This window comes from Hemiscyllium ocellatum, chromosome 6, assembly GCF_020745735.1.
Source record: "Hemiscyllium ocellatum isolate sHemOce1 chromosome 6, sHemOce1.pat.X.cur, whole genome shotgun sequence".
Taxonomy (NCBI): Eukaryota; Metazoa; Chordata; class Chondrichthyes; order Orectolobiformes; family Hemiscylliidae; genus Hemiscyllium; species Hemiscyllium ocellatum.
This window is the reverse complement of record NC_083406.1, coordinates 79,871,197-80,015,375: the sequence shown is the minus strand read 5'-3', so window position 1 is coordinate 80,015,375 and position 144,179 is coordinate 79,871,197. Positions and strand designations below refer to the sequence as shown.

Below are 144,179 nucleotides of genomic sequence, written 5' to 3'. Positions count from 1 at the left end.
TATCCACTGTACACTTGCTTAAGACAAATGCAAAGTTAGAGTCTGGGCTACCTCTTGAAATGTTTTGAGGAGTCTGGTCCATAACAAAAGTAATAAAATTTAGCCAGATGAAGTATGCATCAAATATCAAGTAAGAAGACGGCAATCATGTTTGCCATTACATTAATGACCTTTGTTAAGATGCATATGAGAAAGAAGGTGATAGCCAGTCTATAGAGTTCTTATAAAAGTACATAAATACATACAGAAATAGGAAATAAAACTATTAAGCTATAAGATTTTGCTTAAAGGATATAATGTAGTCATTCCAGACATAAAGGAACCTATTGGGTTTAAAATAAGTCTAAAAATATAAGAGAGCTCTTGTGGTAGTCCCTTCCTCTAAGCCAGGTGGCCAGAGCTCAAACCCCACTTGCTCCAGAGGTGTGTCATAAAATCTCCGAACAGATTTTTAAAAAATGGATACTGAACAAAATACTGTAATCTTTTTTAAAAGACACCCTCAAGGCCCTGAAAATGTCTACCCCGGTCAGTGAAACAAATACATGTGAAAATTGCAGTCACAATGGTTATCATTTCCAAGGCTCTCTATACTCAGATGTAGTGTCTTTGGATTGGAAATTTTTACAAATGCCACATCATTAACTAAGAAGGGAGGGAGAAACTGAATGAGAAGTTTTTGAAATTAATTCAGGGCAGGTGTACATCACTAGCTGGGCCAACATTTATTGCCCCCTTGTGAAGGTGGTAGCGTGCTGCCTTCTTGAACTGCTGTAGTTCATTAGGTATAGGTAAACCCACAATGTTGTTAGAAAGGAGTTCCAGAATTTTGACCTAGTGATGTTGAAGGAATGACAATATAGTTCCAGTTCAGGATGTTAAGTGGCTTGGGGGAAACTTGCAGGTGGTGGTGTTCCCACGTATCTGCTGCTTTTGTCCTTCAAGATGGAAGTGGTCATTGGTTTGAAGATGCTGTCAAATGAGCTTTGGTGAATTTCTGCATTGCATCATTGAGATTAATAAAAGCCATCTTTGCTTTCATGCCCAGGAGTTAGTTGAGGGAATCTTCTCTCAACTACTTTCAATGTGATTCTTATAGGGAGAGCAAAACTGTACACAGTACTCCACAATTGCCCTGCATGAATGGAGCAAAATTTCCCTACTGTTGTATTCCATTTGCCTTGCAATAAACAGCAACACTCCATTTGTCTTTCTAATCACTTACTGGTTTTGCATACTAGCTTTTTGTCATTCTTCCACAAAGACACCCACTTTCCATTGTACCACTGAGTTCTAATATCCTTCTCCATTTACATAATATGCTGTTTTCTATTTTTCCTGCCAAAGTAGACAAGTTCACATTTTCCTGCATTGTTGTCCATCTGTCAATTTTAGCTCACTCTGCTAATCTGTCAATTATCCTTTTTCTTCATAACTTAGGTATGAATTTTCATCATCCTCTTCATTGTAGCAAAACAAGTGGACAATTCTGGAAATCGCTACTTCCATCCCTAAACATTAGCTCTTCTCATTTTCAAAGGGGCAGGAATGGGGTCAAGTTGTGAATTGTACTTATGTAGTTCATGGCCAATTTAGCCATTGGTTGGATTTACACAAGTCAGATTTTAATAGCCCAGGAGTATGAAACTCATAGTGAGAAAGATAGACCTGGTAAGGTCAAGTGAGAGCTTTGTACATTTCTCGGATTGCGCAGATACCTCCTGGATGTGGTTCTGGAAAAGCTTTGGAGGAGATCAATTGACATTGGTCATGTTATTTGTCCTTTGTGGGGAGGCAAGGTGCACTTTAGAGTTGTTAAAATTTGCATATAAAATGAATAAAATAATTATCTGTCAAGTTCTTTGGAACTGTCAACGGATCTGACAGGAGCAACTGCCAAAAGTGTCAACTAAATTGTTAAGAGGACTTGTCAAAAGCAAGGGTCAAAGAAAGCTCTGAATCTTAACCTCTCAAGGAATTTAAAAGTTCTGTTCTTTAAATCTTAGTAAAAATTGACTGGAGTCTTTTTAAAAAATCTTGTTTGCTGCTTTACTCTGCCCAAGGCTTTTCCAATACCCAATTACTGCTGCATATCAGATTTCCATTATCACAGTTGGGTTATTGTCTACAGTTTGATTGACAATGACAAGTGGTTAGTAATGGCTTTAAATACAACTATAACTTAATTCCAATTCCTGTCCCGTTATGGAAATGTGCAGTTGAATTAAATTCTTTGTTGTTTTTAGGCATTACTTACTTGACAAAATGTAGTAACTTTTTTCAATTAATGGGAATGATTTTTTCCCCCAATGTCGTGATGTCTGCAATAAACAGTCAGAAATTTATGTGATAAAACTTCATTTTGTTTAATTTTTGTAAGCATATAGCGGTCTAATTAGTCTATGTGAACCAATTTCTCTTCACATTATTTCATTCCTGAATATTTTAAAACTAGAGAGGACCCTTGTGTGCATTAAATATATTTATGCTATTGTTTCCCTTATGAGATAATGCCTGTAAGGTACAAATTTCCCAGGCTAATTTTTGCTCCACTTTATTGTGTACACTGTTTAAATTCTAATGGTGATCTGTACTAAGTATCAACTGTTGCTCCAGCAACCACTCTGCTACCATTGAGTGGAAAAATAAATTAACTCATTGAAAAAGTTTCTCCAGCAGTACTCATGACAACAATGTCAGGCCATTATTCAATTCTGCTTCAGAAAGCGTTGAATCTACTGTGCGTTCAGCTTAGTTAATGGTCAGATTGGGAAATATATAAGTTAAAATTTTATTCCTGAATTTTTACTTGGGCAGTGGGAAAGAATCGTGATTCTTGACTTTCCTACACATATTCCAATGGAAATGGGCAGCAAGAAATCTAGGCGATCCCACCTCATTTATCTGATTATAGTCTCAGGTCAAGAGGACAGCACTGCCTATGCTCTGTAGGGAAACCAAACTGCATTGCATTGAAAACACATAGGTGAAATTTTGGTAGAGCCATGCCTATCTTGATGGCAGAACTGCAAGTATATATCCTTTTTGATCTCTTGTAAATTCCAGTTTCCACACAAAGTTACAATTGATAGTGGCAACAATCTGCATGGGAAACACGTATGATTCTGAGCTGGGGGTAATTTCTCAATGGTGAAATTCATCATTGGTTCACATTACTGCAGCTGCAGCTGATGGTAAAGAAACTTCTTGATCAAACAGGAAGGGCTCTGGATTATGGCACAAACCTTCCCCTGACCCATTTCATTGTCAAAAACATAAGATTTAATGAGAGCAAAAAGGTTGCATAGGAGTTTTATTATATTTAAAATTCTCTTGTAAGTAATTCATGTAACACTAGTTTAACTTTACTCCTGGGTGCGCATTAGTTTTTTTATTGAGACTGGCTTAGTCAGAGAACTAAGTGTACTGGCCCACCTCAGAGTTGGCATATATTGATTGTTATAGAGGAGGTAGAGACATTTTCTTTATTGTGGAAGAAACAATTTTTTTTTGTTAATTATTTATTTTGTGTTCAGTTGTTGTACTTGTCACTCTGTGGGGCATGAATGAACTTGCAAGCACAACTGACCCTCCCTTCTATACATCATAAAGGAAGTTGTCTAAGATCACTCTTAGCAGGGATTATGGAAATGTTGTAGGTGAATTCCAAACCGTTTAAAGATTCTGCCAGCTAACACCCTCAGGTAGACACATGTTTGGACAGTACTGACACTGTCCTTCAGATCCCTCATTTTCTTATACGGATTTACTATCCCCACCATCTCACGCCGGACCCAGGATTCCAGCTCTTTCACTCTTCCAATCCTCCATTTCCCTAATCCCTTACCAGATCCTCTCCCAATCCACTGACCCTACCCACACCACCAATTCATCTTTGCCAAGATTCCATTCAAGATATTTTCTTCTGTTTCCCTTCTCTTGTGCTGTAGAGTTCAACAAGGAAAATCATTGAACTTATAACTTGCACAAAGCCAACTGTTCGCAACACTTTAAACAAACATGAACCAAGATTCCAGGATGTTTGATGAGGCACTGGCAGCATTAATGCTGGAACTGGGCAGGAGGAAAGAGGCCATGTTTCAGCAAGACCAGTAGACTATCTAGGAACATCCTTGGAAGAGGGTGGAAGCAGACAGCCAGATATGTGAATGCCTACTTAGAACTTGGAACTGACAATCTGGCAGCAGTGTCATAAGACATTTCATGATCTCATGTGGATGGTGAAGGCTGATGAATGCATTTCTACATGACAAGGGAGATAGGCAGGACTGCCGGCAAAATAAAAATGTTAAGTTTGGAACCTTTCAGGCAGGACCAAAATTTTCAGCAGCTGCCACATTATTCACTAAATACTTATAAACAGTTTCAATTAAAAGATCAAACCTCAAAACATTTCCACAAACATAGCAGAGCCTGGAAATATCAATCGGCAGCTAATCTAAAAATGGATAATAAAAAAAATCCTAAATTAGTTTTTTTTAAATATTCATTCATGGGATGTGGGTGTTAATGTAAGCAGTGTTTCAATTCTCTCCTCCCCCCCACCCTACACATACACACCCCTTGGATTTCTGTTTTAAATAACACCATTTTAATTGGTTCATCTGACTTAAATCCTTCCATGATTCAGCTCTGGCTCCCCACCAAAACATATAAAGTCAATTCAAACAACCAGGTTAAAAGAAAAGACGTCACTGAGAAGCCCCAGGTAAAACTTCATGTTTCTGCTCCCAAATCTTCTTTAATTCAAATCAAAATTACTTCAATCCCTAGCCTCAGTACCTGTCAGATCTGAATGATGATTTACGGTCTTCTGTGAGATTGGTCCTTGTGGTGAGACCTGTAGGTCTAAAACTCAGGCTGACTGATCCTGTCCTTTCTTTCCAGTGCTATGTCATTTCCATTGCTGTTGTGCTTTTAATGGTGATCCTTATTGCAATATCATAAACATATTTTCTTGACCATCCTTACCTCACCCTCTTTAATCTTGCAAATCTGTTCCAGATAGACCTACTTTATCCTGATGTTATACCCACAACCAAAAAAAGTGAATTCTAGAAAGCTGAGATATTTTTGGCTCCGAAGCTGATCTTTATGTTGTGTTGGTTGTGAAAAACAAAAGTAAAATATTGCAGATGTTGTAAACCTGAAATAAGAACAAAGCACTAAAAAAAACTCAGCAGGTCTGGCATTGTTTGTGGAGAGAGAAACAGAGTTTAATGTTTCAAGTCCTGTGCAACTCTTCTTGGGAATAGAAAAGAGCTGGAACATAGTTTTATGTATTGACAGAGGGGAGGAAGAGTATGTGGAGCAGATTGTGAGGGTGGGCAGAGCAAAAAATAAATGGAGTGATTATGGTGGGAAAAGGAGAGAAAGAAATGTAAAGTGGGAGTAAACTAAGTTGTGAAAAGGAGAAAATGAGTCTGTTCTGCTGAGACCAAAGTCAACAAAAACTTAAAAGTGTGATTTAACTTGGAGACTGCATACATATGCATAATTCACTAGATGTAATTTCTGATACTGAACAGAATATTGTTTAACTGCAGAATAATTGAGAAACATTAATTTTCAATTCAAGTCTATAAAAGTATAAACTCCTTAATGTGGTAAATTATTTCTAAAAAGCTGAAATTGGCACTGAGCAGAGCACTGCTCACGGAGCATTGTGAGACAAAATGTCCTGTGGAATAAACTATCAATTGAATTGTTACTTTGGTTACATACTTTGGCAGTTTAAACAACATATCAGTAGTGTTTCTCAAAAGTTCAACAATATCGCTGGTGGCACTATCCTACTCAGTTAAGGAATATATCTGTGTGACAAAAAGAGGAGATAATAGTTAAATCACAGCTGTTAAGAGGAGTGAATGTGTGAACAGGCTCAGTAACTGATTGTCAACAGTTTGAAAATGCTATTTACTATTGTAACCGACAGTGATCAATTTGTTATTTTAAAATTCTTGCACTTGTTTGTTTTTTTAAATCATCGACATTTCATAATGGAATCTTCCTTTGTAAAATTATCATGTTATAATTGCATCCTGTGTCTAAAATGGTCCTGAAGCATAATCACCAACATGTTGGTACAGTATGACAGATTTTCATTACAGGAATTTATAATGAAGTTATTTTAACAAGTAAAGTGAACAAGAGTAAATCTATACTGACACCAGCTCTTTCTGTACATTAGATAGTGAGATTACAGCAGAAAAACTAGAGTTTCATGAGCTGAAAATGCCTTCAAAGTTCCTTTTTTATAAGTTAACTTGAAGTCCAATTTGGAAAATGGATATGATTACCTAATTTGTAAGCAATTAAATATTTTCATGTATTTATCCATATGAAATTTAGGAGTCTGTTAGGCTTAGAAAGGGTAGACGCTGGGAAATTGTTTTCGTCAGCGGGGATACTAAGACTCGTGGGCACAGCCTTAGAATTAGACGGGGTCAATTTAGAACGGAAGTGAGGAGACTTTTCTTCAGCCAGAGAGTGATGGGCTTGTGGAATTCACTGCCACGGAGCGCAGTTGAGGCCGGGACATTAAATGTCTTCAAGACAGAGATTGATAAATTCTTAATCTTGCAAGGAATTAAGGGATACGGGGAGAGTGCGGTAAGTGGCGTTGAAATGCCCATCAGCCATGATTGAATGGCCTTACTTCCACTCCTATTTCTTATGGTCTTATAGAGTCATAGAGTCATAGAGATGTACAGCATGGAACCCGTCCATGCTGACCAAATATCCCAACCCAATCTAGTCCCACCTGCCAGCACCAGGCCCAGATCCCTCCAAACCCTTCCTATTCATATACCCATCCAAATGCCTCTTAAATATTGCAATTGTACCAGGTTCCACCACTTCCTCTGGCAGCTCATTCCATACATGTACCACTCCGCGTGAAAAGGTTGCCCCTTAGGTCTCTTTTATATCTTTCCCCTCTCACCCTAAACCTATGCCCTTTAGTTCTGGACTCCCCCACCCCAGGGAAAAGACTTTGCGTATTTACGCTATCCATGCCCCTCATAATTTTGTAAACCTCTACAAGGTCACCCCTCAGCCTCCGATGTTCCAGGGAAAACAGCCCCAGCTTTATGGTCTTATAAGAAGTCATAACCAGGAAGTTTGGGGGATGTAAGAAAAATGGAGGACAGAGGTCATGCTCTGAAGTTGTGACAATGACTTCCTCCATTTTTAAAATTTAGGTTACATAACGGTGGTTATCCTGTGCCATTGTCGTAATGGTATCACAAATTCCAATCATATTAATCATAATAGATCTGTCTGATATTGGAATGTCTGCGATTACATTCCACCCCCTCTCCACCTCCTCCACACCTCATAATGTTGTCTGTCTCTGTTTTGTTTTGTTAAAGCTTGACTTTTATTGACAACGGAAAGCATTTCAGAGCCTACTATATCTTCAATCGGAGATGTTCGCAAATTGAGTGGCCCCTCTCTCCGTCTGTCATGACTCAACAGTCATAAGCCATTGCCCTCAGTCTATCAGTTGCTCTTGGAGATAACACTGCAGTCAAACTACCCAATGCTGCTACCTCCAAATAAATGTTCACATAACCATTCATTGTTACTCGGACAGGGGCAGTTTAGAGGTTTTTCTTCAGGCAGGTGAATGTGTCGCTGTAACGCTCATCCCATTCCCATTCTACTCCTTACCTAAGGATCCTGAGTGGGGAGGTTGCTGTGGCTGGGTAAAATTGAATAAACTCCCTACAGTGCCTATTCTTTCCCAGAAAAGACCTTGCCCCAGACATAGAGGTAATTCCTAGGTAAAAACAATGACTGCAGATGCTGGAAACCAGATTCTGGATTAGTGGTGCTGGAAGAGCACAGCAGTTCAGGCAGCATCTGAGGTTTAGCAGTAAAATTGACGTTTCGGGCAAAAGCCCTTCTGTTTTTATTCCTGATGAAGGGCTTTTGCCTGAAACGTCGATTTTACTGCTAAACCTCAGATGCTGCCTGAAATGCTGTGCTCTTCCAGCACCACTAATCCAGAGTAGAGGTAGTTCCTGTATTGCTCCTCCATTTCTACCTCATTTGTAGCCCTTTTCCCTACCCTATTCATTAGACCTAGAAGCTGCTCCTCTTTCTGTCCTATCTGGGCCTTCTCGGGATTCACCTTAAACCCTGTCTCCTTTAACAGCTTCTACAGCTTATCCAATAGTGAGCCATGATCCTCTACTCCTGAGACCATTAGCAGGTTAGCTATGTCCTGTATCAGTTGGCTGGGATGTCTAAACCTCTTCAGGTCATCAGCCGTGCACCAAAGAAAGATGAAGAAATGTACATTTGTGAGAGGCATGTCCATGTGTACTGTTGCCCCTTAAATGCAAAGGCAAATTTACATTGGCCTTCCCAGCTTGCTGAAATAGACCTGAACCTCAACATTATTGCCTCTGCAGGGATGTACCCTATTCAATCTGTTGCTGTTGCTGTGGTAGATGTGCAGGGGGGTTGTCTATATTGAGAACTCAGTAGTACATTGCGGTTCTCTACAACTAAGCAGGCTTCCTAACTGGCCACCAGGATGAGTTTATATGAGTTACTATGATCCTCAATATATCCTGGATGTCAGTCTGCTCAGTTGGTTGGATGGCTGGTTTGTGATGCAGAGCAATAGGAACAGCTTGGGTTCAATTCCTGCACCAGCTGACATTACTCTTCCCTTACCTGAGTTGTGGTTAAATTACCACCAGTCATTTCTCTCTTATGAGAGCATTGTAGGACTATAGTGACTTTACAGTACACCTTGCCCCACCAAGGACGACTTCCAAATACCTCCCTCAGAAATAATTTTGCTTCTGAGGTAATAACACTGGTTTTTCCCTGTGTTGCATCTCTGCTCCAACTACTGTACCACTGTAGTGTCAATGGGTGAAGACTACAATGAACTTTTCTCACACATACATTCAATACGTGGCAGGGTGTTTTGGATTAATCAATTTAAATCATAGCATCCCTGCAGTTGCACAATGCAGGTATTAACTTTCACGTTGTCATCTTTGGGGATTACAAAACTATGTTCTGGCTCACCTGGACCAACTGCACCCAATAGACAATAATTTGTCATGTCTACAGTGACATTTTGGGCTAGTATAATAGAAGTGGCAAATGGAGTTTAATGCAGAAAAATGTGAGGTAGTTCACTTCGGAAGAGGTACCAGGAATGCAGAATACAGGGCTAATGGTAAAATTCTTGGCAGGGTAGATGAACAGAGAGATCTCGGTGTCTAGGTGCATAAATCCCTGCAAGTTGCCATCCAGGTTGATAGGATTGTTAAGAAGGCATATGGCGTGTTGGCATTTATTGGTAGGGGGACTGAATTTCGGAGCCACGAGGTCATGCTTCAGCTGTACAAGACACACACCTGGAGTATTGCGTGCAGTTTCGGTCACGACATTATAGGAAGGATGTGGAAGCTTTGAAAAGGTTTCAGAAGTGATTTACTAGGATGTTACCTAGTACAGAAGGAATGTTTTATGAGGGAACTGAGGCTGTTTTCGTTGGAGGAGAAGGTTGAGAAGTGACGTAATGGAGATAATCAGAGGGTTAGATAGGGTGGATAGTGAGACCATTTTTCCTCAGATGGTGAAGGCTAACACGAGAGAACATAGCTTTAAATTGAGGGGTGATAGATTTAGGATAGATATCAGGATCATTTCTTTACTCAGAGAATAGTAGGAGTGGGGAACGGCCTGCCTGCAACAGTAGAAAACTCGTCGACATTAAGGGCATTTAAATGGGCATTGAGGGGGATCTAAGATGGCGGGGGGGAGGGGTCAAAGATGGCGTCAATCTGAGAAGATCACACTGCAGAGCTTCGCATCGCAGCAGGAGCAGGACAGTCCTTTAATCCACCCAACCCAGGTCATCAGGATTTGTTGGGACATTGGAAAGATTGTGGAGCCCCAAGAAACATTTAAAAATTGACTTACCTGTATTTTCAGCTGTCCAGAAATGCCTAAAAAGGGAGGAAGAGCATCTGAGGCCGGACCTGCAGCTCAGCCTGCAGCAGACTCAGAGCCGACTACTCTCCAGGACCTGGTGAACCAGCTCTCAAACTTTTGTGAGATGTTAGGGAAACAGATTGAAGAGAAGCTGGCTCCAGTCTCTCTCATGCTGCAGAAGCATGAGCAGCACCTGGGAGACCTGGAGAAGAGGACGGATGAGGTGGAGCACAGGGTCACAGTGGTGGAAGCTGATGCCAGTTCATTCAAGGAAGAGATCCAAGCCCTGAAGACGCAGGTTTGTAATTTGCATGACCAAGTGGATGACCTTGAAAACAGGGGCAGGAGAAAAAACATTTGGATAATCGGTCAGCCTGAGGCTAAGGAAGGTGAGCGGCCTGCGGAATTTGTTGAAGATTGGCTTCCAAAATTCCTTGACTTGGAGACTGGCATGAGAGAATTGAAGATAGAGAGGGCTCACCGGGTCACAGCACGGAGGTCGGGTCTGGGTCGACGCCCTCGTCCTTTCCTGGTGCGGTTCCATCATTGCCGGGATAAGGAAAAAGTCATGGAGGCTTCCAGACTCCAGGGGAAGGATCCAAAGGCCCTAATTTACGAGGGGTCTAAGATCATGTTTTTCAGGACTTTTCAGCGGCGGTGACCCAGCAACGAAAATCGTATGATGGTGTCAAGAGAAAATTGAAGGAGCTTGGGATTCAGTACTCCCTGAGATATCCGGCAGTGCTTCGGATCACCATAGATGGATCCATGCATCTCTTTGACACATCGGAGAAGGCAAGAGACTTTTGGACAAACTAACCTAATTTAAACAATTGTAGTATGTATACATATTGTTGCTTGGGTATGCGTTTATCATTCTGTAAAAGAAATGGAGGAAATCCGGTTGGAGCTTTGTTTTTCCCCCTTTTTTTACCTCTATTGATAATAATTTGGTTCAAACTATATTTGGCGGTGGTTAAGATGTACATTTTAAATTTCTAAGTTAGGACATACCAAAGGATGGGTGGGGTATTTATTCCCCCTTTTTTAAATAAAAGAATGTTTTTTTTATTCATATTGATATTCTATGAGGTGTTTATTCTTTTTAGCTTGTGCTTGTGATGCGGCTCTAGCTGGGAGAAGCGAAGGTGGTTGAGATGTTTAGATGCCTATTTATGGGCAGTTCGGGATGGGTAGTTGCCCCCTTCGGGCAGGGGGTGAGTTTCCCCTACTCAGCACTATTGGCGCTTTATATGTTGGTTTGTTTTCTGGTTTTTGTTTTTTTTTAGTAATTTTGTATGTTTGTTAAATGTAGTGGTTTTAGTTTATGTAGTTTTTTTATATTTGGTGGACCATGCGACACTAAGGCTTAGCAATTTGTAGTTCAGGTTCCTCCTCTCTGGAAGTTAAATGTAATTGCAGAAGATTATAGCTAATGATTTGATTAAAGGTGTACCTGGAATATCAAGGGAAGTTATTCACCAATTAAGAGGAAGAAGGTACTCTTGAGTCTTAGAAATGAGAAGGTGGATATTGCTTTGTTACAGGTGACACATTTGGATGACAAGGAGCATCTGAAATTACAGCAGAATGGCTTTGACCGAGTTTATTTTTCATCATTTAATACCAGAAGTAGGGGAGTGGCTATATTGGTTAGGAAAAATCTCTCATTTAAATTGTTGTAGTGTGTTGAAGACACATATGGGAGGTTTGTAATTCTTAAAGCCTTGATAAATGGGGAAGAATATGGCATTTTAAATGTTTATTGTACCCCAGCTCACCCTCTTAAATTCTTGATAGATGTTTTCTCTAAACTGATAAGTCTCAAATCCCGGCACATCATTATAGGGGGAGATTTTAACTGCCTCATGGACCCCACAGTAGACAGGTTGCCTAAAGGTCCCTCGATAACCTCTGCACATACTAAACAGTTATTGGGTTTGTGTGGGAAATTAGGATTGGTGGATGTCTGGAGGTGTCTCCACCTAAAGGTAGGGATTTCACGTTTTTCTCCAATCTGCACAGGTGTCACACGAGGATTGATTTTTTTTCTGACCCCTGCGGTAACCCTGGATCTGATGGCATCCTATACGATTGGTAATATTGCCATCTCTGATCATGCTCCAGTGTACTTCATGTTAAAATTAAGGATGTTACAGTAGATTCAAGGTACTGGCGAACGGACCCCTTTATTCTCATGGACAGCAGGTTTGTGGAGTATTTCTCTAGGGAATTTCAGGCTTCCTTAGACATCAACATAGGCTCGGTTGATAGCTCATCTGTTCTCTGGGAAACTGCCAAAGCTTGTGCCAGAGGGTTAGTTATTTCATATTCCACAAATAGGAAGTGGCAGAAGGGTGAGCAGCAACGTCTCCTTGAAGCACAGTTGAAGGCAGCCGAGAAGGCCTATTTTGACAGACCCTCGGTCAAACTACAGAGGATTATGGCACTGCAGTCTGTACTAAATTCTGGGCTTACGCAGACGGCAAAGAAGGACCTGGCTTTCGCAAAGCAAAGGTTATACGAGCATGGTGACAAGCCAGGTAAATATAGCATACCTTGCCAGAAAGAGAAGTGCCCCACAAACCATTACAGCGATTAGGGAAGGGTCTGGGAACCTAACATGTGATTCTAAAAAGATTCATGTGGCGTTCCAGAGATTCTGCTCTAATTTATATCAGTCTGAAAGTTGTGAGGAGGGGCAGGCCAAAATGGAATCCTTTTTTAGAGGTCTGAAGCTCCCGGGTGTGACTCCCGAACAACAGTCCTTTCTCAATGCTCCATTATCAGAGCAAGAGGTGCAGAAAGCTGTGAGGCAACTTCAGAGTGGAAAGGCGCCCGGTCCTGATGGACTTCCCAGTGAATTCTATAAGGAATTTATAAGTATACTGTCAGCCCTGGTGCTGAATATGTTTAATGATTCATACAGTCATGATTGTCTCCCACCATCTCTGAGAGAGGCCAATATTTCACCTATCCTTAAAAAAGGGAAGGATCCAGAAGACTGTGCTTCATATAGGCCCATCTTGCACTTAAATGTGGACTTTAAGATCCTCTCTAAGGCTCTTGCGTTAAGGCTGGAGACTGTGTTATCCTCTATTATTAAAGAGAATCAGACGGGCTTCATAAAGGGTCGCAGATCCTCCAATAATGTTAGGAGGCTGCTTAATGTAATTCAAGCATACCAACAGCAGTCAGTACAGGGATTGGTGATTTCTTTAGATGCAGAGAAGCATTTGACCGAGTTGAGTGGCCATATCTTTTCTATACTCTAGACCGGTTTGGTCTGGGTGAAGTTTTCATAAGATGGGTAAAGGTTCGCTACAGTGTACCTCTCACTGTGGTCATTACCAACAGGGTACGATCAAGCAATTTTAATATTTCTAGGGGCAGCCGACAGGGCTGTCCCCTTTCACCATTACTTTTTACGCTGGTGATTGAACCGTTGGCAGAGGCCATTCGTGGGATCTCAATACATCAGCTCCAGAAGTGGGGTCAAAATTACATTGTATGCAGATGATGTTCTAATTTTCTTGACAAATCCAGCAGTCTCAGTGCCTTGCCTGATACAATGCATTCAAGCGTTTGGCGCTTTTTCAGGGTATAAGATTAATTTTGCTAAATCAGAGGTTATGCCTATGGGTGGTCTTATGAAAGAGTTGGCTCTTTCGATAGAGTGACTATCGATTCCCATTTAGGTGGTCACAGGGGGTTTTTGTGTATTTGGGCATATTCATTACTCCAGTTCTGGATCGGCTGTTCAAAGCCAATTTTACTCAATTATTTGAAAAAATTAAACAAGATCTCCAAAGATGGGAGGCACTTCCAGTCTCATGGTTGGGTCAGATAGCGCTTATTAAGATGAATATTCTCCCTCTTTTGCTATACCCTATACAGATGCTCTCCCTGATTTTCAATAAACAAACAGTTGGTTCAGCTCCTTTATCTGGCACCATAAACAGCCTGTCATTAAATTAGCCAAACTGCAGTTGCCTCACAGATTGGGGGGAGTAGACCTTCCGGACATTAAACATTACCAATTAAGCTCGCTTTTGACCTATGTAAGTGATTGGGTTTGTGGGGGCCCTCTTTCAATATGGCTAGATATTGAAGTCTCCCAGGCAAGGTACCCCCTTACCAGTTTGCTGTTTTTGGACAAGGTAAGGACAGTTAGGGAATATTGCCATAACCCAATAGTCATCAATACTGTTAAAGCATGGAGGGCAATTCGGCAGTGGGAAGGTAATATTGGCAAAACATCTTTGTTTACACCTTTAGTGGGTATGCCGAGTTTTCAACCAGGTATGATAGATTGAGGATTTAAACGTTGGGCAGCTAGGGGTATATCTTGCATGAGTGATTTATTTGAGGGAGATGTAATGATGTTCTTCGATCAGTTAGTACGGAAGTACGAGTTACCTAATAGAGACCTCTTTCGTTTTTTCAAGTTAGGGATTTTATTCAAAAAAAGGACCATTTTTGATTGATCCCTACAAATCTGACATAGAAAAAAGGGGTACTAAGGGCTAAGAGTACACTCTCTGTCGGTACTCTATATCATCAATTGGGGTGCCACCTCAGATGAGTCTGATCAACTCTGCAAGATGTGGGAAAGAGAGCTGGCTGTTGAAGTTTCTTCAGAGTTATGGGAGGATATTTGGGAGAATGCAAGGAAGATATCAATTTGCAATAGGACCCATGCTTTACAGTTGAAGATTCTCCACAGGGTCCACTTAGCCCCAGACCGTTTGTCAAAATTTAAACCAGGGGTATCTTCAGCATGCCCCAAGTACAAGGTCTGCATGGGCACTCTTACCCATTGTCTTTGGTCTTGTGACAGGCTTCAAACATATTGGAGCGCTGCGGTGGGTGCAATGGAGAGGATTTTAGGTGTAGGGGTGGAGAAGGACCCTATTTCGCTCCTTTTGGGCCTACCCATTGTATTTCCTGCAGACTCGCATAAGGCAAAACTTTTCAATGTTCTTACATTCTGTGCAAGGAAGAATATCTTGCTAGGTTAGATATCAGAAAACCCCCCAGGCCTGTCGGGTTGGCGGAAGATTGTTGTGGAGCATATTCCCCTGGATTTTCTCACAAATATGGTACACCACAAAATTGAGAATTGTTACAAGACATGGCAACCCTTTTTGAAATACCTGGACACAGATTTATCTGCCACACTAACAAGGACTTTTATATAGCCATAACGATGGTGTTTCATGAGTCCAATATCCAGGGAGGAGGAACTATGAATGTATGATTGTTTTGTTTGGCTGGGCTGAGTTATTACTATTTATTTATTTGTTAGGTATTTATTTAGTATTTATTATTAAATAGCTAGTTTAGTATTTTTAAAATTTTATACTTCTCTATATGTGTTTATACATTCGTATAGGAGGGTGGGTTGGGGATTTTTTTAATTATTTGGGTTTAGTTTTGTACTATTTTTGTACTGTTTTGAATTGCATTGTTTTGTATTTGTTGTAATATTTAAAAATCTATTTTTTCTTAATAAAAATATATTATATAAAAAATGGGCATTGAACATACATATGGATAATAATGGAATGGTCTAGCTTAGATGGGTGGCAGATTAATTTCTCAGGTCAGTGCAACATCAAGGGCCGAAGGGCCTGTACTATGCTGTAATGTTCTGTGTACTATGTTCATAAAGGACCCCAGCACCAGTCCCTTCCGATTGCATCAAGATGAATTTTAACTTGGTGGCAAGGCATTCTATCTCTATTAGCAAAGGGTTCTGACTCTATTAGCAAGGGGTGTGAAAGTACACAGCCTGTTCTTTCCCTATAAAGCCCATCAATTTAAATGAAGTTCTGCTCAACCAGGGCATGTTCTAAATTCCAGTCTTTTTAATAATACCAGTTGTGTTGTGAAGTTGAAATGCCTGTGATTAATCCACAATGCAGCTGCCTCTGTGTTTTATGTTGAGGCTTGACACTTATTGCCGAAAATGTGTTGCTGGAAAAGCGCAGCAGGTCAGGCAGCATCCAGGGAGCAGGAGAGTCGATGTTTTGGGCATGAGCCCTTCTTCAGAAATGAGGAAAGTGTGTCCAGCAGGCTAAGATAAAAGGTAGGGAGGAGGGACTTGGGGGAGGGGTGTTGGAAATGCAATAGGTGGAAGGAGGTCAAGGTGAGGGTGATAGACCGGAGTGGGGGTGGGGGCGGAGAGGTCAGGAAGAAGATTGCAGGTTAGGAAGGCGGTGCTGAGTTCGAGGGATTTAACTGAGACAAGGTGGAGGAGGGGAAATGAGGAAACTAGAGAAGTCTAACTTCATCCCTTGTGGTTGGAGGGTTCCTAGGCAGAAGATGAGGCGCTCTTCCTCCAGCCGTCGTGTTGCTATGGTCTGGCAATGGAGGAGTCCAAGGACCTGCATGTCCTTGGTGGAGTGGGAGGGGGAGTTGAAGTGTTGAGTCACGGGGTGGTTGGGTTGGTTGGTCCAGGTGTCCCAGAGGTTTTCTCTGAAATGTTCCGCAAGTAGGCGGCCTGTCTCCCCAATATAGAGGAGGCCACATCGGGTGCAGCGGATGCAGTAAATGATGTGTGTGGAGGTGCAGGTGAATTTGTGGCAGATTTGGAAGGATCCCTTGGGGCCTTGGAGGGAAGTAAGGGGGGAGGTGTGAGCGCAAGTTTTGCATTTCTTGCGGTTGCAGGGGAAGGTGCAGGGAGTGGAGGTTGGATTGGTGGGGGGTGGTGGATTTGACGAGGGAGTCACGGAGGGAGTGGTCTTTTCAGAATGCTGATGGGGAGGGGAGGGAAATATATCTCTGGTGGTGGGGTCCGTTTGGAGGTGGCGGAAATGACGACAGATGATACGATGTAAATGGAGGTTGGTGGGGTGGTAGGTGAGGACCAGTGGGGTTCTGTCCTGGTGGCAATTGGAGGGGTGGGGCTCAAGGGCGGAGGAGCGGGAAGTGGAGGAGATGTGGTGGAGGGCATCGTCGATCAGTCTGGGGGGAAATTGCGGTCTTTGAAGAAGGAGGCTATCTAGGTTGTACGGTATTGGAACTGGTCCTCCTGGGAGCAGATGCGGCGGCGACAAAGGAATTGGGAGTATGGGATAGCGTTTTTACAGGGGGCAGGGTGGGAGGAGGTGTAGTCTAGGTAGCTGTGGGAGTCGGTTGGTTTATAGTGAATGTCCGTGTTGATTTGGTCGCCCAAGATAGAAATGGAAAGGTCTAGGAAGGGGAGGGAGGAGTCTGAAACGGTCCAGGTAAATCTGAGGTCGGGGTGGAAGGTGTAGGTAAAGTGCCAGGTAAATTTGAGGTCAGGGTGGAAGGTGTTGGTAAAGTGACCACGTGGCCGCTTGACATTTATTTACAGTGCTTGTGTCTGGAGTGTGGAGGTTTTCCATCATTTTTCATATCGTCCAATTGGACCCAATAGCCAAGCATTTATTGCCCATCCTTAATTGAGAAAGTAGTGATGGGCTGCTTACTTGAACTGCTGTTGTCCTTATGGAGTATGGACTGACAATACTGTTTGGTAGGAAGTTCAAGGATTTTGACCTGTGGGGTATCCTTCTTGCTGCTAAACACAGCAGTTAACCTGAGGATAAGACAAGGTGTAAAGTGACTGCTGAGCTGTGAAATGGCAGCACTGGCTGTCATTAACACAGTGTCATACACAGATCACTGTCACAATCTGTCTGTCTGGCACACTTCCAACCCATATTCCCTAGCCTAGACTAAGCCAATCCAAGGTGGCATGTGAATCGACCTGAACCAGAAGGGTATGCAATTTTGGAGCAAGAAGAGGTGCCATGTAACCAAATTTTGCAACATTTGACAAAGGGTAAGTTAGACTCGAAACGTCAGCTCTTTTCTCTCCTTACAGATGCTGTCAGACCTGCTGAGATTTTCGTGCATTTTCTCTTTTGCTTTCAGATTCCAGAATCTGCAGTAACTTGCTTTTTTTTTGCAACATTTGTGTTGGTTTCCAGACTTCTATGATACAGATTGTACTTTAGAGCAGAAATGTACAAATAGCTAGTAATTAACAAAAAATTCCTTCATCAATTAAATTTGAATGAACCTGAATGTGCAAAGTTTCAGACTATTTCCTCACATAGGCTGACTCAAAGTTAGAATTGTCTCTATCTGGATTCTACCTTGGCAGCTACAATCACATTTATGATTAAGATGGATCCAGTGTAAATAAAAACAATTATTTTTATTATTGTTAACTCATTGTTTGAAGTTAGAAACCAAGTAACTTATGATGTAATATGAAAGAAGCCTTTATTCATTGAACTTTGAGAAATTAATATTGAAATCACATGCAGAGTTGATAGTGAAAGGCACTATTTGTGAGTTTAACACAGTATTTTGAATCCAAGCCCAAACTTTATTTGAATTACAAATCATTGTTGAAATCAATTCCCTGTTCATCATTTACTACTGTAAATTTCTTGGTCCTTTGCAGCCTACACACATCATACCAACTTTTATACTCCCACACAGCTATTGAGTCATAAGTTGTTGACTGTATCATGGTATTTGCATATCTTCCATAATAGATTAACTTGGAGGTTATATCACTGATAATAATTAGTTGTATTAGATCCTTTTATGAATGTGAGAGGCCCATTAACTGCATAAGTGAGTCATGATAGTCTTCCATGTGTGAAACAAAGTCATTCTTGCAGCTCTTTACGGTTCTATATTAAACATTCTTCAATGTTAACAATGATAAATCCAAATTATTGAAGGCTCACTGTGGTTAACTCATTTTACCTGGAAGATTTCAGGACAGTTCGTCAGAAAGGTTTCTGATGCAGAACATAGTGCTGAAAAATAAACATTAGTTGATTTGGTGCTCAATGGAAAAGGAACTTGTGTTTGCCTTTCATCGTGTTTGTTGTTACCCACTGACATTTTGCTGCCTTTTGAGTGGCAACTTGTGGCTCATTTCCAGATTGATGTCCTGTGTAGAGGATCTAAAACATGCAAGAACAGGAAGTGAGATAAAGCAATAAGTCTTTTCATCGTAAACAAATGACTAATCCTTAATGAGATACGCAGTCCAGATTTAACCTTACCTGACTTTCCCATCTCATCTAATTACATGTCCTCACCAGCTCCAAACTCATCTCAAGGAAAGGCATTAAATTCCACCAAAAGTCAAAGTTTTAAAAAAAATTTAGGACTGGATTTTAATTTGGGACAGCTAAGTGGGGCTGGAACCTGTTACAATTCCAGACCATATCCCCAGGTTTGGTCATGATCCCTTTTGGACCAATAATGTTTGTGTTAAGATAGATGTTATTTGAAAATCTGTATACTTAGTAAGAGAATATTGCCACAAAATAACATGATTTAAAAGTAGAAATATAGAAAATAGAAGTATAAATAGGCCATTCAGCCCTTCAAACTTACCCTGCTATTTATTATGATCTTGGCTGATCATCCAACTCAATAGCCTGTTTCTGCTTTCCCCCCATATCCTTTGATCACCTTCACCCCAAGTGTTATATCCAACTCCTTGAAATTATATAATGTTTTAGCCTCAACTGCTTTCTGTGGTAGCAAATTCCACAGACGTATCACCCTCTAGGTGAAGAAATTCCTCCTCATCTGAATCCTAAATGGTTTATCCTATACTGTTAGACTGTAACCCTTGGACTCTCCAATACCATAATATTCTTCCTTCATCAACCCTATGCGTTGCATTCCAGATGCAATTCAATTGGTCAAACTATTTGATGTTAAGCAAAACACATTTTATGTTTATAATAAAGCTAAATTACAGACAAAATAAAAAGAAAAAAAAGCATTGGCTTAATGCTTAACTCTACCAAAATGCTTAACAAATTATTGTAGATAATATTAATTATTACTAATTAACTGTTCCAATGTGGTAACATCCCAGAAACACACTCTTGGCAAAGGCAAATTCAGTAAAATAAATTGTATCATGTGCAATTCAAGCAACAGGAAGAGAACCCCACTTTTAGCTATAACAGAAAAAGGAATAAAAGCTTTCACGTCCAGCTTCAAGACTCCAGCAACTGCAGAAAGCTAAAACTAAATGTTCTGGCTCTGTGGAAACCTGATCCCTCCCATTCAGGCTGCATCTATTGTATCAACTTTTAAAGAAATCCCCAAAGCCTCACAACCTGTTTCTTCTATTGGCTTTGAGCAGATTACTCTTCACCTCTGTCTCATAAAAGAAAAGGACAAAGTACAACTCTTAAAGTCACATCATTACAGGATTTTATAGGTTTCTGAGACATTCCACCTCCCCCCATCCATCATCCTTCTGAACTCTGGTAATTATAATGCTAACCAATTCAAACTCTCCTCATATGTCACTCACGCCATCCCAGGAATCAGTCTGGTAAGCCTTCATTGCATGCCCTCTCTAGCAGAACATCCTTCCTTAGATAAGGAGACCAAAAACTGTACACAGTTTTTCAGGCATGGTCTCACCAAGAACCTGTATAACTGTAGCAAAACGTCACTGCTGCTGTACTCAAAACCTCTCACTATGAAGGCCAACTACCATTTGCCTTCTTTACTGCCTTGCTATATCTGCACGCTTACCTTCAGTGTACAAGGACACCCAGGCCTGAGTGCACATTCCCTTCTCTCAATCTTTAGCAATTCAGGTACTAATCTGCTTTCCGGTTTTTGCTACTAAAAATAGGTCAGAAAAGTAAAATAATCTACAATATCTATCTAATATATGGGCATCTGGAGGTCAATACAAATTGACAGACAAACTGTGGCTGAACACAGAGCATGACAAATCCTAGGAATTTCTCAGACATCAGTGAGCCCTCTGAGTCACAAAATCTTGTGAACTCTCTATCTCTCTTGAAAAGGATTTCAACATTTTTCAGGTGGAATATAATATGGATAATGTGAGGTTGTTCACTTTGCCAGGAAGAATAAAAAGGCAGAGTATTACTCAAAGAGAAAACAATGGCAGAATTCCAAGCTACAGAAGGATCTGGGTGTTCCAATGCACAAGTCTTAAAAAAGTTAGTATGCATTTGCAACAAGTTAACAAGCTATCCTATATTACAAATGGAATTGAACATAAAAGCAAAGTTATGCTTCAGTTGTACAGGATGTTGTGAGACCACATCTTAATTATTGTGTGCAGTTTTGGTTTTCTCATTTAAGAATATAAAAACATAAGAAATAGAAGCAGGAATAGACATTCAGCCCCTCAAGCCTGCCCTGCCATTCTATAAGATGACCGTTCTGCCCAAGACTCAGTTTCCCTTTCGTGCCATTCTTTTGAAAATTGTGTTCCCAGTCTCAACCACCCAGCAGCTACTTTGCCAGAATATTAATCAAGTCATACTCATTTATTTCAATGTGTGCCGTCAACTCATCTATTCTGTTACAAATGCTGCATGCATTCATTTAAAAGCCCTTTTGAGGTGTCGACATTTTGTTGTTATTACTTATTTCGGTTCTAATTTCTGCTGTACTCTGCTTGTTTTTATTTTTTGTCCCTTCCTGTCACACTTTGATTATCATTCACTCCTGGACTACCCAGCATCTCTGCTGTCTTGGTGAAGTGTCATCTAAACTCAAAACGTGAGCTTGCTCTTTCCATGGGTGCTGCCTGACCCGCTGTGATTTCCAGCGTTTTTTATTTTCAGTACAGATTCCAGCGTCTGCTATCTCTGTTGTCTGTTTTTTATTTTGATTTTTTAAAACCTACCCTACAATAGAATCCACTCCTCACTAATTAGCTTAATGTCCTATCTATAACCATAGTTATATGATTCAACAAGACACTGGTCTCAGCGTGATTGAAATGAAGCCCTCTTCAATGGAACAGCTCTCTTTGTCTGGTACGGGTGTCACTGCCTCGGGAATCTGAACCCATTTCTCCCATGCCAATTTATGAGCCAGGCATTTACCTCTCTGGTCTTATTTATCTAGCACTAATTTGCACACAGCTTGGGTAGTAATCCGAAGATTATTACCTTTGAAGTTCTGTTATTTAATTTAGCCTCGAGCTGCTCATAATCCCTCATCAGAATGTCTTTCCCAGTCCTAGCTATGTCTTGGATACCTATGTGGATGACTGGATTTTTCTCTTCCACACTCCAAGTTCCTCTGTAGCCCAAAAAAGATATGCTGAACATTTGCACCAACATGTCCTTTGAGACTCTCTGCTTTCACTGCAGAGAATAGTATCTATTTCCCTAATTATGCTACCCCTGATTGCTACTACTTTCCTCTTTCCCCTGCTCATGAATGGTGCTTTGGACCATCATGCTTTGGTCAATTGGTCATCCTTCTCACAGTCTGTGCTTGTGTCCTTGTTGGGATCTAAACCCCCATCCTTACTGGATAATGCCACTGGCTGAGGCTCCTCCAAAGCTAAATTCTGCATTCCAATATCTTCTTAACTCCTCGTGACACTACCTTGTCCCTGATCACAGGCCAAATTTGATGTAATTAATCAAAGGGTGTTGCCTGAAACACAGTGTCTAGATAACTGACCCCTCCCTGATGGATTGTAGTTTCCGCACTTGGAGTCCCACTCATCTACTCTGAACTGAACTTCCTTGACACCACTCTACTCCAGAATCTGGTTTCCAGTATCTGCGGTCATTGTTTTTACCTAGTTGATTTTAACCCTACTGCGAATCCTCTTGCAAGGAAGCCTGCGTTGAAGAAGTTTTCCTCCTCTCTCTACAAGAATCTCAGGGAGACCCTCTCCCATTGCAATTCCCAGGTCATTTCCTCTGCCCCTGTATTCCTGATGAAGGACTTTTGCCCGAAAAGTCGATTTTCCTGCTCCTCAGATGCTGCCTGAACTGCTATGCTTTTCCAGCACCATTCTACTTCAGAATCTGTTTTCCAGCATCTGCAGTCATTGTTTTTACCTAGCCAATATTTGCTGCTGATGTGGTCACTGTCGATTGCACCAGCATTCTCCACCTCCCACATACTACAGCTGCAATACATTATTGTATTGTCTGCCCAGCCATCTCTATTTGGTTAACTATTAATTTGGATTTAAATATTTTAAAGGTGAGCTTCCTAACTGTACTCTTCATCTGGAATATTGTCTTCTGATTCAAATCACTTGGGCATCAATAGACACACAGAGGAAATACCCACCAATTGTCTACCTGTTATCCCGTGACATTAATACTTTGTCTCTGAGCAGGAAGACTGACAATGTGTTGAAGGTGGGTCAGGGGAGTTTTACTAGACTGATACCTGGTGTGAGCTAGTTGATTTACAAAGAAGATTGGTTAGGCTGGGCTTGTTTTCACTGGAGTTTAGAAGGGTGAGGGGTGATTTGATTGAAGTTTATAAGATCCTGAATGGTATTGACAAGTTGGACATGGAAAGGATGCTTATTCTTGTGGGTAACTCTAGAGCTAGTGGAAACTGTTTTAAAATTATGGGTTGTCCTTTTAGGACAGAGGAGGGGTTTTTTCCTCCGTAGAGCTGTGCAATTTTGTAACTCAGTGACTTGGAGGGTGTTGGAGACAGAGTAATTTAATATTTTTAAGGTGGATATAGATAAGTTCTTGTTAGACAGAGAATCAAAGGCTATTGGGATATATGTTAGCCTGAAATTCTGAACCGAAACAGATTAGCTATGATCTTATTGAATAATGGAGGAGGCTTGAATGGCTGAATCTGATCCTAACTTTTATGTTATTATGCTTGACTCCTAAAATCTATTATATTAGAAGGTATTTTGAGAGAATTGTGAATCACATGAAGCAAATTCACAGACTTTTCTAAGAAAAATGTGAATGAATAAACTCAATTGTGTTGAAAAATATAAATCCACTTGTACTCATTAGCATTAGCAAGTGCTGTTCTGGTATGTTGATTTGGAAATGAAGTATGAAGTATATGATTTTATTTCAGCACTGCGCATCCTGTACTCATAAAGCTAGCTATTAAAGTCAATAACATATTTGAGTGCTTTCATTAGAGAGGAGCGATATAAGCATTTCTCAATATGGTTTCACGCAAGTTACTAAATCCTATGTTTTGATTTGTTTAATTGACTCCCAACTTCACCTCTGTTACTTATGAAATTGTGTCTTTTTGGAGCCTAGATTAGTGTAATGACCAATTTCCTTTTGCTGTGATCTCATTACTCCCCATAAATGGTGGTGCACTTCCAACAAAGGGTGGGGTGCATACTGTCTGCCATACAGGACACTAAGACACCATTTTATGCCATTAAGATAGGTACAAAATCAAGCCATTTGTAGTTCAAAGACTTTTCACCAACGATCCTTTTTCTAAAACATGTTACACCATTAGCTTTCAGTTTTGTCTTACTCCAGGATCATCCCTATGGTTGTGTTTTCCTGTTTTGTTTTCTCTACGTCACAGGCCATGACCATAGTTTAAAAGATCCATACATTTTAAAACGTCTGGAATGATGAACTTTCATCAGATAATCCCATTTTGAGTTTAAATGTTCCACAAATGGGAATTTATACTCTACAACTGAGGATTTCTCTTCGAACAATCAGTTAGCCATTTTGAATTCCAAAACCAAACCATCTCCTGGAAACAAAAATGCTGGAACTAGGCAGACCTTTTAGAGCAAGCACAGTAACTTGTGCCTTTAACATGGTAAGATGTTCCAAGGTTCTTCACAGGAACATTTTCAAACAGAATTTGATGTTGAGCCACATGAAGAAGATATTCAGGCACATGTCTAAATGTTTGGTCAAAGAGATAGGTTCAAGGAGTATGTTAGTGGAAGATGTGAAGCCACCGAGGAGTTTAATGAAATAATCAAACAAGGTAACAAGGTGATTGATGAGGCTATCTGCAGAAAGTAAGTTAAGGAAGGGAAGATTCAGGCAATCTTACTAATGTCATGGATATATGTTCATAATCCTTTTCTGGGAGTCAAATATGGTACCAAGTTTGGAAACAGTCAAAGCTTAAGACCTGATCTTTGTGCTGCCCAGTCAGCTACAGCCTACCTGTAATTATCTGATTTTACTGAAGTTCTTATTTTGGGTCTGACCATCAATTCTCAATCTATGCTAATATATTATCCTGAATCCCAAGAGCTCCAATATTTGTCTTTTGAAGATTGAAATACACTGTTTCTATTTCTATTTCTGAACAAAACACAGTTCTGTCAAGCTCATTTTCCTCTCACAATAACTTCATCTTGACTCTACTCAATCATAATATGGTTTTCATACGTGGTCTGAAATTACATCTCTAATAATGGGTTCTAGCATTATTGTTCTACTTCTGTTGTCAACCTGGCTCCCTGTTTTTCATACATATCCTTTAATAGAAGGCTTATGTTCACTACCATCCAATACAAAAGGACCAACTTTGAATCTAAGAAACTTGGGAAGCACAAAACCAATACTTTCATTCTCTCTTCAGCTGCCTTTTTCAATAGCCAAGGATTTAGCTATAAAATTCAGGTGATTTATTATCACTAAGTCCCATTAATTTCTGGACTACTTTCTTTGTTAGTAATAATTTCATATACTTTCCAAGTTTTGTGTGTGTGTGTGTGGTGGTGGGGGGGGATTCTTTTACAGTGAAGATAGATCAAGGCTAGGATTTAATGCTCTATGCACTAAATGTCAAGATGGTGACTTTCGGGGTGATTACTTCCTGCCATCACAGTGAAAGCTTTTACTGGATCAAACATCAATGATGCAATTAAAATGCTGATCAGCAAACTGCTTGTCCAATTAAGAACTTTGCTTGTAAATCCCAAGCTACCTGAGGCTAGTGGCTAATCAGAGGATGGAGATCACTACTGCGGGTGCAGGTTGAAATACTGAGCAGGGCAAAAGTGAGGACTGCAGATCAGAATGGTGCTGGAAAATTCTGATGAAGGGCTTTTGCCTGAAATGTTGATCCTTCTGCTCCTTGGATGCTGCCTGACCTGCTGTGCTTTGACAGTACCACTCTAATCCAGAGACTGAAATGTTGACCAAGTGAGTGGATCATAGTTGGGGGTCATTGGGAAAGTGGGGTTGGGAGGACAGAGGCAAGGTCATGGGTGGTTTTCAGTGATCACCTCACTGGCCCTCACCCCTGCCCCCAGTTGTCCTCAATTTGAGCCAAAGTACCACCCCACCCCTGCCCCCTACCTTGTCAGGCAGGACTACTGGGAAAGCAGTGTCTAGATTAGAGTGGTGCTGGAAAAGCATAGCAGATCAGGCAGCATCCAAGGAACAGAAGGATCAGCAGGAAAATTGATGTTTCAGGCAAAAGCCCTTCATCAGGAATACAGCAGCCTCTTTTCTTGCCTGCAGGAGGCAGGTCATCAGGCTGGTGGTGAGTTACTGCTATTAAATATCCATTGATTCACCACTTAGCTTTAGTTGGTGATTGATTGAAAAGGTCACCCATAGACCTTCTTGCCAAGCAATTAATTGGTGAGAGTGAGAAGTAGTGAGTTTATGTCTGGAGCCACTTTCGATGCCTTCAAGTGAAAAATCATGCTGAAAATATATTTTTAATGTCTCAGTAATTGCCTTCTATACCATTTAAATTTCTCCTTCTGTCTTTATCTCAATAGTGACCCTCATTTGCTTTCACTAATTTCATCCTTTCTAAAAGCATTTACAGACTGCTTTTGGCTCTAGATGATTTAATTTAATTCTCTCTCTTGATCATAATTTTTGGCATTTTTTTTGCTTAATTTTAAGATGCTCCTGGTTCTGATGCTAACTACTGAAGCTAACATAGCAAGATTATAATCTCTTTCTTTAATCTTATACATTTTTAACTTATTTTAATAGCTATAGTTGGACCCTTTTAAGTGAGACTGTTATTTTTTTAAGGGAATGATGTCAATTCAGCAATGTTGTATGTGAATTTCAGAGCTGTTGTTAATGCCAGGTACAGAGACTGCATGTCGCAACGATTGACTGATCAAATCAAACAGCATGTTCTTTGGTTGTTCAAAACAGGCAGAGTACTAACTGACTGTACTCAACCGGCTGGCACATGTAAAACTGTTCCTGTTAGATGTGATTCTGCCATTCAGCAGTGTTAGCTGAACAATCTAAGTGTCCTAACAGGTACAGGAATAACCAAAGCTATTCCAGAAAGCTCATAATGTGGCTCTGTTCACTTTCTGGAAGCAAAAGATGTCATATACAGGAACATATTCAAGTGTTTTTCCCTGTACCATTCTACTGACCCAACCCAAGATTGTTTTTACTATTACGTATTATGGTTTTGTTTGTTCTCTGTAATTAAATGTGTCCAAGTCTTACACATTTTGAATTAACTAGGAATGTGTGGAGCCCATTACTTTCCCCATCACAATGCCTTAGCCAATCAGTCAGGTTAGGAACTGATTAGTAGCCTTTTCTCCTGGAATAAACTGTTGTGTTCATTGAACTTTGGCATTCTTGCTTGTGTCTTGAAGAGTGGCTTCCCTGCTATCAGAAGGATGATGTGAAACTTGACAGGGTTCAGAAAAACTTTACAGGGTTGTTGCCAGAGCCGGAGGGTTTGAGATATTGGGAGAGGCTGAATAGGCTGAGGCTATTTTTCCCATGAGCATTGGAGGCTGAGGGGTGACCTTTATAGAGGTTTATAAATTCATGATGAGTATGCATAGGATAAATAGACAAGGACTTTTCCCTGAGGTGGGGGAGTCCAAAACTAGAGGGTATAAATTTAAGTTGAGATGGGAAAGATTTAAAAGGGACCTAAGGGGTAACTTTTTCACACAGACGCTGATGTGTTTATAGAATGAGCTGCCAGAGGAAGTGGTGGAGGCTGATACAATAACAACATTCAAAGTTAGATGGTATATGAACAGAAAAGGTTTAGAGGGATACGGCCAAATGTTGGCAAATGGGACTAGGTTTATTTTGGGATATCGGCTGGCATGGACAAGTGGCCTGAAGCATCTGTTTCCGTGCTGTACATCTGTGACTCTGAGTGCAAGAAGAAAAGTTTCAACATGTGTCTCTTCAGCAATATTCAAGGAATGTGCATTTGTTGTGATTTTTGAATCAAATTATTTAAATATTTGCAACATGTAAAAACAGAAATTGCTGGAGAAGTTCTGGTGTGGAGAGAAAACTGAGTTGACACATCAAGTCCAGTGACCCTTCATCAGAACTGATAGCAGCTTGGAAAAGGTAGGATTTATGTTGATGATGGAGGGTAGAGTAGATGAGTGGATAGGTGCAAATGGAGTCAATTGTTATAACTTTATTAAAAGGCACAAAGAGACACCGGAGCAACAGGTAGGATTGCCAGAATCACTGAGGAAACTAGATCGAAAGTTGGGGGAGTGCAGCAACACCATATTTGCTGTGCTGGGTCTGTCATGTATGCATCTGGCTGACTGTGGACAGATTAGTGGAAACCGTGGAGATCCAGGTCCAGCACATTTTAATTTCTCATAGAATAGAGTTGTAGAATCCCTACGGTGCAGAAGCAGGTCATTCAGTTCATCAAGTCTGCACCAACCCTCCGAAGAGTATCTCGCTGAGACCCATTTATCTACTGTATCCCAGTAACCCTGCATTTCCCATGGTTATTCCACCTAACCAACACATCCTTGGAAACTATGGGCAATTTGAACATGGCCAATTCACCTCACCTGCACATTCTTTGGACTGTGGGAGGAGATTGGAGCATCTGGAGGAAACCATGAGGACATGGGGAGAATGTGCAAACTCCACACAATTGCCTGCAGATGCAATCAAACCCAAGTCCCTGATTCTGTGAGGCAGTAATGCTAATCACTGAGCCAGCTTGCCACCTTTTTTATGCTGGATATGTGCACAGATCTGCTCTCCATCGCATTGGTATTCAGCATCAATTATAAGACAACAGGGTTACGAGAGACATTGACCTCCTGCCGCTTGCTCATTTCTTACAAGCAGAGTGGATGATGACAGTAGGTACCCAGCTGGTGGAGGAACTATAGATAGCTTCCTCCCCACCCAAGAAGTCTCCTCTCATGAAACTCTAGAGGTGCCCAGCCTCTCCACACTGTCTACTATTCCTCAACTCTGTGCATGTTTGAGGATGGGCAGGATACACTCACGGTGTTTAGGCCCTCCAGCCACAAATGCTGTTAGGTTGCCCACCCAAAGATGGCAAGCCAAGATCAATGGCTCCAGTGTTGATCAGGCTCCCTCTATCCTAGCTGTGGACACCAGAATTGCACCTAGATGCCAAGGAAGAGAAAGGAGAAAGCAATCTTTTAGGGCATGTAAACAGCATAGGTAAAACCTTATTTTTACAAATGTGATCATGTATTTACAATATGTTCATAATCAGCTCTGAAAGTAACTATCATTTTAACTGCAGCTACAAGAAAGTAGGTACAGAGACTAGCCATCTGAAGTGTTTTATGAAGTTCTAACCTTGTCTGAAGGAAAATGATCCTTTTGGTAGTACACATCCTAGCAAGGAACTTTGAATGATGAGCATCAATTGTAAAAGCTTCCAGCAGTTTGTAATTTTATTTATAATTAAATGATAGGAAAAGCATAAAAACATTAATGTATTAAGCTGCATTTTTAGGAGGGATTATACAGGGGATGCTGTTCTCAGCAACATCAAATATTTACAGGCAGTGAAAGATGACTTCATGTAATTCAGTTCCATTGACGAAAACTGCTGCCTGCATTGCTTTAGCCAAAATTGTTGTGCTGTCGGAGCTAAAATTGCTGGTGCTACTGAGGAACATCCATATTTTCTTACTCAGTTCAATGCTGCAGTCCTCATGGATCCTCATTTTCCTACCCTACGTGTGTTCTTCAGTTGTCCAGGGCAAAGAATCTGAGGATTAAGCAGCATCTTGTCTGTGTTGTACTGCAATGAACCACGACATGCCCTACAATGGGAAGCTATTAGTTAGAAAATATCCTGTGCCCCTTGTCGGGCCTCAGTGGAAGGTATTGCATTGCAGATTTGCTGGGTACAATGACATGGCATTCTGATTTTTCACTCCTAAATAGAGTATAGTGCCTCTGCCCCCCTCTCAGCTGCACTGGCGTCTGTGGAAGTCCAGTGATGTAGGTCTCATGTACTTTTGCTGCATCATGAGGAAACCTTTGGCTGGGATCTCCAAATCAGGAAGCTGCTCCACATCCATTGGGGGCTGATAGAAGTCCTGATCTTCTAGACACATGTATTCCTCAACCCTTCCTGTGGAATAGACAAAGAAGTGACAGTACCATCTGAGCCTGGATTTAGACAGTTTCCTGTGAGTTTATGTAGACCCCTTCACAATTATTATCCCTTTGCAAATCAGCATGTAATATCCAATACTCTCAATTGACTTCCTCAGCTTCACCACCCTATCAATGGTACTCCACCTCCTTACCTTTTCAGTGAACGGACCCTCTAGATCAGGTGGCCCATACCCTAACCAAGCTGGTAGGACCGCCTTGACTGATGACCAACCAGACGCCTGACTGACATCTGTGCAGCTTTCTGATTAGTTGCATTGGACCTGGAGAACCCTACATGGCCCACTGTCTGGACAATAAGGATACAGATTCCCAACCCTGAATATCCAAAGTCACTAACTGATCATATCCAAGCCCCTGGGCTAACATCATTCATACTGCAGGTATGACATTGATGTCACATAATGCTGTACAGTAACATCGAAATTCTTGACTGATCACTATTGCCAACCATGATAAGCTGCCTAGCTTATCTGTGCAAAAAGTTAAGGCAAGACAAAAGTACTACGAAGTTGTAATTCCTGAATGAAATGGCAGAGATGCAGTCAGCATTCAAATAGGCACAAACCTTGAGTGTGCACTAAGGAAAAAAGCATTGTGCCCTGAGATGCCCCCAGTTCTGATGCATTAGTTCTGTCCCTGTGGTCAAAGGGGCCTGCAGTAGCTTTGAAATGAGAGGGATTTTAGAAGTGAGTAGGTTCCCTACAGTATGGAAGCAAGCCCTTCAGCCCAACAAGTCCACACTGACCCTCTGAAGAGTAACCCACCCAGACCCATTTTCCTCTGACTAATACACCTAAACTATGGGCAATTTAGCACGGCCAATTCCCCTGACTTACACATCTTTGAACTGTGGGAGGAAACCAGAGCCCCCAGAGGAAACCCACGCAGACATGGGGAGAATGTGCAAACTCCACACACACTGTGGAATCAAACCTGGGACCCTGGTGCTGTGAGCCAGCAGTGCTAACCACTGAGCCACCGTGAGTTGGAGATGTGCCATGAAAATGCAGTGTGGCTGGTGTATGCCTGAGAAATGCAAGTGGTCTGTCCACGGAGTGTTGTAGAGTTATTGAATCATACAACACGGAAACAATCCCTTTGGTCCAACTCATCTGTGCCGTCCAGATATCCCAATCTGAACTAGTCTCATTTGCCAGCATTTTGTCCATATCTCTCTCAACCCTTCCTATTCATGCATCCATCTAGATAAATGCTGCCCAAGATGGCGGTCCAGAGGGGCAACCAGTGAGTTGGAGTCATGGGGTACCAGCCCAGACATGAATATCAGGAATTTCACTGTCTAGCTCCTCATCTGGAAATGGATATTCTCTAATCAACTTAATAAGTGTTATTACACACCTCCAGAGCAGGTGTGACATTATAAAGTGAGGACGGCAGATGCTGGAACTCAGAGTCTAGATTAGAGTGGTGCTGGTACAGCAGGTCAGCCAGTATCCGAGAAGCAGGAAAATCGACGTTTCAGGCAAAAGCCCTTAATCAGGAATAGCGGTTAGAGAGAGCTATTCATAAAGCAAATAATATTCTAGGCTCCATAATCTGGGGGTATACAATACAAGAGCAGGGAAGTAATGATGAGTTTATGTAAGACACTTGTAATCAATGCTGGGTTCCACACTATAGGATGGATATGGATGCACTGGAGAGAGTGCAAAAAAATCTTATGAGGGATTGTTCCAGTAATGAAACACTTTAGGTACGAAGAAAGATTGGAGAAGGTGAAGCTGTTTTCTTCGGGGAGAAGGGTAAGAGGTGATTTAATAGAAATTTGCAAAATTATGAAGCATCTAGATAGAATAAATAGTAGGGCTCGAGTGTGGTACTGGAAAAGCACAACAGCTCAGGCAGCATCCGAGGAGCAGGGGAATCGATGTTTTGGGCATGAGCCCTTCAACAGCTCTCCTGCTCTTCGGATGTTACCTGACCTGCTGTGCTTTTCCAGCACCGCACTCCTGACTCTGATCTCCAGCATCTGCAGTCCTCACTTTCTCTCAGAGTAAATGGGAGAGTCTGATCTTGCTTGTAAATGGATTAAAAATGAAAGGGCGCAGATTTAAAGTATGTTGCAAAAGAAAAAAATGCAAGGTGAAGAAAATCTCTTCACACAGCGAGTAGTTAGGGTCCGGAATGCACTGCCTGGAAATGTAGTGGGGCAGGTTCAATTGTGGCATTCAAGATGGCATTGGTTGATTATTTGATTAGAAACAATGTGTTGGATTATTGAGAAAAAGCTGGCAATTGGCAGTAGGTAGAAAAGCTGAGTGAGCTGTTGTGGATATAATAAACTGGCCTCTTTCTGCACCATAACAATTCTGTGATTTTTCTGGTCCTAATAACAGTGAAAATGTTTTATTTCACCACCATTACTTCCTGAAACTGATAGCAACTTCTGACACCTGGACTGCTGACTTCTGAAAGAAAATCTGTTCTGCTTAATGTTGCTTAACTGTGTTTTAATTTCCAGAGAGGAACTGCTCCAGCCCTACAAAGCTAATTTCATTTTGCAATTTTATAATTAACTTATGACACTTTTCAAATATAAATTATGCTTCACCAATTCATAATAAGAATGCATTGACTTGTTTAAAAGTTAAATTTATGATATTTCATCATTTGCCTTAATCCCATTTGTATGTCTCAATTTTTAAAATATGAATTAATAAAGAATTATTGATGAAATATGCCTTTTACTTCCTGGTTTGCTGTTTATAAGTGTTATTTATTGTCTTTAGCTGCTTGATGACATTCCTGCTCTGGTTGCCAGAGATCCCTTTATAGTTGACAGCAGAACCAAATTAACATTGGGGTAAGCAAAATCCACACCAGCTTGCTAGATCATTGAGAGCAACTGTCTTTGAGACCAGTGATGAACATTATATTCTTTGTGACTACAAAATCTGGATTATAAGGTCTCAAATGGTTCAGCAGAAAAATGGCCTCCTATATAATGACAGAAAAATCTCAGTCTTAACTCCAGTAATCTGCCATCATCAAAGTTACCTACTCATTGAAGTGGTAACTTTATTATTAGGATCATAGGAACTGAAGTAGGCCCCCATTCGGCCCTTTGAGCCTGCCCCATCTTTCAATACAATTGTTGTTGATTGAACACTTCAATGTCTTTCACCCATACTATCTTAATAACCCTATATGTCATTGATACATTTCTGATTACCAATCTCCACATTAAACATGCTTAAACAATGATTATTGACAATCCTGAGGTAGAGAAGTCAAAATGGTCACACCTTTGCTGAGTGGAAAAATAAATCTCCTCATCATTTTGAAACTCTGGAGACTATAGCTTGCTTGACCTCTCTTAGGACAGTTCCACTATTTCAGGAATAAACTAGTGAATCTTTGTTGCACCCCCTGTAAGGCAATATCTTTCCTGAAATAAAAAGGTCAAAATTACACATTGTACTCCAGTTGTGATCTAACCAAGCTCCAATTTAACTGAAACGAGGTTTCACTAATCTTATATTCAAACCCTCTTGCAATAAAGACTAATATTCCATTAGTCTTTCTAATAGTTTATTTCACCTGCACTAGCCTTCGGAGACATATTTACAAGGACGCTTTTTAATTGTACACTTCCTAACTTTAAAACCATTTAAGAAATCTCGACACAACTGTTCCTCCTACCAAAGTGGAAAACATCACATTTTTCACATTATGTTCCAACTGCAATGTTCCTTTCACTTAGCGTGTCCAAATCCTCCAAGCAATTTGCATCTTCCTCACAACCCAACTTCCACTTAGCATTGTATCATCCACACATTTGGAAATATTACATTTGGTCCCTAGCTCCAAATCATTGGTAGATAGTTTGAATGGCTGTAGCCCTCGTACAAATCCTTGTGGTACCCTATTAGTCACTTCCTGCTAGCATGAGAATGACGCATTTATTATTAATCTGTTTTATGGCCACTAGCCAATCACTAATCCAAACTGGTATATTGCCTCCTACCCCATGTGCTTTAATATTTTTAACCAGCCTTCTCTGGGGGACTGTATCAAAAGCCTTCTCTGAGTTTAAGTATACTACATCCATTGATTTACATTTGTCAGTTTTGTTAACAACATCTTCATGGAGTTCCAACAAATTTGTCAAATGTGATTTCCCAATTCTTGAAACTATCAGGTCATTACCATCCACGTGTCTATTTAGCACATTCTTTATAACAGATTCTAGCATTTTCCCTACTACTGATATAAGGCTAACCGGTCTGTCATTCCCTGTTTTCTCTCTCTCACTCTCTTCCTAAATATTGAGGTTAAATTTGCTACCTTCCAATCTGCAGAAATCACTCCAGAACCTATAGAAATTTGGAAAACAATTACCAATAGATTGACTATTCTCATAGTTTATATCCCAGAGTGTCAAAGTTGACTATCAAATCCTAGAGATCAACCAATTTGCATCTGTACTTATTTCTGAAGACAATCTTCTTACTAATACTGATTTAGAGTCATAGAGTTGTACAGTATAGAAACAGATCCTTCGGTCCAACTCATCCTTGCCGATCAGACACCCTACATTAATCTAGTTCTATTTGTCAGCATTTGGCCCATATTTCTCTAAATTCTTCCTATTCATGTACCCATCCAGATGCCTTATACATGTTGTAATTGTGCCAGCCTCCAACATCTTCTCTGGCAGTTCATTCCACATTCACACCACTCTCTGCATGACAAAGTTGTTCCTTAGGTCCCTTTTAAATCTTTCCCCTTTCATCTAAAACCTATGCCCTCTAGTTTTGGATAGCCTTACACTGGGAAACAGATTTTGGCAATTCACCCTATCCATGCCCCTTATGATTTAAAAATCTCCAAAAGACCAGCCCTCACCCTCCAATACTCATGGGAAAATAACCCCAGCCTATTCAGCCTCTCCCTATGGCTCAAACCCTCCAATCCCAGTAACATCCTTGTAAATATTTTCTGCACTCTTTCAAGTTTAACAATCTTTCATATAGCACAGACAGCAGAATTCAACACAATATTCCAAAAGTGACCTAACCAATGTCTTGTACAGCTGCAACATAATATCCCAAATTCTATACTCATATGCATTGACTAATATTCTTTACCATTTTTATGTTTATTCCTCATTTACAATCATATTCTGTTCTCCCTTTCCTTGTTAGTTCTTTGTCTTCTTTTGCTATATTCTAAACTCTTCCCAATTTTCAGATTTACTGCTATTACTGGCAAATATAAAGGCCTTTTCTTTTAAACTTATACAATCCTAAACATGTTATTTTTAGCCTCTGTTGATTGATCTGTTTTGCACCTTGAAGCAATGTATCATGTAATATTGAAGAATGTTCATTGCCTACATACAGTCATGCCTTTTAATGGATTTTCCCAGTCAACCTCATGCAATATTAGTTTCACACCTTCATAATTTCCCTTATTCACATTTAAAATCTTTGATTCAGAATGAAGAACCTCAATTTCAAATATCACAGCTTTAGTGCTCAATTGGTTTACCAGGTCTATACGCAGATTGTAGTTACTAATGACAACTGCATTGCCCATGCTACATGTTTCTCTCATCTTCTGACTGAGAATGTGCCCCTGACTACAACTATAATCTTGGTGGCCTAAAAATAACCCCAACCAGTGTCTTCTGCCTTTGCCATTTCGTAGTTTCACCCAAATGTATTCCACGTTATTCTTTCAATCTGAGATCCTCCCTGACTAATGTAACACATTTTGTCAGTGTAATTCCATTCTCTTTGCCTTTTTCTCTGTCCTTCCTACATGCTAATTATCTTCGAATATTCATTTCCCAGTCCTGGTCAACATGTAACCATGTTTTTATAATGACGATTAGATCGTACTCATGTATCCCTATTTGTGCCTTTAGATCATCAGTCTTGTAGTGAATGCTTTCAGGTAGAATGCCATTAACTTTGTCTCTTTTATTTCATTCCAAGTTAAAGACATATTTAATGCTTGACTTTGTTTCTCCTGTCTACCAGCTGCCCTGGCATCCTATTAATTCCTGTTGCCAACTTTACTACCTTCCAATACCTCCCAGATTCCCAACTCCCTAAAAGCTAGTCTAAACTGATTCCAATGGCACTAGTGAACCTCCCTGTGAGGATATCAGTCTTAGTCCTGTTAAGGTGTAACATATCCAGATCCCACCTGCTCTAGATTCAGTCCCAATTCCTCAAAACTCTGATGCTTTCCCTCCTATCTTCAGTAGTTCTCCAGCCAAGTGCTCAATTGATGATTCTCCTGTTCTTGGGCTCACTAGCATGTGGTACTCGGAGTAAACCTGAGATTACTGCTCTTGAGATCCTGCTTTTTACTTCTTTCCTAACTCCCTGAAATCTGCCTTCAAGATCTCATCCTCTTCTACCAATGAGTTAGTAGCAATGTGGAATTCAATTTCTGATTGATCTCCATTCCACAGAAGGATTTCCTGCAGCTATACTGACCCGGAGACATATTTGAGACCACAGAAATGCTTATTTGATCCCCTAAAATGTCTACATCTGCATTCTTCTTCCTCCTTCCCTCCTGTTCTGCCATGAGCTTGTCTATGGCTCCACTTCCCTTAGGAATCATTGCCCTTATCATTTTCCAAAGTGGAATGTCAATCAGCAGGCACAATGGAGTCAGGGGAATTCTGCACTACCTGCCCGATTTTCTTAGACTGCCTGGTTGTCACCTATTCCCTCTTTACCTGTAAACTTCTAATATGTGGTGTGACCACTTCAGCTTTATGTACTAGTGACATAGTACTCTGCCTGTAATCTCACACATTGTGTCACTATATATATGGCATCACCATGACTGCTATCGAAAGTGTATTTAGATAGCTTATCTTCTAATTGTATGGTATATTCATAAAACTTGATAATAAAAGGAAATACTTTGGTAAATATTATACAAGAATTTCTTTTAGCTGTTGTTTAATGATTTGTTATTTAACATTGACTCAGTATTGACTTAGTTGAAAGCCAAATATTATTCTATTAAATATGTCAGTTAAAATTGTACTGTATTGTCATAGAGTCATAGAGTCATAGCGATGTACAGCATTGAAACAGACCCTTCGGTCCAACCCGTCCATGCCGACCAGATATCCCAACCCCATCTGGTTCTACCTGCCAGCACCCAGACCATATCCCTCCAAACCCTTCCTATTCATATACCCATCCAAATGCCTCTTAAATGTTGCAATTGTACCAGCCTCCACCAGATCCTCTGGCAGCTCATTCCATACATGTACCACCCTCTGTGTGAACAAGTTGCCTCTTAGGTCTCTTTTATATCTTTCCCCTCTCACCCTAAACCTATGCCCTCTAGTTCTGGACTCTCCCACCCTAGGGAAAAGAGTTTGTCTATTTATCCTATACATGCCCATCATAATTTTGTAAACTTCTATAAGGTCACCCCTCAGCCTCTGACGCTCCAGGGGAAAACAGCCCCAGCCTGTTCAGCCTCTCCCTGTAGCTCAGATCCTCCAACCCTGGCAACATCCTTGTAAATCTTTTCTGAACCCTTTCAAGTTTCACAACATCCTTCCAATAGGAAGGAGACCAGAATTGCAAGCAATATTCCAACAGTGGCCTAACCAATGTCCTGTATATCCGCAACATGACCTCCCAACTCCTGTACTCAATACTCTGACCAATAAAGGAAAGCATACCAAATGCCTTCTTCACTATCCTATCTACCCGCGACTCCACTTTCAAGGAGCTATGAACCTGCACTCCAAGGTCTCTTTGTTCAGCAACACTCCCTAGGACCTTAACATTCAGTGTATAAGTCCTGCTAAGATTTGCTTTCTCAAAAATGCAGCACTTTGCACTTATCTGAATTAAACTCCATCTGCCACTTCTCTGGTCCAGATCCTGTTGTAATCTGAGGTAACCCTCTTCGCTGTCCACTCCACCTCCAATTTTGGTGTTCTGCAAACTTACTTACTCTACCTCTATGCTCGCATCCAAATCATTTATTTAAATGACAAAATGTAGAGGATCCAGCACTGATCTTTGTGGAACTCCACTGGTCACAGGCCTCCAGTCTGAAAAACAACCCTCTACCACCACCCTCTGTCTTCTACCTTTGAGCCAGTTGTGTATCCAAATATCTAGTTCTCCCTGTATTCCGTGAGATCTAACCTTGCTAATCAGTCTGTTATGGGGAACCTTGTCGAAAGCCTTGCTGAAGTCCATATAGATCACATCTACCGCTCTTCCCTCATCAATCCTCTTTGTTACTTCCTCAAAAAACTCAATCAAGTTTGTGAGACATGATTTCCCATGCACAAAGCTACTCAATCTATCCTGTCTATACCTGACATATGCTTCCTTCTTTTTCTTAACTAAACCCTCAATTTCTTTAGTCATCCTGCATTCCCTATACCTACTAGCCTTTCCTTTCACCCTAACAGGAATATACTTTCTCTGGATTCTCGTTACCTCATTTCTGAAAGCTTCCCATTTTCCAGCCATCCCCTTAACTGCGAACATCTGCCGCCAATCATCTTTTGAAAGTTCTTGCCTAATACCATCAAAATTGGCCTTTCTCCAATTTAGAACTTCAACTTTTAGATCTGGTCTGTCATTTTCTATCATTATTTTAAATCTAATAGAATTATGGTTGCTGGCCCCAAAGTGCTCCCCACTGTCACCTCAGTCACCTGCCCTGCCTTATTTCCCAATAGTAGGTACATCCACATACTGAATCAGAAAATTTTCTTGTACACACTTAACAAATTCTTCTCCATCTAAACCCTTAACACTATGGCAGTCCCAGTCTATGTTTGGAAAGTTAAAATCCCCAACCATAACCACCCTATTTTTTCTTACAGACAGCTGAGATCTCCTTACAAGTTTGTTTCTAAATTTCCCTCTGACTATTAGGGGATCTATAATACAATCCCAATAAGGTGATCATCCCTTTCTTATTTCTCAGTTCCACCCAAATAACTTCCCTGGATGTATTTCAAGGAATATCCTCCCTCAGCACAGCTGTAATGCTATCCCTTATCAAAAATGCCACTTCCCCATCTCTCTTGCCTCCCTTTCTATCTTTCCTGTAGCATTTGTATCCTGGAACATTAAACTGCCTGTCCTGCCCATCCCTGAGCCATGTTTCCATAATTGCTATGATATCCCAGTCCCATGTTCCTAACCATGCCCTGAGTTCATCTGCCTTCCCTGTTAAGCCCCTTGCATTGAAATAAATGCAGTTTAATTTATTAGTCCTACCTTGTCCCTGCCTGCCCTGACTGTTTGACTCACTTCCGTTCTCAACTGTACCAGTCTCAGATTGATCTTTTTCCTCACTATTTCCCTGGGTCCCACTCCCCCCACACACACACATTACTAGTTTAATTCTTCCCAAACAACTCTAGCAAATCTCCCTGCCAGTATATTAGTCCCCTTCCAATTTAGGTGCAATCCGTCCTTCTTGTACAGGTGACTTCTACCCAAAAGAGATTCCAATGATCCAAAAATGTGAATCCTTCCACCATACACCAGCTCCTCAGCCATGCATTCATCTGCTCTATCCTCCTATTCCTGCCCTCACTAGCTCGTAGCACTGTGTGTAATCCAGATATTACTACTCTCGAGGACTTCTTTCTTAAATTTCTGCCTAACTCTCTGTAATCTCCTTTCAGAGTATCAACCTTTTCCCTTCCAATGTCATTGGTTCCAATGTGGACAATGACCTCTTGCTGTAGAGTATGGGGACTGACAACTGATGATAAAATTGGTATATTGGTATCAGAGAAGTATGGAGACTGGTTTAACAGACAGCGATAGCAGATACAGGATTCACACATGGAAATCCTAAATTTTATTAAGAGGAAAGTTTGTTTAGTGTTAATACAATCTTGGCAATTTAAAGCTCGTAATGTGCCTGTACATCTTTACTGCCATAATTTATGACGTCAGTAGGAGTCTGATTGTGTTTCTGCTTGATAGCACACTCCCACTCATTTCCTTTCTGTATATTTACTACACTTTGCATCTGTATGGTGATGTTATGCTTTATGGATCTATGGAAGAAAGTGTGCTGTCAGCTTATTTTTAATATTGCCAATCGCTTGGTTTGGATTTGAGTGTTCAGGTGTCTGAATTTGCAGACAGTGTCATCACAGTGAGTTGAGACAAATATTCCTGGCGTTGAAAAATCTGACATGACAATGCCACCAGTTGGCCACTTTGCCATCAATGTCCAGCTGCTTCAGTGTTAATAACAGTCCACAGGAACGGCCTGGTCAGAGGAAGTGAGGGGGGTTTGAAGTTATCTACAACTATGGGAATGTTGGCAGGGGGTGGTGGCAGTGGTGGAGCGCATTCCTGTTTCTCTCGGAGAACCTTTTTTTTTAAAAATGAAATTGATTGAATGCGTTATAATAAAACTCCGTGTCTATCACTTCCTGAAGTTGAGATTTGAACCTGCATCTTTAGATCCAGAGGTAGGTAAACTACACTGAATTACAAGAACCTGAGGCGTGTTTATTTAATATCACCTTTTTATGTAGAATTTAGTAGGCAGCTGGAAGGACCGCTGAAGAACTTTGGGTGGGGTCCTTCAATAGCTGTATGCCCTTAATTTCCAACTATTAGAAAGCAGAGAATTTATAGCACAAGAATGGTCAATTGGCCCAAAAGTTCTAATGTTGACATGAGCCTCCTCTTGCCATATATAATCTCATCCAATCAATACAGCCTTCTTTTCCTTTCTCCCCTCTGCATTTTTTTACTTTCCATTAAATGTGGAGAAAGTGAGGACTGCAGATGCTGGGGATCAGAGCTTAAAAATGTGTTGCTGGAAAAGCACAGCAGGTCAGGCAGCATCAAGGGAGAAGGAGAATCGACGTTTCGGGCATAAGCCTGAAGAAGGATTTTTCCAACAACACATTTTTAAGCTTTCCATTAAATGCATCTATCCTTTGCCTCAATTATCCAATGCAGTTTTGAGTGTCATGTTCTCAGCATGCTCTGAGCAAAATATTTTTCCAAATTCTGTTCAAGAATTTAGCAATTACTTTTTCGCGACACAGTGGCTCGCACTACTCACAGTGCTAGGGAGCTGAGTTCAATTCCAGCCGGAGGCACCTGTCTGCATGGTGTTTCCTCCAGATACTCTGGTGTCCTTTCACAGTCCAAAGATTTGCAGGTTAGCTGGTTTGACCATGCTAAATTGCCCATAGTGTCCAAGGATGTGTAGATTAGGTGGATTAGTCATGCGAAATGCAGTGTTACAGGGATCGGGTATGGGGGTAAATCTGAAAGGGATGCTATTCAAAGAGTCAGTATGGACTTGTTGGGCTGAATGGCCTGTTTCCACACTGTAGGGATTCTGTGCAATTTATATTTATGGTCTCAGGATTTCCTAGGTTCCCCATATCTCACACTTAACCATTCATCTGGTTCTCCCCTGTCCAGTGGATGTGTATCAAGAAGGCAGGAATTCCTCTGCTCTCCAGCTTCCTCCCCTTACCCCTAATCATATATATTTTCCCACAGTCTATGTTTGCTTTCAAAATGTAACTTAAAAATAAATTCAAATTAGAATGAGCAAAATGCAGTCGGTTTCTAATTTATTGAGTTTTGTCTTTGCTGTCATGTCTTGCTACCCCCAACTTTTCCTCTCAATTCTCTTTCTCAACATGCCTTCCTTCACCCTCCCCCCCAACCTTTCTTTATTTTAACCTTTCTTCCTCTCATAATTGTTGCACTCTCTCAATCCTTCTGAACCCCATCTCTCATCCCCTAGCAGGGCACTTACCTAACAGTTTTCTTGAGATAGCCTAATGTATGTCTACAATTTTTTTTATTCACTTATTGCCTATCCCTAATTTCCTTGGAGAAGGTGGTGAACCTGCTTCAGAGTCTTAAAGGAGGGTTACACCTGAAATGTCGACTTCTTCACCTCCTGATGCTGCCTGACTTGTTGTGTTCTTCCAGCCTCCTGCTTGTCTGCTTGAACTACTGCAGTCTGTGATGTGTGAGAATAGCCACAGTTCTGTTGGGAAGGAAGTTCATGATTTTCAAAATTTAATATTTAAATAAACTAAAAATGAATCTGTCTTGTATTCTTTGTGTCTTGTTCTGTCTCTTACATGAATGAAATCACAATACTCTCAGAAGTGCAAAATCTTTTCTAATTGCCAAAAAAAACAACAAATACATTAAGGATAAAAGGATAACTATGGAACGAGAAGAGATCATTAAAGACCACAGTGATATTTTGTGTGTGGAGCCAGATGACGTAAGTAGGGTTCTAAATGAATACATCATGCCAATATTCTCTAGTGAGAGGGACAGTGTGGATACAGAAATCAGGGAGAAGGACTATTATATACTTAAAGAAATTAACATAGAGAGAGAAGAGGTTCAGAGTCATCTAGTAGGTTTGAAAGTAGATAAATCTTGGGAACCAGATGAAATGTTTCCAACCTGATGAGTGAGGTGAAGGAGGAAATAGCAGGGGTGCTGGCAACAGTTTTCAATTACTCCCTGGCCACAGAAGAGGTACCTGAGGACTAGAGGACAGCCAATGTGGCTTCATTATTTAAGAAGAGAGCAAGAAATAAAGTGAGAAGCTACAACCCCCCAGGTCTGACTATGGCCCACCACCCTGACTTACTTGAATGACCAGCTATTACTGACTGGTGAACAGGCTCCTGACTGATCTGTGTATAATCCCTTGATTTCTTGCAAATCCTCAGCCTAATTGTAATGCAGCAGCTAATCGTCAACTCTGATCCGCTCTGTAATGACATGGACCACCTGACCCTAACAGTGTCCAAACCTCTGGACTGATATCAGATACTGCATTTTAATTACTGTCCTGGGGTTCCTGACTGAAGGTTATCGCTGTTGGCTTGACTGTGGACCACTCCTCTTGTACTTTCAGACACATTAATTTGGTTGAAACACATGCAATATGTTTATTGCATAAGCTACTGGTACATAGTGCAGGTGTGAGATTGATTTAATATGGTCATAGAGTCATACAGCATGGAAACAGGTACTTGTCTATGCTAACCAAGTTTCCTAAATTGAACTGGGCCCATTTGCCTGCACTTGGTCCATATCCCTCTAAACCTTTCCTAACCATATACCTGTCCAAATGTCTTTTAATAATACTATACATGTCCATGCGCTTGACTGATCATTGCAGATAACCATGACAAGCCGTCTGGATTGGTGCCTACACTTAAAGGCAAAGCAAATCAAATTTAAACTCTGCCTGCGAGCATCAAAGCAAGTGCAAAGTGTATAAGTGCTGAGACAAGTGAGGAGCCTTGAGATGCTTGCCAAATCCCTGAGGTGAGTGCCTGTTCCTGTGTGCAAAGTGTCTTTGCTGCAGGGTTACAATGAAAGGTGCTGGTTTGCTCCAAAGTGCAGCACTGGACTGTTAAGTGGGTTGGAGATATGCTATGAGACTGAGGAAAGGTACTCAACGCCAGCCCTTGTGATGACGGATGTGGGTGGTTGCTGCCCATGGACCACGTCCTGAGATGATGGGGACTGCTGTCCAGGATGGAGTCCTGAAGGAGCAAACAGTGAGCTAGATTGGCTTTAATATTTAAGTTGGGAATTATTGCTGCCTTGTTTCTATCTGGGAGAATCTGTAACTGCATATCAATGAGGCAGAATTAGCTACTAACAGTACACAAATACGTGCAAATGGATGTAAATTGGCCCTTTGCTGCTCACTAACAAGATTTTCATTTTGTGATTTAAAATCAACAGCTGAATTGGGCTTCATTTTCTCAACATCAAGACTCCAATTTTTCCAACCTTGTCATATCTTCCCAACTGACTTGCCATTGCTCATGTTGTTCAGGGCTGGAAAGACTCAGCTTCTATTATTAAGTGGAGTTAGCTTTTCAGGAAGAAATGTGGTTTTGGAACAGAAGCAGTAAAAAGACTCCTGAGAAAACATACATTCCCAATGGCCTTCATGGATGAAATGGGACGTTCAGCAATAACACGAAAAAAGGAGGATGTGAGTTCAATAGTCTTGGCAATATAACACTAGCTAAAAGATACAGACTAAAAGCACTATAAAAAGAGAATCAGAACTAAAATGAGTGATACAGAGATACCTCTGGCTACTAGTCAACAAGAACCAGAAAGCTATGACAGTAAAATAAACTTGAATGTCCAGGGTATAATCTTAAATGTAACTCAAAACACCATTATGCAATGAATTACCCACTATACAAGAGCTTCAGAAAGCAAAGATGGTGATACTAATCAGATGAAGAGAATTGTACTGGTTACAACAAGTCAGTCAGATAGGATATTTTTCAGTTGCAAACTTATTCAATTGCACTGTGTTGGCAGCGTATACATATCCACAGTGTGTAGAGTGGATTATTTAAAATGTTACCAAGGTTCTTTGAGTAACAAAGACAGATGTTACATTAAAGATAAAGGCAAAATACTGTGGATGCTGGAAATATGTAACAAATACAAAGAATACTGAAGAAACACAGCAGGTCTGGCAGCATCTGAGGAGAGAAACAATTAACTTTTCGGGTCCAGTATGTTTCTTTAGAACTGCATCTTATGGATGGCTAGTTGAATATAGCAAGGTTTTTCAAATTCTGGTGGACAACAAATTAGAGCAGATAAAAGTACCTTAGCTGCTGAAACATTGGTGTTGAAATATTCGTAGAAGCTATAGTTGCAAAGGTGTATTTATTAAATATTTTAAATAAAATTTAACATCAATGACATTCAGAGAAATGTTTGTCCATAGAAATTTGATTGCTTCATGAAGAAAGGTACTTCCTCAAGAAATTATTAGAAATCTTTAAAGAGATATGAGAGTTAAATTTAAAGAATTGTGAAAAATATCAATGTTTGATTGCATTATTTCATGATCAAACATGTTCTTTACTTTTTGATCAAATAAGGAAAGAGGAATAGAGGAGGTTACTTGTATGAAAAGGAATATGAGCAAAGGTGTGTGTATGTAAGTAAGATATAGGATATGAAAAAAGTCATTGTATTTACTTTTTAGTTTTGTTCAGGGATTGTTTGCACATAGTCAAAGATTTTATTGAAAGAGAAGAGGGGATCTGTTAAAATAGTAAGTGGTTAAGTAGATGATCAGATGAATTGATTAATTAATTAACAGGATAAATATATATAGGGAGACCAGGTAGGACTGGTTTGGCAAAGGATGTATAAGCTCCCTCACCTTTAATGGTTTGCATTGCCCTTAATGGGTTTTGCATGTTACTTAATCATATGGAAAACACAGGTTATTTAATGGGGGTGGTTAATAGGTGATTTGATGATGGGAAAAGTCATTTGGCTGTGTGAGATAGCACTTCTGGATATTTTTTTGGGGGGGAGACAGTAGTTAATAAAGTGTATCCACAAAGAAAGGTGTCTTTTTTTCTGCCTCACCAATGGGCTTGATCCAAATTGATACATTCTATTCTCTTGTATCCAACTCTTCCCACCTACTCTTCCTTATTCGCATTTATTTGCAATCAGATTGAAATGTTTTCATAAAACAAAAGCAAACAGCATATTCATTATATTTTTCTAACTCTCTTACACAGGTGTATGGACCTAGACACAAGCATACATAGTCTCTTGACATAAATTTACCTCAATTAAGTCTTTGAAATTTTTCCTGAAGTCATCAATTTCAGAGAAATGTTATGGACAGAAAATACAAGAAACTGAATGAAAATATTTTGTTAATACAGCTGACAGAATGATATTGATGGATCTTTGGAAATTACATATAGGCACTCCCTAGGTTACGAACAGGTTCCATTCCTGAGTACATTTGTAAGTGACTTTGTACCCAAGCTGCAACATAATACAAGGCAATATAAAATATCTGTTCATAAGTTGGATCCTTAAAACTAATAATATTATGGGATCTTGTTCATAAGTATGACTGTTTGTAAGTCAGACGTTCCTTACTTGGGAATGACCTGTATAAAATATAAGTCAAAATTACAAAATGTACCACTTTGGTCAAAAGTATTATTAGCATTAGCAAGCTTTGCAAAAGGTTGAGCTGGTAGACAGTTCAATGGATAATCATGTTACAGTGAGAATTACATTTTAATTTTTTTTTCAATAGACCAACAGGACAGTGTGAAGACAATGTTAACTAAATGGGAGATAGAATTACAATTGTAGAAAGAAGAGATTTCTGTAACTGTGACCAGGCAGTAGGAACAGTATAAGTAGAATTAAAGAATAAATAAAAAAAATCAAGCTTCTGGTTGTCTAAAGTGTGGGAAGTATAGTAGGGGATATAAATATGGAGATTTTAGTTTTCATACAGATCAGAAAAAGCAGAACAATTCAACTAGTTAAGGGTGAACACTAATAATTGTGTGAATAGTATATTTTTAAAATTATAATTAACTGTGAAAATCTAATAAACATTAAGGATTCAATATTATTAATATTCTATTTCTAACATTCTTGTCCAGATAATTGTCCCAATATCTTACCACAAATAATTAAAACTCTTATTATGTGTAAAAAAATTGAAATCCATATATTTTACCCATCATTCAAGATATTTTTATGATTAAAAAATCTATCTATATATTAAGATAGATTAGTGAAGAATATTCTATGTTAATCAGTCATGCTGATCAGGAAACTTTCATTCTTAGTTTCTGATCAATTTGCTAGTTTTACCTGGTGCACAGGAGGGTAATGCTTTTACTATCTAAATCTAGCTTCCTTGGCTATAAGCAAAAAATAAGGACACTAATATTCCTGCTTCTTATTGCTCTCTACTGGTCATTGCTGCAAAGTAAGTGTGTTGTGTGGTGTTGGATAGCTTTGATACTTAAATCCAATGTCAAGTGCCTTATTTATGCTCATACACAAAGAACAGCCACTTGACAAAGAACCAACGTACTTCAGAAATTCATTAAAAATACTTCCATCATGAATGAGTGGAAGGAGGTGAGAATGGAGGTGTACTTCTAATGAAACCCAGCAGAGTTATCATAGTCACCAAAATTTTTGGTGGCTGAACTTCTAATTGCTTCTGTCATTAGTTCAGATTGATCTTGAAATATTAAGATTTTTAAACCACAACTTTACACTATCACAACAATAGAACTCTGGCTTTTGGGACATGAGTGAACAGGGCAAACAACTATGTAATTTCTAATCAGATTAAGGAAATGTGAAATTAATATTAAGGGAGGGAGGAAGAAGTTGAGTTAAAGTGGATGCCTTCAATGCTATATCAAATGCAAAACCAGAAATAGCTGGGAAAAGAAAGACTGCAATAAAAGAAAAGGAAAGTACATGGAAAGAAAAAAATAAACAAAATAGAAATTCAAATGTTATATATTTTAAATCCCCAACTACAACTAAAATTTAAGGGGAAAATGTTCCAATTAAACCTTGTAGTTTAGAAACATTGGCAGTAATTCTTATCAAACTGTGAAAATGGCTCAGAGATGACATTGAAATAGATACTGTACGGAATTTTCTGTTGCCCTGGATAGTATGGACATTGATGAGAAAGTTGGGAAAATATGCAGGAATAAAAATAAGTCACACCTTATTTCCATACATTTACATTCTATTCCTAACTATTCTCATCTCATTTCTATGCAGCTCCTAATTTACTCCATGTTTCTAAAGAAACTAGATAGCATCATTTCCTGATGTCAAAGTTAGATTGGCACTGACAGCACAGTTCGTTTCTTGCTTCTATTGACTTTCATCCAACTTCTCCTTCATCATCATTTACTTGCCTGCTCCATGGACATAGTCTTCTTCTTTAGTTGGTTGTCCATAGAAATCTCAATGTCACCTCATGAATTATCACCCTCTTCTCCAGATTTCTGCCTCATTTTCTCCTAATTTGGGATGAAGTCCATATTATCTGCCATCTCACTCCTAGTCTCTGCCCAATTATGAAAGATGTTTCCTGCATTGACAGACAGGTGGGGATTAAGTATGACAGAAGTGGATAGGAGAGGCATTCATCATGATGTAGGGGCAGAAGATACAGTGATATGTCTCTAGTGAGTGAATAGGAAGCAAAGAATGCAAGGAGGGTCTCTGGTTTGGGAGGATAAAATGGGTGAGAACCATAGGCATCCTGCAAGTAATAGTGAAAGTTGCAGTTCATGAACCTTGTTGAGAGGTGCATATGCAGTGGTAGCCCTATGAATGTAAGACAGTAGAGAGAAACTGTTGACACTTACCGTTATGGATAGGTGATCAATCTTCTTCCTACATGGCTATGCATTACATTTGATCCTGTGACTGCACTGACTTGGGATGCTATCTCTGCCTAGGCTTACTGCATCTGCTGATGTGGCCTTCTTTGCTGGTCTGGGGAAAATAGCACCGCCCTTCTTTCAACCACCCTATCCAGTAGTACTTCCAGGTCTCTGCGGAAGGAATGCAGTGCCAGCTTTTCCTTCTGGGCTATTTGCTCAGTTCCAACCATGGAGCAGCAGAGTGTGAAGGCCAATTCCTGGCTTGCAGCGAAGGGAAAGCTGTGGAAATGGGGACTAAATACAACATTAACATCACGAAGTCCCAACAAAGGTGAGTATTTCCACTATCGCTCCTGCATAATTGCATGAGCCAGGTACTGCAGAGGTTGGTTGCATAATTAATAAGCTGAAGAGCAGAGAATTATGTGAGAAAAGTTGTCACAGGCCATGGTGAACCACCTGCCTTGAACCTCATTGAAAGAAATACTTTCTCAAAGAAGGGAAATTTCAGCCCATTATTTAACTTTCTGTGATGGATTTTGTCCATGTCTCCTGTGCAAATAACTTATCACCCAATGTATTTCAAAACTGAGACAATCTATAGTATGCCCTCTCCCCCAATTTCATAAATGTTATGAAGAAGGAGTTTCATTCTTTTGGGGATTTAAGGAAACATCTGCCCATGTCAGAAATCGTTGTATCATTTACACATTAAATAAAAACCATGCACTATTAGTTTTACCAATTATCTTGACAGCAGTTTATCAGCCATTAAATATGCCATGAACAGGAGAGTAGCCTGTGGTCCATATTCCCACACACGCAACCTGATGCTGTTTCTGAAGTACTGCGTGGCACAACTAATTTGAAATGAGTTCTGGGAATCAATTTTCTAATTATTTTAACAAAAATTAAAATGTAGCCTCAAGAGGCATTTATTATATTAAATTACATTTGTTTGACAAAGTAATTATATTATTCCAAATATATACCTACGATTAATGCATAATATTAAGAGGGAATACATGATATATTTAATGAATGAAGATCGTAACTCACGGATGCCTTATATAATTCATGTCTCCTAAGTTAGTGTTCGTATATATTTTGAAAAAAATGATTAAGTCATTTGCAAATTATTTGTCAGAACGTATCATTTAAATTGCATTTCTCGCTACTTAGTTGCATTGTCTAGTTGGTCGGAGGAGGTACAGTTATAACATCCAGATCGTACAAAGTAGTGCTTATTCATACTTTGTAATAAAAATGTATCAATTTGTGTCCTTCCCTCAACTTGGAATTGCGTCCTAGCTCCGCAGAGACTGCAGTGGTAAAGCATAGAAGCTGCTCCTGGTTCAGTTGCTGGCAGTGTGTTGAATGCAGTTACTTGGGGGGGGGGGGGGTCACTGGTCCGGCTTTCAGTGCCCCGCGGACAGCTTGGGCATTTCTGCATCGTCTCGGTTTGTGGAGAGTGAGGGGCGATAAGGCAGCGCCATGCAGATGAAGGCGGCTCTGAGATGTGTCAGTGGGGACCACGCCTTGCTCTCACTGGCGGCCATGTTGCATTCTCACTGCTGAAAATTGCACCGCTTCATTATCAACAACAGAGAAATTTGAGAAGGACAATTTGTTTGGGAGCTTTTCTCACGTGACCTTTAAAGAGGTCCGCATTTAAGCCCAGGTAAATTTTGCTTCTATTTTTGTCTTGCTCTGAATGTAAGGGTTATACTGTGTCTGAAGATCTCATTATTTCTTCATGCTCCTTCTCTCTGTCTCTAGCTCGTTGTCAGGCCTAAAGGTATATTGAAGGCCAGGGCCATTCCCGTTACATTCCTCTGCTTAAACAGAACTACTTTTAAATGTGGAAAAATACTGAGCTGCATAGACTAGGGACAGCGAGACGAAGAATTTCACTTCGCGACAAACGCTATTTAATTACCAATCAGTATAAACATCGATAAGTCGCGTCTTTTTCCTCTCTCAACATTGAGACAGTAACAAATCCGGACTAGTAAGACTTTGTGCTGCAACAGTTGAGCGGCTTGAGATATTTAAAGCTTATCAAAAACGTTCAGATGTTGGAATTTGGCTTTGAATCTGTGGATCGTGTCCTGCGTATTTCGCCATCTTTCCCGCAGCTAAAGATTCAAAATCAACACCATTTCTCTCCCTCTCACTTACGAAACGTTTTAAATCAAACCCGCCACAGCTGTGTACGTGTATAACATCGTGTGCGTGGGCAGGAGATCCTATTAGCCACGAGTATTTTGTGACAAATGTGTTTCTAACAAAGTGCAAATGTAAAGTAACTTAAATCTTCTGGCCTTTTGAAGAAATATGCGTTTTAAAGATTAGCAATATCACAGTTGTGACAAGACAGGGAATATGTGGGTATCATGAAGTTTTATTGTGGCGGTGTGCTGAACTGCGACAACAATTCAATCATTGTCCTATTTGCAATTTGCGTTGTTGCTGCCATTGAAAACTGTGTGTAATAAAAAGAAACCTCTCTATGTTTCAGTGCGTCTGTTAGTGGTTCGGTAGCATCACTTCTTACAATAAAAATGTGTTCCCCCCTTTCCTCTAAGCTTTACCCCCTTCCCTCATCAACTGTTGGAAGGCGCCAATTGCCTGAACTATAACTTATTTGCATTGCTCTAATAATCAAACTCGTTCACGCATTGAAAAACTGCAAGTCCCGCCTCCTGCCCGCCCAGATTGGGGCTATTTAACGGTTTCGTTGAACCAATGATCTCTCGGCCAACCGCTACTGCGGGTTGAGCAGCGGCTGTCACTGTCAATCACAAGCAAGGTAGCTCTCCCCAGCTGCAAGCTCGTCAGTCATGTTTTACGTGCCTCTTGTGGGCCTGCCCGCTACCGAATGAACATTGAAGCAGTTCACCACTTTGTGAAAAGTGAAAGGTGTGTAGTTCCAAACTTACAGGTGAACGGTTGCATATCTTTGAGAGCAGGTATTAAGTCCACCTAGTATCACTATGATATGGTCACCGGTTGTATGTAAAAATTGAAATGTGATAAATAAAATGTTGATTTGATACTTCCCTGTAAATTTCATTTTCAGAGTAGAGGAATTGTGCTGTTAACCAGACCAGTCAAAAATGCCGAAGCCGGTAAGTCAAGTTAATTTGTTTTAAATTGAATTTCTGTAAGATCAGATATGTGATAAATGTCTGTGGTTGATTGCTAATAAATCTGTTGGTCAGACAGTGTAATGATTTGCATATACAGTATCCTGAAATTCTGTACCTACATTATATAGTCTAAGTTTAATTCCAATCACTGGATACTTTCCCTTCCCTGTTCATTCTGATCCGATTATAAACTGTCATAGAAACTGGATGGCACAGAAATGTTTGTTATAAATCTACTCCTTTTTAGGCTCCCCCTGCTAGACCCGCACCGCAGTGGTGTGTTTATTTTCCTCTGATTCAAACTACAAAGTTGCATAAGAACTAATAATGGAAAAACTTTAGTGATCAAGCCCTAAACTCTAATTTGTGCTATAGTAAACTTAGGATTCTAGGCTTTATAAATCAGTCAATTTTGTTAGCTCTGTTTCTGTTGACCTAATACTTCTCAAGACTTTGGGTCTTTTTCAAACTCCATATACATTTTAACTATACTACACTGTTCCTTCAAAAACTTGAATCAGATTCGTCCTCCGCTTTCCAATTTGTTTCAACCTAGTCTCAAGAGACTTATTTTCTTCTGCCTTGCTGTTTTTTAAGAAACTTTCTTGTTACTGTTCAGCTAACTCCCTTGTGATTTGTAAGTTATATCCTTCTTTTATTTGAGCAAGGGTGTAACAGTTGTGATGTTCCACTAGTCTGGAATAAGCCTCTATCTAGGGAGGCCTGAAAGATTGTGGCTAGCTCCTCCTGTAATTTCAGCTCTTTCCTTTAGCATCTCGTACAGACAGTGAATAAATCACTCAATGTAGTGCTAGCTTTTCTAGTGTCTCCTCTCTATTTTTATCTGTGACAGTATCCCAGCAACCTCCTTGTTTACCATCACTTTGGTAAAGTCTTCTTACTTAGCAACCACTGATTTATAAAGTGCTCATTTAATATCTTGGACTTGACTCCTGTCTCTACCAGTGTATCACTGTTTTCTTAATCAGCCCCTGCACTCTGAATCATTTTATGATCTTTTTTAAAATTCCCTTTTAATACAGTTACCCAGGCCTCTCATTTCTTTTTCACTTCTGCACACTTTTTCTGTTCCAACTGATTTTCTCTTTTTGTATTATCAAGTTGATATGTCATTCTTTTTCTGTATCATCCAGAGAACATTGGATTTGACTGCCCTTCTCACACTTGTGCAAATGTATCCACCTCTTTAAGGTTGTCCTTTTATTCTGTGTATATTGTTAAGGACGGGTGTGAGTTTATTTCCTTTTTGTTAATTGTTGCTTAATTAACTTTGTTACTAACTGCCATTACTAACTGTATCTCATCCATAAAACTTATCCTTGTGCCAAATAAATGCTAGGTGGCTTTTATGTTGTTATTGCTGTCTGATTCTAACCATGGACATTAATTAAAATGTCACATGAGCACTGGCTTGAGTTTTAATCCGGAGTTGTGGAGTTCTGTGTTAAACTGAGTTATCAACAAATAATGTAAGAAAGTTAATGTACCACCATACAATCATATGCAACTTTTAAGTTTTTTTTAAACAAAGTTATAACTTTTACCCAGAAGAAAAGGCATTCAGTATTATTTAGAAATTGAACATAATTAACTCTCTTCAGTGAGTTGTCATGGAAACAGGTTCACCTCTTCAATGACCTTTTTTCTGTATTAAGTCTTTTGGTGTTCCTACTATAGTGACTCACCATTTGAGTGAAGAAGGTAAAACAACAATATGAAGGAAAAAGTACAGAAGTTAGTCTTTTTGCTGCTTTTGAAAAACTAGTTTCACAGAAAACAATGAGTTCTTAGGGATATAGTAAATTTTTAAATTGGGAGCTTTAATGCAGGTGGAGTGTTGTGCTAGCCGTAATTGGTAATGAATTTGAATTCTGTTAAAGTCCTGAAATGCTAGCTATTTTGTCTCCAATATTATAAGATATAGAAGTACAGGATAAAAAAACAACAGTATCTTGCAAAATCAGATCATCCGTATATTGGAATTCCTTTGATAAATTATTTCTATACCAACTTTTCGGTCCTTTTTACAGGACCATACAGTATGTAAGCTCTCACAATAACTGATTATTGCTCTTGATGAACTTTGTATTTGGTTTTGAATATTCTCACTGATGCAGTGCTAATTCTGGTGACCTTTTGGCAAATGAGGTAATGAGAAATTACTCTGAACAAATGGAACAGTTAACTATCCCTAATGGATTTGAGCTACCTAGGGTGGCACAGCGACTCAGTGGTTAGCAATGCTGCCCCTCAATGCTAGGGACCCGGGTTCAATTCCTGCCCATGGTGACTGTCTGTCTGTGTGGAGTTTGCACCTTCTCCCAGTGTCTGCGTGGGTTTCCTCTGGGTGCTCTGGTTTCCTCCCACAATACAAAGATGTGCATGGCAGGTGAATTGGCTATGCTAAATTGCCCCATAGTGCTGGTTGCATTAGTCAGGGGTAAATGTAGGGTAGGGGCATGGGTCTGGGTAGGCTACTCTTCGGAGGGTCACTGTGGACCTGTTTGGCTGAAGGTTCCTTTTTCCATACTGTAGGGAATCTAATCTACTGTCTTTGTATTTAAGTTGGTGTTGTGTGTTGAATGAAAGTTTAGATCTATGCTCTTCAAAGTGAAGTGTAACAATATTGGGAACATGTCTCCAAAGTTTCTTGGGTTTAAGGTAGCAAAACAAGAAAATTTTCTACCTCCCTATAGCCATTCTTCCTTTTACTTGAGCAAGCTATCACATTTTAAATTGGATTGGTACTAAGTAAACACATTGCATAATAGGATTCTTGTGGCCAGTAGGTGTAAACTTTTACCCCAGCAATCTGGATTTGAAACCATTAACCATTTAGTATCTAATTCATTGCATCATGCAGTTGTCCTTAGTTTACAATTCGTAAGTAGTTTTGACAGAGCAGGGTGATCCAGTTTATGTAAAATTGCTAGTTGGTAAATATTCTGTACACCTTCAAACAAAAGAGCCCTGTAAACTTGGTATCCCTATATTATGGTACCTAAACATCTTTAGTCCTTGATTCAATGCCATTATTTTCACCCTCTAATTTTTTTCCTCCTTTTTTCCCCCATGTTCTGTGTTCTTAAAATTCCAACTTGGTGAACTTTTCATATCGCAATCATCTGCAAATGATGTAAATGGCAGAAAACAATACTGAACAAAAAGGCACTTCACTATTGGCAGCAATATGTTGATCTTGGTCTGTTGTGTATTTTGTGAATATAGATACTTTTGTGGCTTTAATTGTGCCTGGCCATGTTACTTTTAAGAACTTGGACTTTGAGAAATTGTTCTTGGTTTTACAACTTCTTACAGTATTCCATTGTGAAAAGATAAAGTAACACTTAGAGTACTCATTGACTATCTTCTTTCAGATTTCTTGTATTTAATGTTTTGCAACAATTGGGATGGAATCCAACTACTTGGACTTTATGATCAAATGATGCACAAATTGCAACATTAAAAACTATTGACTGCACCATGAAGGGGTAAAGAAGGAAACACTATGAAGACCAACCAAGTAAAACAGAAGGGGGAAATAAACAAACCAGAGCAAGATGGAGGTAGCCTCCACTACCATGATAGGGATCCAATTCTTGCTTTCCACCCCTCTAGGCTCCAGTAGTCAGCTGATTCCACCATCTCCAGTGTGATGGAAGGTCCAGACACACCTTCATAGCATCCCTACAGTGTGGAAACAGGCCATTAGGCCCAACAAGTCCATGCTGACCCTCAGAGTAACCCACCAGAACCATTTCCCTCCCCTATTACTCTACATTTATTGCTGACTAATGCACCTAATCTACACCTCCCTGAACACGATGGGCAATTTAGCATGGCCAATTCACCTTACCTGCATGACTTTGCACTGTGGGAGGAAACACACGCAGACACAGGGAAAATGTACAAACTCCCCACAAACAGTCTATCAAGGCTGGAATTGAACCCCAGTCCCCGTAAGACCACAGTGCTGCTCATCTTGTCCTGTGTGAATCTTCACTGTTCTATAGAGACTGTACCATGCATAATACTTCCTTGGTTACTTCCCCTCTTCCCTATGGCTTGTTTCCGAGCATGTTTAAGGCATCTCCTATCACTTCTCTTGTTGTTCAAGGCCCTACAAGTTCCTCCCTATGAACAGCAGTTTGGTTGTGTTTTCAATTTAGCATAACTGTTTACTATTTGTGTTTCACAATGTGGTCTCTGTAATGTTGAGGAGACCAAACTGGTTGAACCCTTTATTGTGTTACATCCTGGTCATGCAGCAAGGAAGATCCCAAAGTTTCTGGTTGCTTGTCATTTTTAATTTTTCACCTTGTTTGCATGAAATGTCATCTCTTCTGCTCCTCGGATGCTGTCTGACCTGCTGTGCTTTTTCTAGTGCTACATGTTTTTGACTCTGATCTCCAGCATCTGCATCCTCACCTACTCCTCCCTTTGTCATCTGGATGACAACACTGTCTGTCTGTCTCAGGGTTGCACTTCAGCTATCTTTTTTTTAGATTAGATTACTTAGTGTGGAAACAGGCCCTTCGGCCCAACGAGTCTACACCGACCTGCCGAAGCGCAACCCACCCATACCCTTACATTTACCCCTTACCTAACACTATGGGCAATTTAGCATGGCCAATTCACCTGACCCGCACATCTCTGGACTGTGGGAGGAAACCGGAGCACCCGGAGGAAACCCACGCAGACACGGGGAGAACGTGCAAACTCCACACAGTCAGTCGCCTGAGTCGGGAATTGTACCCGGGTCTCGGGCGCTGTGAGGCAGCAGTGCTAAGCACTGTGCCACCGTAACACCCATAAAGCCATTCTAGATTGGCTTTAAAAAAAAATTCTAACTTGAGCACTACCACTGCACAAAGCTGGTATTGAAGTAGCGTTCATTTTGTATGTGTTCAGGAGTGTCTATATTTCATACATACAATTTAGTGATAACTGCCCAGTGCTCATGTCTTAGTCTTAGTTGAAAGTGGGTATTGCAGATGCTGAAGTTCAGTCAAGATTAGAGTGGTGCTGGAAAAGCACAGCAGGTCAAGCAGCATCCAAGGAGTAGGAAAACTGACGTTTCAGGCAAAAGCCCAATCTTAATCCAAATTCAATATTGTCTCTCCCAAATGGTGTGAATTTTACTAAGGGTGGTCACTAATACAGTTTGTAAATAGAATTAATATTCCACAGCTTTTCTTGAGCAAGTGTAATAACTTATTGACCTATTCTTAAAATTTGGGTTTTTATTTTTACTTGTCTGTTTTTCTGACCTTAACTGACTCTCTGGTCTCAGCATAGATAAGTTTCTTCTTACTTCCTCCACTGTACCTTGCTAACTGACTGTCCTTTTATATGTCCCTTCCCAGTTGGGGAAAGTTCAGACTCTCCAATACCTTACTGTACTAAATCAATTCGCTATCAAACCTGCCAATAAAGTTACCTCTTCTTTCTCTCCCCACCTGTTATCTTCCCCCTTTTGTAATGTATTCTTGAGTAAATGTGCATGTTTTAAATGATTAGAGTGCCTCTTCGTTTCATGGGTTTAAGATAAGAAAATTACTCCTTGAATTTGTGGCAGACAGTGAGCCGGAGCATTTAAACTTGTAGCCTGTAAAATGGTAAACCCTTTTAAAATTTTTTTTTGTTTTTAAATTGCAGTTCTTAAAAATAGCTGTGCCAAGACCTTACAAAAGCAGGGGGAGGTAGAAATGTGACCATGGTTACTGTTTGTTTTTTGTAGTGCAGATCTAATGAGAGTCAGGAAAAAAAAATTGATTTGTTACCTGCACAAACTGGAGGAAGTCAATGTTGTAGCTGAGGGGAAAATTATGCTACAGTATAGCACCATGGCGAACATGAACAGAATTATTAGACTGGTTGGTAAACTAAACTGTTGGCAGTAGAAATTGGAGACTGATTAAGAAATTTAAATGGAGACATTCTAAAAATCAGTTGGTTAATGCACAGTTTACACATTGGCACTCTGCAAATGCATTGATTCTTGTGAATCAGGATAGTTTGAGGATTAACCTTTTGGCTAATATTGGTGAATTTAAATCACCACAGTTTGCCTTATTGAGGCTAAATCTCTGCTCCTGTTAATTATTCAGTGACTCCTCCAGGAATACCCCTCATTCTTAAGGACAAGATTAAATTGATTTTGTAATTTTTTTTTTCTTCTGAATACTTCAGTAAAGTAATCCATCTGACAAGGCTGTATATGAAAACCATTGGAGTCTTTCCTTTTTCCAGTTGCCCCTGCTATCTGAGCCATTGGAGAAGACTTTGCTCTGGTACTGTGTGGTAGCTGGTGTACAACAGCTGCCTGGTGTCCCAAGAAACATATGCAAGCTGTTTATTCAGCTATTCAAAATGATAGTTGGGCTTGCAACATCAGAACTCATGTGGACACACCCAGCAGTGACTGATCTGAACATCATTGTACCTGAATTCCCAAGCTACAAGGAATATGGTGATCAGTGGCCTGACTGAGTTCTGATGGGCAGGAAAAGGTGGTCTCCAAGAACCACGTGTTGGAAGCATAAATCTGAAGAACACAAACTGGTTGGTTTACTCTAAATTTTAAAGAAAAAAAAGTTGAAAGTGACCCTCCTGCAGTGGGATAAAAGAATGCCTTGTGACTCTTCAGCCTAAGTCAATGCACCACATTCATCACTGCTCTTCAGGTTGGGGTATATATTCCAATGAGGTCACAGGAATTCTAATCCAGCCTTGCAAAGGAATTCCATCTGAGGAACAGTAAGACTGATTTTAGAGACCCAAAAGGGGATTTACCCATGCAGGCAAGAGGCATGTGAGATGTTCAATGCACATATTATTTAAAGAAGGTACTGCCCAGGCCCTGGTGACAGAAGTACTATGGTTACTGGAAGGTTTCAAATTTGAATTATTGGATCGATCACCCCGTCCTTAAGTGACTGGAATTGTAGAAGAAATATCTAAGGATATTGGTTGAAACTGCATAGAGAATTTTTCAGTCTTCCTTTGACTGGGTGGTGTCAGACTTGGAGAATTGCAAAAGTAACACCCTTTTGTTTTTAACATAAAATAGTCAAGGTCAGCTCAGTAATTACAGATCAGTCAGTTTAACTTTGGTAGTGGGGAAATTTCATGAAACATTTGAAGTCGAATGAAGTCATATGGGAAAATTAGTTGAGTACTGTAGGCAGTTTGAATTTATGCAAAAAAAAGGTTTTAACTTATTGGAGTTTTTGAAGAGTTGAAGTAAATACTGCTTTTGTGGTATATGTGGACTTAAGGTATTGAAACAGTGCCACACAACAGAATTGATAAGTTAGTGACTTTTCAGATTTGTAGCTCAGATTGATTTAAGTTTAGCTCACTGAGCACGAAGGTTTGTTTTCAGACGTTTTGTCACCATACTAGGTAACATCATCAGTGAGTCTCCAGTGAAGCACTGGTGGTATGTCCTGCTTGTCTGTTTATAGATCTTGGTTTCTTAAGGTGGGTGATGTCGTCATTTCCAGTTCTTTTTCTCCAGGGAAGGTAGATGGGATCTAAATCAATGTTTATTCATGGAGTTCTGGTTAGAATGCCATGCTTTTAAGAATTCTTGTGTGTGTCTTTGTTTCACCTGTCCTAGGATGTGTTGCCCCAGTCAGAGTGGTGTCCTCCTTTGTCTATCTGTATGGAAACTAGTGATAGTGGATCGTGTCTTTTTGGTGACTAGTTGGTGTTCATGTATAGAGGTATTATCTTGTAGAATAAATGGAATAGTAATATAGATACAAAAGGAACCAAGTGATGGAGGAACTGCCTAAGGAAAGATATAGGATGGCTACTTGTAAAGGTACTAGTGAGTTAGTTGTGTTGGGTGATGAAGACTTTAAGGGAAAAGTTTTTTGTCTGCTTACTAAATTTTAAACCCTATTTTTAAACATTATTTACTTTGGGTGTTGATGAAAAAGTACATCTTGTCAAGATTCTTCCTCTGGCACTCGTCAGATCAATATGCCAGAATTACCATTTCAAGGGGAAAATTGACTCGTACAGTCTGAGGAGAATGTTGACTGCCAAGTGGAGTCTGGCGGTATTTTGGAACTTTTTTGCAACAAGTGAAGCTGGCTGTTTCATATGGATACATTAACATCAGGATGTGTTTGCCACTAACCAGCTACAAAGATTCTGCGTAATCCACAAACCAATAATGTGAATATGAATTTAAGTGCCAGTGTGACGCCAGGTATCTAGGCTGCATGTCATGAAGACTGGTATGAAACCTGCCCAATTGAACAAGCAGGACACTATGTAACAGTCTATGCTCGCACAACTCTCAACAGCAGTGAAACTAGACCATTCTGCAATTGGAGAGTGTTTGGATAATGCTGAGTGCAAAAAGTTATGCTCACCCACTTGGATTTTGTAGGTTTGCACTCTGGCACATGTATGTTGTGGAAGCTATATATTAACAGCATGCACTGCCTGCTTCAATGCAAATAGGTGACAACCAGTGAAATAACAAACTGATCAGACATTGCCCTGAGAAATCAGTTTACACACCTGGCTTAAGTCTAAATTAACTGTCAGTTATTGACTGAGGTACTGCGATGGAAAATGCACCAGTTGACAATAGTCCAGTTGCAACCAATCTGTGTACTCCTCCATATTGCAAGCTTTTACTTTTCCCTTTTAAATTGGTATATGTGAGAGTTTTCTGGGGGGAGAAAAAAGCCACAAACTTTGGTGCAGAATTTCTTCAGCAATACTCAGTCTATACTGCCAAATGACTATTCACTGCATCTTTTACTTAGCAATGACAAAAAGCTAGTTATAGAGGTAAAAACAATGACTGCAGATGCTGGAAACCAGATTCTGGGTTAGTGGTGCTGGCAGAGCACAGCAGTTCAGGCAGCATCCAAGGAGCAGCGAAATCGACATTTCGGGCAAAAGCCCTTCATCTCGATTTCGCTGCTCCTTGGATGCTGCCTGAACTGCTGTGCTCTGCCAGCACCACTAATCGTGTCTTTTTGGTGACTAGTTGGTGTTCATGTGTAGAGGTATTATCTTGTGGAATAAATGGAATAGTAATATAGATACAAAAGGAACCAAGTGATGGAGGAACTGCCTAAGGAAAGATATAGGATGTCTTTAATTCATAAAGTGCTATTTTATGTAATGTTAGCTGCTTGCTTTCAGAATCAGGTCATGGTAATAATTTTTCTTCTTGTCTGCACAAAACTTCAAGGTCTGTTATAGGAACAAGTTATTGAAATGTTGATGGTAGGACTGGAAGAACTTTAATTGTTCTTTCCGAATTGGAGATGTGCTTAAAAACCTGGAGATGTCAAGGTATTTAATGATGAACCTACCATTTTGGAGCTTTCTCTGAAAGTCTCCTTTAGAGCTACCGCTCTGATGTTTCTCCCATAGGCTCTGATGAAATTTCCTTAATCTTCTTCCAGTGACTTTTTTTATTTTGGGGGAACTTCAAGAGATTCCTAATGTTGTCACAGAACACTAGTTGATAGCTGCGGTTAACTTGGAAATCACAATTAGGGATTTACAATGATGACTTCCAGAGAAGTGTTTGTAGTCAGTATGCAATGCTAGAAGTCAGAAATATTTGACGAAGTTTTAAAAAAAAATTTACAGAAAATTCTACCCGAGAACTGAGTTATTTACATAGCCCTCTTAGTATCCTGATCCAATCCAATATTGTTGTGACAGTTAATGTTTAAAATAAATCTGACTATCAACCAACCATCAAAACTGTCACAATATTGTATACATAAAAACAATATAGACTTTTTGTTTAAACAGAAATTAAACATTGTGTGTAACTAAACACCATAGTTAATGAAGACTTGTTATGCTCAATCACTTTCCTGCAAGTGCGCCCCCCCCTCCTTTAAAAAAAACCTTTAAGTTCTTTTTGCTTTTCATTTAAAAACTTGAATGGAGAAACTTTAAAAGTTTAGTTTCAGAAGTAATTCTGGCAATTGTAACACCTGCAAAAACTCTCATGTGCGGTTTCCTGTCCAGTAGTTCTAATCCCTTTCAGATGCTAAGCTTTGATTTCCACAAAAGTCCTGAGAATGTTGAGAAATGGAATGGACAAATTATGGAAAAAAAAGACTGAGGAGTGATCAGCTCAGTTGGGTGATAATTGTGCAATTCCCATACCAGCTAAGGGTCCCATGAAGGGTACTCATTCTCAATCTCTTTGCCCCAAACCTGAGGCATGATGACTCTTGGATGACCGAGGTTGGTTTAACCCCTAAATGCAGCCCAATGGTCTGGTAAGACTGACAGCTGTACTTCAGATTGAATCTGACTTGTAGCTCCAGAAAATGTCTATTCTTGTGCAATTTTGTTTATAGGTGAACCCAGGTGTTGCATCTAGCCAAAATTTGAGTTGGCAGCTGCACTGTGTGTTTGGAGGTTTCGTTGCAATTTATTTTGCCGAGCCCCTGATATGCACACTGGTTTATGAACTCACTTAATCCAGCAGTTGTTCCTCAATAGAGGGTCTTACTAACTGTTTGTTTGCATTATGTCCACTCACTTGTGCACTCCAGCTGGGTTTGTTGCACTATGATCAAACATATTAGTGAAAGTTGCAGTAATTCTAATGTAATCCATAGGTTTTTTTGTCATCTTTTATAGTCTCTTGGGTTTTGTACCTTGTCTCTTGAATTCAATTTACAAAGGAAATTGGATGTAAATTTCTGCTTGCCCACCACTGAACTTGGGAGACAAATAGGAGGCTGGCAGAACACAGCCTGCCAAGCAGAACTTGGGCAGGCAACTTGAAAAATCAGTGATAGGGCATTGAGGGATGTCTTTATGCAATAGGATATAAAGCTGTATCCAAAATAACACTTATTTAATTGAACTTCATTACATTTTTAAATGGAAGTTTTGAGGCAGTGCTGCATGCAAAATAGTACACGTGTGTAGAACATAATGATTTGAATTTCAAAAACCAGGAGTAAGCTGTGATGGGATGAAGTTGTAGGATGTTGTGTGGAGTAGAGGAGCTGGACATTTTTTTTTTTGAAGACTTTCCTACTTGACAATTGCTGAAGATACTTTATCTCCCCCTTCATCGATTAAGGATCGTGAAGAAGGTGTTTAGTATACTTTCCTTTATTGGTCAGAGTATTGAGTACAGGAGTTGGGAGGTCATGTTGCGGCTGTACAGAACATCGGTTGGTTAGGCCACTGTTGGAATATTGCGTGCAATTCTGGTCTCCTTCATATCGGAAAGATGTTGTGAAACTTGAAAGGGTTCAGAAAAGACTTACAATGATGTTGCCAAGGTTGGAGGATTTGAGCTATAGGGAGAGGCTGAACAGGCTGAGGCTGTTTTCCCTGGAGCATCGGAGGCTGAGGGGTGACCTTGGAGGTTTATAAAATCATGAGGTTGGATAGGATAAGTAGTGAAAGTATTTTCCATTGGATGGAGTCCAGAAGTGGAAGGTTTGTGATGAGAGTGGAAAGATATAAAAGAGACCTAAGGGGCAATGTTTTCATGCAGTGGGTGATGCAAGTGTGGAATGGGCTGTTAGAGGAAGTGGTGGAGGCTGGTACAATTGCAACATTTAAGAGACATCTGGATGGGTATATAAATAGGAAGGGTTTGGAGGGATATGGGCCAGGTGCTGGGATGTGGGACTAGATTGAATTGGGATATCTAATTGGCATGGGCGAGTTGGACTGAAGGGTCGGTTTCCCTGCTATACATCTGTCTCTATGATCTCTTGGATGTTGTGAAATATAGAATTCTATTCCCTAAAAGTTTTTTTGTTTTTTCTCTTTCTCTCTCAAGTGGACTTGATTTGTGTACTCTAACTTACTCAAAACAAATCACCATTTCAGTGTGTTTTTGTACAAAGGCAATTTGTCCTTCAGTTGAAGTGTGCCCTGGAGTCCATTAGCAGATTTTATAATTGCTTTGATGAGCTTGTTATAGGTACTGGGAAAGCTTTGGGACTGATGTTGTCATGGTGTATTTGTGCAGAGGATCATCTGATTCTATACTTGCACATCTTTCAAAAGATACAATTGGCTTACCTGGTTCTTGTCAAGGGATTCTTGTGCTAATGACTGGGAGATTTCTGATGGAGATTAATTGTCCTTCATTGTCAAGCAACTTCAGCACGGGTCTGAATCATATCAACTCTAAATGTTAACTGTTTCTGTCTCCATATGCCCACCACCCTCTGTGACAACATTGCTCCTTGGTCCCTTTTTTTTAATCTTGCCCCTCTCCCCTTAAACATATGCTCTCTAGTTTTGGACACTCCCACCTTATCTAGTACTCTATGCATCTCCTTCCTTTTGTAAAGTTCTGTAAGGTCAGCTTCTGCTCCAGGGAAAATAGCCCCAGCCTATTCAGCCTCACCCTGTAGCTCAAATCCTCCAACCCTGGCAAAATCCTTGTAAATCTTTTCTGAAACCTTTCAAGTATCATAACCTCCTCCCTGTAGTGGGAGAGCAGACTTGTACACAATATTCTAAAAGTGACCTTCTCAATATCCTGTAGAACTACAAAGTGACCTCTCAACTCCTGTACTCTGCACTGATCAATAAAGGAAGACACACCAAACACTGTCTTCACTATGCTATCTACCTGTGACTCTGCTTTCAAGGAATTGAGCCTGCACTCCCAAGGTCTTTATTCAGCAGCACTTGCCAGGACCTTACCATTAAGTGGATAGGCAAAAGTGAGGACTGCAGATACTGGAAATCAGAATTTAGATTATAGTGGTAGTGGAAAAGCACAGCAGGTCAGGCAGTGTCCAAGGAGCAGGAAAGTTGACACTTCGGGCAAAAGCCCTTCAGGTCTTCCTGATGAAGGGCTTTTGCCTGAAACGTCGACTTTCCTGCTCCTTGGATGCTACCTGACCTGTGCTTTTCCAGCACCATTCCAATCTAAACATGAAGTGTATAGGTCGTGCATTTTTGGGCCCCATATTTCAGGAAGGATGTAGTGGCCACAGAGGGTTCAAAGGAGGTTCATGTAAATGGTCCTAAGAATGAAAAGCTTAACATGTGAGGGATGCTTCAAGAAAATGTTGGGAGAAAGTTTGCATGGATAGGAGAGACTAGGACCCAATGGCACAGCCTTAAAGGGAAGACATTCTAGAATAGATTAGGAGAAATGTTTTCGGCCAGAGTGGTGAATCAATGGAATTCATTGCCACAGAAATCGGTCAACTCCCAAGTGTTCGTATGGGTGTCATTCTGTATATTTAAGACAGAGGTTCTTGATTGTCATGGAGATCAAGAGTTACAGGGAGAATGGGGATAAGAAACTTATCAGCCATGATTTGAATGGCCTAATTTCTGCTCCAGTGTCTTAGTCTTGCCCTGATTTGCGGCACCTCACACTTATCAAAACTAAACTCCATCTGCTGCTACTCAGCCCATCTAATCAGGATCCCATTGTACTCCAAGATAACCTTGTTTGCTGTCCACTACACCTCCCAATTTTGGTGTCCTCTGCAAACTTACTAACTGTACCTCCCTATGTTTGCATCCAATCCAAATCCTTGTGGCACACCATTGACTTGAGTCTCCAGCAATCTGCGCTTGTGCACGTTCTGTACAGTTTCTTAGGAATGGACAGCATTGAGAGAGCTTGCTTTGACATAGGGTTTTTTTTTGTGACCTACCCTGTAACCCACTCTTGGTCCTTACTTTTGCATACAAAGATGCAAACAAAAAATGTAAATTTTTTTTGCAGAATATTGGCAACTTATCCATAATTTGTAGGGTTAAAGTTTGTGAAAGCTCTTTTTAAGTGGAATCAACTGTCACTTATTGGTCTAACACAAATCGTTTGTAACCCTGTTCAAAACTAGAAATAAGCACAAGATATTAAAACTTTAATGGAGTTGCCTTTGACTGTGCTCTTTTTAGAACAGTGTTTTGCACTTATCTACTGGAGCAATGTGAATCCTTTGGAACAGTTTTTAATGTCAAATAATGTGGATTTTCTGTTAGATTGACTTTGACTTTGAACTATCATGAGCAGTATAATGGTATCTGCAAAATTTTTACCCATGTTTCCCCAGAACTGGTCCCTTTCTGGCTATTGACTAGTCAAATCATTTCCATCTTGTCTCTTTTTTTAAGAAGTATGCACAGGTTTTTTTTAAAAAACGTAAAGCATGTAGCCAAGAGAAACCTGCAATGTGCTAAGTCAGAAATTGGGGATTCCACTGAAACAGCTATGGTGCATTATGCATCACTTGACAGCACTATTCTTTTTAAAATCCAGTATGGGGAACCCTATCTGTCACTGACATGACTGACTGGCTAGTTATTTTGTTTTTGGCCCAATGTTGTACCTGCGAGTCTGTTGCCAAAATTGATGGATTCCATTGTGATATCAATGTATTTGTCTTTTACTATTTTTGCACCTATTAATCCATCTTTGGAATTATATATTGTTGCAAACCAATTACAGTTTAACTTTATCAACTGTAACGACCTCCTCTGTTTCACAGCTGATGTCTCACCTTTAGTATTCTGGCACTAGAAACTGGCCTGACATACTTTTCTATACTGCTGTCCCTGGTGTCTCAGGAACAAAAATGCAGCATGTGCGACCCTGAGATTGGCTTTTTGGAAAAACTGGGAATCAAACTTGGTTGCTTGAGTTTACAACTTGTATCGCACACATTTTTTTTGGTTTGGATTCTGTCTAGCCAGGAACACTAACTAGCGTGGTGAGTGAAATGTGAATATTGAGCTATGTTTGCATTGTGTATAGCTTTCAGTATAGATTTATATTATGATCTCACCCAAACTTAATTTTGTTGCAAATGTTTCTTGAACCATTTGAAAATTGCAGCTGAATTTACGCACTATTTTCTCTTGCTTTGGACAATGGTGTCTTTATGAAAAGCAATGGCTATTGAATTTCATTGGGTTCTAATTTATTCCTGTATTTATGACTTTAAATACATAGCATTGGGGGGGGGGGGCAAAAGAGAAAAAACATTCATTGTTATCCTTCATGCATTATGGGTATTTGTGTAATTCCCTTGAAATATAATGTTTTTTTTTCCTTTTCGGTCTATCAAGTTGTTGACAGTGACTTATTGACCAGCTGTCCTAGGGTGCAAAAAAACAAACTTTCTCCCTCTCTTTAATGTATCACTTACACAGCATTGTTAACAACGTTTGTAATTGTAAGGAGGATTTTTGATTATGCCTCCAAAGTGTTCTTATGGGTGTAAGCTTCACATGGTGGAGGAGAGAACCCATCTGGAGTGAGACAGCTTGAGTGAATATTTTGGATTAATTGGTGCAGAGTAGAGCAAGGTGCTTTTTTAAAATTCTATTCCCGCCCCCTTCTTTTCTTTGTAAGGAGTTTTAACAGGACAATTTGAAGCTCAGGTTTTGGGGCCTAGCATGAGTGGCATTGCAGGCAAACCCATATTTGATAGCTATAGGTTACTTTCATTTCACTTGAAGGTAAATATGAATATTTGCAGACTACAAACTAAGACCTTTTAAGAAATTAGTTCTTAAAATTGGTTTGCAAAAATCAAATTAAGATGCAGAGCAAGGTGATGTGTGGACCTTCATGATGTGGGAGCTGGTTTACCCCATTATGGTTCATAATGACCAAATCTGTACCAAATGTTGGCTTCTTCAAGAACTTCAGCTCAGTTGATCTGGAGTTTGAGCTGCAAACGCTGCAACATATCAGGGAGGGTGTAGGTTTCTTGATCCTGTTTCAGGAGGCACTCCCACCCCTAAGATTAAGTACCTCTAATTTGGTCAGGGGTAGGAGGCTGTGACTATGAGCAAGCCAGGTAGAAGGATCTAGGATATAGTGCTGAAGGAGCCCTTAGCTCTTGATCTTGTCTAACAGGTTTGAGATTCTTGCTCTCTGGGTGGATGAGAATGGGAATTGTAGGGAGGATGAGCAAACTGACCATAGCAATGTGGTATAAGGGGAGAAAAGAGATGTTTTTAATTGGGGATAGTTTAGTCAAGGGAATAGACACTGTTCTCTGTGGCCATGATCAAGAGTTCTAAAGACTGTGCTATGTGCCTGGATTTAGGATATCTTATCTGAGCTGCAGAAGAATTTGGAGTGGGAGGGGAAAGATGTTCTGTTGAAGGAATATGAGCAGCTATGGCCTAAAATTTTTTTGAAAAGCTGGAAACTTCTGATTTTAATAAACTGAGCCACAGTGTCAAGATGAAAGGGAAACACGTGGGAGAAATGGGTTTGAATTCATGGGACACTGGCATTCGTACAGTGGAAGGAGGGAGTTATTCTGATGGGGCAGGCTCCACAGGAATCTTGCTGGGACAAAGGGTAACTAGGGAGAGAATAGGGCCCCTCCAAGATCAGCAAGGCAGCCTTTGTGTGGAGCCACAGAAAATGGGGGAGATAATAAATGAATATTTTTGCATCAGTATTTACTGTGGAAAATGATGTGGAAGATAACCTGTAAGTAACTTGTGGCACTCCACTGGTCATGGTCCTCAGTCTGAAAAACAACTCTCCACCACCACCCTTTGTCTTCTCCCTTTGAGCCGGTAAGTAATCTAATCTAATTATAGACTGTAGGGAAGTAAATAATGACCTATTGCAAAATGTCCAGATTACAGAAGAGGAAGTGCTGGATGTCTTGAAACGGTTAAAGGTGGATAATTCCTCAGGACCTGATCAGTTGTACCCGAGAACTCTGGGAAGCTAGAGAAGTGATTGCTGGGCCGCTTGCTGAGATACTTGTATCATCGATCGTCACAGATGAGGTGTCAGAAGACTGGAGGTTGCCACTGTTTAAGAAGGGCGGTGAAGACAAGCCAGGGAAGTATAGACCAGTGGGCAAGTTGTTGGAGGGAATCCTGAGGGACAGGATGTACATGTATTTGGAAAGGCAAGGACTGATTCGGGATAGTCAACATGGCTTTGTGCATGGGAAATCATGTCTCACAAACTTGATTTGAGTTTTCTGAAGAAGTAACAAAGAAGATTGAGGGCAGAGCAGTAGATGTGATCTATATGGACTGCAGTAAGGCGTTCGACAAGGTTCCCCATGGGAGACTGATTAGCAAGGTTGTATCTCATGGAATACAGGGAGAGCTGGCTCAGAGGTAAAAGACAGAGGATGATGATGAAGGGTTGTTTTTCAAACTGGAGGCCTGTGACCAGTGGAGTGCCACAAGGATCGGTGCTGGGTCCTCTACTTTGTCATTTACACAAATGATTTGGATGCGAGCATAAGAGGTACAGTTAGCAAGTTTGAAGATGACACCAAAATTGGAGGTGTAGTGGACAGTGAAGAGGGTTAACTCAGATTACAGCAGGATATGGACCAGATGGGCCAATGGGCTGAGAAGGGGCAGATGGAGTTTAATTTGGATAAATGCGAGGAGCTGCATTTTGGGAAAGCAAATCTTAGCAGGACTTATACACTTAATGGTAAGGTCTGAGGGAGTGTTGCTGAACAGAGACCTTGGAGTGCAGATTCATAGCTCCTTGAAAGTAGAGTCACAGGTAGATAGGATAGTGAAGGTGGCATTTGGTATGCTTTCCTTTATTGGTCAGAGTATTGAATACAGAGTTGGGAGGTCATGTTGCAGCTGTACAGGACATTGGTTAGGCCACTGTTGGAATATTGTGTGCAATTCTGGCCTTCCTATCGGAAGGATGTTGTGAAACTTGAAAGGGTTCAGAAAAGATTTACAAGGATGTTGCCAGGGTTGGAGGGTCTAAGCTATAGGGAGAGGCTGAACAGGCTGAGGCTGTTTTCTCTGGAGCGTTGGTGGCTGAGGGGGTGACCTTATAGAAGTTTACAAAATTGAGGGGCATGTATAGGATAAATAGACAGTCTTTTCCCTGGGGTCAGGGAGTCCAGAACTAGAGGGAATAAGTTTAGGGTGAGAGGGGAAAGATATAAAAGAGACCTCCCAGGGGCAACATTTTCACATAGACGGTGGTATGTGTATGGAATGAGCTGCCAGAGGATGTGGTGGAGGCTGGTACAATTGCAACATTTTTAAGAGGCATTTGGATGGGTATATGAATAGGAAGAGTTTGGAGGGATATGGGCTGAGCACTGGCAGGTGGGACTAGATTGGTTTGGGATATCTGGTTGACATGGACAGGTTGGACTGAAGGGTCTGTTTCCATCTCTGACTGACTGGAAGCCTTGTAAATTGCATCTGTCAGGCTGGGGGTAGGACTTGAAATTGTGGGGGGAATGGGTTCAGTTGCATGGAAAATCATGGGAGGATTTGGAGAGGAGGACTCAACAGAGGTTAAGCTTCTAGAAAAGTAATAAGATTGAATATGGAAAGGGTCTGGAATCAAACTTCAGGCACAGTAGATAAGGGGATAACTTGGGGGGAACAGCCATTGTGGGACTGAGGGTGTTGTACTTAAGTGCACACAGTATAAGAAATCAGATAAAATAGCTTGTCGCATAGATTTGAAATTGGTGGGTTTGATGTTGGCATCTTTGGTATGGCTGCAAGGACATCAGGGCTGGGAACTAAATATCCCAGGATACACATCCTATTGAAAAGACAGGCAGGGGGAGTGGGGTTGCCTTGTTAGTAAGAAATTAAATTGAATCCATAGCAAGAAGTGATAGATTCAGAAGGTGCAAGGAAGGTAGAATTACAGTAATCATGGGGACTTGTATGCAGGTGGATTGGGAAAAATAGGTTGGTCGTGGATCTCAAAGGAAATTGTGGAATTCTGAGGTGGGTTTTTTTTTGGAGTAACTTATAAGGGAACAAGCAATTCCGGATTTGATAGTGAGGCAGACTTGATCAGGGAAATTAAAGGAATCCCTCTGACAGTGACAACAAATACTATAGAATTCACCCTACAATTTAAGAGGAAGATTAAATCGAATGTAACAGTTGTGTAGTTGAGGAAAGACCATTACAAAGATGTGAGGGAGAGCTGGCCAGAGTTGATTGGAAGGGAAGCTGAACAGAAAACAGCATTTGCAGAGTTTTTGGGGGACATTTGGAACACTCAGCAGAAACATTTTAAGGGGAGGACAAGGCAGCTGTGGTTGCCAGGGAACAAAAAAGCATACAATGTGGTGATGATTAGTGGGAGGTCTTTTTCTTTAGAAAACACGAGAGAACAACTTCCTTTTAAAAGCAACAGGTGGAGATGGAGTGTAAGTTGATAATAAAAGATTACCTTTTTTAAAAAAGGCATCTTCAGACATTTCCCCATTACCACCCCTCCAGCCTCTTTCTAGCAATCCAAAGATGTTGGAGAACCAAATTGGTACTTTGTCAGTTTTTAGTGGAAGACACTAAACTTCCAAGAGTTGAGGCAGAGGTGGGTGTAGTGGCCATCATGTGGAGGCAGAGAGGAAATTACAGGCTGGTTAGGCTGACGTGGGTGAGTGTCTGAAGTCCATTTATTAAGGAGGAGATTGCAGAGTGCATGGTTAAAAAAGGCAAAATAAGCATGGCATTTAAGGTGAGTTTGTGCCTGACGTTTCTGTTCAACTTCCTTTTTTGAAGAGGTAATGAGCAAATCGGACAAGGGAGAGCCAGTGGATGTGCTCAATAAGATAGGCTGCTAAATAAGATAGGAACCCATGGTGTGAGACAAGGTACTGGCATGGATAGAGGATTGGCTGACTGACAAGGCAAAGAGTAAGGATAAAGGGAACTTTTTCAGGATGGCGTTGGTAACTAGTTCTTCAGGGCTCAGTGTTGGGACCATAATTATTCATGTGGTACATTAACAATCTGGGTGAAGGAATTGAGGGTGTTGCTATGTTTGCAGAGGAGATAAAACTAGAAATGGGTAGATGGCAGATGGCTTGGACATGCAAAGGGCTACAGTGTGGGAAAGTGAGGTTAGATTTTGGTGGGAAAAATAGAGCTATTTATCACTTTCTAAATGGGAAAGACTTCAGAAATCTGAAGTGAGATGATACTTGGGAGTCCTAGTTCAGGATTCTAACATGCATGTTAAGATTTGCATTTGCCATGTTGGCACTCCTTTCAAGTGGGCTAGAATACAAGAGCAGGGATGCGTTTGAGGTTGTACAAGAGCCTGGTTAGGCCATATTTGGAATATTGAGCGGTTTTGGGCCCCATATCTAACAAAATGTGTTAAAGGGCCTCCAGAGGAGATTTACAAGAATGATCATTGGGCTGAAGGTCTTGAAATATAAGGAGCTGTTGAGGACTCTGGATCTGTACTCGATGGCGTTTAGAATGACAAACGGAAAAAGAGGACTGCAGATGCTGGAGATCAAAGCTGAAAAATGTTGCTGGAAAAGCGCAGCAGGTCAGGCAGCATCCAAGGAGCAGAAGAATCAACGTTTCGGGCATAAGCCCTTCAGGAATGAGGAAGGTGTGTCAAACAGGTTAAGATAAAAGATAGTGAAGAGGGACTTGGGGGAGGGGCGTTGGGAATGTGATCGGTGGAAGGAGGTTAGGGTGGGGGCAGAGAGGTCGGGAAGAAGATTACAGGTCAAGAAGGTGGTGCTGAGTCTGGTGGGGAGGGGAAATGAGGAAGCTGGAGAAATCTGCATTCATCCCTTGTGGTTGGAGGGTTCCTAGGCAGAAGATGAGGTGCTTTTCCTCCAACCGTCGTGTTGCCATGACCTGGCGATGGAGGAGGCCAAGGACTTGCATGTCCTTGGCGGAGTGAGAGGGGGAGTTGAAGTGTTGAGCCATGGGGCGGTTGGGTTAGTTGGTGCGGGTGTCCAAGGTGTTCTCTGAAATGTTCCGCAAGTAGGCAGCCTGTCTCCCCAATGTAGAGGAGGCCACATCTGGTGCAGTGGATGCAGTAAATGGTGTGTGGAGGTGTAGGTGAATTTGTGATGGATATGGAAGGGTCCCTTGGGACCTTGGAGGAAAGTGAAGTGGGAAGGTGTGGGTGAAAGTTTCGCACTTCTTGCGGTTGCAGGGGAAGGTGCCATGAGTGGAGGTTGGGTTGGTGGGGGGGGGGGGGGGGGGTGGACCTGACGAGGGAGTGGCCTTTCCAGAAAGTTGATAGGGGAAGGAAATATCCTTGGTGGTGGGGTCTGTTTGGAGGTGGCAGAAATGACTAAGGATGATACGATATATCTGGAGGTTGGGGTGGTATGATATATCCGAAGGATGAACGGAAACCTGGCTGAACTTACAGAATACTGAGGTGCGGATAGAATGGACGGAGTGTACATCTTTCCATTAACAGGAGAGACTAGGGCCCCAAGTGCATAGCCTCATTGTGAGGGAATGACCCCTTAAAACTGAGATGAGAAATTTCTTCAGCCAGAGGATGGTGAATCTGTGCAATGCATTACTACAGAAGGCTGTGGATGGCAGGTCATGTGTTAATTTAAAACAGGGGTTCTTAACTAGTGAAGGGATCACAAATTACAGGGAGAAGCCAGAGAATGGGATTGAGAAACCCATCCACCATGATTAAATGTCGGCGCAGATTTGATAGGCTGAATAGCATAATCCTCTTTCTATATCTTGTGGTGTTGTGGGTGGTTCTGAGATTTGATTGGGACTGACTAAAGCTGGCTCTTAGATAATAGAAAGGTACCAGAAATTGACTTCATTGCAAACTTAGATGTTTGTTCTGTTTGACCGCACTCTGACATTTTTTTTTGCTTTTCCTATGTTTTTCGGAGATGGTCTACTTTTTCATATAGAGAAGACTGAGATTTAACAAGCATCTGTCTTCAGTGTTCCACCAGAAACTTGGTCATTGCTTGTTAATTTCATTATGACAATCCTAGAAGATGATTTGAGTTTAGGTGGCCAACTTTTGTTTTGGTTCACCCCTCAAAACAGTCTTGGCACTAAATGCACTCTGACATTGATCAGAGGTAGGTTGATAATTTATAACGAGATATAGGCAACTATAACTTCACAGCAGTGTTTCCATGCTATTGTTTTTGAAACTGGAGGGTACTAAACTTGTATGTTAGACGCTATGTAAATTCAAGATATCGTCAAGCCTTTGACAAAAGTTTACGGCAAAGAAAAGCTTCTGAAGGATCTAAACAATCAACTCTGCCTTCGCCTTTGCTCCATTTGATGTTGACAGCCCTGAATTTATCCAGTAACTTCTGGTTTTGCGGTTAGGACAGTTGACTAAAAGGTTGACTGCTTTATATTTTCAGTATTAAAGTGGGAGAGGTAATGTTATCTCTAAATAATCTCTAGAATTTTGAGCAAAGTCACCATTGCAAATGGTTAACAAAGGAATTGACAGGAAGGAGGATTGCATAATGCAAGAGCTGGAGAAAGACTTCAGTGTTTTGAACATGTAGGGTGTTTGAGGTAGGGAGAGGTGAGGATTTGAAGGAATTTTGATATAAGATTGAGGAACATACTTTGAGATTTGGATTAGCTGATTTAAGTGGGATGGAACATGAGGCCTGGGGGAACAGTCTTTTTTTCAGAACAGTCAAATCTTGAGGTTAGAGGCATTGATAAAAATTTCATTTTTGAACTAAGGTGAGAGCATTTCTCACCAATGTTAGAGGTGAAACTTGTTTTTTATGACAGAATGTGAATTTTGAAGCTTGGTTTGATATCAGTTAGGATGCCAACATTTAATTAGTGGCTTGGGAATGGATTTTATGGCAGGCCCAATGATTGTCCCAGTCTTCCCAGTGTTTAATTGAAGCTTTTATCTCTGCATTTAGTTGGAGAATGATCAAGAATTGACAGATGGAGATTGATCAAAGACTGGTGAACTGTGATTGACATATCAACAGATGTTTGGGAGAGAAAAGTAGCCAAGAACAGGGAATATTAATTAACATAATGGCCTGGAAGAAGGGTGATCAGTGGTTTAGTGGGTATAGAGTAGAGAGCAGGAAGGTGGGTTTCACTAATAAGATGAACTTTGGCAGAATAACTTGAGAATAAAGGATTAATGTTCAGTGCATCTTTATGGATCAATGGAAAGCTCAAATAATTTGTCCTGTCACATCTATAGTTATTCCATGCTTTCAAATGTCCCTGCCTGACATTTACAGGAAAAATCCCAATATTGCACTTTTTAAAAATTGAACCATTAATACGCTGGTGCCAGTTTTGTCATACTGTTCGAATCAGCCATTTTTTTTAAAAAAACCTTGCGATACCTTTCATTGCTGACCATTAGTTTGGCAAAACTTGTTTTTTTTATTTCAACAAAAACTTATTCTTCCTGTTGACATGTATATTTCTGCTGAATGCTGTTTATGACTACAAAATTACTCCCCTGTTTGTCTTTTACATATCGATTCAATCCCACTTATTAGTGGAGCTGCTGTGGTTTATTGCAGCTATTTTTTTAAACCATGGGTTTTGTCAGATTTCTGTATTTTTCAGTAAGGTCAGCCTAGGCCCACAGTTCAGTGATACCTGAAATTGACTTGATTTAACAAAGCCCAAATATTCACATGACTATCACTTTAAAATCAATGAAAACAAGTGATCGTCAGTGCAACCTGATTACCATATCCTTGCAATATATGGATTGGGGAAAAAAAACTGTCATCCAGCCAGGTGTGAATAACTTCTAGTGCAAGAATGCAACTAGTAATAGTTGGACTTGATCACATGATACAAGTACTATTAAAGTATATTGGAATGTTGTAGAGGAAACCTAGAGCAAGACCAGTGATGTGCCAGATATGATAGAACCATCGTATAGAAGAGGCCCGGTTGCCCATTGAGCCTGTCGTGCCAAAACTGTGCTTAGTCTGCATTAGCCTCCCTTTTCTAGCAGGGGGCCCATGGCTTGAACGTTTTGACATTTCATGTGCTCATCCAATAATGTTTCAAATGGTTTAGGTTTCTTGCCTCCCCCACCTTTCCAGGCACTGTGTCCAGAACCCCACCACCCTTGAGGTGAAAACTTTTTTTTTGTCTTGCATCACATGGACAACTCAAACAAAAAAATCAGGGACAGCACAAAACTACAAGGGCTGAATGGGAAAGATAAAGACCAGTAAAAGGCTATCCAGCAGCTCATTAGAGCTACTAAATGGGATTATGAAAGGAAATGTGCTAGGGACATCAGAATCACTATGAAATTTTTTTTAAAAATTCATGTAAAAAGGAAGCAGATGGTCAGGTGGTGTGTAGAGCCACTAAATATTTGAAGGTGGGAATATTGTCAATGAGCGTGGGGAAATGGTAGCAACGTTGAATAATTTGCCTCTGTATTTGCAGTAAAAATGCAGGATAGCTTGCCAGGTCCTGAAGAAATTAATAATGCATCAAGAGTAGGACTGAATAATACTAAAACATTGCTATTGAGAAAATTAATGGAACTAGTGACAAATCCCGGGACCTGATGGAAGCCATCAGAGGGTATTAAAGAAAGTAGGGGAGCACATTGTAGCTTCCATAACTATAAACTTTCAGTGACCCAGATACAGGAGTCATCTGTCTGGATTAGAAATTTTCACATTGCTCCTTTTTAGCCTAATAAACTCTAGGGATATTGTTGGAGTCTTGATTTGAGGTTGGGTTAACTGAGCACCCTTTTTTTAAAAATTTTCAGTTAATCAGCATGGATTTGTGACAGGTAGTTCGTGCCTGACAAACCACCTGAATTTGAGGTGACTAAGGTAATGGGCAGGGGAATGCCTATAATGTTTATATGGATTTCCATAAGACCTTTTTAATAAAGTCGCATATGAACGGTTCCCTCAGAACTGAGGGAAAACTACTGACATGGCTAGTAAATTGGTTGAGTGGCTGGCAACACGCAATAGGGATAATAGATCCATGCTCATTGCCAGGGTATAACAAGTGGTGTCCAATGAAGATCTGTTTAGGACCTCAATTATTCACATTCGTTATTAATGACTTGGATAACGGCCTAGATATCCAGATTTGCTAATGATCCGATGGTAGGCTGCATTTGTAAGAGTGTAGGTAAGTTTACAGAGATATTGATAAACTATGCTAAGTGAGTGGGAAAACCTGTGCAAGATGTAGTTCAGCATAAGCAGGTGTGAGGTTGTTCATTTTGGACTGAGGATAGATCAGGATACGTTTTGGTGAAATACAGCGGATGTCCAAAGAGGTTTGGAGTTTCCGATGAATAGATCATTAAAATGTCGTGGATAGGTGCTGAAAATACTTAAAGCTGATGGAATGCTGGCTTTTATATCTCGAGGGCTGGAGTACCAGCCATGTCAGTAGCTTTCCCTCTGTTCTGAGTTAACTGTTCATATGCGACTTTATGGATTTCCATAAGACTTTTAATATAAACCTTATAGGCATTCCCCTGCCCATTACCTTAGTTACCTCAAATTCAGGTGGTTTGTCAGGCATGAGCTGCCTGTCACAAATCCGTGCTGATTAACTAACTGAAAATTTAAAAATAGTACTCAGTTAATCCAACCTAAAGTAAAGTCTCCAACAATTTCCCAGAGTTTATTATGCTAAGTGGAGTGATATGCAATTTCCAATCCAGAGGGGTGCAGAAGTTATGTTGCAGTAAAACAAAACACTGATTAGACCCCACTTGGAGTAACTTGAGCAGATCTTGGGAACCTTAGGAAGGATATATTTGCCTTCGAAGGAATACAAAACAGTTTACAAGAATGATACCTGAATGTCAGGGGTTAAGATATGAAGTGAGATTTTTGAAAGTTAGGCCTATTTTCTTTAGATCTTAGAATCTTAGAATTTATTCTGTATTACTTATAATTTTTGAACAAAGTCTTCACACAGATCATGGTACTGATTTCCTAAAAGGATTGATGTAAGTTAAGGGCAAGGTCAGGGGAGTTTCAGATGCTGTTGTATTTAGTGGGATGTGAGCAAAATAGTGAGAAATCTAGAAGAAAGGAAGGCATGGATGAGCATTTCAGCAGTAGGTGAGCCAAATTGAAGTTGGGAATGAGCAGACCTAATGTCCTAGGGTTATATAATTGGAGCATAATTTTGGACAGAGACTGGGGCTGAGAAAATGTAATTCCTTTTATATTCATTTTCCAATCCTATGGATTGCCTCCTGAAATAGCACTCATAACTCTAATTGGGCATTTTTAATCTAAACTAGCATTACAAGTGCAGTTTTGAGAGGTGGGTTGCATTATTAGCCGCCTTTATTCTGTTGGAGTTAAATGTCCATGACACCATTTAAAGATTAACAGTAAAAGTAAGCTATCCTGGTCAGTTTTCAGTACCAGCCAATTTGGATTAATTGCCTATTGTGGGATTATGCTGTGTACAAAATGACTTTAATATTTCAGTGTAAATCAAATTGTGCAGTGCTTTCAAGATGCAATAAAGTGAGCAACTGTTACTGTACTTATGGTTTTCAGCACTGGGTTGATGTCTAATTCTGAAGTGTCAGGGGTTAAATCCTATCATGTTCTCAAAACTGAAGATGATCACAGAAATTGAAGGACTTCTCTCTGAGCTAAGTGATAGGTCATTGGATCCATGCTGCCTTAGAAGGCTGTAACCTATTATTACAGTCGAAGTCTAATTATAGACCATTTTGCAATGATGTGTCAACATTCCACTTGATCTATTTCCTGTTGTACAGTTGGTCATTTTGGCAAACATTGTCCAGGTTATGGTGCCACATCTGTGTTCTAACTCTGTCTTCTAGATTGCATTTGGAGTAAATGCATGTGAATCAAACTCCAAATCAAGCTGCTTTGTGATTTAGTGCCGTGATTTCCAAACTCTTCCCCACTGACTGTGTGGCTTGAAAACTGATTCTCCAGTAGAGTGAGGTTGGGGCCTGAGAGCGCAGGAGTACAGCTGTTACTATTTGGTCAGAGGTCTACCAGCAGTCATTGCTGCCTTCAGAGCCAGTGACTCCCGAATTTCTCTACCTGTCTGCATTTGGGGTCCCAAACCCCACTTGGGTAACTGAGATTTACTGTAGTCTTTCTGTGACTGGAAAGCAATGAATAATGCTAAATTTTTAAAATTTAATGAGCATAATTTTCTGACTTGGGGTGTGGATGTACTTAGTCGAGAAGGTGCAAAACTTGACCTCTTGGTGAAATAAGGCAGGGCAGGTGACCAAGGTGTCAGTGGGGTAGCACTTTGTGGCCAGCGATCATAATTTTATTAGTTTTAAAATTAGTGAGGGAAAGGATAGACTGGATCTAAAAGGTAAAGTTCTAAATTGGCGGAAGGCCACTTTTTGTCTTGGGCAAAAACTTTCATTTTTGAATGCTTCCCATTTTCTAGCTGTCCCTTTACCTTTCAAGAGTCTAGAGACAGTGTCTTCTTGTTAGGCTGAAAGGCAAGGCTGGTAAGTGTAGGGAATGCTGGATGACTAGAGATGGTGTAATGTTAAAAGATTGAATGGGATCATCTCTGGATACTAATGTAATACTAAAGGATTAAACTGCACTGTCTTTGGGTGGGGACAACAATCAGAAAGAATGTGATGACCTGTGCTCCAATTAGACAGTCACTTGCTACTACTCCCCTTGCTATTGTCAAGTTTAACTCTCATTCATTCAATCTTGTCCAGTCCCCTGGAATGCATTCTGGCCAGAGGTATTTTATACCTGCATTCTCTTGGGAATCTGAATCAGGAAATCGTCTGCATAACAATTCTCCAGGATCAGGGCATTTACATTTGCCTCTTATCAGAGGATGACCTCATCCTGCCATTGTACCTGGGATAGCATGTGACTGGGGGTTGTCTTGAGTGGCATGTGACTCTGGAGATGTGGCCAGAATATCTGTAAGCTTGGCTAACAGACCTGTATAAAGGTGATGTGTTTTCTTTGTTCAGGGCCTCACTTTGACTTGACTTGTGAGGGGATTGAAGGGGGAGGGTCACTTAGCTTGTACAAGGTTTAGTAAACCTTTAACTGTTTGCAGAAGTTTGTGTGTGCGAATTGCATCTGGTGTGTGAAAATTCAGGAGAAGAACCTAACATGAGGTTTTGGTCAAGATAAAGAAGAATGCCTATGTTAGATATCTATATCGAGTGAATCCTTTAGAGTATAAGGGCAGTAGGAGTTCACTTGAGAGGGAAATCGGGAGAACAAAAAGGGGACATGAGACAGCTTTGGCAAATGGAGTGAATCCCAAAGGGATTCTATAAATATATTAAGGACAAAAGGGTAACTAGGAAGAGAATAGGGCTCCTTAAAGGTCAGTAAGGTGTGGAACTGCAGGAGATGGAGGGGGGGTGGGGAAGGAATACTAAATGTGTATTTTGCAACAGGGTTTACGGTGGAGAAGGATGTGGGGAAATGACATCTTGAAAAAGCTCCATATTACAGAGGACGGGGTACTGGATATCACGAAACACACAGGTGGATAATACCCAGGACCTGATCAGGTATACCCTAAAACTCTGGGGAAACTAGGAAATTGTTTGCTGGGCTTCTTACAAATATCTCAGCATCATCGATAGCCACAAACAAAGTGCCAGAAGACTAGAGGTTGGCTAACATGTTGCCACTATTTAAGAAAAGTGGTAACTATGAACTGGTGAGCCTGACATCAGTTGTGGGCAAGTTTGTTGGGGGGAGTCCTGAGGGATAGGATCTACATGTATTTGGAAAGGCAAGGACTGATTTAGGGATAGTTAACAAGGCTTTGTGTGGGGGAAATAGTGTCTTACGAATGGAGTGAGTTTTAACCTAAAATGATGGCATCGCGATGGGCATGATCTATATCGACTTCAATAAGGCATCTGACGTGGTTCTTCATGTAGACTTGGTAAGATGGGCGGCACGGTGGCGCAGTGGTTAGCACTGATGCCTCTCAGCGCCAGAGACCCGTGTCTGCATGGGTTTCCTCCGGGTGCTCTGGTTTCCTCCCACAATCCAAAAATGTGCAGGTTAGGTGAATTGGCCATGCTAAATTGCCCGCAATGTTAGGTGAAGGGGTAATGTAGAGGAATAGGTCTGGGTGGGTTGGTGTGGACTTGTTGGGCTGAAGGGCCTGTTTCCACACTATGTAATCCAATCTAAAACATTAGATCACATGAAATAGTTCTCTATTTGATTACAGAACTGGCTTGAAGGTGGAAGACGAGAGTGAGGTGGTGGAGGGTTGTTTTTCAGACGGGAGGCCTGGGACTAGTGGTGTGCCACAAGGATTGGTGCTGGGTCCACTGCTTTTCGTCATTTTATATAAATGACTTTGAATGTGGATGTAGGAGGTATGGTTGGTAAACTTGCAGATGACACCAAAATTGGAGGTGTGGTGGACAGAAGAAGGTTACCTCCATGCAATGTGATGTTGATCAGATTGGCCAAAGGACCAAGGAGTGGCTGATGGAGTTTAATTTAGATAAATGTAGGGTGCTGTGTATCAATAGCACAGGTTTTGTATAAAGTTCCTAGAAAGAATCTTCGTATTCCATTCATCCCCTCTAACCTGTCCATCACTTTAGAGTATGGCTAATCATCCACCCGAATGGCATATTCCTGTGCTATCCCCTCTTAGCATTACTAATGACCGTCTCTGCCTTGAATTTACTTTATGATGAACTTCACAATTCTGAGGGGGCTTGGAAGATTCTCCACCCTGAATGGCTTCCTGCTTTAGGCTGAGAATATGAACCTTGGTTATAGATCTTGCAGCCCATGGAATAATTATTTCTGCTTCTAATCCCATTTTTTTTCTTGAAGAATTTATTTCTTTTTTCTCCTCCCCTCTTTATATCCCACTAACCACCCCACCCCCACCCCCACCCCCCCAGTTTAGAATTGTTCAACTTAGTGTTGTAGAAGTTTGAAGGACGATAGCCGATACATTAGCTATCTTTTGTTGCCATCTCTCTCATTGCACCTGAGGGTTTGTCAACTTTTCAGTCCCATTTTAATTTCTCTAATGTTTCACTAATTCTAACCTTTCAGTTCTACCGCACTCTATCCTTGAATCTCAATTTACAACCTTTTTTTATTTTACAGGTTATGCTATAATATGCATTTCATTTAACTTGAATCCACTAATGCAATTGAATTGGTGACTAAAATGCAAACTTCCAGAATGTGTATTAGTTATGGTTCCTGTCCCATTCGTTGAACTGGTGCTGCTATTATACCATTTTCTTAACTGGCGTGCACGTGTTATAGTGGAACTGACTGTGTCCACTCAAAGCATGCAATACTTGCTGCCTTTTCAGTTTCTTAATTTTTTTTCTATTATTTATCCTCTACTTGCAGTAGACCCATATTTTACCTTTGCTAATCTGTTATAAATAGTAATGACTCAGATTTTATGGTCCATTTTATTTCATGATGTTCTTTCTATTAATTTCTTGGTGATTTAAGTTCCTTTTTGTTCCTTCCTGATTTTATAGCCATTACTAGCAGTTTGCTTCATTTGCCATTATCACTATAAACTAACATTCTTCCTCCTTCCTCACCTCTGATCTTTACAAGAGGTCTTCAGCAACAGAAATGTAAAGGGGTCAGGTAGATGAAAAGGCAGGTTTAATAAGGTGGAACCACTACTTCCAGCATCTGTTTTAACAAGTATCATTTTAAGAGAAATTTGTCAGCAGGAGCTCAGTTGGACTGGAGCAAGGAATATTCCATGTACCCCACTTAAAGGCATAACTGGGGCCCATAGGAGTACTCGTGTCTGCAAGTTTGATTTGAAATGTTGTTTGTTGGTATTAAATTGGAACTGTAACGTGGGTGTTCTTGCTACCCAATCCAGGACAAGATCCCCGTTTTATTGTTCAATGAGAATGCATGCTTGGATGAATTAGAAAATGTATGCTGTCCTTGGTTGGTTGTTTTCAGACACCCATTACAATCCACCACTAATAATAATCCACGTCAGTAATAGCAATATTTTAAGTTTGGAAGGAGCATGATGATTCTCATGTGGTACACTTGGACTTGTTTGAATTTTGCTAAATCAACAGCATGTTGAACTAATAGACTTCTTGCCTAAATGTGTGGGAGGAAGGCTGTGCAACTGACAAAGTGTACTTTACAGGAATATCAAAATAGACTAATTCCATTAACATCTAAAGATGTACTTGTTACAAGATGCTGACTTTCATTTTATATAGGCAGAAAGTATGCAAGCTTGTTTTCCTTTTCCAAAACTAACCTATAATTGGCATGTCATGTGCTACTAATTTTCATGGATGAGTATAATCCCTTGATGCCTGAGTTAGATTTTAAAAATATTTTCTCCTAGGAGTCTAGTAATGATTATAGCACCTGAAAGGAGTTGCTTAGAAATGGCTGTTTCTGGTTTCTCAAAATGGGAGAAAGTTAAAATGCTGATGACTTCAGAATTTGTTTGTATTTGCTTAAGCTACTATATCAATTTTTGCAGTCTTATTGTCTGTAGATAAATTGGATTAATGGGTTTAATTTTCTGCCTGTTGACAGATCAATGTCCGTGTCACTACCATGGATGCAGAGCTTGAGTTTGCCATTCAGCCAAGTACAACTGGCAAGCAACTCTTTGATCAGGTAAGATCAGTGTTTTTTGCTGCACTGGTTTATTTTGAATTAACAATCAAATTTTGCTGCATGGCTGAAATTTCAAATTAATCTTTTTTTTAGTGGAGTGCTTTAGAATTTGTAAATCTTGTGAATTCTTAAAGCAACAGCTGATTATAATTTTATAACAAGACACCTGAAAATGAAATGGTCACATCTGAAGCTGAGTGGGGAGGTAGAAGGCAGGGTTTGGGAAAAGGTGTTTTGAGTAGAGCCCTGTCATCTGAAGACACTCATGAACAGTAAGTGTGCAGTGAGGTGTGATACACCAGGGAGCAGAGGTCATCAGCTTTCTCACAAAGCAAAGGATGTGTAAGATGCAAGACTGATCTGCAAATAGGGGCAAGGATTTGAATTCCATTATGTGGCAGAGCAGCAAAGACTGGGGTGATGAGAATTAGATTTTTAAGGTTAGACTAGTTTTTGCTAAGGGAAAAGAATGGAGCTAAAGAGATTGTTGAAATGAAAGATGGAGAGTTTGGATGCGGTTAAGGCATTTTAAGAAAAGGCAAGTGGTGTTCGCAGTTGAAGAAATTTTGGATGTGAAACAGGAGAGTTGAGTTGCAGCAAAAGTGGAGTTTTGGAAGCCTGCATGTGGCAAGGTTGCACATTGCTGAGGAACAATATACAAAGGAGAGAGCCAAGGATAGAAATTTACTTTTTAATGTTCACAGAAATTGATTAGAACATCTAACTAATATAGATAGGGCATAGGAACCTTGGTTAATGTCACCAAATGGAAAAGATCAGGAGAGAAGAGAGGGTAAAGTAAGATTTGAAGAACCAAAGTTGGCACACTCAAAACTAAGTGTCAACTCCATTTCCCTCACTTTGTACACAAAAGCACATAAAATACAGTGGTCATTCTGTTATAAAGCAGTAGGTCCTTTCTCGTGCAATCTGCCCTGTAAGAAAATTGTGTAATAACGTCACTGTTTAAATGATGGAATCATGTTGTAACCAAAACCATGCTTTTAAAAGTTAGAAACCGTGTCCTCAATTCATCAGTCATGTTACAATCATGAAATCCATTATAGCAGAATGAGCTGTGTAGATAACTAGCCTCTGCAAATGGGGAAATAAATCTCTGCAATTAATACTGAAACAAAACTACCTTAGTAATATTCTTAAGGAAATGTGGTCTCTTGACCTGGTTGCCTTGTGTTGTCCAGTGTTAGTGTGATTTGACTTTTAATTGTCCTCTGTGACAAAGTTCATAACATCTATTACCAAGAAGGTCAAGGCTGCAGTTAGATGGGATGGCTGCCACTGTAAATTCTGCTCCAGATTCTACACCAATCCTGACCTGGAACTATATTGCCACTTCTTCACTGTCATGGGCTCAATATCCTGGAACTCCTTTCCTAAACGGCCCTATAGGTTTCCCTTTATCCTGAGGACTGCAGCTGTTCAAGAAGATTGCTAACACCACCACCTCCCGATCTAATGGGGAGGGGAATGCTGGCTTAGACATTGACAGCCATGCCTGCATTCCAGGAATGAGTTTTTTTTAAAAAAAAATTAATATGCCAGTCAGTTCATAAATGAGCTCATTTGCATCATTTTTAGATGCTTCATATGTCATGCTATCTTTTCTTTGAAAGTCATTCAATTGTAGTTGGTTAATTGATCTCTAAAGAACCTTTTTAATAAGCTACAGGGCTTCTTATGTAGGAAGGGTGCAATGATTTAACACTTTACTGACTAATAATTTTGCCAAGCAACCTTACTATTAGAACCTGAAAATCATTTAAGATGGCGCTGTATGTGACAACGTTGTACTTTCTAAGTTGAACTATACGAGCCCCTTAAAGGGATACTAATGAAAAACATCAAATTCAAAACTAAATTAACATTCAAATGTAAATGCCTTTTTTTTTGTAATTGATCCATTCCAACCCTTGTGGTACCCATCAGTCATGAAAGGTCTTGTGTGCCAGTAGACACCCGGGCACAAACTAACTGAAATGTTTGACACTACTAATTGAGCTAAATGAACCTTGCACTAATGCACGAAAAAAAGTTATCAAAATTTATAGCAAGAATGGATCTAAGGAATGTGAAAAGCTTGCAAGAGATGTCCAAGCCAACCGCAAAATATTTTATGTAAAAGAACCATCATGCTGATGACAAATGTGGCCCCTTTAGGGGGCAGATGGATGTACTTATTTTGGTGCTTTGGGGTCCGCAAAGAACTGGTGACTAGATAAATTAAACTTTTTCACCTGGTCACCTAGCTAAGTATACTGAGGAAAGGTAAGTAAATGGAATTGAACAAATCATTCATCCAATTTTATGGTGAAATTGGCTTTTGGATTTGTGTGGCATATTCCACTTGCTACGCTACCTCCACCATATGTTTAAAATTTTACTTTCTATGCTTTAGTGCTTTTTGTCTTTTTTTTTCTTCTTGATAGAATGTTATTTTTGTATTGGGCTAAAAGAGCTTTTAGCTACCACTATCTAAATATTCTGCTGTTTGAAGCCACAATGCAAATTCTTGAAGTTTATTAGTAATACTGATAGTAATTTTGGGAGGATACTACTAGATATTTCTGTTTCAGGTTGTAAAAACTGTTGGTCTCCGAGAAGTGTGGTTCTTTGGCCTGCAGTATATAGACAGTAAAGGATATACCACGTGGCTGAAGCTAAACAAAAAGGTATTTTTATTCCTCATTTTAATCAGAGTTCAAATTGTTAAAACTATCTCTTAACTGTAAGGCAGAGAGCACATTTTGATTTTGTCATTGATTTTAAATCTCTTTTTTAAAAAAAAGATATTTTAATAAAAGATCAGTGTTCACACAACTTGCAACTTCGGGGGGAGGAGGGGGGAAATGAATCTTGAAAGACTAAATTTATCCAGAGGGCCCAAATTTGAATTTTAAGCTTTTAACTAAAGATAAAACTGCATGAGATTAATGTGCAACTTTTAAGTACGTTCTTGTGTTGACAGTAGTAGTATTGTATAGCAGATTAACAGACCTGTTTCCAGGAAAGTGAAATACACAGTTAATCCGCTTGAATATTAGCATTTCTGATTTTTTTTTCTCCTGTTCATACTCTTACCAGCAGTAGTTGTGCACAAACAAATTTTAATTAGACTCCTCAATGATCTATTAAAAACAAGTGAAGGCCCTATAGTCCTTCCTGGGTCATCGGGCTGCTGTCTGAGACACCAACTATAAATGATTTAACTTCAGGGTCACTCTATCAAGTGGCTGGTATTGACACCTTTGTGGTTATAGGATGCAAGATATATGCAATAGGATTAGTATGAACAACTAATCTAAATTAGAGCACAATCTGTTTTTTTTCTTGCATTTGGAGTTCAGGGTGGGAGAGCAGGTGAAGAGATTAGAAAATGTCTTCAAGTGAAACTGAACATTAAAATACCTTCTGTGGGATTGAATTGTTTATTATCAGCATCTGTACTTGCAGCCCAGATATAGCATTGTCTAATAATGTTTTCTCTACTCCTAAATTTTCTTTTTGTATTCTCTTCCTATGCCAGTCATATCATTGCGAGTCCCATATGAACTATCCTGTGGTAACTTGCCAAATTGAGCCAATTGTGCTGTAATTCCCTGTCCATGAGCTAGATTGATTCTGTCCAAATTAGTTTCTCACCAGAACATATAAAGCTAGCAAACCAATTTTCCAGTGTGTAACCTTAGGTTGAATTTGAAACCAAGTAACATGGGAAAAATTTAGTACTGAATCTATTACTATTACAAACACTTTAATTGTCTAATTTTAATGACATGCAATTCAGTTTCAATTAGATGATGTCTTTTTCTTATTAATTTGATACATAGTGTAAATATAGTTGTAGGCAGGATTCTGTTCTGAGCATATGTTCGATTACTTCTGGAACTGAAGAAATGTAAGATTTAGGTTACCTCGTTGCCCAGATCTGTTGCATGATGAGGTTTAATATTTGCTCCATGTTGAGTAATAGTTTGATTTTGTCTATTCCAGTATCGGGCAAGCTCTTACTTTTATTTTTTAAAGTAAGCCCAATAGGAATTAATCGGAGCTCAATGAATAGTGAGCTCCTATCATTGTATTTGTTTCCTCCCTAATTTGTTTCAGAACTGCTTAGATGATCTGCCATGCTAACTCCTCCACTTCACCATACTACAAATAATCTGAAAGCCAGAAAAAAGTTCTCTCCCAGATTTTTTACACAGTAGGACCCAATATATTTTGCCATTTTAATGTTGCTATTTTTTCTCTACTTTTTACATTTTCCTTGTGACTGTATTGCAGAATATTAATATTGCAATCAGTGTTGTTTATATACTGGGCTGAATCTTCCTCTTTATTTCTCATGGCATACATGTAGCATGGAGTATTGCTAGACGTGGAACTTGAATAATTAATTGAAATAAATATCCAACGCTGATTTCTCTAACTGAAATGTTTGACAAAACCCTGTCAGACAAGATCACCCTCTAGAGTACCGTATATACTCGGGTAAAGGTTGACCTGACTATATTGCATTATAAGTCTTTTTTAAAAATGAAACTGTTTCTGTTTAAATGAGTTCCCGTTCCTCCTCATGTACTGTTACATCTCCGTCCATTCGTAACTCTACCTAGTCCACTTGGTTTACTATGGCACGTTTTTGATTCACTCATTCAGACCGGTACTACGTCAATCAGTACTTATCGCAATTTGTTCACTAAATTCAAAAGTTAACTTTAACTTTTTAAACAATATTAATTGTGCCATTAATTTATCTTTTTATTCAGATGTAACTACATATATCTTTAAATTTTTGATCAATTTGTTCATGTTGCTATGGCTCATTTACATATGAGAATAAATGGGAGGGAAATAAAAGAATTTGGCAAGAACATTCAAAATGCTTACACATTCAGAACTTAATAAATGTTTCATTTTTTAAGTGTGCCATTTTACCAGGCCATGACTATGTTGAACAGTGATTTTTTTTTTTGCAGGATTTTGTTGAATCTTTGACTTGTTAAATTTTTGTGTTGATATGTATAAATAAAATTTACTACCAATAATTCATGTTTCTCTTGCTTTTACCTGGTAGTGACCTTTTACCATAATTCATTGTTTTTCTTCATTACCTGGGATTAGTTGAGCAGTCAAATTGACTTCTGCTAATAATATGGTATTTCAAACTGCAGCATAAAATTCAGCCCCTCAAAACTCTTACCCATGTAATAGTCTACTCTAAGTTGAACCTTTTTAAAGTCTTAAAAAATTTCACTTTTTTATGTGAGTATATACAGTATTAATTTGCTCTGTAATGACTCAATTGAAGCAGAGAGGTGAACCTATTTTTCAACTTCATTCTAGGTTACTCAGCAGGATGTGCGAAAAGAGAGCCCACTACAATTTAAATTTAGGGCAAAGTTCTTTCCAGAAGATGTGTCTGAGGAGCTGATCCAGGAAATAACGCAACGTTTGTTCTTCTTGCAAGTGAAAGAGGGTATTCTTAATGATGAAATCTACTGTCCACCAGAAACTGCAGTCCTACTTGCTTCTTATGCTGTGCAGGCTAAATATGGCGATTTCAACAAAGAGGTTCACAAATCGGGCTACCTAGCTAGTGATCGGCTTCTTCCCCAGCGGTAGGTGGAACAATGTTACTTTGCCTGCGTTTCACCTTGAGTTGCTGTGTTACATGCAAAATGTTTTGTAGCACTTAATTATTCTCTCAACTACGCAAGCATTTCAGTAAGTATTAATGGTTTTGGCCAAGCATGATGTCATGGGATTTTTGAAGAGCAAAAATTGATGTTAGCTTATCTACCTCTACCACCCCTGATTATATTGAAGGGGGGCAAAACTAGCTGTACTAAGTTTAGTAGGCTCTGCCTCTTGCTATCTTGTTTCATTTTCCCCTTGGTAACTTTCAGGTCTGCCACCAAGTCCATCTAGAGACCTTTTTTCACATCTGGTTTGGATAGTTTCTGAAATGTTTGTTCTGTGCAATAGGTATCTTAATTTTTCAAGTATTTCTGTTATATGGGGATTGATAGTTTCTAGAGTTGTGTGTGTGTGGTGCTGGAAAAGCACAGCAGGTCAAGTAGCATCCGGGGAGCAGGAGGTCTGACGTTTTAGGCAAAAGCCCTCCATCAGGATAGTCTCTAGTACATCTAGCTTGCTTTGTAACATCTTGATAGTCACATGATAGTGATGAGGGGTTGGTGACCAGTTATAATCCATCTTTATATACTTTAACTCAATCACTAATTTAAAGAGTAAGTGATGCCAAAGTTGACTTCAGCTACTTGGAAAACCAGACTGGGAAAATGATAGGGAGCCAGGAAATGGCAAGGGAATTGAAAAAAAATTTAAGTTCTTCACAGAATACCCTAATGGTATTCCAAAATTACTCCTCCCTTCCCTTCTGTTTCCATTCCTGGGGATAGGTTGGCCACCAATATTCACTACAAACCCACAGGTCCCCACAGTTACCTGGACTTTATGACCTTGCACCCTGTTTACTGTAAGAACTCTAACCCATTCTCCCAGTCTTTGACTCCATTGCATCTGATTTGACAATTATTACCATCCGTAAATGAGTATGAAATCTCTATCTTTTTTTCTCAACAAGGATTCTCAGCCTTCTAATTATGTACTTTTGTTTTTAGTGTCTTAGAACAACATAAGTTGACAAAAGAACAATGGGAAGATAGAATACAGACTTGGCATGAAGAACACCGAGGAATGCTGAGGTAACTTTTCAAAAAATATATACTTTTGTTTGTAGTCATCATGAAGTTTCTGAAATAAGGTGTGTTTTGTTATGGGCTTCTCATCAGATGTAGTTTTGTAATTTTTTTGAGGGTGACAGACTAAACAATGAAAATGCAAAAAGTGTGTTTTGTGTATATTGTTAACTGGAATATAGGAGATATACTTTGAAGACCTTGCATGATCCCTGATCTTTTCTTCCCCTCAAATACATACATTTGCAACCTTTGGGAATGTGACATTGATCCAAAACACATCAATGCGTACTTCAATAACAAAAAAAATGAATCTTCATTTGAATAAGGTGAATAAAATGCATCTACATGTACACATTGGAGAGACACCAGCTTCATGTAAATGCATATCTGTTGCAAGAGGCAGTGGTCGTTTAGGAGCATGCTATTATCCTTATGCAATTAGACTAGTCAGGAATTAAATGGACACTTGATTAGTTTCATGTGTTGCTTAACACTAACACTAACACATTTCAATGGATGTAAATTTGAACAAGATGGTACTGGAATTCAAATAATGACTAGTAGTGAAGAACATTGGAAGTGCATGGATTTTTGAATTCATTTCGTGGAATCTTGTCATCTTTGGCTGGCCAGCATTTATTGCCTGTCCCTAGTTGCCCTTGAAGGTGGTAGGCCCCCTTCTAGACCAGCTGTAGTCCATGTGCTGTGGGTTTACCAACAATACTGTTAGGGAGGGAATTCAATAAGTTTGACTGACACGAGAGAGTTGAGGCAAAACCAAAGCATATTCTCTTGAATGGGGTAGAGGGAGAACACAAAAAAGCAAATGGGTCAATTTGAGTATTTTGAAATGTTAGAATGTGTTGTCAGTTATTGATAGCATCGCATCCTAAATAACTAATGGAAGAAGAGGAAAATTGATGGAAGATATACTGCTGACTTTTAGCAAGCTTGGATGATTTAACTTTTTTTTTGTTTTCACTTAACAGCATTTTTTAAAAAAAACTTTTCAAATCTAATGAAGCTGGTGATTTTTTTTTTAAAAAAAAGCCGATCCCAAACTGTACTTAATAGGATTTTTGTACTTTCAGTTTAAAAGGGCTAAATGTGGGATGTCTTCATTTCCAGAATGATTGTCCCACTTAATGCTTTAAAATAATTAAATAGTGTACTCTTTGTGACATTGCCAAAAGTTGATCCTTTGCAATGATTTTTATTTATTGCTGCCATTACTATCTGATGCTAAATAGTAATCTTCAGTTTACATACTATTCTGAGCATTTAACATTACAGTATTTGTGTTGTGTAAACAGGACAATGGCATAGGTCAAGTTAATGTTTTCTGCAAGATTTGATGTGTATTGTAAAACAGTCTGACTTTCCAGGCTACAAAGAATATATGGGCATGGATCTATAGATTATTTTTTTGATTTGGAATTGTAAATAGGATACTGTATAGTTGGGAATGTTGAGAGACCCTATTAAGGAACTTGCAGTCTTAGATTGACAAGAACATTGGCAATCTTGAGTCTGGGTATTGAGACCAGAAAATGTACCTAATGAGCTTAGTAAAAAGAAACATAAGAATTCCTTTCCTAAATGCCATTTCTATCTTTGGACTATCACATTCCTAAAAAAGGAAGATTCTAAGACCTAACAATGGAATGATTTTTTTTTGATGACAGCAGTGGTATCATTGCATATTACAATGTCTTTTATGTAATCTTAGCACATTAACTTATTTCTGTTGTGGTCACCTAATGTAGAGGAAAATACTTAATATGAAATATTCACAGCATATGCAGAATCCTCTTTGCTATGTATTATAACATTCTTCAACTAATATCATATATGCATCTATGGCATTTTGAAGAGCTTGCATTGGGAAATTAGTAATTTTTTTCCCTCAAATATTTACTACATGCAGCATACCTTTCATTTAATATATCCACAGAAAAATAGAAAATAAAAGCAATATCAGAAATGTTGATGTTTAAAAGCAGCTGAGGAGAGAGATCTAACTTTACAACTTGCTAACCTTGATTGCCAACTAGAATTGGTAACAGTTTCCAGCATTTTTTTTCAGATTTCAAGCATCAAGTTTTTGCTTCTGCATATATGCACCTAAATGTTGTCTTTAGTCAGTGAGCCTGTAGTTCAACTGATTTAAATTTTTGAATAATCTGTTTCATTATCTTAACAACTAGAGGCACCATAGAATACTTTTATCTTTTTATTAATAGGGAAGATTCAATGATGGAATACCTGAAGATTGCTCAAGATCTCGAAATGTATGGTGTCAATTACTTTGAAATCAAGAACAAAAAGGGAACAGAGTTATGGCTGGGTGTTGACGCTCTTGGACTTAACATCTATGAACATGATGATAAGTAAGGAATCTACACTTTAAAATATATATCAATTGTGTTTTTGATTTTTGTAATTTAAATCAAGCCTTTAATGTGATTCTAGAAAGTTTATTGCAATGTTTAGTGATAGGTTGCTATTTTATAAAACTGAACTAGTGCAGATTAGTGAAAACCTTCATAACCGTGGAAGTTTCAATCTGGTTCTTCTGTAGTAGAAGATGTAAATTTGCAAAGAAGATATTAAGCAGTGATTTAAGAGGATCTGCTGTGTTTCTACTCCGTTTCTTACCTGGTGATCTTCCAGGCTTTGGTTATTTTTCCAAATGCACCTGAAATATCAACAAATACCTATTTTCTTCCTCAGATGCTGCCTGACTACCTGGGTATTTTCCTATTCTTTTCAAATTTACAGCATTTTTGCTTTTTCAACTGCATCATCAATCGCCTTCCAATTTTTACTCTTCAATTGCCTTTCTTTCCTCATCCTTGACGTTCCTGCAGCACTAGCCTGATAACCCCTCCTATAGTTCAGCATTTGAAATTATCTTTTACTTTGTTCTACAAATTGGAGTTAGATACCTTCAATACTGACATTTTCTGGCCTTTAGCTGTTATCACTGGACTTGCCCAAGCATCTGCCTTGTAATCCCAAACTTGTCTACATGCTTCTCCTGGGCAGTAATAACTTGGCACAAAACCAACTTTCAAATGTACTCTGACTTTAAAAATTAATTTTACCATCACCTTGAGCAACTAGGCTTGGGCAATAAATGCTGGTCTAGATGACCAAGCCCATAATCCTAAATAAGCTTTTTTTAAATTTGATTAATTTCTATGGCTGACTTGAAGTTTTCTTGACAAGCAAAGCCTTTCCTTTTGTTCCCTGCTAGAAACTGATATCCACCTTTTTTTCTTCCCCCCCCCCCCCCCCCCCCCCCCCCATTGTAAACTTCTTCTATCTACCTGTATATATTGATTCATTTGCTGATACTTTGAGTTGGCTTCTGGTAAACTCTGCAGCTGCAGATTTTAGGCTGCTCTGGCTCTCGCACATATACTGTGTATAATTTCAAAAAATAAAAAAACTTTTCAGAACTTCACCCTATCTATTAACTCTTCCTTCGCCCTTGCCCACTTGAAGCTTGCATTCATTTGACTCTGACCTCCTGTGCATCTCTTCTTTCAGTTCCCTTTTTGGATGTTGTATCTTTAGCTAGCTACTTTGCCTTGCAGCTAGCCAATTTCTGATCCAAACAATTGAGACAGAGGGTGGTGACTGATGTGAAATGTTCATCCTGGAGTTCGTTACTAGTGGGTACTGCAAGGATCTATTTTGGGGCCACTGCTGTTTATCATTTTCATAAATGACCTGGACGAAGGGTATTTTTTAAAAAAAGGTTAGTAAATTTGGAGATGACGCTAAGGTCGGTGGAGTTGTGGACAGTCCGAAAAGATGATGTACGTTACAAGGACATAAGTTGCAAAGCTAGGTTGAGCAGTGGCAAATGGAGTTTAATGCGGAAGTGAGAGGTGATTCCTTTTACTCCTTCCAAAGTGAATGCAGAGTACTGGGCTAATGGTGAGATTCTTGGTAGTGTGGATGAGCAATGTGTCCATGTGCATACATCCCTGAAAGTTGTCACCCAGATTGATAGGGTTGTTAAGAAGGCGTATGGTATGTTAGCTTAGCTTTTATTAGTAGAGGGATTGAGTTTCTGAGCCATGAGCTAATGTTGTAGCTGAAAACAGTTCCTGGTGCGGCCACACTTAGAGTATCGTGTACAGTTCTGGTTGCCATGTTATAGGAAGGATGTGGAAGCAGTAGAAAGTGTGCAGAGATGATTTACCAGGTTGTCTGGTATAGAGGAAAGGCTGAGGGACTTGAGGGTGTTTTCATTAGAAGTTTGAGGGGTGACTTAGAGGAACACCAGATCGGGGATTAGGTAGGGTGGACAGTGAAAGCCTTTCACATCTGGTGATGGCTAGCATGAGGGAACATCACTTTAAATTGGGGAGTGATGGATATAAGACAGATGTCAGAGGTAGTTTGTTTTAGTAAGGATGTAGAATGCCTTGCCTGCAACGGTAGTGGACTTGGCAACATTTTAAGGGCTTTCAAATGGTCATTGGATAAACCGATGGATAGTAATGGAATAGTGTAGGTTAGATTGGTTTCACAGCACAGCATCAAGGGCTGAAGGGCCTGTACTGTGCTATTATGTTCTATGTAGTTATTTGAAATTGTCCTAATTAATGCTTCTGAGGTTTTTATACTCAGATTTAAAATAAGTTTTCTGGATACATTTTTAGCTTAACATCTCCACCCTGTTTTTGAAGTGCTCTGGGATGCCAAAATGTACCATGAGTGCGGATGGTTCACAGGCTGTCAAACTGTCTTAACTAATGTCAACAGGATGGGTAAATCTGAAATGTTCTATTTGTTTTCTACTTTTTTTAAAATCCTTTTTGCCATCACTTTTTTTTCCTTTTGAATTTGGGTCAAATTTAGGTACAACTATAATTTCTCCATTTCCTGCTCATTTAGTCATTTGGGAAGGTACACTTATTGTGTCACTGACTTTGCATGTAAAGCAGTTTATGGTGCAAGGTAATAGTGTACTTAACTAGGCATGCCACGTGATGTCCTGCACCACAGAATTGAGCCATTATCAGTTGGGTATATTCCCACTCGAGCTCCTAATAACATGGAGACCTTGAATTAGTCAAGAGAGCAGAATTCTTTGGTTCAGCTTCAGTTTTCAGATGAGGAAATATGCTTCGTTATGGAACCCAAAACTAGTTGTAACAAGGTAATAAAAATGCAATTGATCTTAAGTGCAGCAAGGGCAAATGAAACATGAGTCTGCACAATGACTGCAGCAGTTTGTCTGGATGGCATAAAGGAGAAAATTTGGGGAAATGATGTTTACTGAAGGTTTCTACTGCTGTAAGATTCTGTAAGATTTGTACTCAAAATTTGAATTTGAAAAGAATAAAGGATCCATGTATTAAAGGAATTTTGCTCATGTTACTATCAAAGTTATTTCTTTCAACTACACCAAAAGCAAAGTCTTTGTTTTCATTGGTAGAGAAAATATAACATCCACTTATGTAGTTTTTAATTGCTCAACAGATTGACGCCAAAAATTGGGTTTCCTTGGAGTGAAATAAGAAACATCTCTTTTAATGACAAAAAGTTTGTCATTAAACCAATTGATAAGAAAGCTCCAGTAAGTACTCATTTCTTTAACATTTTAATTTTTTTGCCTGAACTAAAATGATGTAGTTGAAAACATTGATTTTTGTGTTTAAATACCATTGTTATTTAATTAAAATTGTTCTTCAATGTTGAACAGCAAGGCTACTACCTCCTAAAAGGCCCCATTTTGGGGGGAAAAAACATTTCTCACCTTTTCGTACAAGACATGTTTTATACCTTTTGGATCTTGCCTTTTTCTCCATTCTATTCTGGGCATGTTATATTGGATACTTGAACCTACCTAACCCCATTCTACTGGCATTAGGATGCCATTTAAATCTGTATCTTATGGTAAAGAGTGAATACTTTACTTTTAAATTGGCTTGAAGAAGGATAATGGTAAAGAAAAGATAATATCTATTGCATCTCCTAACCTTCCAATTCTGAAAGGTTCATCGACATTAGAATCTCTACAGTGTGAAAACCGGCTCTTCGGCCCAACAAGTCCACATTGACTCTCCAAAGAGCAACCCACTCCCCCACCCTGCTATTCTACATTTACCCCTGACTAATTCACCTAATCTACACATCCCTGATACTATGGGCAATTTAGCAAGGCCAAAATAACCTGCACATCTTTGAACTGTGGGAGGAAACCGGAGCACCTGGAGGAAACCCGTGCAGTTGCCTAAGGTTGGAATTGAACCTAGGTCCCTGGCAGTGTAAGGCAACAGTACTAGCCACTGTGCTGCCCCAAACCTAAATGTTTCACTCTGCAGAGTCTGATCTTGTGTACGTTCTCGCTGTAGAGTAATGGATTAATGATTATGATGACTACTTCTAATTTCACTGTCACATGATACAATGTCCAAGAGTCTGAGATGGAATAGTCTATACAATGGAGAGGTGTACTTGGGTGGAATGTAGAATTACAAACAGCATAAATAAATGGCTGGGATCAAGGGTCACAGTCTAAAGATGCAAGAATATATTTGACTGATGTGGAGAAATTCTTCAGTGTTGTGAGCCTGTGGAATTCACTATTTCAGAAAGCAGTTGAAGCCAAAGATATGGTGAGAGAAGATGGAGAACAGGCTACTGAATTGGATAATCAGCTATGGTTGTCATGGATAGTGTGCAGGTTAGAAGGGATGAATTCTTTTACATGTATTTTCTAAAGGCTTTTTGAGAAATGCACCAGAATTTGACTTAAGTCACTTGGACAGAACTAAACCTTCCCAATTTAGAACAGGTCTTAGTAACCAGAGAGAGCAATACAGCATTCAAAGTGGAGTCCAATCACAAACCACATCCTAATGTCTTTTTTTTTATTATTTCTATTTTCAAATGTCTACAGTATTTTGCTTTTTGTGGTGTTAATTTGTCCCTTGCAGGGATGCTCATCTTGAAGTTGTGCATTTTCCTTTTAGTCTTGACTTATAATCCAAAATCATTGGTTAATTGTCTAGGAGCATGTGTTCAAACCCTGTGCTGTGGCAGTATGAATTCAGTTTAAAAATTTAATGACTCACAGTAATGTGGTTGACTGTAATCGGGGGACGTGCAATAAATGCAGTCCTAGCCACATCCCATGAACTAATTTAAAAGAAATTTAACACCATCTGCTCAAACCAATTAAGTCCAATTATCTTGGCAGCTAGAATAATTTAATTGAAGTTTTTATCGTGTGTACATATGACTAATATGTTTATGAACACCATTTAGATGTTTTACAGAAAAAAACTAATTTGGAAAATTTAATGGAATGTAGGCATCACTATCCAGGTAATCATTGGTGCTCATTCAGTTGTAACAAAAAGGAATTGAGTCCCAAGTCAGAATAGTGTGTGGTTGAGAGGGGAACGTGCGGTCAGTGTTGTTTGCCTAGATCGTCTGTCCTTGTCCTTTTTTTTTGAAAAAAAGTGGTTAAAGTTGCATTAGAAGGCACATCTAATTTTGAGTGGCAGCCACTGAATCTGCGTATACCTTCTGAATTGTTGTACGATTGGATGTGCAGTTTGCAAGAAATGTATCTTGTGAAGAACAGCTTTCTTTGAAAGTTTAAGATGTAATAGTTAATGTAAATCATAATTTGGCTAAGTTTTTTTAGTTTTACCTCATGGTAAGCACTTGAACTCATTGGGTGAATAGGACCTGGCGCATATGAAAGCTGTCATTTTTGAAGGCTAAGCATGAGATAAGCTTTAATATTCTGTTTAACTTGCCTGTTTTTCACTAATCCTATTCTAATCAATATTATTTGTCTTACAGCACTGAAATTGTCTTTGCAAAGTTTAAATAATTCATCTTAGTGATATTGTAATTATCTTATTTTTGAAGTCATACCTACGATGTTTGAACTCAAAAGTTGATCATGCATTTCTACACCAATGATTTTCCCCATCTACTTGTTCTCAATGGGGCATGTCTCCAGTTATAGTTAGTGCGTCTCCAGCAATTATTTTCCTCCAACTATCCTGTCTGAACTAAGCATCTAGCTTTCATTGCTTGCATTGGTCTACTTGTTTTCTTCAAAAATAGCGTCCGTGTACACCATGCCCAATTTCATCTGTCCACTGCAGTAACAGTTGCTATGACTGCAGCTTATGCACAAGCAGCAATAGAAAATAATTTAGGTTATCAAAAATTAAAATTGAAAACCCTACAAGTACTCTGGTTAGACAACATCTAATGGGGTGTGAAACCAGTTTAATACTGCAGGTCAAAGATCTGCTATTACATTTGCTTTTGTTATCACAGTTTGCAAGCAGGAAGAGTTAGTGTGGTGCTGGAAAAGCAGGGGAGTCTATAAGCCCTTTGTCAGAAGTGTGATCCAGATGCTGTACCACCTGTTTTTCCAGCGCCACACTTTGACTCTGATCTCTAGCATCTGCAATGCTCACTTTCTCTCAGTCCCTATAAGCGGGTAGAGACAGTTAAGAGTGGTTTGGTGTGGTCAGAGGAGAGGGCAAAAGCAGAGCTCAGTAATTTAGTTGTATGGCACGGATACACAATGTTCAGTCCAACCTGTCTATGCTGACCATAATTCCAATCTAAACTAGTCCCACCTGTCTGCACTTATCACACACCCCTTCAAACATTTCTTATTCCTTACTTGGCTAAATGTTGTAACTAGAATAATGGAATCCTTTAGTGTGGAAACAGGCCATTCAACCCATTGAGTTCATACTGATCCTCTGAAGAGTACCTTGCCCTGATTAAACAGCCCCCTACCTATCCCTGTAACCCTGCATTTCCCATGACCAGTCCACCTAGCCCGCACATCTCTTGGACTGAGAGGAAGCCAGAGCACCTGGAGAAAATCACCCAGATTTGGGGAGAACATGCAAACTCCACACAGATGGTTGCTGGAGGCTGGGATCAAACTTGGGTCACTGGCACTTCTGAGGTAGCAGTGCTAAGTACTGAGGCCACTGTGCTGCACCACAAGGAGCTGTACCCACATGCACACTTTAAAAGTTCATTCCAAACGTAAACCACTTCTTTTTAAAAAAAGAAATCCTGTAACTTTTTCCAAATCTTTCTCCTTTTTTTTTCTTCCTTTAACAATATCCTACCAGACTTGAAATCTCCCAACCTAGGGAAAAGACACCTGCCATTCATCTTATCTAATACCGCTCATGGTTTTATAAACCTCTAAGGTCACCCCCTCAAACTCCTGTGCTCGAGTTGGGGGAGGGGAGAGGGGTGGGAATGAATGGTCCAGCATATTCATTTAACTCAAACCCTCTAGTCCTGGCAACAACCTTCAAATCTTTTGAGTCCTTTCCAGTTTAATAGCCTTTCAAGAACAGTCTGGAGAGATTAAATGATGAATGGATGATATGGCAAAGGTGAAGAAGATAGTACTGAGTCAAATAAATTGGATATAGAAGCACTAAATTGTGTCAGCATAATCGAAGCAGCTGCTGTCGGTGCAGAATTAGGACATTGGTTAAGTTTGGAAATTGTTCAGCACTGTTGTGTAGAATGTGATAGGGTAACTAATTTAAAGTTGAATCTCTTTCTTGGGCAGTGTATTCATTTGTCATCCTCCTGCCCTGCATCATTTATTTACAATATTTCATTGCACACTTTTTTTATATAGTATTTGAGTTGCAATTTAACTACTTTCCCAACTCAAATCATTTTCCAGAAGTTTCTAGGAGTGGAGCTGATGGCACACGTAGCAATTATTGACTGTACTCACCTGAATGTTATGACTCATTCTAATTCTTGTCTTGGTTTAATGCAGGATTTTGTATTTTATGCTCCCCGGCTGCGAATTAATAAACGAATTTTAGCACTTTGTATGGGAAATCACGAACTCTATATGCGAAGGAGAAAACCTGACACTATTGAAGTACAGCAAATGAAGGCACAAGCCAGAGAGGAAAAACATCAGAAACAATTAGAAAGGTAAATGAAAGCTGGTTCCATTCTGCTCTTTACTGTATGGATCTGCTATATCTCTCAGGGCATTGATATGGACCATGATACTTCTCTAGCATTGCTTGCCTCTAATCTCCTCTCTTTGATTAGCATTAGCAATCTTTGCATTAATTATGAATGATTGGCTTCTAACAGCCAGCAATAAAAATTTTGGAGAGCTGAAATTTGGGGAAAGAAGTTGTTCATAACACTTTCTTTTGGGTAAAAGTTTCTGTACATGAGCAGGCAGATATTGAGCAGAATCTGATGGAATTTTATTATTCCTTGGGGATGTGGGCATATCCTCAAAAGCCTTTATTGCCCATCCCTAAATACCCTTGAGCAAAGTGGTTTGCTCTCCTATTTCAGAGGGCCATTACCAATTGAATCTGGAGTGTAGACCAGACTAGGTAAGGGTGGTAGATTCCTTAAATGATGTTGGAGAACTAAGTGTGTATTGGAAATGATCCATATTAACATGGCTCCCATTTGAACCCACACCCACCTAGCTGCTGTGGTGTGATTTAAACTCTTAGTCAGGATCTGTTGACTGCTGCTCTGCTACTATCTGCAAAAAAAAAGTCAAAGGCAGGCTCCAGAAAGCTTTGCTGCTTTAACTTTTTTAAAAGTGAAGAGAGAACTTTAGAAGCTGAGTGGTCATCTAAATTGCAATAATTGAGACCTACAATTTATCGATGAAGATTCTCCAAATGTGCTATTCAGAGATTTGAACATAAAATGATATGATTTCTTTGAGCATTGAAGTGTTGTTCTTTGTCAATTCTGTTTTGTACCCCATAATGAGACCTTTCTCACTTTCACTTCATCCTGTTCACCTCTGAGCTTTTTTTTTATGATGAAACTCCAGTATAGTTCCTTCCAAGACACCTCATCACATCCTACCAATTAGAATATATGCCCATTATTTCTATTGCTTGTCTCTTGTCACTTGAGTATTTCCTAATGACCTCAATAAATTCCTTTTCAGTTCTGAGCTTCAGTATTAGCTAACCATCCTCATGGTGGACTTGCACTTTTCTGGAGATTTCTCTGTACATCTCCCTGTAAAGTACTTGATTTCCTCTTCTGAAAATTAAATCCAATTCATCAAGTATAGCACACCCTTTAAGGTGTTTAGCTCTAAACTTTAATTTTCCAATAACAGATGGTAAGGCTAAATTGTATGCAAATCTTGGTATTCCTACCAATGCCTGATGCAGGGCTTATGCCCAAAACATTTGATTCTCTTGCTCTTCAGGTGCTGCCTGACCTGCTGTGCTTTTCCAGCACCCCACACTCAACTTTGATCTCCAGAATCGGTAGTCCTCACTTTTTTTCCTATTTTTATGTATGACATAACAATAAAAAAGGATTTTTTTTTTAAAAAACCTGCTGCACCGGAGCTTGCTGTTCTTTAGGTTAAGCTGTTTGCATGAGCAATGTGGAGTATTGCCTGGGAGCATCCATCCACTTTTTAAAAAAAAAATTGGTCAATTACAAGCCTGGTGTTGCCCTTTCCATTTAATCATAACTGGGTCTTCAGTATTGCTGTCACTGCTGTTTTAGGAGCTTGTTTGCCAAATCTGCTTAAATAAGTCACTGCATTGCAGTTCAAAGTAAAAATTGATGGCTTGATTTGAGTTTAGAAATATGCTAAAGGCAAAATATTCTTTTTCTGCCAGATTTTATTGAATGTCTGGCTATAATAATATTGAGATTTTCAGTGAATAAGTAGCATTTGCTCTCTTAGTCCTGTTCAGATGTAACCTCCAAGATACTTGAATTCCAGTAGATTATTTAGTTCTAATGAAGGCTACATATCTGAAATGCCAAAGACTGGAATTATCTACTGGTGCTGACAGGTGGTATTAACTGTTTTTGCCACTTGCAATTTTTTTGTTTACCTGAATATTTTGTCCACTCTTAATCAGTCTAATAGGTCTTTGAAATCACAAATATTTATAGGTCCTCAATTTATGAATGTCTAATTTTATGAATCAGGTCCGTATTAATATTAAAGATCTGATGAAAATGTTTAGTATAGTTACGGCTATTTCGTGCTGTATTGTGTTCCAACTTGTGTATAAATCGACTGACAAATGTACTCTGGAACGGAACTTTTTCATAACCTGGGGGCTGCCTGTAACTTGTATAAATGTTCTGCTTTTACTTAAGTAATATTTTCATTTTTTTTTCTTGAGGTTTCTAACCATATTTTGGTTAAGGCTTTTACAAACTACTTTAATAGTTCATCTCAGCATTAAGATCTGTCCTTTTTTTTTTCCCCAAGCACTTTCTCCAATGTAAGAACATTTTTGCTTTGACTTAAACTGAACTGCCAGGATTCTTTTTCCTGAATTGACCTTGGACATTTGATGTAGCACATTGACCACTTCTCATGATCCTGTGTATTTTGTTTTTCAAGGGCACAGCTTGAAAATGAAAAGAAGAAGCGAGAAATGGCAGAAAAGGAGAAAGAGAGGATAGAACAAGAGAAGGAGGAACTTATGCAAAGACTTAGACAAATTGAAGAACAAACTGCAAAAGCTCAGAAAGGTAATGGTTTGACTCCTATCACTTGTGCAGTGTGGTGATAGTGTGTAGTCTGATTTGATTTTCATCTGTTTCACAAATATTGGGTTTATATTCAAGATGTTGAAGGTGATCTCAATTTACATAGTTTATGCTATATTAGTAGAGCTAGAAGTTAGTGCACATCTTGCATGTTGTATTGATAATTTTAAAGATGGCAGTCATTGCTGTTTTTAATCCCTGTTTTACATCAATGCCATTCTGATTTCAGCTTTTATTAGTTCTGTTTAGCATTCATTCTTTTCCATCAAAATTGGGGAAGGATTTAAAAATCTTAATTCAAGCCTTGTAGGTTTAGCAAGCTAGAATTCTGCCTTTAGTATATCCATCTCTTTGAAAGGCTTGAGCAAAATAATTGCCACAAATTAAATCAATTTAAGCTTGTAAGAAGAGTCAGGTGCACAAAAACTGATCCTTTATTCTGACTTTCTGGAGTACTTTGCATGTGGTCAGTTCCTTCCTTCAACACAAGAACACAACATACTCATCCAGCCAAATACACATTTCTGAATAAATACTAAAGAGACTATGGTACTGTACTTGCCATACTTTTTGGAGATGGATTTTCACGACAAAATTCACTTGTGGATGCAGCGTCCTGTTGGATTTATTTTGGTCAACTTTGGAATGCAGTTTCTTTTTGAAGAAGGAAGCCAGTGATGCAGATTTACAATCTGATGACAGCAACATGCAAAACTCATGCATACATTGAATTGACTGGTGTTGATACATAGAAGCATATTTTGCATTTCATATGACAAGATTCCTCAAATAACTCTGTCAGTTATCTAGTTGTGTTAATGATTACTGTTGTAAATATTTTTGTTCCTGTGGTTGAATTATTTGACTCCATGTCTATGCACTTTCTGGGCAAGATAATTGCGAGAACTGGTGTTTGATGAAACAAAGACTAAAAGTAAACAACTTTAACCAGATCATCTATCCAATTATATGTTGAAGTGACTGATTTTTCTGTCATGTGTATTGTGGTCATGCTTTGCATCAAAGTTAGCAACCAGTGAGCTGGTGTAATTGTTATCTATGCAATTTGCATAACTTTTTAATCTAAAATTGTTGAACCATAAGCTTTTGTGCACAAGTTTATAGCCACTTGATCACTTCTACTTTCAAATATAGCTATTACATATTAAAAAAAACAACTTTTTAACAGAGTTAGAAGATCAAACACGTAGAGCTTTAGAACTTGAGCAGGAAAGGAGAAGAGCTAAAGAAGATGCGGAGAGATTAGAAAAAGAGCGTCGCAATGCAGAAGAGGCGAAAGCTGCCTTGGCCCGACAAGCTGAAGATCAGATGAAGAATCAGGAGCATCTGGTAGGAACTTTTGTTTGTCTTTTTGTTACTTCTAAACCAATCAAGTGGAAAGTTGCTTCTCAAGAATTTCTGATGGCTATACTGTTTCTGAAATTCTGTATAGAGATAAAGAAGATTAATTGTAAAATCCATACTCTGACAAGACTTTCTAACTGCTTTTTAAGTTTCCAAGTGTTATGGGACAAGAGTATATGCTATAAAACATCTTCTAAATTTGTGATTCTAAGGATATATTGTGATACAGTCCTCCCCTTTTGCTCCTGTTCTGCCCCCACCCTCTGGAATGTCATACTCATAACTAAGCTTTTGGATTTCATGCATTTGAGCATTTCAAAAACAAAGTAGATAATAAACTAGCTTCAAAGCCTGCTGTCTCTACATGTGCATTAGCAACTTATTCTAATGAAAGTGTCTACCCCCCTCCCCACACTGCCACCAAAATTCCTTGTCTAAGAAACTGGCTAGTTATATTGGTGTTTAATTCTTAAAAGTTCACTGGATCCTGGAAAGGTAGTATACCCTTTCTATTCAAGAAGAGAGGGATTCCACTTTAGTTTGATGAATACCTTGGATGAGGAATTGGAAGGATGGATTAGCAAGTTTGCCGTTGACACAGATTGGTGGAGGGCTGTTATAGGTTGTAACGGGACAGTCACAGGATGCAGAATGAGGCTGATAAGTGGCAGAGTTCAACCCGGAAAAGTGTGAAGTGATTAATTTTGGAAGGTCAAATTTGAATGCAGGATTCTTGGCAGTGAGGAGGAGCAAAGAGATCTTGGGGTCCACATCCATAATCCTTGAATGTTGCCACCCGAGTTGATAGGGTTGTTAAGGTGTATGGTTTGTTGGCTTTTATTAGCAAGGGGATTGAATTTAAGAGTTGAGGTTCTGCTGCAGCTCTCTAAACCCTGGTTAGACCAGACTAGGAATATTGTGTTCAGTTCTGGTTGCCTCCATTTATAGGAAGGATGTGGAAGCTGTAGAGACGGCAAAGGAGATTCACCAGGATGCTGCATGGACTGGAGGGCATGTCTTCATGAAGAGGTTGAGGGAGCTAGGGCTTTTTCTCATTGGAGCAAAGAAGGATGAGAGGTGACTTGATAGAGACGTGCAAGATGATTGGCATAGTGAAGAGCCAATTTTTTTTTCCCCAGGGTAGAAAAGGCTATTTCGAGGGATATAATTTTAAGAGGATTAGAGGAAGGTTTAGGGGAGATTCTTTTACAGAGGTGGATGTTTTGGAATGCACTGCCAGCAGTGGTGGTATAGTTAAATCCATTAGGGATGTTTGAAGTGACTCTTGAGTGCCTACTGGCACATGGATGGCAGTAAAATGAAGGGTATGTAGTTTGATCTTCAAGCATGATAAAAGGTCAGCACAACATGGAGGGATGAAAGAACAAACTGTACAGTACAGGCCTATCTGTCCTGGGGGAGGTGTTTAGAATTGGTCATTTTAAGGTGGTTATGAACTCTGTGCCATTTTAAATAAAAAAAACCTGGATAACTGGAAAGATTTGAGCATGGTTTTGTGAAGGAAATCTATTTAGCTAGACTTTTTTTTCCATTATTTGAAGGAGTAATGTGCACAGAAGAACAACAGCCTGTAGATGTACTGGACTTAAATTTACAGAAAGCATTTGATAAGGTGCCACAACAAACTTCTATTTTGAACAATAAAAACTGTCAGGTAGGGGATAGCATACTAGTGAAGATAGATTTGGCTGGCAGAAAAGGTCCCCATAAATGGGGTCTTTTCTGATTTGCAGAATGTATTAGTGGTGTCCTGCTGGGGTCTCGGCCTTTTACAAGTTAATAGTTTGTGTGAAGGCAGGCGTAGTGAAAGTTTTGATGACCTGAAAGTAAGTGTGAAGAAGGCGGAGTACAATATGGAAAATCTGAAACTTCATTTTGATCAGAAGAGTTAAAAACAGAATTGCTGAAATAGCGAATGATTGTAGAATTCCAAGCTGCACAGGGATTTGGGTATTCTGTATCTTTACAGGTGCAGCATATCATGAAGCCTGTTTATCCTCAAGACAATTGAACATACAAGTAAGGATGCTATGCTTCAGTTGTACAATGTATTGTTAATACAACGTACAATTTGGAGGATTGTAAATATATTGGAGTTGGTTTAGGAGGTTTGTTAAATTGATCTCTAGAATGAGGTGGATTGTCTTATGAGGAATGGTTCAACAGACTGGGCTTGTTTCCAGTGGAGTCTGAGGAGTGAGGGGTTACTTGATTTTGAAGTGCGAGATCCTGAATGGTCTTGATAAGGTAGATGTTTGTACTTGAGTCAGTCTAGAACTAGAGCATCTGTCTAAAATGAAGAGCTAGCTTTTTAGAATGGGACTGCCATAGTGTTAAAGGTTTAGATGGAGAGGAGTATAAGTGTGTACAACACAATTTTCTGATTCAGTATGTGGATGTACATACTAGAGAAGATGCAAAACTTGACTTACTCTTGGGAAATAAGGCAGGGCAGGTGACTGAGGTGTCAGTGGGGGAGTACTTTGGGGCCAGTGACCATAATTCTATTCGTTTTAAAATAGTGATGGAAAAGGATAGACTAGATCTAAAAGTTGAAGTTCTAAATTGGAGACAGGCCAATTTTGACGGTGTTAGGCAAGAACTTTCAAAAGATGATTGGGGGCAGATGTTTGCAGTTAAAGGGACGGCTGGAAAATGGGAAGCCTTCAGAAATGAGAGAACAAGAATCCAGAGAAAGTATATTCCTGTTAGGGTGAAAGGAAAGGCTGGTAGGTATAGGGACTGCTGGATGATTGAAGAAGTTGAGAGTTTGGTTAAGAAAAAGAAGGAAGCATATGTTAGGTATAGACAGGATAGATTGAGTGAATCCTTAGAGTATAAAGAAAGTAGGAGTATACTTAAGGGGGAAATCTGGAGGGCAAAATGGGGACATAAGGAGGTAGAATTAAGGAGAATCCAAAGCTATTTGCCAAAAGGTTTTTACAATATATAAAGGACAAAAGGGCAACTAGGGAGAGAATAGAGCCCCTCCAAGATCAGCAAGGCAGCCTTTGTGTGGAGCCACAGAAAATGGGGGAGATACTAAATGAATATTTTGCATCAGTATTTACTGTGGAAAAGGACATGGAAGATATAAACTGTAGGGAAATAGATGGTGACATCTTGCAAAATGTCCAGATTACAGAAGAGGAAGTGCTGGATGTCTTAAAATGGTTAAAGGTGGATAAATCCCTATGACCTGATCAGGTGTACCCGAGAACTCTGGGAAGCTAGAGAAGTGATTACTGGGCCTCTTGCTGAGATACTTGTATCATCGATCGTCACAGGTGAGGTGCCGGAAGACTGGAGGTTGGCAAACGTGCCACTGTTTAAGAAGGGCGGTAAAGACAAGCCAGGGAAGTATAGACTAGTGAGCCTGACATCGGTGGTGGGCAAGTTGTTGGAGGGAATCCTGAGGGACCGGATGTACGTGTATTTGGAACGGCAAGGACTGATTCGGAATAGTCAACATGGCTTTGTGCGTGGGAAATCATGTCTTTCAAGCTTGATTGAGTTTTTTGAAGAAGTAACAAAGAAGATAGATGAGGGCAGAGCAGTAGATGTGATCTATATGGACTTCAGTAAGGCGTTCGACAAGGTTCCCATGGTAGACTGATTAGCAAGGTTAGATCTCATGGAATACAGGGAGAACTAGCCATTTGGATACAGAACTGACTCAAAGGTAGAAGACAGATGGGGGTGGTGGAGGGTTGTTTTTCAGACTGGAGGCCTGTGACCACTGGAATGCCACAACGATCAGTGCTGGGTCCTCTACTTTTTGTCACTTACATAAATGATTTGGATGCGAGCATAAGAGGTACAGTTAGTAAGTTTGCAGATGACACCAAAACTGGAGATGTAGTGGACAGGAAAGAGGGTATTTCAAATTGCAACAGGATCTGGGCCAATGGGCTGAGGTGGCAAATGGAGTTTAAATCTGATAAATGCAAGGTGCTCCATTTTGGGAAAGCAAATCTTAGCAGGACTTGTACACTTAATGGTAAGGTCCTAGGGAGTGGTGTTGAACAAAGAGACCTTGGAGTGCAGGTTCATAGCTCCTTGAAAGTGGAGTCGCAGGTAGATAGGATAGTGAAGAAGGTGTTTGGTATGCTTTCCTTTACTGATCAGAGTATTGAATACAGGAGTTGGGAGATCATGTTGCGGCTGTACAGGACATTGGTTAGGCCACTGTTGGAATATTGCGTGCAATTCTGGTCTCCTTCCTATTGGAAAGATGTTGTGAAACTTGAAAGGGTTCAGAAAAGATTTACAAGGATGTTGCCAGGGTTGGAGGATCTGAGCTACAGGGAGAGGCTGAACAGGTTGGGGCTGTTTTCCCTGGAGCGTCGGAGGCTGAGGTGTGACCTTTTATAGATGTTTACAAAATTGAGGGGCATGGATAGGATAAATAGACAGACAGTCTTTTCCCTGGGGCCAGGGAGTCCAGAACTAGAGGGCAGAAGTTTAGGGTGAGAGGGGAAAGATATAAAAGAGACCTCGGGCAACTTTTATTTTCACGCAGAGGGTGGTACATGTATGGAATGAACTGCCAGAGGATGTAGTGGAGGCTGGTACAATTGCAACATTTTAAGAGGCATTTGGTTGGGTATATGAATAGGAAGGGTTTGGAGGGATATGGGCTGGGTGCTGGCAGATGGGGCGAGGTTGGGTTGGGATATCTGGTTGGCGTGGACGGATTGGACCGAAGGGTCTGTTTCCATGCTGTACATCTGACTGTATAACTAAGCTGAATCTTTTCGAGTGTTATGTGATTTGCTTCAGGTGATAGTGAAACAGGGTCACTGAATTTGTTTTAGGGAAAAGTAAATTGGTTCTCTCGCCTAACAAAAATCCCAAATTATTGGGAATAGATGCTAAAATGAAATTTTGCAATAAATTGTTCAGCCATGATTTTCATAGAATGGTAAAGCAGGTTCAAGGGTCCAAAGAGCACTCTTTTTTTTTGTTTCCCCCCCATTCACATGTCTGTAACCCACCTACCCATTAAAGTAATGAGAACCCTTAGTAATGCGATAAGTGCAGGAACTACAAGACTTTAATTGTGAAATTTTTAAAATTGTGTGGCAGTGGCTAGATTTCATATTTTAGAAAGGGAATCATTGGAAAATGGGATGTAGTAGATTCAGATTAGTTTTTGTTGGTGCAACTCAATTGGCCGATGGGCCTGTGCTATACTATGATTCTATGCAAGAAGTGTGGGAGAGGAATAACGGAAGTAGCAGGTGGATATAACAAGAGCCATAAAACACTTTGATATCTTTTTCACAATTTAAAGTGAAATGTTCAAAACCCAAATACTGAGAGAGGACATAGACATGGCATAGCCCCTTTCATGCTTTCCTCATGCCTTCCACATCACTACGGTCCAGAAATTTTAAAATGAACCTTTTCTCCAACTTAACTGCATCCATTTTCAGAATTTTCCAGAAGTGGTATACACATGACAGGTCTGGTAATATCAAGTCCAGGAAATTTTAGGAACTTTTTAAAAATTTTTTTTTGTTGAAACCTCTGCTCAAAATACTATGAAAATTTACGCATGGGACAACCTCTGCAAAATGGCAGATTTGTGAACAGCATGGAAAATTCAAATCTTGTCTTGAAGTCAGGATAGAGGAAATGGGAAGATTGAGGAGATGCAAATTTTAAAATCAGCAATTCAGCTTATTTGAGTTTTTTCAAAAAACTACAAGACTTGTGTATATTTGAAGCTGGGAGAGATTCTTGATTAGGGAAATCAAGGGTTTTGGGGAAAGGGTAGGAAAGTGGGCATGTGTTGGATCAGCTATGATTCTATTGAATGGTCAAACAGACTTATGGGCTGAATAGCCTATTCCTGTTTCTATTTATAATCATCTGTTCACTGTAAAGTCATCTCTTTGTAAAAACAAAATTTATCATTTTGCTGTTATTTCTATGAAGCTGTGGGGCTCTGAATTGGGCTCCAGAGGAAAGCTAGTTATGTGTAAAAAGAAATTGAGGTACTTTTAAGCATACTGCCCACTTTCTGAAATGGGCCAAAAGTTACTGAACCCCTGTATCAGCTTCTATCTGTTCCTTCCATGGTTCCAGATTTTTATTTGGCTTTTGATTTACAACTTCTGCATACTACATTTTTCCCCTTTTTTAGTGATTCCTTCTGATGCCATTTACTTTTGCTGCTTTATCTGCCTGTTGAGCTGTACCTGTGTTAAAGACCATTTTTAGATGTTCGTCAGTGTAGGGAACAATTCATCTCGTCTAGGCCAGTTTCAGAAATGCAGAACTATTCCTGTTCTCCCAGCTTCTCTCATCTTCGTTTTCATTTTCTATAATGATGCTGAAAACTGACCTCAATATGGCATAATTACATTGCTTTATAAAAAAAAATTACTTGGTTCGTAAAACACATCAGCCTCGTTTTGCTTTTATGCTTGCTTGGCTGCAAGATACTATAAATACTGAATTTACACTTTATAATAGAATGGAAAGACTAGCTGTTAATTTTTAGTAATTCTTTGGTCAATACAAGGGGAAAATGTATAAAATTTGACCCAAATTTCGTTTAGTCTTCAGAACCAAGATGTCAAAAGGTGTTTCACAGAAACTCCATTGGAGAAAAATTGGCAAATTGGATAGGATAACTTCCAAAGATAAATTCTAGGTGGTCACTGTGGCTGAGATGCATGTCCAGTATAGATCTAGTACATAGGTGGAAGAAGATTTGTCTTGCCTCTGTTTCGTTGTAGCAGTTATACTTGTGTGATGATGTAGCAATCTTAAAGGAATCTATTGTGCTATACATCATTACAAGCCCTCTGAAAATCTTAAGTCAACAGGATAACCTTCATTCATTAACTGAACAACTTGTTCCTGAGATGAAGGGCACATCTTTTGAAGAAAGCTTGAACAGATTGTATGCTTTTATCTATTGGAAGTTTAGAATGTAATATTGCTATTTCACAAGATCTTATGGTCTCGGATTTCCACCATCAAGTCTCTCTTCCCTTTGTAAGAGTGACTAGGGGATGGTATTTAAGAACCTGAAGCTTTTGTCTTTTAAAGCTGAATGGGGAGAGTGGTTAAATCACTGAATTCTTTCCCAAGAAACAGTGGAGACTGGGTCATTGAAACTTTTTCCAAGACTGAGTTAGATGTTTGGCAAGGCAGTATTGGCTTCAGAGAGGAGGTGTGGAGACAGAAAAGTGGAGTTGTGACTGCAGTTATATCTACTACAGCATATTAAATGGTACAGCAGGCTTGAAGGGCAGAGTAATTGTGTTCAGTTTTCAACCAGGTTGGTGTGATGCCATTTTCTTAAGTATCAAATAACACACTCCATCCTCCAGAATGTATTGAGCTAACTGGTATGTAATTAACTTTTTGATTTTTAAATATTTCCTTATTCCATTTTTAAATATTGGTACTACATCCCAGTGTATTGAAGGTGGAAGCTATAGAGATGGTTAATGCAGTAGTCATTATCTTCCCAACTTTTACAGATTTTTAGAATGACGTTTATGAATTGGAAGGTAGCAAATATTATCCATGCCTTTTTTAAATTGGAGGGGGCGAAAACTGGCTACTTCAGGCCTGTTAACATTTTCCTTACAGCTGATAAGGCTAAAATCTACTAAAAAGGATGGATGCATCCCTGGGAACCATTCTTGTAAACTATTTCTGTGCATTCACATCTTTCCAATGTGGAACCTAGAGCTGTACACAATACTCTAGCAATGCTGTGAATTTGTTCAAGCCACTTAATGTCCTCGCTATTGTACCCTGAATCCTAATTTGTATATGGGTAATTGTTTTAGAGAAGTTCGTTGGAGTTTTAAGGTATGAAGGGATAGATAAGTCTATACAGTATACTTAAATTTTCAGAAGACTGTTAGACCATAAGATATGAGCAGAAATTAGACTATGCAGCCCATCGAGTCTGCTCTGCCATTCAGTCATCAATTCCTCAACCCCATTCTCTTGCTTTTTCCCTGTAATCTTAGATTGATTCCTGAGTATGAAGGGAATCAATCTCCGTCTTTAAATCTACTCAATGACCTGGCCTTTATAGCCTTCTGTGGCAATAAATTCCATAGATTCACCACTGTTGAGTTGAAGTTTCTCTTATCTCCATTCTAAAAGATCTTCCCTTTTACTCTACTCTAAGGCTATGTCCTCTGGGTCCTAATCTCCTATGAATGGAAACCTCTTTTTTTTTATAAAATCTACCCTGTCCAAGCCGTTCAGTATTCTATGTTTCAGTCGGATTCACCCCACCCCACCCCACCCCAACCTTTTAAACTCTATTGAGTATAAACAACATCCTCCAGTGTCCCTCATGTTAAGCTCTTCATTCCTGGGACCATTCTCACGAACCTCCTCTGAGCATGCTTCAGGGCCAGTACATCCTTCCTGAGATATGGCTTTTGTTGAAGTCCCACACAAGAGGCTGGCTAGAAAAATCAAAACACATGGGATAGAAGGTCATGTGCCAGCATGGATTAATTGGCAAACAAATTTTCTTTTTAGAAAGGGTCATTCTTGTGGTTGGTGAGTTGTGATTATTGAGAAAGCTGAAAGTAATTGAGGCACCAACTATGTAATCAATGACTTGGTGGGGACCATATGAAATATGTGGATGATACAGAATCATTGTCGTGGCACAGAAGCCATTTGGTGCGTCATACCTGCATTGACTTGTTAAATGGGTATAATTGGCATTAGGCAATCTCCTTTTTTCAACATATTTTTGCATAGCTCAATTGAATCTGCCTCCACCACACCACCTAGGCAAGTGTATACCATACCCTAACAACTCATTGGAAAATGTCCTTACTTCACCAGTCTTTTGCAAATCACCTTTTAAATTTTTTTTAAAACCCTTATGCAAGTGGATGAAGTCTCTCACTATCTACTCCATTTAGCCTGCCTATGACCGTGAACCTTTTACAAATCTCCTTTTATCCTTCTGTCCAAGGAGAAAAGCACCATCCTCTTCTATTATCCTCAACTGAAGTTCCTTTTCCTGGAACCATTTTTGTAAATGACTTCTGCAGTCTCTCATATGTTCACATCCTTCCTATGTGGTGCCCAGACTGCACACAAGACACTAGCTGAGGTCTAGTAAGTGTCCTGTACAAGTTCAACATCGCCACCTTTTTCTCTTGCGCTATGCTCTATTATAAAGCTGAGGATGCTGTATGATTTACTTCTTTGTCCTGCCACTAACAATGATCTATGCACAGATACAGCTAGATCTCTCTCTGCTTCTGTAAGCCCTTTGAATTCTATCCCCTATTTATTTTCTTTCGATGTTCTTCCTACAAATATGTATCACCCCTCACTTCTCTGGACTTCTACACTGTCCTTCTCACAGTTTACAGTTCTTCCAAGTTTTATCAAGCTTTGAAATTGTCCCTTCTCCACCAAGATCTAGATCATTAATGTATCAGTGAAAAACAAGAGTCCCAGTACAGAGTCCTGGTGAACTCCACTGCAAACATTAATCCATTTAACCCGAACCAACCCACCTTTTTTCTAACTAACTACTAATGTTATCACGAGTAATTGTCTTAGTTTAACTTGTGGTGGTGATCTTTAATTGCTGAAATTACCCTCCAAAGTTTCTTGAACAGAGTTGTAATGTGTTCAATTCATCACTTTTTTCTGGCACCTTTTTCTGATGGTTTTACAATTTCCATTTGACTGACTTCAAAATTCTTTGAACGTATTTCGTGTGGTCCTGGTGTCTTGTCAATGTTAAGTGCCTACGGTCTGTCCCAACACTTTTTTTTGTCTATGAATTTTGAACTCTTCTAGTGATACAGTTCTCTCCTCTGTCACTATGGTGTGGGTAGCATCTCTATCTTTATCAAAGACAGATGCAAAGTATTCATTTAATATCTCCGCCATGTCGTTGCCTCCTAGGTGTAAATCCCCTTTCTTTTTGTTTTTGTCCCTTATCAGCCATACTTCTCCTCAACCTTCTTACTATTTCTATGGAAGACTTTAGAGCACCCAAAGAGGCTTCAGGAGAATTTCGATAAGCAAAGAACATGACACGATTGAATATAATGTGAAAAACTGTGGTTATTCACTTTGGCAGGAGGAAATGAGGTGAAGTGTAGTTCTTGCCTCGTAAGAGGTTAAAAAGTTTAATTGTACAAAGGGATCTGGATGTCTTTAAATCCCTGAAAGCTAATGCACAGGTGCAGCAGAGGTATTAGGAAGGCTTATGGAATGTTAGTCTTTATTGCAAGAACACTTGAGCACAGGAGTAGTAACATGCTTGAATTGTACAGAAGCTTTGATAGACTGCACCTGGATAACTCTGATAAGGGAACCAAAACTGCATAATGATATTGCCATTTCAGGAGTGCAACAAAGAATTGTTAGACTTGTTTCCAGAATGGTAGGACTGTCCTATGAAGGGAGTTTGGATAAACTGGGTTTGTATTCTCTAGAGTTTCGGAATGAGTGGTGATTATGGTGGTCCCTTTTGTACATTTCGGATTGGGTCGATGCAGGTGAGCAACTTAACCTGGTTATGGAATCAAGAATCTGAGCATGATTTTAAAAATACTGGGAAGGATGCTTCCAAGATGAGGGTCTTTTTGTTTTATTATTATTCAGAGGTGAATAATAGTGAACCTTTGCAGCTAACTACCACAGAGGGCCACAGAAGCTTTGTCTTTGGGTATGTTTATGGTAGAGATTGATAGATCTCTAAATACCAATTATTATCAGGGTTGTGGGATGGATGGGTAAAAGCATTGAAGTCCTTGGTCAACCATGATCGGAAGGATTGCCTCCTGTTCCTACGTCAGCCTCTGATTGGGAGCTCATGCCAAAAGCTCAAATATTTAATGTATGTGGTTTGGTCCATCACCCCAATTCTTCTTTTCTGTATTGACTTTCACTTGGACAGTCTGCACTTTGGTACAATGTACAGTTAAGTTAATGGAAACTGAACATTTGCTGCTCTAGTAGAAACTGAGACTCGTAATTTGAAGCTCTGCCATGTCCTTGACATTACAAGAGTTTGATTTGTAGTTTTCTTTTTAATGATCCAAAGGTCTGGCTGGTTCTTTAGTAAGTCGTTCATTAATCCTCAACTATATCTCTGCATAGCTGCTCATTCACACCTTTTATAATAGGCTTGTCAATTTTGAAGTGAAGAAAACAAAGAACAAAAATATTTTATTTGCACTAAATGCAAAGAAGGGGAGGCAATGGCCATGTATCTTGTCACTGGACCAATAATCCTGAGACCTAAGGATTGTTCTGGAGTCCTGGGTTTGAATCCTATGGCAGATGTTGGAATTTTAATTTAGTAAACCCTGGATTTACAAGTCTAATGACCATGAAATCATTTTAAATTGACAGTTGACAAAAAGTCTATCTGGTTTGTTAATTGCCTAAGGGAAGGAATACTCCTCTCTCACCTTTTTGTGTAGGCAACAGTGTAGCAAGTCATCCAGTTTATTAGTTGCTGGAAAATCTCAAAAGGAAGAAGGAAACCAGACACCACCTGGTATCTACTAAGGCATTGTAAAGGAATGATAAACATAGCCCTGTTCATACTACAATATCCTTCCTCCTAACTGAGGGCTAGTGCTAAACTTAAGAGTTGTCTGCAGACTAGTCAAGTGTTAACCTGACAATGTCCCAGACACTGTCAGGGCACAGTTCAACAGAGGTGATGAAACAATGGTAAACACTTGGTAGGATGTTGTTCTAGAAGTTCTCCCCATTGACTCCAGATCCATGAAGTCTGTGGCATCAGATCGGTCATGGGTGAGGAAGTATCTTGCAGATTAGCACCTCTTGGTTGATCAGTCATTACTCTTCTGTTTTGCACAGCATTTGGAGGCAAGACTGAGTGGCAAGCATGCAGAATGTATTGAGTGGTGACATTACTATTCATTGCTAAGAGTAAATTTGCAGTACCTTTTTGATAGCTGATGCAATCCTAAAACACAGACTGAGTTTGCAGCAGGGAACCAACCAGAGGGTTAAAAAAAAACACACTTTATCTCATCCTCATTAATCTACCTGCTCTTATGCATTTGTCCCTGATGCTGGTAAGTGAATGCTGTGCAGTCTTTGGAGACAACAACATTTTGAGGATGCTGTACGTTGATGTGTGGCACTACCTCCATGCTATGAGATGGACTTTTTCTGATCAAGTCTAACCACTCCACAATAGGCATGCATGAAGTGCTGTGGGCCATCAGTAGCAAAAGACTTACTCCAATGCAATTTATAATCTCATGGTCTAGCATATCCTCCTAATCTTCACTTGCAATAAAACCAAGGATCAGTCCTAGTTCAGTGAAGGTCAGTACCAGACATACCAAAAGTAGATGTCAAACAACATTAGTAGCAAGTGATGGGCAGAGAGAAACGATACCACCTCCTACAGATTGGATTTAAGTCCTGGTCCTGCTACGTCATTGTGAATGATGGTGTACAACTAAAACAACTCGCTGAACCTGGAGGCTCCACAAATATCTGAAAAATGGGGGAACCATTAATGTAAAGAGAAGGTTGAAGCATTTTGTAGCACTCTTAAGCCACAAGTGCTATGTAGGTGATCCATCTCCACCTTCTCCAATGATTCCAATATCACAGTTGCCAGTCTTCAGCCAATTCTTTTCACTCATGATGACATGATCTCATTGTGTGAGGCACTGGATACAGCAAAGGCTATAGATCTAGACCACATTCCAGAAGTTGTACTAAAGATGTGCCTCTGATGTTCTGCTCATGTAGCTAAGCTATTCTATTACAACAAAACACAGCAAGCTGAATACAACCTATCCTACTATGGCCCCATCTGTCTACTTTTCATTAAAGTGATATAACATGAAGAGTGCTGTTAGGCAGCACTTGCTGAGCAATAACCTGCTCAGTGATGCCCAGTTTGGATTCTGCCAGGGCCACTCCACTTCTGAACTTGTCTATGTTTGAGCCAAGCGTGTAACAAGAGTTGAATTCTAGCCATGAGGTGGACGTGACCGCTAATGACCTCACAACTACAGTTGATTTAGTGTGACATCAAGGAGCCCAAATTAAAATCAGTCTGGAATCTTTTGAGGAAGCTGTCTCTCATTTGGAGTCATACCAAGCACAAAGGAAGATGATTGTAGTTGCTGGAGGCCAATTGTTTCAGGTCCAGACTATCACTGCAGGAGTTCCTTGGTAGTGTCCTAGGCAGTACTGCCTGCAGGTGTTTCATAAACTACCTTGATGGGAATGCTCACTGCCATTTGCATAGTGACTCCTTGACGAGTCACAACTGCAGTAAGATCTGGATGATATCCAAATTTGGGTAGACAATTGAATATCATTCACATGACAGAAGTGGCAAGTAATGGGTCATTCCAAGCAAATGAGTCTAACCATTTGGCCTTTGACATTCAATGGCCATGCCATTGCTGAATCATGCTCATGCACTCAACTAGTTGCACTAATATCTATGCAGTGTAATGGGAAAATCTTCACATGCCTGCATGAATGCAGTATAAATACTAATTGGAAATGTATAGAATATACTACTGAAATTCACCAACACTCAGACAGCATGTTCCAAACTTAACCACAACTTTCTTGAAGGACAAAGGCAGCAGAAACATGGAAGTACCACCAACTGCAAGTTCCCCTCCAAACTATTCAAAATATCCTGACTTGGAAACTTATATCGCTGTTCCTTCAGTGTTGCTGGGTCAAAATCCTCAAATCTCTTTTTAATAGCATTGTATATCTAAACTACAGGAGGTTACAGGTCACAAAGGCACTCCTCTACCACCTGCTTGACAGTGATGTGCAATAAATGTTAGCCCAGCTTATAATGCCCATGTTCCATTGAATAAAATTTGAATCTGCTATCTATGCTTTGAAATGTTTAAAGCTTTTTCTGTTTACCCAGTTGCATGTTACGGCATACAAACCCAAATTGACTTTAGAATGAGGGTCTATATCAGATAAACAACTCCTTTTAAAAAAAAATCATAATGTTGTTTCCTTTTATGTACTACAGAGGAACCTCTATAATCTGGCATTCAATTATCTGAATATTGGATTATCTGGCATGATTGCAAGGTCCTGATACTTGGCTAAAATGTTATCTGGCATTTGCTTATCCGGAATTCGATTTAACTGAAATATTCCTGGCCTGTGTCCTTTTGGACAATTAAGGTTCCTCTGTATATTCTTTTGAACTGCTTTTCTTGTCTCCGTTTTCCTATTTCCATCTTCCTTCATTCAGTTGGTCATTCTTGTGGAAAAATAAAACCTTTTGTTAATTTGTCAAACATGACTCGACTTGGCTTTTTCAAGGAGTTGCTGACCACTCCTTAATCCATTCCTTTCTAAATGCTCGAGATAAGGGTTGCTTGCCATTCATGTCTGTACAAAATATGCTTGGATGTTAACTTTGAGCAAACCTATAGTTGTGAAATTGTGCAATGTTCATTTCATTTGTTGGTGTTCCTTTTTAGGCTGCTGAACTCGCTGAATTTACAGCCAAAATTGCACTTTTGGAGGATGCCAAGAGGAAGAAGGAAGCAGAGGCTACTGAATGGCAGCAGAAAGTAAGTAATTCAGCTTATTACTATGTTTGAAACGCATGAATTGACAAAAGCAGCTTAGAGTACAGACTATTGAACTGAAATAATGCTGCATCTGAAATGAACAAAGTAAATTTTCTCAAAAGGGCCTCTAATCGTTATTGCTAATTCAGATAGGATTTGGGAATTGACTGGTACAAATGGTGAAAATGTTTGTTTTTTTTCTCACTTCTTCTCCCCTTCCCCCTAGGCTGTAACAGCTCAGGAGGACTTGGAAAAAACCAAGGAGGAATTGAAGATTGTGATGACAGCTCCTCCACCACCACCACCACCAGTTATTCCACAAGCTGAGAATGAGCATGATGATGAGCAAGATGAGAACAATGCTGAAGCCAGTGCTGAACTGTTATCAGAAGGAATAGCAAACCATCGCAGTGAGGAGGAACGCATTACTGAAACACAGAAGAATGAGCGTGTAAAGAAACAACTGCAGGTGAGCTGACTTGCTGGTAAATCTTATTTTATTGTAGTCACTTATACCAAAGTACCGAGAAAAGCTTTGATTTGTGAGCAGTACAGGCAGATCATACGGTATTTAGAGTGAGATATGCAAGTTCAAGGCTGTACAGGAGGTGCACAAAGCAAGATCAATATTAGTTGAAATAGAGGTCCGTTCAGCAGTCTAATAGCAGGGAAGAAGCTGTTCTTGAACCTGTTGCATGTTCAAGCTTCTGTATTTTATGCATGGAATATATATTACAAACTTTTATAATCCTCTGAATGGAAAACACCAGCCTTGAGAAATCTTGTTACTGGCATGAGATTTAAGCATCAAATCAAGACTGTATTGTGCTGAACTCTAATGGGGAATTATTTTTAAAGTATACAGTTTGTTTTTAAAATTGTACTTTCATCTTTATAACTATTAACATTGTATCAGATTTTGTTTTTAAGAAAGTTCTTCAAAAAAGTACTTTTGCTATATATGCCTCTGATTCCCAGTTGAGCTGTTTTTAAATCTACTAGAATTTTTTTTACATAGCCTCAAGTTAAAGTGGTGCCATATCATCCAGAGAAAACAGCAGCTGTAATTTTCCTGAGCTTTGACCATTATGGGAAGTTATATAGAGACTAATGCTGGCACCACAATTGGAATATTTATTAGTGACATAGATAGGGCGGCACAGTGGTTAGTACAGCTGCCTCACAGCACTAGGGACCCGGGTTCGATTCTAGCCTTGGGTGATTTGTCTGTGTGGAGTTTACACGTTCTCCCCATGTCTGTGTGGGCTTCCTGTGGGTGTTCTGGTTTTCTCCTATAGTGTTGAGTGCATTAGTCAGGGATAAATGTAGGGGAATGGATCTGGGTGGGTTACTCTTTTTGGAAGGTCAGTATGGACTTGGGCCAAAGGTAATCTAATCTACTAAAATTATATGTACAATAGCCGAGTTTGCAGATAGCACATAAGTGGGAAGGCAAATGGTGAAAAGGATTCAGTCTGCAGAGAGAGATTTGGCAGATTAACTGAATGGGCAAAACTTTCCAGATGGAATTATAATATGGGAAATGTTTGGTTATGCAATTTAACAGAAGGAGTAGAGCAACTAAATATTTAAAGAGTCTGTAGAAAGCTACAGCACAAGGATTTGAAAGTCCTTCTTCATGAATCACAAAAAAAAACAGCCACCCAAGTTCAGTGGATAATGGGGAAAGCAAACTGAATGTTTGCTGCTTTTTATACTTCATTCCATTTTGAAATAAGGAGGTTTCGCTAAAACTATATACGAGCTAGAATATGGTGAACAGATTTGGGTCATTTTTATGTAAGGAAAGTTACATAAGGCTGATTCCAGGTATGGAAGGAGGAGAAGTTGAGTAGAATATGCTGGTGTTAATTGGAACATAGAAGAATGAGAGGGGATCTTTAATAAACATGCAGGGTTCTTGGAGGACTTTGACAAGATGATGTGGAAAGGTTATTTTCCCCTTGTGGGAGAGTCTGGGACCAGAATAAGGTGTTGCACATTTAAGACCAGATGAGGAAGTATTTCTTGAGGGTAGCAAATTTGTGATTTCTTTACTGCTGAGTTGTTGAAGCTGAGTCATTTAAGGATATTCAAGATGGTGATAGATTTTCAATCTAAGGGGATTGAGGGTCATGTGGTGGATGAGTGGGGGAAGAGGATGTGGAAGGTGAGGATTGTCAGATCCGTATGATCCCAGTGGCGCATACTGACCTACATCCGTTCCTATGTGTTAGTGTTTATCTGAAACTAGCTGTATAGGGCAAGTATGTGACTCCTTGCATTTTCACACTGGGGATTTTCTTACTGTTCGCTTTTGCAGATTTTTTTTTCTTGGTGTTTGTATGCTGCAATGTTTACACTTTCATTGCAACACTTCAACTCAGTCCAGCTTTTAAAAAGCTGTCTTCACTGGCATGTAACAGGGCTAATACTAACAACAAACCCTGTGCATACTGGAACTTTAAACATTCTATAGATTCAATGAGTGAAACCAAAGAAAGGAACTTAATGTTACCTCGTACCACTATCCCATGGTTGATATTTTTTTTAAAACCTTCCACTTTTTTAACCTCTGCACTTTAATCCATTACAATTCTTCTAATCTTTATCCAGTTCTGCTGAAAAGTCATTTATCTGAAATATTAATTCTGTTTCTTTACCTACAGATGTTGCCTGACCACCTAATGTTTGTTTGCAATATTTTGTGTTTATTTCCAGTCTGTAGTGTTTAGCATTTGTTCGTTCCTCCTATTTAGTTTATCCAAGGTTACATAAGCATGTCTTTTAAAAATGTCCTTTCTGTGGAATAATGGGCAGATTTCCATGAGGTAACTTGAGAGAGATGAAGTGAGCCTTAGTTTAATATACTGGACATTATTGTACTCTTAGGACTCCTATGAGAAAGAGGTGAAATCTGGTCAGTGGCCCTCCTATTGGAAGGGTAATCCATTCTGAGGCTTACTACTATGGTGGCCTGATTTGCAGATGGAAAGATTGCCAGTGTTTTTGTTTATCTTTTCAAAGGGAGAATATTGGTTCATCTCTAGAGGTTCTGCCCTGTGGAATTCTGCATGTCTGTTTTGGTTGAAGTCTAATATTAGCCTTCCTGGTGAAACAGTTCAATCTATATTTTAAAAGGAAACCCTTTTTGGTGGTGTGGTTGAAACAATGGTGCTCTTTAAAGTGTTAATGAAAAGCTGTGTTTTAAATTGGTCAGTTTCATTACACAACTTTCTTTCGGAGCAAGAGTGCTCCCTTGAAAGTTTACAGCACTCTAAGCCAATATTTAAGACCCTCTCTCGTTGAACATTTTTGTGTGTGGTCACCACATAAGACAATGACTAAACCAACCAAAAAAAGTCAATGCCTGTGACAAGACTGCCATTTGAATGTATTATGAAAAGTCTTTGTGCTACTTTTATATTGGTGAGAGTTAGGCCACCTAACTTCCGGATTGTATTGCTTTCATTCTGTTTGTAAATTCTCAGCTGGAAATTGTGTACTACTTTAGAGCTCCTTTTTGTGAGGTTTTATTAAATGCCCCATACCATGTCTTACAATTTTGTATTCTTTTAAAATCTGGTGCTGAAGTTGACAGTTTTTTTACTTGATTTCTACAGTGTCCATCTCAACCACCTGAACTCCACCCCCCCCCACAAAAACTCACCGTGGAACAGATGCGACCATTGTTCTACCTCAGAAGTCTCTAATGTATCAATCATGTCCATCTATACTTAGTGCCACTGGCTGTCTTTCTGTCTCTGTACATCAATTTTTCCATCTACAGTTTTGACCATTCTCTCGTTCCTCCCTATCGCCTGAAAGTCATATGCATTTAATACTCAGCACCTTTTTTTGCTCTGGGATCAATTAATATTTGATCTGCACTTGAGAGCTCTCTTCTCCCTCGTGACATTATGTCTTGAGGCATCTTAAAATTCACTTTTGGACATCTCCCTTAATATCTCTGTTGCTTTGGTCAGCCTTTATTGCAGGTTTAAGTGCTGAACAGTTTTTTTTGTTTTGATATTCAGCACTGGTTTCTACTTCATAGACCGGTCTTAAAGGTTACATTTAATTTTAATTTGTAAAACTTATTGAGGTAATCTAAAATACAAAGCCGCATCTTAAATTTTCTTTCTGCATGAATTATATCTTCAGTTTTAATATTGAAAAATGTAACTCTTGCAGTAATTGATTCTGATATTTCCTGCTCTGTGAATACATAGAATCATATAAAAGGAAACCACTGAACCAACATACTTGTGCTATTTCTTTTGAGCTACCCACTTAGTCTCTCCACCCCCCCCCCCACCAATCCTACAGCTATTTTCAATTTGAATATTATCCCATTCTGTAAGTAGCAAATTTAAAACCGGCAAGATGGTAAGTCTATTGATTTGAGGAATTTTTATTTGGCTACTATGCATTGTCCATAGGACTGTAGGATATAGGAGCAAAAAATAGGCTCTATGACCTACTGAGTCAGTTTCGTTATTCAATGCAATCGTGAATGAATTCAAAGTTTGGGAGAAAATTTGTAGCTCGGGTGCTCGTTGTGGTTCTGTTCACCCGAGCTGGGAATTTGTGTTGCAGACGTTTCATCCCCTGTCTAGGTGACATCCTCAGTGCTTGGGACCCTCCTGTGAAGCGCTTCTGTGATCTTTCCTCCGGCATTTGTAGTGGTTTGAATCTGGCGCTTCCGGTTGTCAGTTCCAGCGGTCAGTATATTGGGTCCAGGTCGATGTGCTTATTGATTGAATCTGTGGATGAGTGCCATGCCTCTAGGAATTCCCTGGCTGCTCTCTGTTTGGCTTGTCCTATAATAGTAGTGTTGTCCCAGTCGAATTCATATTGCTCGTCATCTGCGTGTGTGGCTACTAAGGATAGCTGGTCCGAAGCACTGAGGATGTCACCTAGACAGGGGACAAAACGTCTGCAACACAAATTACCAGCTCGGTGAACAGAACCACAACATCGTGAATGAATGATTGGATAATCTGTAACTCCACACTACAGTTTATTTTTGTTCTGAGACAATGCCCTTTTGTCCCAGACTCATCCTCTCGGCCTCTCCTCTGTCAAGTCCACTAAGAGTTGTGTATGTTTCAGTAAGGTCACCACTCATTATTCTAAAATGGAGTACAGGCTGAATCTACTTGTAAGACAGCACCTCCGTGCCTGAGATCAACCTATTGAATCTTCATTGGACTGCTTTTAATACCAGTATACCTTCCCTTAAAGAGGAACAGAAACTGTTCTCAGTACTCCAGGTGGGATCTGACTGCCTTGTTTTGGTTTTAGCAAGACCTCCCTATATTTATACACCATTCCCTTTGAAATGAAGGCCAACATTCCATTTACGTTCCCTTTTACCTAGTGAACTTATAGATATTTCCTAATACAATCCTGAGCAGGTTGGATCATGAAACACCTTTTTGAGCAAGTGGGAATTGAACTTGAGCCTTCTGCTGCAGAAGTGCATAATCTCATACTTGCCTACATGTTCCATCTGTCACATTTTTGCCCACTCAACCTGTCTCTCTGCAAACTGTCATTCTCATACTTACCTCACCACCTAATCTTGACATCTGCAAATTGTGATAGACTTGGATGAGGAAAATTCATGTATTATATATTTTGTAAATAATTTTGGCCCCAGCACTGATCCTAATGACACCATTTTACTAATTATACCATCTACTAGTTACAGGTTGAAAACTCCCCTATTATCCCAACTGTCTTGAGTTAGCCAATTGTTTCTGTCTGATGTACTAATGCAATAGTGTTGGCTCTTGTGTAATCTTATGTGCTATACCTTTTGGAAATCCCAATGTTTAAGAAAAAGGTATATTTGATCTATTGGTTTCCTGATCACAATTCTAATACGTGATTTCCTCTTCATGAAGCCATGCTGACTCTACTTGTTTAGATTGTAATTTTTAATGCTATGCTGTTAATCCTTTTTTATTATAGATGCTGTTATGTTTAACTGGCCTTAGTTTTTTGTCTCTCGTAATATTTGTATAATTTGTAGAGACATGTAAGTTGGCTAGCAAGACGGTCTGTGAAATGTACCAGTACAAACGTGCATTTGAAATCTAAAGATCAGAGGTAGGCAGTGCTGTTGAAATTCAGTGGATATTGTGGCTGAATTTGGTGCACGCTCCATAGAAGTGTTCATTGGCTAATTTTTGTACATTCTTGAAGCTTCGAGAGCTTTTTGTTTTTGATCGCTGTTTTATGTTAAATTAGAAATATTTTAGATGCAAGTTGTAAAGTTTCACGTTGAAAGTCTGCTTAATCCATGTTTATTTAATAGGCCCTAAGTTCTGAATTGGCCCATGCCCGTGATGAGACAAAGAAAACCGTAAATGACGTCATCCATGCTGAAAATGTTAAGGCGGGCCGTGACAAATACAAGACTCTACGACAGATACGACAAGGCAACACAAAACAGCGAATTGATGAGTTTGAAGCTATGTGAAAGTGCATTACTTTTTATATTATGTTCTTTTAAAACAGCTGAACCAACAGCAGAGGAACAAGCAGCGCTGTACTGCTAAGAGTAGTGTTTCATCTTGCCAAAGTATTCTATCAGTTATACCGGAGTTGGATGTAAATTTCTAAGGCAGTTGGTAAATGCCCTTTAAGCATTTAGTAGAACAATTAACGGGACTTGGATGGAGCTATTCAGGAAATAAACTGATGGGTTTTTCCCCCCCATTAATAGGCATGTTTAATTTCAGTGAGGTGCATGTATGAAGTGTGGCTTGGTCTCTAGCTTGCCATTAGAGGTGTATAAAGTTAATATAGAACAGTTTGATACTTTTGAGGGCTTGAGCAAACTGCCTTAAAATGAGGGAGGGCTGTAAAATTTATCTAAATTTCAGTAACTGAATACTGTGTTGTATTAGATTGAACATCTTTCTGAAGGTTGGTGTTTCATGTCCTGTCACCATAGATGGTTTTCTTTGCCTACCTGTTCACAAAGACTTGCTCAACAGATAGCTGATCCTAGTTTCTAACTGGACTACTATTTGCTCAAGACACAGCAAGCAATGCATTGGCATAAGGCTTGTGTGTCTGTACAGACCAAATTGAAACGCAACCATTATTAGTGAACAAATTTTCATGTCGGGCCTTTCTGGCAGGGGAGCATATGAAAACATCAGTCCCAAGGAGGGGACAGTATACTACCTCAATATTATACACATGATGAATGGCCAGTCAAACACCCCCTCAATGTCTGAATTTTCTGCAAGATATCATGTAATTTTTTTAAATCTTGCTTCTTTGTCACCCACCTTTCCCTAAAACTGAATTAATGTTGGAATACTTGTATGTGTTGATCAGATCACTCAATGTTGTATATGTAAAATGATGGCACAAGAAGTTTTTTGTATTACTTTTAATATTTCTGTTGCCTGAACCCAGGTGGTAGGCGTTTCTCTGTTTGCAGGAGAACAGGTAAATGTGCACATTTCAGGTGAATGATGCTTCAAGGTAATAAGCTAACTTGCATTACTAAATAAGTGTTTAGTGGCAAATTACAGTAGGAAGAACACTGCATGTTATATTGACAATTGGCTCTGTTAAACTTGCCATGTTTCTTGAGCTAAGTAAGCATTTGAGCAATAGTCATTGACTTACTGTAATTTAGATTTGGTGCCCTTGCTTCCTCTGTACTTGGTTCAGCTAAATTTCCATTGGTATTATGCACTCATAAATCAGCATTTGTTATCTGTAATGATGGTTTATTGAAATTGCCATTTATAGTTGAGCATTTAATATGCATAGTAGGCTAAAGATAATGGGCAATTCTATTGCGCTTTTTGTGACTGTTATTGCAGGTTAAGTTTTGATTTGTCATGAATAAACATCTAGTTTTTGTAATTGCAGGTGAGATTTCTGTTTTCATTGTATGCTGAGGGACAACTGGCAATTCTTGAAGACTGGTTGTGAATGTTGTGTACATGCATCAAACTTTGTCAAGTATTTCTACTTGCAGTGGAAGAGTACTGTTTTGGTGCATCAAGAGCATAACTGAGGCATAAGCATCAGTATATTTATCATATTCATGCACTTTGCCATAGCAAGTTGAAATACTATCTTTCCAATGGATATTTTTCCTGAAATGTGTACACTGACATTGATGCATCTTTGTGTTGGTATCATTGTTGGATAACACTACCATTTATTGTTTGCAGTTTAATGGCTATATGAGCTCATTATGGGAATGTTCAACTATTAAGCTATATGGCTACTAATGCAATCACTAGCAGTATACAACATTTATTAATCTAAAATACATTGGTTTGTCTCTTCCAAAATTAACTTTACAAATGCTTTTCCCTGACACCATGTACTGTTATACAAACAGCATAACTATTTTGAACAACATTAATTGGTTCACTATTAAAAAGAAAAGTAAAAGCAATTCTAGTGCGCACTTATTCAATAAATTTGCTTTGTTTCAACAAGGGTTACTTAAGTGGTAAGTGATTTATAAGCTAGTAATCTATTGTGGTATTAAGCAATGTTCCAGTAGTTTACTGGGAACTTGGGTATTGTGGAATATTCTGAAATACATGACTGTCATTTAATTTTAGCAGAGAAGGTTCAGATTCTATCTAAATATAGTGCAGTAATAGCACATTTTCTGAATAAAAAATTGTAACATCTTCACTGTATGATTTGACCTGTTCTCAGGATTAACTTTTGGCTACTATCTATTTACAAATTCTGGTTGTTCACAGGAAACCATCTCTGAATGTACCTTTGCTCAATATTTCTATTCGAGTGCATGGAGGCTAAATGGAATATATCTTTGCTTAATAATATGCATATTTAAGCTATTCTGGGATAAATTGTAGATCTGCATTGAGGTTTATGTAAAATACTTGGGCTTCCTAGCAAAACAATTTCTTGTTGCATTGTAGCCTCATTTCATCTGCACCGGAAATGTTCTGTTTGAGCCTTTACAACATAGAATCATATTCATTTCCTCACTACTGATGGGAGAACAGTTGTAATGAAGTTGAACTGAAATCCTACAAAACAGACTTGATAAGCTAGTGAGGATGTTCTTGATTTTGTTTTGAAGTATGCAGATTCTGAATTTGGTTTGGATTTGCTACCTTGACTTGGGAACAGCTGAGCTGCTCACTCCATTAAATTTACCAATTCTGACCCCTACTGGAGAATAGGAAGAAGTGAAGCAAGTGTAATTTTATGTTATGGTTGACTAATAAACAAGTGTAATTTGAGAACATGTTTTTGATTGTTACGTTAGAATTATTCTGACAGTTCCTGAGGTACAATTTCATCAGCTGAATTTTATTAACTAGTAAATGAATTTGTTTGGGTCCATTGGCACCCTCAATATTTCTGTTGGATAAACCTACTGTGATCCCACTGAGCAGCTTAAAATGTGAATAGTACTATCATGCCTCTTAATGCCTTTTTAACATTATAGATTGCATATTGTAACACCACCTGTGCATACTTATGATTTCAAGCAGGGATTGATCAAATTGTTGCATTAAATGATTCTTGTTTCAATTACAAATTGATGAGGAAGGTCACGTAGCTCCTCTTGGTCAAGACATTTTGGAATGATCCCAAAACCCTGCAATAAGACACAGATCTTGGCTGGACATATTTTTGGATGTTAACGGCAATGGGGATAAGGGGAGAAAGTATGAATATGGCAGAGATAATAGGATCATGGCTGATTCTCTGATGGCAGAGTAGCCTTGAAGGGCCAAATGGCATTCTCTTTTCAATGTTCTGAGTACTAAAAGTGTAATCTATTAGTGACTTCCCCCCCATTAGTTCCTCACCTGTTTTATGCTGTATGGTACAGCAGTTTATTGTTGTTTTGTAGTGACTGAACTAGTTTTGTATGCTGAGTATATATAAAGGAGTTTCTTAACCTCCAATCTTCAGCAACAAATGACAATTTATTAAACATGTTTTATTTTTCCTTTGTCTGTTAACCATTGTACCTATCCACTAACATGTTTTTAAACTTTTTTGCAGTAATTTTGAGCTGCCTCTTGATTTCACCGCTCTGTAAATTTGGCTTTGGTTCAGGTTCTGGGATTTTGAAAACAAATCCCTAAATTAACACCCAGTACCACTTGATCATAACTCCTCATCCTGCTTCTTAAACATATGTTTAATTTTGGAATCTGTTCAGCTGCTGTCCAACTTCTTCCCTTTTTGTCATTTGGTTAAACATTTTCTGTAATGAATACTTGCATCATGTACCTGGTTTATGTTTGAGCCTGCTAATGCTTTTTAGTCCTCTCGCTGCTGATTTTATACCGTGAATATCCTTTTGAGACATATAACCTGTGCCATATGGACTCGTGCTGGGTCTACTGGTTTGTTTATATTCACATCCAAATAATTTTATATAGAAATATGTAATTTTGCAGATGACACCAAAATAGATGGTGTAATAGACAGTGAAGATTATCTCCAGGGCTTGATCAGATGGCCTGAAGATTGATTGATGGAGTTTAAGGAAGTGAGATGTTGCATTTTGGTAAGGCAGATCAAGGCAGGGCCATGCAGAGTATTGCTGAACAAAGACCTAGGTTTGCAGATGCATAAATCCTTCAGTGGCGTCACAGGTAGATAAGATTGTGAAGGTGCACTTACCTTTTATTAGTCAGTGCATTGAGTATAGAAATTAGGATGTAATGGTGTGATGAGGTTAGTTTTGGAATAACGTGTACAATTCTGGTCCCCCTTCTATAGGAAGGATGATGTTAAACCAGAAAAGGATTCCTAAGGATGTTTCTAGGCCTGAAGGGTGATAGTTACTGGGAGAGGCTGAATTGGCTGGGGCTTTTTTTTATCCAGGAGCATCAGAGACAGCAATCTAGTTTCTTTGAAATACCATTCAAGCTCTATTTTAAACATCTGGAGCAGGTTGGACTTAAACGCAGGCCTTTATTGGCATACCATCATTGTCACATCAGTCCCCTTTAGAAGCTGCAGATTGTAAAGCCTTTTTCTATAGGGTTTTAAAGTGTTAAAATAATTAATAAATATTGTCAGCTAAAACCACTAATTGCTACCCCATTCTTCAACCCTTTTAATGAATGCATGAAAGCAACTCCATCAGTCTCCCTATTGAGCATTTCTGCTACACAATTTTATAATGGATAGAGCAGGTACTTGGTATGAGTTCTGTATGAACTGAATTAATATTGCACTTTTTGATAACTGGCAATGAATCAAGAATAACTCTCCCCCTGATTTATTAAAATCAATCATCAACAGTCCAGAAAAATAATTGTCTCAGTATGCCAGTGACTAAGCAGCTTGATGCTTGTGAGCATAAAATAGTCAGTCCCATTATCATTCTACATCCAGTAACAATTACAAAGGGCCTTTTTCTATGGATGAGAGAAATAATAGCAGGCAGAAACTTGAAGGATCTGCTTTCAGTAATGTGACTTACTAGGTCAATATTATATCTGCTAATTATGTAGATTTTAAATTTGTAAATTTTGAGCTAAACTGGTTTAGAAACATTTAAAGATTATAAAAGAATTACCTTAGCTCACATTTTAAAGGACAATGCAACTTTTAAACTTCAACATGCACTAGTTTTTATAAACACTTTTACTGGATTCTGAAACTAAATAGTAGTATAGATCTCCACGTTTTAACAAAAGTTTTCCTCTTGTTTACAAAGCTCTGAGCAGCATTAGTCTAAACAAGTGGCACTCGAAAGGACACCTGTAATATACTTTTATACAGCAGTAACATTCTGTATTCTAAGCCTGTAAATCAATCTAAATATTTCATGAAATTCACTACCCAGAGGTCCAAACTTATTCTGCATGAAGACTTAAGTTATTTAGTTCTAAGTAGTAGTGTAAAACCAAGCAATTAATACATCAGTTGATTCAAAGTTTTTCTAAACTTTGATCATAATTAAACTATTGTGACTGCAGCCATGTCATTGCCCAGATATTTATAAATATCCAGTAGAGTCAATGTTTGGTTTATGAAGGGGAAAAGCATGTGTGACAAAACACAACACTGTTTGTAATGTACACATTCAGGTAAAAGTGGGAATTAGTGGCTATGATGTACATGGGTCTTCAGAGAGCTTTTTGTTTTAAAAGATTTCTTGAGCAAAGTATTTTAGCTAAAATAAAACCAGAAAGGAGCAACTAATTTGCTACCTATTCCCTATCAAGAAACTGATGTTTAGCTCACTGAGACATCCCACAATTTTCAATTTCAGTAGCATTAGTTTGGTTCTGCCCATCAGTGCATGAAAAGAAAACGTTCTGAGTAAGAGTACCTGCATTGGTAATTTAAAAACTTTTTTAATGTTTGACTTTAACATTTATAAAGGTAGTGTTATCCCATTTGAAGATGCTGGAAGAATGAGCAACATCTGCTCAACCTTCCCACACTAAAAGGTCATATAAACATCATTCATCAGTCCATTTTTTTCCAACTATTTCTTAGCATTTAAGCTTAAAATACCTCCTTGAAGCAGTAAGCTCAAAGGGGATAGATCATCTCCCTCGTCATTTTGGTAAGAATAGTATGATAAGGTAGAAAAAGGGGGACAGAAGATATTAGTAAGTATCCAGCCATTCCAGGTTACATAACCTCAAGGATATCTGAAGGAATGGATGGTTAAGCAGTTAGGGTCACTTTCTATTAACCAGTGTTGAGAACTTGGGGTACAGTAAGTTTTTTTTTTAACAATGTAGTTGAAGTCTTACTCTTAAATCTGACTGGGTGGTTTATTTTTCAGCAGTTTTTAAAATAGTGGGCAAATGTTAGTTGAAAGGCCATAAATGTCACAGCTGAAAATGCTCCATCTAGTGAAAGTAAAGTTAGCCATTAGAAATTAAGGGGTTCACAGTCAACCCTTCAAGTCACTTGAGGTCCAGGAATAAGCTACCAAAAACTTAGTGCTAGACCAGCAACCACGTACTTTAGCTCCAATTATCTATTTGGAAATATATTAGTTGATTGATAGTTATAGCTTCAGCCTCTGTCAGAGCTCTTCACAAAAGACTGGAAGGAAAAAAAGGTCACAACACTGCAGTATTTGCAAGAATTAAGTTACCAGAATGCAGAAATCAAAGCTGTGTGGGAAGTGCAGTCTGTTGCAACAGTTTTTTGATAGTTACAACAAAATTTAAAATGGGTGCATTGGTGCAAGGAATCTGGCTCCAACAATTGAGGCTAAAATAGGCTTTGTTTGGTTGTATTGTATGATAGCAGCAAAAATAAAGAACAGAACTCTACATACAAGTACATATATAAGGTGAGTAGCATAACTAATCAGGATAAAAGTTTAGATTAGAAACATTGATTTAATGCACAAAAGGTTTCACAAACAGCTCAGGAGTTATTGCAAGAATCTGGAAGAATGGGAGGTTTGGATATAAAGTTAACTGTACATTTCAAGGATTTCCATCTGCTGCTTATACATTAATGACATGCAGCTATGGCAATTTTACTTGTAGGACCTAAGTAGACTAGTAACAGCAGGATTATTAGCATATAGGGATCTTAGTGTCAACTCAACCAGGATCCCAATTGCAGCAGAATATTCATATTGAAGCAGTTCCAGAATTACAACAATTGTATCCAGACAGCTTCAACACCATTAGAAACTTCAAAAAGGTGTGTATTACAGTTCAAATATATGAACACTGTACATGCTCTAAGAAAAGTTTGAGTATGGTAAGAACCTGGAATGTAATGGCATAATCTCTCATTGACATCCATATGCATGCTCTTCCATGAAAGTCAGCACAATAATATGCTTCAAGCTCTCTTTAAAGGGAGGTTTGCACTAAATTCCAATAGTAGGGAAATTGAATCCTAAGTTCTCAGGAGCTAAATTCTTCTCCCAGTTAAACATTAAGCATATAGTTGGATATATTACTTTTAGAAACAATAACTTCCAGATAGTGTTTTATTGTGATCTTTTGGGTTGTCAGTCAGAATTTATCCCAGCTCACGTGGATCTAATTCAGAATAGATTCCTGGAGTATGCATAGTTAGTTTTTGCCCACCACTGCATGAAAAGAAAATCATGACTGAAATCTACATTCACTAATAGCAGCTTATGAAGAAGGATGCCTGCAATAGCAAGGAGGGCCAGGTAATTATAGGTGTGATCAATGTTTTTAGTCCCATCTACTTCAGGTTGAGATTCTTCCTAACACAAACAAAATTGAAGATGTAAGACATATTCCAACTCGCCAAAATTAAGACCTGCTCAGATGCAGCTTCCTACCACCATATACGCCAAAGTTTTTATCAACAATGCTTGCTTGTTAGAAGGGAGTTCAAGAAAAGATATATCCGATGTTTATATCAAATAAGCAACCTCACCAAGGATTTGGGTCAGGGTACTGAGAGTTATGTATTCCAAAAGGAGTAGGAGCTTATGTAATTTAAGATGGCATTTGAATCTAAATATCTGTAAATGCGTTCTAACTATTTCAACATGGAGCATAAAACTCTTGCTGTGATACCACAGCATCACAAGATTGCACACATTTTCATTCCATAAACAACCCAGTCACAAACTACTGAAAATTACATGACATATCACTGACAAGTGCACTACTTGGGCTACAAGAACTCCATGTAAAAATATAGGTATATTGCTTCAATCTGAATTTTGGTAAAAACAAATGCAACTAATATCTTGCAGCTAATGACTGAAGGAATTATGAAAAATCATTAAAGAATGGCCTGAGCAAAGAAAGGTACCCGATCCAGTCAGCTGCCTGTGGCCATACAAATGTTTAAGAAGTTGTTGTGGTTCTGTTCGCCGAGCTGGGAATTTGTGTTGCAAACGTTTCATCCCCTGTCTAGGTGACGTCCTCAGTGCTTGGGAGCCTCTTGCGAAGCGCTTCTGTGATGTTTCCTCCGGCATTTATAGTGGTTTGTCTCTGCCGCTTCTGGTTGTCAGTTCCAGCTGTCCGCTGCAGTGGCCAGTATATTGGGTCCAGATCGATGTGTTTGTTGATAGAATCTGTGGATGAGTGCCATGCCTCTAGGAATTCCCTGGCTGTTCTCTGTTTGGCTTGCCCTATAATAGTGTTGTCCCAGTCAAATTCATGAGCAAAACCAACGTAGTGTACAAAATCCCATGCAAGGACTGTACAAAACACACATAGGACCAACAGGAAGACCGCTAACAATCCGCATCCATGAACACCAACTAGCCACGAAACAACACGACCAGCTATCCTTAGTAGCCACACATGCAGATGTCAAGCAACATGAATTTGACTGGGACAACACTACTATTATGGGGCAAGCCAAACAGAACAGCCAAGGAATTCCTAGAATCTGTGGCTGAGTGCCATGCCTCTATCAACAAACACATCGACCTGGACCCAATATACTGGCCACTGCAGCGGACAGCTGGAACTGACAACCGGAAGCAGCAGAGACAAACCACTATAAATACCGGAGGAAACATCCAGAAGCATTTCACAGGAGGCTCCCGAGCACTAAGGATGTCACCTAGATAGGGGACGAAACGTTTGCAACACAAATTCCCAGCTCGGCGAACAGACCCACAACAACGAGCACCTGAACTACAACTCTTCTCCCAAACTTTGAACACCTACGAGTGAGAGACGCTAAGACAAGCCAGGAAATGGGAATCCTGTGCCAAGCACTTAAGCGCCACATACAAACAACTCCAGTTCCTGCATGAATGCAGAAAGAATCGAATCCTTCCACCATCCGTCAGATACAGACCCCCAGTCCACAAGCCAAGGACACACCCAGACAGAACACATTCAGGATGATCCAGGTAATGATTACAGACACTCACAACAGACTTCACAAGTACAGACAAGAAATTGCATGCCAAAAATCATTAATTTCAAAAACCACCAATCAGGAATGGACCCAGATCATAGACCAGGCCGTCACCATAGAACAGAACAGGACCACACACTGCAAAAAAAAATGGCCAAACTAACAACAATGAGGACACCACAACACACACCTGCGTTAAAAACCTCTCCCACAGACAGGGAAAGAACAATACTGGCCAAGGGACCCCAAGACAGCAGACTTCCTATCAGCACTAGAATGCACACTCAGGAACAATGGACTGACAGAAGAGACACAACAAACAGTGAGACAAAGTATCGTACCTCTGATAACAAGAAAAAGACAAACACATAACCTCAACACCAAGGAGAGAAAAGCACTAAAATCACTAAGAAACGATAAGAACATAAACATACTACCAGCAGATAAAGGCAGAATGACGGTCATCCTGGACAAAGCAGAGTACATCCAAAGAGCACAACAACTACTTGCAGATACCAACACCTACCAAACGAGGGAGTGTAACCCCACCCCACAGCTCACCAATAGGATAAACAACACACTGAGGAATCTACAAAAAAAACGGACAGATAACCAGGTCCGACCTACAAAGAATGAAACCTGAAAGCAACAACACCCCCAAATTCTATGGACTACCTAAAGTACACAAACTAGACATCCCACTCAGACCCGTAGTATCACTACCCAGGGACACCACCACACAAACTGGCTAAAGAATACAGCAGAAACTGAAACACCTGATCAGCGTGTTGAGACGGAAACCGAATGGTCTCGTCTCTACGTGTTCGTTGGAAGAAGAGATCAAACCGGCTAGAGTTTGGAGCAGAAACACCGTTTATTACAGAATCAAGACTGGCAAACTATACAACGAATTCAAAGGCATGCAATTCGTTGGAGAAGGCGTTCCCCCTCTCCCTTCGGATCTGGTGCAGTTATACTTCGCGCTTCCTCGAGTTCCCGGTCAGGTTCCCCTTGTTCGGCTCTTTCATTGGTTGGTTCACCTGTCTGTGAAGGGATTAGTGTCTCTATTGGCTGCCCCGAGATACCTGTCCCACTCCTGCTGTGCCGAACAATGGGTAGACATCCTGGGTTCGGCAGTTTCCGATCTTGTAAATTAAAAGTTTATTGTTGGAAGGGTTTCCTCATTGCCATGCGTCTGGCTGTCTGGGCGTTCACAATAGTTCTCCATAGTTGAATATACAGATATTATCATTTAACATAGGACCCGAATGAGTTTGACGTCAGCGGAGGCATTAGCAAGTACTTTATCAATCAAGTGTGGTATCGGTGCGATTTACACTATCCGATAGTTACCGGTTTCCTTTATTAACAATGAGAGTGTAGCAGGATGATCTGAAACTGACGGACATGTTCTAATCCCCCAGGAATGTGGCCCCAGGCAGGCAGTCCTGCAGTGGCTGGGTTTACTTTACATGGCTGTGTTTTAGCTGGTATCTGACAGTGTCTGCTTTAATAATGGTGCTCCCCTCCCTAGCCCCAATGTAGGTACCCCGATAGCAGATTCTCCCCAACAAGCGGATCCAGACACACTCTACAATCAACACAGGAATTCTTGGACATCATCAGAAATATACACATAGACAAGGAAGAAACCATGGTCTCATTTGATGCAACAGCACTGTTGACATCTATCGACAAAACCCTAGCCAGAGAAACAATAGCCAACCTGCTGGATTTACAGAACAGACAACAGGACGTTGAACCTATCAACAAAGACAGCATACTTAAACTACTGGACCTGTGCCTCACAACACACTTCACATTCAACAACCAAATATATGAACAAATCAACAGCACACCCATGGGCTCACCCATCTCTGGACTCATAGCAGAAGCAGTAATGCAAAGGTTAGAACAAACAGTCTTACCACAAATTCAACCCAAACTCTGGGTCAGATATGTGGATGACATCTTTGTAATCATTAAAAACACAGAAATAGGGAACACACACCGGATCATCAACGCCACACTCGCAGGAATCCAATTCACTAGAGAGGAAGAAAAGGACAACCAACTCCCATTCCTAAACGTGATGGTACAGAGAACATCTAACGGAGAATTCACCACAAATGTATACAGGAAAGCCACACACACAGACCAAGTCCTGAACTACGAAAGCAACCACCCCAACACACACAAAAGAAGTTGCATCAAGACACTATTCAAAAGGGCCACAACACACTGCAGTACACCAGAACTGCAAAAAGAGGAAGAAGAATACCTATACAATGTATTCGCCAAAAACGGATACCCGCGCAATTTCATCAACAGATGCCTAAGGGAAAGACAATGTAACGATGACATGCAGCAGCCCAAAGGACTAGCCACACTACCATACATCAGGAGCATTTCCGAACTGACAGCCAGACTACTGCGACCACTAGGACTCATAACAGCACACAAACCAATAGCCACTCTCAGACAACAACTCACAAGAACGAAGGACCCGATACCCAGCATGAGCAAAACCAATGTAGTGTACAAAATCCCATGCAAGGACTGCATAAAACACTACATAGGACAAACAAGAAGACAGCTAACGATCCACATCCATAAACACCAACTAGCCACGAAACGACACGACCAGCTATCCTTAGTAGCCACACATGCAGATGACAAGCAACATGAATTCGACTGGGACAACACTACTATTATGGGGCAAGCCAAACAGAGAACAGCCAGGGAATTCCTAGAGGCATGGTACTCATCCACAGATTCTATCAACAAACACATCAACCTCGACCCACATACTGGCCACTGCAGCGGACAGCTGGAACTGACAACCGGAAGCGGCAGAGACAAACCACTATAAATGCCGAAGGAAACATCACAGAAGCGCTTCACAGGAGGCTCCCAAGCACTGAAGATGTCACCTAGACAGGGAATGAAACGTTTGCAACACAAATTCCCAGCTCGGCGAACATAACCACAACAATGAGCACCCGAGCTACAAATCTTCTCCCAAACTTTGAATGTTTAAGAAGGCTCATGCACCATATCTCAATGACTATTGCCCACTGGCCCTAATTTCAGTGATCACAAAGTGCTTTGAAAGGCTGGTCATGACATTAATCAACTCTTGCCTCCCCACTACTCTTGACCCATTCCAATTTTCCGACAGGAGGTGGAAGACCTGGGAAAATAGTGCACTGAGAACAACCTAGCTCCCAATGCCAGCAAAACCAACAAACTTATTACTGACTTTCAGCAGGATGTTACTCATGTCCCCCTACACATTATCAGCACAGAATGAACAAGTGGAGTGTCAAGCTCCTGGGAGTGGTCTTCCACAACAAGCTTTCTTGGGACTCTTCATATGGATGTATCGGTTTCAAAGGCCCAGCAACATATCTTTATCTTGAGGCAGCTGAGGAAATTTGGTATGAAGGCAAATACCTTAGGTCTCTATGGCAAACCTATAAGAATTGGCATTCTGTCTGGATGTATCACTACTTGGTATGGCAACTATGCCATTCAAGGTCGGAGACTGTTACAGAGAGTGGTGAACTCAGCCTGGACATGCACAAAGGCCAACCTCCCATCTACCAGGCCTGCTCTCAAGGAAAGGCCACCAGCATTCTGAAAGATCCAGCCCACCCTGGCAATGTTTTTCTCCAACCTCTACCAGCGGGGAGAAGGACAGAAGCCTGAACACACGGACCAGCCGGTTTCATAACTAACAGTTTCTACCCGACCGTTGTTAGAATATTGAATGGACTCAAACTCTTAACATTCGCCTGGATCTATGTTTTTGTTTTTGTTTTTACCGGTTTACCTATTATTCACTATCTAAGCTACTTAACTCTGTGATCTGCATGTATTGCTCACAAGACAAAAGCTTTTCACTGTGCCTCAGTACACACGACAATCAATTCAATACCTCTCCAAATTTCCAATGGTCAGAGCATCAAGGGCATTTATGGCAGACACAGTGCAAAATTCAGATAGTACAGTATAGAAGAGATCATATCTAACAATAGGAAACACAGCAAGACGTTTCAGAGGTGTGTATCAAATGGGATAATTTCACCACACTGATCCAATTGTCTCATTGAATAAATGGCTCATACTGTCAAAATAGACATCATAAAAAGGTAATAAGATTTTCAATGTTGGTACAATACACCCAACAGCAACATCCTTGGATATGGGCTTACAGGTACCAAAAACCATATTTGGAAGCCAAGGCAACCTTGCCACTCCATTATCTCAACTGGGGAGAATAAAGATGGTTCATAACTCATACAAATCTTGAATTGCATTTGGGGCAGAAGGTTCAGTCCTACAAAGGGCACATCAAAAAAAACAAAACAACTCATGAAAGTGTGCCAAACCTCAACTGTGCATACAATAGAGACAATAATTAACTTGAACAATGAGAGAGAGAAACAGACAGACAATGAGAAGGATGAACTACATGCTATTAATGCACAAGAGTCTAACGCACCACCAAATCAACATCCAAGTGGGAATTATAAATCTTGAGAAGGTTACTTTTGAGATCTGGACAGGGACTGTAAGACCACCTAAGTTATATAGACAATTTCAATAGAATCCATAAAATGTTTGGTTTTTGTTGACAAAGAAATCCTTTGCAATTTAGCTCCCTTTTCCAGCAGCAGTCCCAAGTCAGGGACAAAAATGACAAGGAAAAATTACTCAATATATGTTGTTATATTGGAAACTTTGTAACAGATTATGAAATGTGAAATAATTTTATTCCTCTAATTATAAATATATGCTACATCTTTCACTGACTGCTTTCATAGGGAGCTGCCCTGATGGCCTAGCCTACTATGTATTGGGCTCTTATTAAGTTTTTTCTTAAACATGGCAAATTCACCTCTTGTTCTGCAGTAGCAAAGGCATGCATTAGGTGTATCTGTGACTGGTAATGATCTAATATATTCAACCTTGAACCAGGCACCAGTATTAAAACAAATAATTGTGGCTAAAAACTGTAGGAGATATGCGATTTGGATAATTTCCTACACTATCAGAAAATACCTCAAATTTTAGTGAAAGGAGATCAGGGTAAAAGAAATGGTGAACATCCAGAAAAGAGAATAAAACAAAAACCACAAATATAATACTTTTATCCAGTCATCATATTCTCCCAATCTCTTTTGTGGATGATAGGAGAAAAAATAGCCCGGGATATGGTCAGTGCTATGTACAATAGAGGATTTCTCATTATTTCAGCTGCTGGCTTCACTCATCAGAAATGTGGATTATGCTTGTCCATAGTGGTTGGAAAATGAATTCAAATCAGGCAGAATTATTCATAAAGTATTAGAGATGTACAGCATGGAAACAGACCCTTTGGTCTAATCCATCCATGCCGGCCAGATATCCCAACCCAATCTAGTCCCACCTGCCAGCACCTGGCCCATATCCCTCCAAAGCTTTCCCATTCATAAACCCATCTAGATGACTTTTAAATGTTACAATTGTACTAGCCTCCACCACTTCCTCTAGCAGCTCATTCTACACATGTACCACCCTCTGAGTCTCTTTTACATCTTTCCTCTCTCACCATAAACCTATGCCCTCTAGTTCTGGACTCCCCGACCCCAGGGAAAAGACTTTGTCTATTTATCCTATCCATGCCTACCACGATTTTATAAACCTCAAAAGGTCACCCCTCAGCCTCCAATGCTCAAGGGAAAACAGCCTTAGCCTATTCAACCTCTCCCTGTAGCTCAGATCCTCCGACCCTGGCAACATCCTTGTAAATCTTTTCTGAACCCTTTCAAGTTTCAAAACATCTTTCCGATAGGAAGTGACCTGAATTGCACACAATATTCCAACAGCGGCCTAACCAATGTCCTGTACAGCCGTAACATTACCTCCCAACTCTTGTACTCAATTCTCTGACCAATAAAAGAAAGCATAGCAAACGCCTTCTTCACAATGCTATCTACCTGCGACTCCACTTTCAAGGAGCTATGAACCTGCACTCCAAGGTCTCTTTGTAATTATTCAACTGGAATTACAATGCGTGATTAGCAGCTCAATCATAAAACTGCATTTATTAGTAAATACCCAAACTGGGAAGGAGAAAGATGACAGAAAATGGAGGAATGATATGGCTATTAAAATACTACTGAGTGTGCCAAATAATGTGAAGAAAAGGCAAGTTAGTAGCAATTTCAAAAGTTGCACAATTCAAGGCACTAATAAAATGTGTTTTTATTTTTATTCCAGAAATTTGCCTATAGTTTCTAATATGGAGGAAAACAATTTCTCGATGTCAAGTTAAAACACTGTACATGCAACTTCTAAGATATTTAAAACGGATTCTGTACAATACAAAGCTAGATTAGGATATTGCAATAACAGATTAGAGTTCAACCCAAATTTTTGACTGCGCACAGAATAACAAATGGCCCAATCCCTATACAATTAGGTTCCAGTTATGAATTTTAAAGCTGACTTGAAAATAATAAATGAGCAAAAGTAATATACACTACTAAACATTACACAAAAAAACTGCAATAATTTAGCAGTAAACAATTCAGATGAGATTACAAACAGACTAATTTAATTATTGCATAAATCAGCTCATATCTTCAATATAACCCCTTCATAAAGTTATGACTACAAGTTACTATAAAAGCTGGTAAAGCAGCTTATAGCAATTTATGACTATTTGACTCTAACCTATTTTACATGTTGTGCAATAATCTATCATGCCATTTAAAATGTATACATACATAATTATTGCAAGTTATAAATATGCTTATAAGATATCACCAGTGCAAGTGCCATGGAAAATATTTGTATTAGGAATTTTAATATTCTCACCACTATCCCCTTACCACATAGACATAGTGGGTCACAACAGTAACAAAATGAACAACATGTCACTTTTGGTAGATACAAGTACAATAAATTGTCACTGAATTTTATCAATCACCAGCAAGCATCCTTTCAAGTTTCATTTAGATTTCCTGTTTCTACTTACAAGGGATAAAAATAAGCTCAAAATGTTAAAATAGAAGAGGAAATTCTTACAATTGATGAAACCCAACATAAAAGTAATTATGGATAATTGAAAAGTAATAAAAATTGTTGACAAGATTAAAATTCAGTGGAATAACAAACCACAGTTTTGTCTAACATTAAAATATAGAGAGGTAATTGGAAAAGTATTTTAATTTGTGTGGCTGGATATTCACACAAACATCAAAACTAATTTATCACAAGCAGATCTATTAAAGCTGGACTACAACAATGTGCATAATATCTGCGTGACATCACAACCCTAACATGCTTAATTTTTGAAAGCAGATATATACATTTGAATGTAAGGTCATGTTAATTTTATAATAAAAACAATTGAAGTTTCAAAATGTTGACGAATATGCCTTGAAATTGTAGAATACAAAATGATACAATCAATAAACTATTACATTTGAAAACTATTTGATAAATTAATCATTTGGCACCAAAGGATATGGCACCTGAATGCAGGAAAGGGGTGGTAATTATTAACAAATATCTCAAAATTTTAATCTTTACCCAAATATATGAAAAACATCAATAATTTTGCAACAGACATATTAGATTTTATAGTACCAATACAAATGAAGGTTTATAAATGGTACTGTAGAATGTGTGTGCAATTCAAAAATCAACAATGTTGTAGCTGAGCAAGGAAACTAACAATTACTATTATTGTATACAACAACTTGTTATGGATATGTGCTGAACATGGTTCAGAGTATCAGTTATGGCTATAAGCTCAATGCCCTGTTAAAAAAGCATTCATACCCAAAGTCTACTTAGTGTGACACATAGTGTCACACAAGTAGTGTAAAGGTTATTCTATTAGGTGTGTTTGGACATGGTTTTGGAACCATTTTACCAAGTTCCCTGAAATTTTTTCTCCTGCTTGACTTAGTTTTATAATACAAAATTAATGGAAACATCCATTCAAATTTGCAGGCTTCATTGGCTTTCTAAGCAGACTGCAAGATGGTATGCTGCATGGAATCTATATTTTACTTAAGGAGGGAATCAAAGAAAAAAATATCATTGCCTAGCACTGGTCAATTCTACTTCATTACTGGACAGCTGATAACTCTTAAAATGCACTGAAATCTGTTGTTTCTGTGGCTTTCAATAAGGAAAAATGGTGAATGAATACAGTATATAATTTCCAACTTTGACAACACAGACTAATGGTTTTAAAGATGTTGACAATAAGGCTTGCTTTTTCATCTATCATGAGGTAGACACAGGCTACAAAAATTGAGTGGGTGGGCAAATCTAAACTGTGGGGGATGTCTGAAGTTATCAGCATCAAAATGAGAAACAAGGAAAGAGCTCAACTAATCAGGCAGCATCTGTGGAAAGAGAAACAGGCTTTCCTCCCCACTGATATTACCAAAACATTTCAGCATTTTCTATTTTCATTTTAGAGCACCAACACACGCATCACTTTGCTTTTTTTAAAAGTGGGAAACATTAACATTGAGGGACCTGGATGTCCTTAGACTCAAATTATTGCAAGTTTATTGAAACGTCAGTTTAGCTTTTATTACGAAAGGATTGGAATATAAAAATGAAGTCTAACCACATTTGTAGAGGGCCTAGGTGAGATCATACCTAGACTACTGCAATTTTGGTTTCGTTGCCTTGGAAGTACAACAAAAGGTTGTGTGGTTGATGCCTCTTATTCCCAAGTTTATGAGAGTTATCACCAAAATATTTAAAATCCTCAAGGGATGTGAATGGATAGATGCTGACTGTGGAATCTAAAACTAGGGGCCAAAGTGTCAAAATAAAGGGTTGGTCATTTAGCAAAGTGATGAGGAGAAATTTCTTGATACAAAGTGTTGATTCTTTGAATCATCTATGCAGAGAACAGTCAATGTTGTCATCGTTGAGTACATTCACATCACAGACAGATTAATTTTTGATTAAACAAATTAATGGATGCGAGAACAAATGCAGCAAGATGGAACTTAAATAGAAGATTGCCATGACTTTAATGAATAGTGGAAGAGATTCATGGGGGATGGCCAACATGCTCCTATTCCTTATATTTCCTTTCAAATGTATGAGCAGATCATTAAAGAAGCATAAATATCATGGAGGAGATTTGATTAGGCTGTAACGTTACATTTTATTTCCTTTCAGTAGTTTTGCTTTAAATTGAGTCTCATCCTATCACCTTCAGTTGAAATTATAGTTGATTATAGTAATTCTTCACAAATTACAACTATACCTTTTAGCTAACTGGTAATCTGCTTGTTTCAGTGGATAACATTATAGAGCTATAACTACATTTAACAGTCCCCCACAGGGTGACATCCCACTTTGCAGCCTGGCCATGAAGACAAAGAGACACATTACAAATTCAACAGATGATTGGTTGGTCAGAGCTGAAACTCAAAAAGCTGTAACTACAGGACTATGCCGAAATAGTGAGAAAAAGAATTACTTTTGCAATTGCACATTACTCTCGTTACTTTTTTAAAAAAAACGATTGGGTTTTCATTTCTACTTGCACAAATACAAGATTTTGCTGGGCGGGATTCATGGTTTTAACTTGAATGCTTTCCAACCAATGAAAGCCAATAAAGCAAAAATTCGACAAACTGATATACAGTTTCAAAGATCTGGTAAAATGTTGTCCAAATGGTCCCTAATTACGTGTACACACATTTGTGTACTTACAGTAATACTAAATATATTTAAAACTGTACTGTAATTTTATTTTAAAAAAGATACAATTTGTATCAACAATGAAAGGTCATTTCTGGCCATTCAGGACTTTGCTTAAAGCTGAAATGCATTCAACAGCCAAACAGAATAGACAGCCAAAAACACTACTCCTAGGATGAATACAACATTGCAGCTAGCAAAGTCCATTAAAAATACCAGAAACAACACTTACTTAAACTAAACAATCTGTTTGTTTCTAGTTTTTTAAAAAAAAATTGTGGCAAGATAAATCAGGCCCCC

At 39.4% G+C, this 144,179-nt stretch overlaps 1 protein-coding gene across 3 annotated transcripts; it reads left to right on the top strand.

The window, feature by feature from the left end:
• The first annotated feature begins 49,763 nt into the window (after window positions 1-49,763).
• LOC132816457 (radixin) lies at window positions 49,764-126,734 on the top strand. 3 transcript variants are annotated; one of them, XM_060826061.1, is made up of 14 exons: window positions 49,764-50,113; window positions 51,515-51,563; window positions 82,913-82,996; window positions 85,591-85,686; window positions 88,361-88,635; window positions 89,662-89,745; window positions 91,986-92,132; window positions 95,245-95,341; window positions 99,566-99,729; window positions 102,167-102,297; window positions 103,505-103,665; window positions 118,203-118,295; window positions 118,522-118,764; window positions 124,621-126,733. In XM_060826061.1, the coding sequence occupies exons 2-14, from the start codon at window positions 51,552-51,554 to the stop codon at window positions 124,783-124,785; spliced, it is 1,752 nt and encodes a 583-aa protein (XP_060682044.1). In that variant the 5' UTR covers window positions 49,764-50,113; window positions 51,515-51,551; the 3' UTR covers window positions 124,786-126,733. The 3 variants fall into 3 exon arrangements, with proteins under 3 accessions (XP_060682044.1, XP_060682045.1, XP_060682046.1); XM_060826062.1 differs by lacking the exon at window positions 49,764-50,113 and adding an exon at window positions 51,259-51,354 and having other exon boundaries at window positions 124,621-126,734; XM_060826063.1 differs by lacking the exons at window positions 49,764-50,113; window positions 51,515-51,563; window positions 85,591-85,686; window positions 88,361-88,635 and having other exon boundaries at window positions 82,938-82,996; window positions 124,621-126,734.
• Window positions 126,735-144,179: the final 17,445 nt, after the last annotated feature.

Bases quoted from the DNA above. Each gene is read 5' to 3' on its own strand.
- LOC132816457 (XM_060826062.1), top strand. The intron at 89,746-91,985 runs GTAACTTTTCAA...TTTTATTAATAG, and splicing joins GAACACCGAGGAATGCTGAG to GGAAGATTCAATGATGGAAT. The intron at 95,342-99,565 runs GTAAGTACTCAT...GGTTTAATGCAG, and splicing joins CAATTGATAAGAAAGCTCCA to GATTTTGTATTTTATGCTCC.